Source organism: Homo sapiens, chromosome 21, assembly GCF_000001405.40.
Source record: "Homo sapiens chromosome 21, GRCh38.p14 Primary Assembly".
Classification (NCBI taxonomy): Eukaryota; Metazoa; Chordata; class Mammalia; order Primates; family Hominidae; genus Homo; species Homo sapiens.
The window spans coordinates 34,396,453-34,516,021 of record NC_000021.9 but is presented as its reverse complement, the minus strand read 5'-3'; the positions used below and the strand labels follow the sequence as shown (position 1 = coordinate 34,516,021).

Here is a 119,569-nt window from a genome sequence, read left to right as displayed (position 1 = left end):
GGCCTAAGTAACCCAGTGTTTATTTGCTGAAATCTAGGAAATGACATTAATCCTGATCAACATTAGCATTAGGCGTTTATCTATGAAAATTCACATGCTACTTTTTTTTCTCTGTCTTGAGAACCATGATCCTGTCATTTCCAAGAGTATTTGCACATTTTCAAGCCATATATGTTCAAGGTTTAATCGTGCTGGAAAATCCACACTTCCACCAAGTTGGTCAAATCTGATTATTGGACAGATTCAGGCATTGACCCCCACTAAGGACAGGCAGGAAATATTTCCAAATAGAGACTCTCAACAGGTCCCCTTAGATAAAGGAGGGAAAAAGTCAGTGGTCCCACTGCCAGTGAAGCCAATAGACCTTAGAATAGAAAATACAAGTCAAGGAAAAGGCTCACTCAGGACAGCCTATTTCTTCTGAGTTGTTCTGTGGAAGCCTCAGCTGAAATTGTAAAACCAATAATGCACAAAGTTTCTGGTTCCCAGGCTGATGGGCCTGAAAGTAATTGAATCATGAATGTGCCCAGGACCCACGCATTGCTTTGTAGGAGAGGGGTTCAGTCAAATGTGAAACAACCGACATTCAACAGGCAGCATCATGCAGGATGCACACTTTGCCATTGATTGAAAGTGTTTCTTCAATAGGCTTTGATAGAATATGTTACTAATCTGATGGGAAACAGCTTAGGGCCATGCAAAAAAAGAAAATCAGCCCCTGGAAATGAGTGGCTAAATCAAAGCGAAGGGCAGTAGAAGGAGAGGAGCGGAGCAATTCATGGAGCTATTCAGACACAAGCTATAAACATTGATTTGAAGTCAGCAGGCATTTGGGATTTTACATTTCCAGAATATTGTGTGTGAATTACTGCCCACAGAAGATTTGGGTTTTCAGAGAGCTTTAATTTTCTGTGAAATGTGCAGAACTCACTACAAAATAAATCGATTTTCTCATATGTTAAGTTGCAGGAGATTAAAAGCACTCTATGGACGTGTTATGATCAAAAGTGAACGCGCAGCCAAAGTCTGTCACACTTCACAGTGCCCGTAGAACCCGCAGAAAGTTTGCCTGGGTATCATAGGTACATATCCAGTAACATTCACCCAAAGGTCAGTGACTCAGGTGGAAGCTGCATACATAATTACCCTAAAAATTATTCAGGAAGAAGGTCCACTATGAATAACAAGTACTCTTCCCTCCTGCCTCTCTGGCCTCCTGATTCTAAAGTAGAACAGGGAGTAGAACGTGGAGGAAACTTTTCAAGTATATCACCACTCTTGGCAATCCTTAATTCACATCTGAAATTCTCACTCCGTGACTCACCGAAAGTTACATGGCAATCAGGTAGATGGATTTGCTTCTCACATACCTCATTTTCTTCCACAATCCTTCCCTGCTGTTCGTGAAAGGTCATTTCAATCATAGCTATGTTTATGAAAGACAGAAGGAAATTATTCACAAGTGATTGAGGTGTGCTGCCTGTGCCCACCGTTTCTCCTTCTTTCAGGATTCTGATGAGGGACTCGGTGACCCTTCTACACAGCGAACGAGTGCCAAGTAGATGCAGTGGCCACTGCTCAAATCCCTCTTTCAAGAGTGTCAGGGCCCTCCTGGCTGACATTTGTACTCTGGCAGCGCAGACTTTTCAGTGTTTTTAACTTACCATGTTGTCTTTTCTCTGCCTAGAAAATGATCTCATTGTCCCAGCCCAGCCCTGCTAACCCCACAATGAGGTCCACGAGGTCCTGCTCACCCCTGTTCAAATTCCAGCAGCTACCTCTGTGCCCAGCCACAGAACATGTTTCTAGGGGCTGCTTTTCTTTTCTTGAGTGGCCCTAAGCTGTTTCTTACCAGATTAGTAATATATTCTATCAAAACCTACTGAAGAAACACTTTCAATCAGTGGCAAAGCGTGCATTCTGCACAGTTCTGCCTGTTGAATGTCGGTCATTTCACATTTTACTGAACCCCTCTCTTACAAAACAACGTGTGGGTCCTGGGCACATTCATGATGCAGTGACTTTCAAACCCATCAGCCTGGGAACCCAGAAACTTCTTGCATTATTGGTCACAATAAGCGCTACTGAAATGATTGACTCTTTAATATTTCTCCTGCAGGTGTCTATTAGGAATGTCTCTTCCCCCTAAGAATCGTTGCCAGCTACTCCCGCTGGGTCTCCCATCATGCCCCCTTCTTTTCCATTGTATGGCATATTTTCTTTTTTATCGTAATTGTTAAATTGTTTGTCTTCCCTGTTGAAACATAATTTGGGTGGAAGTGGGATTCCTGGTAGCCAATGGCTCATAGTAGACGTTCAACACGCAAGTGGATTGGATAGATGGAAGGATAGATGGGTAGATGGAAAGTTGGATGGATGGATGGATGGATGGATGGATGGATGGATGGATGGATGGATAGGGATTTTGGAGGAAGAGGAGTGAGCAGTCACTGAAAAGAATAGAAAAATAATGAGGCTTGCTCCCTCTCCCTAGTCAGAAGAGCCAGTAAGCAGCTTAGAGCTTTAATCCCACAAATTGTCAGGCAGCTGGCGCAAGAACAGGGAAAAAGAGAGAGAGAGAGAGAGAGAGACCCTGTCTGTGGTAGGTTATGGTCATCAGTGAAAAAGAACAAAAACCTTTGTTTTAAAACTCTCCTCAAAACAGATGATTGGCTAGAGGGTGCGGCACAAAGGAACTTGTCAGGGTGATGGAGACATTCTGTATCTGGATTGAGCAATGCAAGAACCTGGGTAAAGACACAGTCATGGTAACAGCTGTATACATCTGTTGAAAACTCATCAAACTTATCATATTTAGAAAGGGTACATTTTGCTTCATGTAAAGTATGCCTCAATAAAGTGTACTTGATTTTAAAATCAGGATAAAGGAAAAAAACATTGATCTTGGATAATGGGCAGGGGTTGGGGAGAAGGTCTTAATTATCATCATATCCTTTTAAAAACGTTTTTCAAGTGTGTGATGCTCTGATGACATTCTTAAGACACAGCAAGGCAAAGCAGTATCCCAAATGAGAGAGTGAGCATTCCAATAAATATTTTCTGTAAGACACTGATATGTCTATGACTATTTGCTAAATTTAAAAATCAACTTGGACCATATTTACTCCCTTAAAGTCTAATAGACGACTAATTTCTTCTATGTTCAGAACAAATATGTTGCTACTTTAAGAACAGCATACATAGGTGTGGTCGGCCCTCTGTGTCTAAGGCTTCTGCATCTGTGGATTCAACCAACAATGGACTGAAAATATTCCAAAAATAAAATAAAATTAATGAAACAACAACAAAAATAAAACAAATAAAAAAATGCCAGGTAACAACTACTTACAAAGCATTTACATAGTATTAGGTGTTAGAAGTAATCAAGAGATGATTTAAATCACCATCTATGATTGGCTGATATGCATAGGTTATATGCAAATACTATGCCACTATATATAAAGGACTTGAACATTCGCAAATTTTGGTATCTGCAGGGGATTCTGGAACCAAACCCCATGGATACCAAGAGACAACTATATATAAAATACTGAAAGAGGCATGGAGAGTGATTTTCAGGCCTCTACCTAAAGCCCTGAATATTAGAAATTACTGAATTTCTTCTCAGGAAGGAAATTACGCCATAAACCAGTGTTGCCACACACCCAGAGAACAAGATGACCCGACGCCCCAGCCTGGTCATGCCACATGAGCTGAGCAGTGGGTAGGCCACTGAGCCAGTGATAGAAATCACAAATTACAAAACGTCAGAGTACTTTCTGGAAATAAGCCTTCCTCTCCAGGGAACAACGCATTTGACACTTGACTGGGATACACTACCGGATCCTCCGAGGGTGATGGTTCTCAAGAAGGCAGAAGCAATGGTGACCAATAGACCTCCTTAAAGGCTGAGCCGCTGGGCACCTTCCTACTCCTCTCGACCGTGCTAGGATGACTGCAGCAGAGTCCCCGAGTCCTTTGATGCAAGGGTCTAGGTGAGTTCGAAGGAGAGCCATACTAGGCCAGGCAGAAAGGCCCATGGTGATGGCTGTCCACCCTGGTCAGGGGAATTCTAGGTTCAGGCCATGCGGCAAGGTCACCTTGAGGGACATGCTTTGCTCTAAGCTCAGCTTAAGTGTGTCTGAACCCCCCTCACTTCTTCCAACTGCAGAAGCACATGGAGAAGGGGGAGAAAGGGTTGCCCACCTCCTAAAATGAGGGCAGCGTGGTGAAGAGCCCCATCATGCCCCACCAAGGTCCTGTGTGCAGGGCAGGGCAGTGCCTATCCAGAAGGCCAGACCTCTAACTGCTGCTCTGTAGGACGTCCGGGCCTCACATGCAGGCTCCTATAAGCTGGCTGTCTTGGCAAGAGGGCCCTGGTACAGCACTGTGTTCATCACAGAAAACCACACCGTACATAATTTGTAACAGACAGAAATGCATTTGGCTCATGGTTCTGGAGACTGGGAACCCAGGATGGAGGGGCCACATCTGGCAAGGGCCTTCTTGCCATGACATGGTGGAAGGTATCACAAGGTTGGGGAAGGAGGGGTGGGCGGGGCGGGAAGAGAGAGAGAGAGAACAAGAGAGAGAGAATCCATTCATAAGGGTGGAGCCCTCATGACTAAACACCTCCCATTAGGTCCCACCTCCCAACACTGTTGCTTTGGGGATTAAGTTTCCAGCTGGCTTTTTTCAAACCTTAGCAACCACCAAACAGACAAGCCCTTCGGCCTGTCCTGGAGGGCGTTGAATGGCATGGCCTGGAGCTCAACCAGGAGAACCGTGCTCAGGAGGAAGAGACCAGAAGGATAACTCAAAAAGTTCTGAGAAGTTCCTAAGACCACCTGAAGAGAAGGAGCCTGCTGCCAATGGTGTGGACACCGCAGTGTGCTTGAGGAGACTTCAGAAACGAGAACTGGTAGGAGAAGGGGGTTGCACAGACCCTTTCCTCAGTTAGGCACCCTCTGCTCCCACCCTCATGCCCACCCTGACATCAGGCTAAGGGAGAGGCGCTCATCCATTGACAGGTGCCAGGCTGTCCTGGGCCTGGCAAACCCTGGCCTTGTACACCCACTCTCCACACGTCTGCCCCCACCCTCCCAGGGGCAGGGCCGGGCTTCCCTGCAGAGACACAGGGCAAAGAGGGAGAGAGAAGGCCTCAGGCCAGGGCATGGCCTAGTGCCTCCCAGCGCCAGGTCCTGACAGCCTGAGAGAGCTGGAATCAAGGAAGGTGATCCTGGGCCCCAGACAGACGTCAGTGAGCTTCAGCCTCTGGTGGCTGCACACCAGCCAGGGCAGCAGCGCCCCCTCCTGCCTGTGTTCAGCTGTGTGGGCTGCAAGAGGACTAAGGAGAGTTTCAAGGAGGCAGGCAGTGGGGGAGGAAGTGTCCCAGGTAGAGGCTGAAGCTTTAAGGAGGATGGGAGGGGAGGCTTCACCCGGAAGGAGCTTTTGGAGCAAGGGCCTGAAGGAAATTGGGGAGAGAGCCTGAGTATCTTTGGTAACTGGGAAGAGAGCATTCCAAGCAAAGGGAAAAGAAGAGAGGCTGTCAGACAAGTGTGCACCCACCATGTCTGGGCACATCGAGAAGGACCCTGTGGCTGGAGGGGAGGAAGGAGGGGAGAATGGAAAGTGAGACCAGAGGTGACCTGACCAGGGCCTTCGGAGCCCCGGTGAGGGGCTCAGCGGGTGGGTGTCATGGGTGTGAAGAGGTAGGTCCCTCATCACCAGTCAGCAAAGCGTTCCCTGGGCTCAGCTGAAGTCCTGCTGGAGTGTGTGCCCCCTGGACTGGAGGGGATGGGATTGGTGGGAATAAAGTTGTGAGTTTGGAGTTGTGGTGAGCAGAGCACGAAGTGAGCCCCCAGCACTGCCACTTCCGCGTGAGGGGTGAACTGGCCCTGCACTCTCTCCCCTTGAGTGTGGGCAGGACAACCCTCTCTGCCTACAACGGCTCAGCACTCGTACTACTGTGGGACAGTGCTTCTGTGATTACGTTCCTTTATAGGAAAAATTGATTTTGCAGATGTAGGTAAGATCTGGACTCGTTTGACTTTGAGTTTATCAAGAAGGATGATTGACAGACACAGTGGCTACTTGAGAGTGGAGGGTGGGAGGAGAAAGAGGATCAGAAAAAAATAACTACTGGGTACTAGGTTTAGTACCTGGGTGACGAAATAATCTGTACAACAAACCCCCATGACACAAGTTTACCCCAATAATGAACCTGCACATGTACTCCTGAACCTAAAATAAAAGTTGAAAAAGGGGCCAGGCGTGGTGGCTCACGCCTGTAATCCCAGCACTTTGGGAGAGGCCGAGGCGGGCGGATCACGAGGTCAGGAGATCGAGACCATCCTGGCTAATGTGGTGAAACCCTGTCTCTACTAAAATTACAAAAAATTAGCCAGGCATGGTGGCAGGCACCTGTAGTCCCAGCTACTGGGGAGGCTGAGGCAGGAGAATGTCATGAACCTGGGAGGCGGAGCTTGCAGTGAGCTGAGACTGGGCCACTACACTCCAGCCTGGGTGACAGAGCGAGACTCTGTCTCAAAAACAAAAAAAAAGTTAAAAAAAAAAAAGAAGGAAGATTATCCTGATGGGCCTGACTCAATCAGGTGAACCCTGAGAGGACACTGGAGGGAGCAGTGGTGTCCCCTGCTGGCCTGGAGCTGCCACAAGGTGAGACTGGGGTGCCATGTGGCCAGGACTTGAGGGCAGCCTCTAGGAGCTGAGGATGGCCCCCGGCCAGCAGCCAGCAAGGAAGAGGACACCTCCGTCCTCCAACCACAAGGAAATGGATTCTACCAACACTACATGTGCTCTGGTGAGTTCTGCATTAGTTCAGATGAGACCACAGCTCTGGCTGTCACCTTGATTTCAACCTGGTGAGACCCTGAGCAGAGGCCCCAGCCAACCCGTACCTGCAGTTCTGACCCATGGAAACCGAGATGATGAATTTGGGTTGTTTTGACCCACAGAAACCAAGGTGATGAATTTGTGGTGTTTTTAAACCTCCACAAAGTAGTGTGAGAAAATACACAGTAGTTGTTTTATACCACTACATTTTTAGGTGGTTTGTTATCACACTGGATAATTAAAACACCAATTTAAATCTTTTCTCAGCTAATTTTGTACCATTAGTGAAGCATAAACACTCCAAACTATACTACTGTAGTAAAGAAAACCACCTGCTTCTATGTGTGAGAACACTTGGGTGAACATATCAATAAAAAGGGTGAAGAAGGGACTCTAGCTGTATTGCATTTTGCATCATTTATATTCACTTCTATGACTATTTTTTGTAATACTGTCCAATGACTGTGTCGTCTCTTTTTGCATGCTTTCTATTAAAAAATAATAGTGAAAATTAAAAAACCCCAGTCTGGGCGCGGTGGCTCATGCCTGTAATTCCAGCACTTTGGGAGGCCGAGGAGGGTGGATCACCTGAGGTCAGGAGTTCAAGACCAGCCTGGCCAATGTGGCAAAACCCCGTCTGTACTAAAAATACAAAAATTAGCCGAGTGTGATGGTGTGCGCCTGTAATCCCAGCTACTCCGGAAGCTGAGACAGGAGAATTGCTTGAATCCAGGAGGTGGAGTTTGCAGTGAGCTGAGATGGCGCCATTGCACTCCAGCCTGGGTGACAGAGCAAGACTCAGTCTAAATAAATAAATAAATAAAATAAAATATAAAACCCAGCCAGTGCAGTGGCTCACGCCTATAATCCCAGCACTTTGGAAAGCCGAGGCGGGCAGATTGCTTGAGCCCAGGAGTTGGAGACCAGCCTAGGCAACATGGTGAAACCTTGCCTCTACAGAAAAAAAAAAAAAAAAGCTAGGAGTGGTGGCATGCACCTATAGTCCCAGCTAATCTGGAGGCTGAGGTGGGAGAATTGCTTGAGCCCAGGAGGCAGAGTTTGTGTTGAGCTGAGATTGCACCACTGCACTCCAGCGTGGACCACAGAGCAAGACCCTGTCTCAAAAAAAAAAAGAACCCAACAGCAACAAACCATCTTGATTGTTCTGAAGTCTTTCAAGAGCAATCACCTCATAAATGTTCTTCCAGAAACACCAGCAAGCATGCATGAAACAAAGCAGCTAACCTAGAACTAAGGTAATGTGTTAAGCTCTTTGTGTGCCTCTGAAGAAAGACAGTGTATAATTCCAGGTAGTGGTGTCGTTATGCATGCTACTTGCTCTAGAAAGCATTCTAAAAGCCAGAGTAGAGGTCTTTGAAATGTTTGCAGAAGCATGCCACGGTTGCTAAGTCACTGGGACCCTCTCACCTCTCATATAAACTCCATTCTTATAATGCAGGGGACCGTTTAAAGCAAAGACATTGCAGTAAGCTGAATGTGACCTGCTCAAAAAACAGTCTCTCTTCTCTAGGTCCTTTCCTGTGCAAGGGACATTCTGGGGTACCCCGTCCCTCAGCCATCATTTAATCCCCCAGGAAAGATATTTGAGGCTGACTCGCAGGTTTGTGGTTATTTCTGTTGTCATTAGAGATGTGCTTTACTTCTTTCAGAAAGAAGTTCTGATGAGCTTACGGGACCTAGCCCCTTGTTTGTTTCACATTCATCCTTGTGTGTTATCCAGTTGTCTCTTAGGAACTTCAGAATTGCATATGAGCGTTTTCCCCTCCAAGCTTCCTGGTCTCAATGATGAGCACGCCTGTCCACACAGTGACTCAAGCTATGGCCATAAAAGGTGTCTCCTGTCTCCCTGTACCCGACTTCAGCCACTCTCAAGTCCTGGCCATTCTCTCTTCTATCTTTAGGAAATACTCTCATACTCCACCCCCAGAGCCATTCTCTTAATTCAGCCCCCATCATTTCTCACTTTATTATAAGCAAAGCTTCCCCCATTCCTTCTCTACGCTACTGTCAGAGCGAGCTTTTGAAAGCATCAAGTCTTCAAGCCTATGTCTGATCATCTTCGAAGACCAGTCTCAGCCTCCTAACATGCATCCATGTACCCTGGAAATTCTTTCTCACCTCCCGTGAAGACTGCAGGCATGACAGGGCGTCTGCAGTTCTCTGGGTGTGCCATGCGTCCCCTACCTCTGTGCCTTCACCTTCGATGCTTTCCTCTGACTTTCCAGCTTCAAATCATTCTTCAGGACCCTTCTTGAGCATCGTGTCCTTTGGGAAGCTTTGCCTGACATCTGCTCAATCCCACCAAGCAGAACTACATGTCTCTGCTCCGGGCTCCTGCAAAGCCACTGCATTCCCCAGCACAACTCTCACCAGACTGCAACAGTTGGCTTCCCTGCCCATCTCCCCAGCTAGTTTGCCAATGAGTTCAATGTATTTGTTTCTGATTTCTCAGCACCTAGCAGAATGCTTGGAATGAAATAGTCACTCAATAAATATTTATTAGATGTATTGCTTATAACTCAATTCAATTCCTTCTTCTTTAACTCTTTGTAGCTGCAGATCTCCCCTGGCAGTGCTAAGCCTGGCACTGTTGAGCAACACCAGGTCTGTCCCTTAGGTAATGGAACCTAAGGCAAAGTGGGTGACGCACATGAATATTTCACAGGGGCTCTTTTCTTGGTGGAGACAATGTAATGTGTTCACATATGGAAACTTGGGCCTGGCTTTCCCCACGTGCTGCCAGGATTGTCAGGATAGATTGGTTCTCATCCTCCATGCCCCCTGGCTGTGTTCAAATTGTGAGCTGCCTGATCTATGGGGCCAGTGGGGTTAAGCTGAAGCAAGAAACCACGGAGTGACAAGAAGACATTTCAAAGACGTGATTGGTCTAGAAACCCAGCAATTTTCCAAAAGCTTGTCCCCGTGGGATCTGTAGGGCCCAACTTGAAGAGCTGGGACAGAGGGGACATTCCTGAGTTCCCGGCCTGCAATATGGCTATAGCCACATAATTCTGAATGCACAATAGCACTTCATTCCCAAGGAATTCTCTGTAGGGACTCAAGAACAAAATAATCTCCTAATGTAGAGCATTTAACATACAAGCGCTTTTACAAGTCACCTGACAGTAGATGTCGAAGTAATTTCAAAATAATGTTCTATTTTAAAAATACTGTAGTTAAAAAACTTTTTCCCCCAGAGTCTATATTGCCTTGCTGTGTCATATAAGTTGCAATGACTTGGAGGCAGGACCTTTGCTTGTCCTGGGAGGTGGGATGACTCTAGAAGATGGCCCACGCCAGGTCTTCTTTAGGATCTAGTCTGGCCTCGTTTGAGCTACAGTAATGCATAAGGGTGTTTGTACTCACTTTATCTCCTTTTATTTCAAGCGAGGGGATCAAGTGTAGAAATCTGCGTGGGCCACTCAGGACACATCCACATGGCAACAGGAGGTGAGCAGCTTGTAGGGATTGCGGTGAGGATGAGAGGACATTTGTTTGCAGCCTGTGTCAGCTGGGCCTGCTCAGGTCTCTAAGACCTGGGCTTCAAGCCCCAATCCCACAGCTTTGGGGATGCCCTAAGCCTGGCATGATGCCCATTGATCCCTGCCTCACACTCTCCCTCCAGCCTCTGCCTCTCTTTTGGTCCACGCCTCCCAGGTAACAAAGTGTTGCTCCCTCATTGCTTTCCAAAAAAAAAAAGGTGATCAAGGTGGTCAGGCGTGGTGGCTCGCGCCTGTAATCTCAGTTCTTTGGGAGGCCGAGGCAAGTGGATCACCTGAGGTCAGGAGTTCCAGACCAGCCTGGCCAACATGGTGAAACCCCATCTCTACTAAAAATACAAAAGATTAGTCGGGTGTGGTGTCGGGTGCCTGTAATCCCAGCTACTTGGGAGGCTGAGGCAGAAGAATTGCTTGAACCCAGGAGGCGGAGGTTGCAGTGAGCCGAGATCACGCCATTGCACTCCAGCCTGGGTGACAGAGCAAGACTCTGTCTCAAAATAAATAAATAAATAGGAAAGACAGAAGATCTGTGTTCTTAGTTTTTGTTTAGTTCTTAATGCCTTAACTGAGATATAACTTGCATGTATACAATTCGCCCATTTAATGTGTATGATCAATGGTTTTTGGTCTATTCACAGATATGTGCAACCATCACTTCGGTCAGTTTTAGAACATTTTCATCACCTCCAAACAAAACTCCAAACCCTTTAGCTGTCACCTCCCATCTTCCTGCCCCTGCCCCCACCTCGCAAGCTGAGCCCTAAGTTCCCACTAATCTTCTTTCTGTTTCTATAGATTTCCCTATTCTGGACTTTCATATGAATGAATCACATAACAGGAGGTCTTTTGTGACTGGCTTCTTTCACTTAGCCTAACATACTTGAGGTTCATCCATGGTATATCAAGTATAAGTACTTCATCCCTTTTCATGACTAATATTCCATTGTCTGGATAGACCACATTGTGTCAGTTCATTCATCAGTTGATGAACATTTGGGTTTTGGCTACTATGAATAATGCTGCTATGCACATTTGTGTCCAAGTGTCCATGTGGACATGTACTTTCATTTCTCTCAGGGTATATATGTAGGAGTGGAATTGCTGAGTCCTGTGATAGCTCTGTGTTTAACATTTGGGGACCTGTTTTCCAAGGCAGCTGTACCGTTTTACATTGCCACCAGCAGCGTAGGAGTGTTCTGATCTCTCCACATCCTCCCAATACTTGTTCTCAGCCTTTTGTATTCTGGCCACCCTGGAGAGTATGAAGTGGTTTCTTATTGGGGTTTGGATTTGCATTTCCCTGATCACTAGAGATGTCAAGGATCTTTTCCTGTACTTATTGGCTATTAGGTTTGGTTTGAGAGGAAGGGTCTCATCCTGTGCAACATCCTACCTTCTCACTCTCCCAACTCCTCTTCCTCAACCTCTACCCTCTGGAATCCCTCAAACACACACCCGAGTCCAAAGTGTTCTCCCTCCACGACGGAGTGGTTGTCCTTTCCTCCGAAGGCCCTGTGCCCATTGATGTGGGGCCTAGGGACTGGGGATCTTTCCCATGTGAGCTCAGCTGACAGAGGCAGGACTTCACACACCAGCTGTTTAGGTGAACATTTCTCCATCTTCTCACATCTGTGTGACCGGACATGGGGGATGGTGCTTACTAGTGGGTAGCTGTGGGCATGTACATGTATTTGAATGTGTGTGCTTACTGGTTTGGGGTGCTACAAATTCACAAGGTGAGGTGCGCCTCCAAAAATTCAGAGGGAAGAAAAGGGTTTGGTGGCATATGTTGAAATTCTGGACCCCCAAACAGCCTACCTTTCATAAGAATCTACTTTGTTTAGAGTAAAACAGGTGGTTTCTAAAAAAGAAGGAAACTTTGAATGATGAGAAACTCACCCATGGCTGATGGCAGCTATAATATTGTGAAATACATATTTGGTCTTCATCCATGTTTCCTGATATACAGTTGAAGTCTCCAGAGTGATGAGTGTCTTTTGTATGCTAATGAGTAATGGGTGGATGAGTCCTCTAGGTAACTTCAGGATGGGAACTGGTCGTCCATAGACCAAGGCATGATTAGAGGGTTAGGACTTACAGCCCCACTTCCAAACTCCAGGGTGGGGAGAGAGGCTGAAAGTTAAGCTGATCACCAATGGCCCATGATGTAGTCAGTCATGCCTATATAATGAAGCTTCCATAAAAACCCAAAAGGGCTGAGTTTTGGGAGCTCTGGACAGCTGAACATGTGGAGCTTCCTGGAGGGTGGTCCCTAGGAGGGCATGGGAGCTTCTCAGCCCTTCCCACATACCTCATCCTGTGCCTCCCTTTCAGCTGGCTGTTTATTTTACCCTTTGTAATGTCCCTTATCATAAGGGATAAACATAAGCAAAGTGTTTCCCTGAATTCTGTGAGCTGCTCTAACAAATTAATTGAACCCAAGGAGGGGGTTGTAGGAACCTCAATTTGTAGCTGGTTGGTCAAAGGCACAGGTCACATCCTAGGGCTTGCAATTGGTGTGCAAGGTTGGGGAGAGTCTTATAGGACTAAGCCCTCACCCTGTGGGATTTGATGACATCTTTGGGTAGTTAGCATCAGAATTGAATTGAATTGCAGGACACCTCATTGGTGTGTGCTGCAGAATTGCTTTACTGATACGTGTGGGAAAAATCCCCATCTATCTGGTGCCAAAAGTGTGGTGCTGAGTGGTGAATGAGAACAAAGAGTAGGGAAAGCACTGTAGGCTTATGCTATCTCTAATAGAAGTCATGGTGAGCTCAGAGACTCTAAAGCCATGCTTAAGGGAAACTGCTGTGACTTAAAAAGAGTGTTGTGACCTCTGATCATGTGTCATTACCAGCCTTGGCTGAATTACAGGCTCAGGCCAGTTGCCTTAGCATGTCTTTGCACTTCACATGTGTCCACAGAGAACAACGGACAGTAAGTCTCCAATGCACTCATGTTGACTGATGGAGGAACAAATAGGTCAAGTCATCAGGTGGAGTCAGGTGAGTGAGTGCAGGTGCTGGAGATAGGCTCTCCTAATCATAGCCCAAGGTGAGCTCCATCCAGGTAGGCACAAGAGGGAATTATTAGGAATGACAAGGGCTCTAACGTAAGTCCACACCCATATAAAGGACAGGACATGTCTTGGGATGAAAAGCCAATCTAGGTTTTGGCTTTTATTCCTGATTGGTGTCAGAAGGTGAGAAACTAAAAAGCTGGGTGAATTTGGCAAATAGGCAAGTCATTTTCAGGCCAGTTCCTTCATCTGTTGGAATCATTCATTCATTTATTCACTCATTCTCTGAACAGTTACTGAGTACCAGCTAGGTGCCTGACACAGTGCTAAATACTAGTTATAGAGATGAATTGAAGTCCTTATAATCCAGTCAGGACTGGATTAGGAACCAAAAGGAAGGAGTAGACTACCCTTCTACCAAAGGGGGCCCAAGAAAAGCTCTATTAGCAAGGTGATGCTAATGTTGATTGTTGACAGATGGAAAGGTCTCTGATACATAGACCAAAAAAGGCAAGGTATTTTAGAGAGCTGGCACAACAGCAAAAGCATGCATGAATGCAGTCCATCTCCTCTGTCCCCAATACCCATGACATCAACATTCCTACACTAAGGTATGGGACTCCCAGGTCCCCACCCACTGGTTGGTGACAACACCAAGTTCAAAGCCCACCTTGGAGTCTAGTGATTCCCCAGGGCATACAGACAATGGTGCACATTGTTACTACAGTCCAGAGTGTAGCTGAGGTGCACCTTGACTGGAGATTAGCAGATGTCATTCTTTAACCTGCAGAAGTCCTGGACATTCAGCTGCAGAGTGAATGGGGGCCTGCTAGGGGTGAGATCATAGTATGGGGCTGGGTTCTTGTGTCTGGGCTTGTTTCTGGGCGCTGGCCTGGGGCCCATGTACTTAGAGCTTTGTTTTGTCTATCAACCCTTACACCCTCAGGTTCTGCTGGTTCTTCTCCCATACGCTAACCAACCACCACCTCTTGGACCCAAAAACTATAAACCTTCTCATCCACCTCTATCCTGCCCTTAGGGTCCTGCAAATCTATTTCTAGGTCCTAAAACCAATAGGGATGATATCATACTCTTTATCAGACAACTGAGCATCTACTTCTAAAATAATAGCAATGCTTGAGATGTGGGCATAAAAGTGTCTTCTCAGACTGATGGGTCACTGTCCCCACTTCCATGCTTGAAACCCCATCTCCATTCTCAATGGAGCCATGAATGTATACCTCAAGTTCTACTAGAAGAGTTGCCTGTCATCTTCTGCCTGAAGCAGACTGCTTCTGTGTTTAAGAAGGTGGAGACCCTTTTTCTATCAGTTTTCCTTTGAGCAGTAACTTACTATAGTGGATAACCTTGACTTACCCGGTCCTACTCTCTGCTGTAAAATGTACATAAGTAGAGTCCCTCAACCCTCTTCATGAGATTTCGGATGGTTCCAATGGTCAGCTCTTTTATGCTGATTGAGAAGTCCAACTTGCATAGCAGTGCAGCTTCATACCTGGCATTATACACACGCTTAATCCCACTTTTGCTGAAGAAAGAGACAGCATTGGCAGGCAGAACAAGTCCTGTAGCTTTGGGACAAAAGTGGCTGAGTCTTGAGTCTTGTCCCCAAAGGTCTTACCTTCCTTATCCACTCCAAAGCAGAAGTTGGCATGCAGTTGAGGCAACTAACCAAATATCGAGAGATAGGAGTTTTTCAGGTGTCCACCAATGGGAAACTGGTTGAAATGAATTTGAGTGAATTATGGTAGAGTCACATAGTGAAGTGCTATGCAGCCATAAGAAAGAAGAATAAAAAATGCCTGCCATTAACCACTATGGAATAATATCCAAGATATATTGTTAGTAGAAAAGGCCAAATACAGACAGTGCATATATGGTGTTATTTTTTGAAAAATAAGATTATATATGTGTGTACATATACATATTTGCTTATTGTAAAGAAACACTGGAAAGATAAGCCAAAAACCAATAAAAATGATTAACCATACAAGTGGGTAGGAATGGTGTAGAGGGATAGGGCTGGAAGAAAGAATTCTCTGTACTTTCAAAAATAGTTTTGACTTTTGAACCATGTAAGTGTTTTACATTATGCAAAACATAAATGAAATAAAAAAGATCAGAGAAAGCAGTCCAAAATTGTACACACAAAGAAATGAGGCCAACTATATATCAAACTGATAACATGGCAAAAAGAATCATTTTAAGAAACTGTCAAACGTGGCACTTGGGCTGCACAGCCTTAGTTGGATACTCTCTGGGAACAGAAAGTGTTACAAATAAGCTTTGCCCTTACTGGATTTATTGTTTGTAACAAAGCTATTATTATCATTTTGAGACTGCTATGTGAATGTTTTTGGATAGAACAAGAAAGTACTGTGTGTATATATATTAATCATATGTATGTGTATATATATGTATGTTATACAAACATGTTTTTAGGAAACATAATTTCCTTTGAAGGGGAAAATAGATACAATTATTAAATAAAATAAAGTTAAATAATAATTCAGTAATGTTAAATTTAAATTATAAATATCGGTGTCTTTGGGAAGCTTGAGCCCAGGAGTTCAAGACCAACCTGGGCAACATTGTGAGACCTTGTCTCTATAAAAAATAAAAATAAATTGCCAGGTTTTAAGAGGAAGATGACAGATAGGAGACAGGGCTACTGTTCAGCTCCCACTTGAATGGACAGACAGAGGAGTATGTGGAGACACAAAGCATGAACTTTTGTTCTAAGAACGACCACAGGAACGTACCAGGAAAACCAAAATAATTCACTGATCCTTTTAAAGAAGTGGCACACCGCTGCAAATTCCACAAGACAGGCAAAAAACTGTGCATTCCCAAAGTGTGAGAGGGAGAAAACCTGCCTCCAAGCACATATCCCCAATGGGGAACCTGAAAATCCAGATTACAGGAGAAGGATTTAACCGTATCTACAGCTGAAATGGATTTAGTACAAAATATTTTCTATAAAAGTAGAAGCAGCAGTGGGAAGAGCCTTGTAGACATTCCCATGCTCCAGCTTTAGCCCGGGGAAGCCATCTCTGACTCTATCTCACAGGGGTCCTTGAGAGAGGCAGCCAGTAGAATTAGCAGGGGCCACAGGGTGAAAGAAGCTTCCAAGTGAGCTTTGTAATAATTTCAACTGGGTGCAAATTCTCTTGAACAGAATCCGGAGGGCAAAAGGGAACTGCTACAGATAGGAGTGCAAAGCTGTGGCCAACAGGATGGGCAGACAGGGAAGGGCAAGGCCCGAAAGCTGTGCTTGCTTTCTCAGCAGGGAAGCTTATAGCCTGGGGCAAGGTCTGAGTCCAGAGCATAAGCTGCCCAGAGATAAACTTGGTGCTGTTAGTGGGATACAGAAGGAGCAAGATCGGCCCCACCAACTGTGTGGGAGCTGGGTGAGGCCTATTGCTTTCCCCTACTTCCCTGGTGACCTATATAATGCAACAGACGCAGCCATAATACCCCTTGGAACATAGCCCCATTGGCCTGAGAACCACATTCTCACCCCCGACAGTGGCTGTGGCAAGCCTTGCTCAAGGAGAGTCTGAGCCCAGACATGCCAAACTCTGCCCCCACATGATGGATATTTCTCTACCTGCCCTGGTAGTTGATCACAAAAGACATAAATTTTGGGGAGCTTTATGGCCCCACCCATCACCTGAGAAACCCAAATACTAATCCTGGCCAAATTCGGGCAAGCTTAGATCCCTCTACTACTACTGCAGCTGGTGTTCTCTTGAAAGCACCATCTCTTGGCTGGAGGCCAAGCAGCTCAGGACATTACAACAACTCATGACGGAATAACCCTGCTTCAAGGAAAGAGAAAACAACAGCTAATTCCACTGCCTGCAACATCCTGGCTAACCAGAGGTCTTGAATCTGTCCATGTGACAACTTCACTGTTAACATAACAAGCATTTGAGAAAGCCGTCACACTAAAGATATCTACAACCAAAGGCTCTCAGAGAGTCTACTTCATTCCCTGGCCACCTCCACGAGAGCAGGTGCTGGTAGCTATGGCTAGGAGACCTGAAAATGGATCACGTCACAGGACTCTTTGCAGACATTCCGCAGCACCAGCCCAGAGCCTGGTAACCCCACTGGGTGGCTAGACCCAGAAGAACAATTACAATTACTGCAGTCTGGCTCCCAGGAAGCCCCATCCCTAGGGGAAGGGGGAGAGCACCACATCAAGGGTCACCTGTGGGACAAAAGAATGTGAACAGCAGCCCTTGAGTTCCAGATCTTTCCATTGAAATATTCTCTTTGGTGAGCTCAAAGCTGACCAAATGAGAAGGAATCTGAAAATTAATTCTGGTAATATGACAAAACAAGGTTCTATAACACCCCTGAAAGATCACACTAGCTTCCCAGCAATGCATCCAAACCCAGAAGAAATCTAAATTGCCAGATAAAGAATTCAGAAGGTTGGTTATTAAGCTACTCAAGGAGATACCAGAAAAAGGTGAAAATGAACTTAAAGAAATTAAAAAGACAATACAGGATATGGATGAAAATTCTCCAGATAAATAGATATCATAAAGAAAAAACAGTCATAATTTCTGGAAATGGAAGACACACTTAGAGAAAGATAAAATGCACTGGAAAGTGTCAACAATAGATTAGAACAAGCAGACGAAAGAACTTCAGAGCTCGAAGGCAAGACTTTTGAATGAACCCAATCAGATAAAAACCAAAAAAAAGAAAAAAAAAGAATTTAAAAAATGAACAAAGCCCCCAAGAAATTTGGGATTATGTTAAACTGCCAAACCTAAGAATAATTGGTGTTCTTGAGTAAAAAGAGAAATCTAAAAGTGTGGAACTTATTTGAGGGAACAATTGAGGAAAACTTCCCTGGCCTTGCTAGAGACCTAGATATCAAACAAGCTCAAAGAATACCTGGGAAATTCATTGCAAATAGATCATCATCTAGGCATGTAGTCATCAGATTATCTAAAGTCAAGATGAAGGAAAGACTCTTAAGAGCTGTGAGGCAAAAGCATCAAGTAACCTATAAAGGAAAACCTATCAGATTAACAGCAGATTTCTCAGCAGAAACCCTATAAGCAAGAAGGAATTGGGGTCTTATCTTTAGCCTCCTCAAACAAAATAATTGTTAACCAAGAATTTTGTATCCAGGAAAATTAAGCTTCATAAATGAAAGAGAGATAAAGTCTTTTTCAGACAAATAAATGCTGAGATAATTTGCCACTCCCAAGCCAGCACCACAAGAAATGCTAAAAGGAGTTCTAAATCTTTAAACGAAACCTCAAAATACACCAAGATAGAACTTCCTTAAAGCATAAATCTCACAGGGCCTATAAAACAATACAAATAGAAAAAACAAACAACAACAACAACAGAAAAGTTATTCAGGCAACAACTAGCACAATGAATAGAACAGTACCTCACATCTCAGCACTAAAGTTGAATGTAAATGGCTTAAATGCTCCACTTAAAAGATACAGAATGGAAGAATAGATAAAAATCCATCAACCAAGTATCTGCCATCTTCAAGAGACTCACCAGACACATAAGGACTCACATAAACTTAAGGTAAAGGAATGGAAACAGATACTCCATGCAAATGGACACCAAAAGCAAGCAGGAGTAGCTATTCTTATATCAGACAAAACAGACTTTAACACAACAACAATTTAAAAAGACAAAGGGGGACATTATATAATGATAAAAGGATTGCTGCAACAGGAAAATATCACAATCCTAAATATATATGCACCCAACACTGGAGCTCTCAAATTTCTAAAACAATTATTACCAGACCTAAGAAATTAGATAGATGGCAACATGATAATAGTGGGGGATTTCAATACTCCACTGACAGCACTAGATGGATCATCAAGACAGGAAGTCAACAAAGAAACAATGAACTTAAACTATACCCTAGAACAAATGGACTTAACAGATATTTACAGAACATTCTACTCAACAACTGCAGAATAAACATTCTTTTCGTCAGCACATGGAATATTCTCCAAGATAGACCATATGATAGGCCACAAAAAACATCTCAATAAATTTAAGAAAACTGAAATTATACCAACTACCCTTTCAGACCGTGTGGAATAAAACTGGAAATGAACTCCAAAAGGAACCCTCAAAACTACACAAATACATGGAAATTAAGTAATCTGCTCCTGAATGACCTTTGGGTCAACCATGAAATCAAGACAGAAATTTAAACAGTATTTGAACTGGGTCAGGTGTGGTGGCTCACTCCTGTAATCCCAGCACTTTGGGAGGCCAAGGCGGGTGGATCACGAGGTCAGGAGATCAAGACCATCCTGGCTAACACGGTGAAACCCTGTCTCTACTAAAAATAGAAAAAATTAGACGGGAGTGGTGGCAGGCGCCTGTAGTCTCAGCTACTCAGGAAGCTGAGGCAGGAGAATGGTGTGAACCTGGGAGGCGGAGCTTGCACTGAGCCGAGATGAGCCACTGCACTCCAGCCTGGGCCACAGAGTGAGACTCCATCTAAAAAAGAAAAAAAAAAGTATTTGAGCTGAACCTCTGGGATACAGAAAAAGCAGTGCTAAGAAAAATTTCATAGCATTAAATGCCTACATGAAAATGTCTGAAAGAGCACAAATAGACAATCTAAGGTCACACCCTCAAGGAACTAGAGAAACAAGAACAAACTAAACTCAAACCCAGCAGAAGAAAAGAAATAACAAAGATCATAGCAGAACTAAATGAAATGTAAACAACAACATTAACAAAAAGATAAGTGAAACAAAAAAGATGATTCTTTGAAAAGATAAACAAAATTGATAGACCATTAGCGAGATTAACCAAGAAAAGGAGAGAGAAGATCCAAATAAGCTCAATTAGAAACAAAACAGAAGCTATTACAACTGACACCACAGAAATACAAAAGATCATGCAAGGCTACTATGAATACCTTTACACACACAAACTAGAAAATGTAGAAGAATGGATAAATTCCTGGAAATATACAACCCTCCTATATTAAATCAGGAATAAACAGAAACTTTGAACAGACCAATAACAAGTAGCAAGATAAAAACAATAATACAAAAATTCCCAACAAAAAAAAAAGTCCAGGACCAGATGGATTCACAGCTAAATTCTATCAGCTATTCAAAGAATTGGTACCAATCTTACTGAAACTATTCCAAAAGATAGAGAAAGAGGGACTCATCCTTAAATCATTCTGTGAAACCAGTATCATCCTAATGCCAAAACTAGGAAAGGACATAACAAAAAGAAAAACTACAGACCAATATCCCTGATGAACATAGGTGCAAAAATCCTCAACAAAATATTAGCTAACCGAATCCAACAGCATATCAAAAAAGATAATACACCATGATCAAGTAGTGTATTAAGATATAAAGATATATCATCATGTATAAAGATAAACACCATGATCAAGTGGGTTTCATACAAGGGATGCAAGGATGGTTTAACATACATGAGTCAATAAATGTGATACATCACATAAACAGAATTAAAAACTAAAATCATGTGATCATCTCAATAGATGCAGGAAAAGCATTTGACAAAATCCAGCATCTTTTTATGATTAAAACCCTCAGCAAAATTGGCATAGAAGGGACACACCTTAAGGTAATAAAAGCCGTCTATGACAAACCCACAGCCAACATTATACTGAATAGGGAAAAGTTGAAATCATTCCCCCTGAGAATTGGAACAAGACAAGGATGCCTACTTTCACCACTTCTATTCAACATAGTACTGGAAGTCCTAGACAGAGCAGTAAGACAAGAAAAAGAAATAAAGGGCATCTAAATCAATAAAGAGGAAGTCAAACTGCTGTTCACCAGTGATATGATTGTATACCTAGAAAACCCTAAAGACTCATCCAGAAAGCTTCTAGATCTGATAAATGAATTCAGTAAAGTTTCGGAATACAAAATCAATGTACACAAATCAGTAACACTGCTATATACCAACAATGACCAAGCTGAGAATCAAATCAAGAACTCAACCCCTTTTACAAAAGCTGCAATAATAATAATAATAAAGTACTTAGGAATATACCTAACCAAGGAGGTGAAAGATCTCTACAAGGAAAACTACAAAACACTGCTGAAAGAAATCTTAGACAACACAAACAAATGAAAACACATCTCATGTTGATGGATGGGTAGAATCAATATTGTGCAAATGACCAGACTGCCAAAAGCAATCTACAAATTCAATGCAATTCCCATCAAAATACCATCATCATTCTTCACAGAACTAGAAAAAAAAATCCTAAAATTCATATGGAACAAAAAAAGAGCCCACATAGCTGAAACAAGACTAAGCAAAAAGAACAAATCTGGAGGTATCATATTACCTGACTTCAAACTATACTATAAGGGTATAGTTACCAAAACAGCATGGTACTTGTATAAAAATAGTCATGTAGACCAGTAGAACAGAATAGAGAACCCAGAAATAAAGCCAAATATTTACAGCCTATGGATCTTCGACAAAGCAAACAAAAACATAAAGTGGGGAAAGGACACCCTGTTCAACAAATGGTGCTGGGATAATTGGCAAGCCACATGTAAAAGAATGAAACTGGATCCTCATCTGTCTCCTTATACAAAAATCAACTCAAGATGGATCAAAGACTTAAAACTAAGACCTGAAACCATAACAATTCTAGAAGATAACATTGGCAAAACTCTTCTAGACATTGGCTTAGGCAAAGTGTTCATGACCAAGAACCCAAAAGCAAATGTAACAAAGACAAAGATAAATATATGGGACCTAATTAAACTAAATAGCTTCTGCACAACAAAAGAAACAATCAGCAGAGTAAACAGACAACCCACAGAGGGGGAGAAAATCTTCATAAACTATTCATCCAACAAAGAACTAATATCCAGAATCTACAAGGAACTCAAATCAGCAACAAAACAAAACAAAACAAAAAATAATACCCTCAAAAAAGTGGGCAAAGGAAATGAATACACAATTCTCAAAAGAAGAAATACAAATGGCCAATAAACATATAAAAAAAGCTTGACATCGCTAATTATCAGGGAAATGCAAATCGAAACCACAATGAGAACCACGTTACTCCTGCAAGAATGGCCATAATTAAAAAATAAAAAAATAACAGATGTTGGCATAGATGTGGTGAAAAGGAACACTTACACTGCTGGTAGGAATGCAAACTACTGCAACCACTATGGAAAACAGTGCGGAAATTCCTTTAAAAACTAAAAGTAGAACTACCATTTGATCCAACAGTTCCACTACTGGGGACCTACTCAGAGGAAAAGAAGTCATTATACAAAAAAGACACTTACACATGCATGTTTATAGCAGCAAAATTCACAATTACAAAAATATGGAACCAGCCTAAATGCCCATCAACCAATGAGTGGACAAAGAAAATGTGGCATATATACACCATGGAATACCACTCAGCCTTAAGAAGGAACAAAATAATGGCATTCACAGCAACAGTAACCTGGATGGAGTTGGAGACCATTATTCAAAGTGAAGTAACTCAAGAATAGAAAACCAAACATTGTATGTTCTCACTTATAAGTGGGAGCTAAGCTATGAGGACGCAAAGGCATAAGAATGATATAATGGACTTTGGGGACTCAGGGGGAAGGGTGGGAGGGGGTTGAGGGAAAAAAAGGCTACACATTGGGTACAGTGTACACTGCTTGGGTGACAGGTTCACCAAAACATCAGAAATCACCACTAAAGAACTTATCCAAGTAACCAAACATGACCAGTTCCCCAAAAACTATTGAAATAAAAAAAAACAAGAAATGTCAGTGTGAATTCATAAGTACACGTATGTATGTGTGTGTCTGTAATTAATTTCAGTCAAAGAGCCTAGAAGTCATAACATTGTAATAGCAATGGGCACACCTCATGCCTTGAACTTGGTATCTAAGTACCATTCCCCAGGAAAGGGAACCAGGGATCCTCATTGAACCGGCTGATTACAAGTCAAAAGCAGGTAAATTACAAGTTGAGCCTAGGACACCTTATTGTACCAGAAAATAAGGAAATCACGGACTAATGGGATCATGTCAAACGAACAGCAGAGGCAGCTTGAAGAGGGTCCCACCGGCCAAATTGAGATTAAGTATCAGAAATAATAATGATGGCAGTTGACATTGAGTTATAAAGAAATCCATGAATTCACAGTGATACTCAAAAAAAAAGAAAAAGGAACAGAGAGAGAAAAGAGAACTCTTCTTTAGGGAAGACTTCCTCCAATAAATGTAGAAAAAAGATATACATTTATTGCAACCCTCAAAGAAGAAATAGATTCAGGGAAGCACCTTCAGTGGATGCCAAACCTTATTGGGTGAAAGGTTGTTGAGGAACAGGATGTCAAAGTATAATTCAACAAATTACAGTATTTACTAATTTTGAGAAGGAAAATGCACGTTTACTATGAAAGATACGGTGACTGTCACCTTCCCTAAATTATCAAAGTGAGCAATGCCAGCAGGGATGGGCTGTCATCATGTGTCCTGATGGGATCCATCTGTTGTATTAGTTAGGGTTCTCTAGAGGGGCAGAACTAATGGAATGAATATATATATATGAGTTTATTAAGTATTAACTCACATAATCACAAGGTCCCACAATAAGCTATCTGCAGGCTGAGGAGCAAGGAGAGCCAGTCTCTGAGAGCAGGGAGATCCAAACTGAAGAACTTGTAGTCCGATGTTTGAGGGCAGGAAGCATCCAGCACGAGACAAAGATGTAGGCTGGGAGGCTGGGACAGTCTCTTTTCACATTTTCTGCCTGCTTATATTCTAGCTGCACTAGCAGCTAATGGTGCCCACCCAGATTAAGAGTGGGTCTGCCTTTCCCACCCTTCTGACTCAGACGTTAATCTCCTTTGGCAACAACCTCACAAACAAACCCAGGATCAATACTTTGTATCCTTCAATCCAATCGGGTTGACACTCAGTATTAACCATCACACCTGTGAAGGATTCTTCTCATGAGCCCAGTTCAGCCTTTAGATCCACATCCAGTTACAGGAAATACAGAGGAGAGAAGGACAAGTCAAGGAGGCCCTGACGAAGCTGTCTGACAAAGCTAGAATGAGGGATGTTCTACAAGACAGTTGAGCCAAACTCCAAAAAGTCATCACAAATTCAAAAAAAAAACAAAACCTAAACTTAAAACCTCTGTAAGGTCATCTGATTGGAAGGACTCACATAAAATTGCAAAGGACGCTGTCTTCTCTTTGCTAGTTGAACCCGCTACTACATGTGCCTCTCCATACTGTTCTAGACCAGCGTTTATCATGTTTCACAGCCTCTCTTGGTCCCAATGATGGAGATCCCCGTTCCTCTCCACTATGTTCATCAACCAATTTGGTGTTCTCTTGAAGGGTAGGAAGGTCTCAACAGAGACTGTTGGCTCTTGTTAGGGGTGCCTTTTTTTTTTTTTTTTTTTTTTTTTTAAGATGGAGTCTCGGACTATTGCCCTGGCTGGAGTGCAGTGGCACAGTCTCGGCTCCCTGCAACCTCCACCTCACAGGTTCAAGCAATTCGCCTGCCTCAGCCTCCGTAGTAGCTGGGATTACAGGCACCCACCACCACTCCCAGCTAATTTTTATGTGTGTGTGTGTGTGTGTGTTTTTAGCAGAGACGGGGTTACACTATGTTGGCCAGGCTGGTCTCGAACTCCTGACCTTGTGATCCACCCACCTCAGCCTCCCAAAGTGCTGGGATTACAGGAGTGAGCCACCGCGCCCAGCCGTTTAGGGGTGCTTTTATATGGGAGAAACAGCCTGGTTGCACATAAATTTAAAACAACTAAGGCAAGCACCCATATGTAATGAGAATCTCCACTCCTTTCTGTCCAAAGGCTGAGTGCACCAGAATACTTCAATCTGAGAAAGAAAAAAAACCTTTATCTGAGGAATGTGAGCCCTTTAAATCATCAGGCCCAGAAAGGCATTTAAAATGTGACCACAATCAGGTCTCACTCTCCCTGGAACTGAATAATGACCTCTTGAAGCCACTTGCTATGTGGGCTGCAGATGAATGCCAAGTTGCAACAATGTATAGCCAATCACTAACCAATGTTATTTCTGTAAACTAATGAAAATTCCTGATGAGCAGCTTTCGTAATTGCTTCTCTCATGATTCTTCCTTTTTTCTTTAAAAACTTGAGGCTCTTCTTTGTCCTCCAGAGCACTCCCCAAGGCAACTTGGAAGTGCATCCATGGCTGCAGCTCTCAACCTTGGCCCAAATAAACTCTCTATATTAATTCTGCCTTTGCTTCTTCCTTTTAGGTTGACATTTCCATCTCTAGAGACTGGATACTCTCCCTCCTGACAGGTGCCTGATGACTCTCTTGTATTTAGAAGTGGCCCTTCCTATCTCTGGCATATTTCCTCCCCAAGGGTGGGGTGTTCCTGGGATGATGTTGAGGTATGCTAGGACTTGCTGCTGTTGCGGAAATTTAAAATAAAATCTGCCAATCTAGAAAACCTGTCCAAAAATATACGAAATGAAAAAAAGTGTTATTATTACATATGCATTAAACCAGATTGCAACACACATCAAAAGCAATCCACTAAAGAAATTGCAAAGACAGAAAAAATGTATCACCCTCTTACATAGCCAGGCAGATAGAATCTATTACATATGTGTTAATTGCACTCATCCAAAGGAAGAAGAAAACTCTCATATGCTACAACTTGTAGCCAGACTCCTAGGCAAAGCTCCCAGAGAGACAGGAGACAGGGCACCATCCATCTTAATGTTCACATTTCAAAGAGATGGCTCCGAGGCCCCCGAGAAGCACATTCCTGGGAAGCCAAAGTGGCAAAGGGCTTGTTTAGCTTTCAGAAAGGTTTATATACCTCCCAAAGAGACAGAGAAAGGATTATAAAGGAAATACTCTAAGAAAAGGGAGGGAGGGACTTCTCTTTGCCTTTTGGCACCAGGGAAAATTCAATTTCTTTTTACTTGTACTTACCCTTATACTGCCTAGGAAATTAAGGAGAAGTTGAGGGTCCACTGAGTGGCAGGGCTGCCAGAGAATGGTTTCCCAGCCCAGTGCTGGAAGAGCTCCTATCTCCCAGGCGAGCTGGACCTCCCTTTCCCTGCCACTGACTCTTCCTCCTCCTGAGCTACTGGCCAGCCCTGGAGCGGCTGTCTCATAAGCTCTTACAAATGAGATGGAGCAGGGACCCCTCTTAGGGGCCTGGTCTCCCCAGCACCAAACAGAGGAATTAAAAAATCTTGAGTTTCTTAAAGGGAAATTCCAGGCACCTAGCTAGCCTGAGAAGTAAATGAACAACTTGATAAGCAAGAGAGTAATAGTAGCTTAAAACAATAATCATGGAAGTGAGAATCATGGGATGTTTGGCTCCCTGTAAAAACTAAAGATAACATCTTTTTTTGTTTGTTTGATTTTGTTTTGTTTTGAGACAGGGTCTCACTCTGTTGCCCAGGCTGGAGTGCAGTGGTGCAATCATGACTCACTGCATCCTTGATCTGAGGGCTCAAGCAATCCTCCCATCTCAGCTCTGTCAGTAGCTGGGACCACAGGCACATGCCACCACAACTTGTTAATTTTTGTATTTTTTTTTTTTTTTGTAGAGGCAGGGTTTCGTCATGTTGCCCACACTGGTCAAACTACTAGGCTCGAGCAATCTGCCTACCACAGTCTCCCAAAGTATTGAGATTACAGTCGTAAGCCACCATGCCCAGCCAAAGATAGCATCTTAAAGATAGCAGCAGGAGACAGACAAATTCCCAGGCAGATTGGGGTGGGTCCCCCATGAAACCCAACCTCCAAGCCAAAGACAGCCTGAAGCCTGAAAACCAGGCTGTCAGTTCTGGATGGAGTCCATGACCAGAATGAGAACTTCTATTTTCATTTGCCTGCTCTTTCCCAATTGGTTCTTTCTGAATAATGCTTTTTAACCAATCAAGTGTTGCCTTTTCCAAGGCTATGGATAGCTGACACCTCCCACATTCTGAGCCCATAAAAACTGGAGAGACTCAGCCACACATTGAGACTACCTACCTTCAGCTCCCCTCTCTGCTGAGAGCTGTTTTGTTGCTCAATAAAGCTCTTCTCTGCCTTGCTCACTCTCCAGTTGTCAGCATAATCTCATTCTTCATGGACATGGGACAAGAACCCAGGACCCACCAAACAGTGGGTGCAAAAGTAGCTGCTGTAACACTGTAGCCCTCCCACCCTCCGCCAGTGCTGGGCATCCGTCCCACGTGATGGGAAATGGCAGCAGGGCCGGGCCTTCCCAGGAGCCACAAGCTAGAGCAGGGCAGCAGGACTGAATGAGCTGTTAACATACCCCCATTTTCTGCACTGTGAGTGGCGGGAAGGAGAAAAGAGCTGCAACCCTTCTGGACATCTAGACCTCAGAGCTTCTGGAGCCAGTGCTGTGACATGATGTAACACCCCCTTTGGGGCTTCACAGGTGCTGGCATCTCCAAGTTTTTGGGTGCCACTGTGTTCCCCTAGTCTGGATGCCAGCACCTGGAGCTGCTCATTCCATTGCAGCAGCTGATGCACCTGACTGTGCACAGTAACTGGACCCTGCAAACTTGCCACTCCACACCTGGCTCACCTGTGGTGGCTGGTAGGGTGAGCTGGGTGCAGCCTGCTGGGCCAACTGGATGGAGCAAGGCCAGAGGCCAGCTCAGAGCTGAGTGAGGCCCAGGCAGGGGTGCAGCCAGCTGCAGAGGTCTCTGGCTGGTGAAGTGGCACCCCAAAAAAGTCCTGTGCCATTAACATATGTCCCAGAGTTGTTTCAGAAACCTGGACCCCCACCAATGGATCCACCAAATGGATCCACTGACACATAGACTTCAGATAAAGAGGAATTGAGGACTGAATTCTGACTGCCATTCTTTGTTCTAAATTTCTCCCTGGGGAGCCTGGAGGAAGTCACACCCATGAGCCAGAGCTGACATTCTTTTCTACTGATCCCACAGTTTTAGACAAAGCTTTGCCTCACCTATGACCTGTGGGCCCACTTCAAGATGTTCCACCTTTCTAGGTTAAACCAATGTATAACCTCCATGATTTCTTATTTTGCCTGTAACCTCTGCCTCCTGCCTTTAAAACCCTTACCTGTGGCCGGGCACAGTGGCTTATGCCTATAATCACAGCACTTTGGGAGGCCGAGGCGGGTGGATTGCCTGAGGTCAGGAGTTTGAGACCATCCTGGCCAACATGGTTAAACCCCGTCTCTACTAAAAATACAAAAATTAGCCGGGTGTGGTGGCAGGCACCTGAAGTCCCAGCTATTCAGGAGGCTGAGGCAGAAGAATCACTTGAACCCAGGAGGTGGAGCTTAAAGTGAGCCAAGATTGTGCCACTGCCCTCCAGCCTTGGCGACAGAGCGAGACTCCGTCTCAAAAAAAACAGAACAAAACAAAAAGCAAAACAAAAAAAATGACGAGTTAATGGGTGCAGCACACCAACATGGCACATGTATACATATGTAACAAACCTGCCCATTGTGCACATGTACCCTAGAACTTAAATAAAAATACATATATATATTAAAAAAAAAAAAACCCTTACCTGCAAGCTATTGTGGAGGTCAGGAGTTAAGTGTTAGATGCCCGATCCTCCTTGCTTGGTATCCAGTTTGGTTTCATAATATAAGTGTGTTGCAGGGGAATCTTTTCCTCTACCCATCTTAGGTTTTCCAACTGAAACCTTATAAGTTAGACTGGCCAAAGACTGATTAACAAGAGAAAAACAAGTCTACTTACAAGTTCGTTGTCTGTGTACACACAGGAACACTAAGAGGTGAGTAACCCAAAGGGGTGGTTAGACTGGGGGTTAAATACCATCTTAGGCTAAAACAAAAAAGAAGGGGTTGGGGCTTCTGTGTAGGGGAGGCAACTTATGAGAAGTTAACCAGGAAAAGGATGGTAAACAAGAGGTGTTTAGTAAGATTTGTTGTGCAGAATTAAGTCTGCCCTTTCTCCTCTGATGAGTAGTTAAGAGTCTTCTTCCTGGGAGAAGGAGACACCTCTACAATCCTTTACAAAAGGAAAACTTAGACTCTGTTTTTAGACCTTTCGTGCATCTGCTGGTTCTCAATAGCCTTCAGCTCAAAATAATTATATGCCAAAGAGGCATATTTGGGGTGGCATATTCTAGTACACTTAGCAAGCAACATCCTAGACTCAGGTTTCCACATTTTCTTTCCCCATCTCCACTGCCATCTCTCCCTCTGAAACCTATCGTATGCACTATGGACCCCAGCCTTGGAAACACAATAGGCCTTCTTATTTTTGACCCTTAAATGCAAAAGACTGACTACCACAAGTGGAGAGTAGGAGAAAGAATTCAAGCCTCAAGGCAAGTTCCTACATCTCTCCTTAGATCTGATGAGATTAGAACACAGCTTACTCTCCGACAGGGGTTCAGGAATCTGCAAATAGTTCAAGGAGTCACCAGGTCCTGGGAAACAAAACTAAAACTCTAGACACCTGGGACCCAGCCCAGACTGACTAAACCAGAGCAGGGCAGTTTTTAAAGCTCCCCAGGATCCTCAAGTGCAGCCAAGGTTGAGAGCCACCAGCCAGAGGAAGAACAGAAGAGGAATTTTTTATGTGTTGTTAAGGAGTCCAGACTGGAAGCCTCTGAAGCTTTGTAGAGGAGAAGAATAGTAAGATTAGTCATTTTGAAAGATCCTCTGGCAGCTGGCCATGTGGAGGGTGCATAGGAAAGGAACAAAGAGAGGAGATGGGTTACGAGATGGTTAGGTTAATGCAGGTGAGAGCCATCTGGGCTTGAGCCAACATAGGGGTTGGAGGAGTAGGAAGATGGGAATAAATCTGAGAAAGGCGAAGGTGGGGATTCAACCTCACCATCAAGCAAGGTTATGCTTTCCACTTTTTTTTTTTTTTGAAAAGGAGTTTTGCTCTTGTTGCCCAAGCTGGAGTGCAGTGGCAAGATCTCGGCTCACTGACCTCAGCCTTCCAGGTTCAAGCAATTCTCCTGCCTCAGCCTCTCAAGTAGCTGGGATTAGAGGCACCTACCACCACATCTGGCTAATGTTTGTATTTTTAGTAGAGACGGGGTTTCACCATGTTGGTCAGGCTGGTCTCGAACTCCTGACCTCATGATCTGCCTGCCTCGGCCTACCAAAGTACTGGGATTACAGGTGTGAGCCACCGTGCCTGGCCACTTTCCACTTTTCTCTGCTCTCCAGTTTCTGCTGTCTTTAAGGCAGTTCCCAGAAGAACTGGAGTTTATGTTCACACCAAGCAGAGCAGCAGTGTCTCCTCATCTTTGAGGGCCAGAGACATCTGCTTGCATCACTCAGCAAAGGCAACTATTAGTGCTAAGTAATTCTAACAGGGCTATGTTAGGGTACAGAGTTTCTTGGCACTTTTTAAAAATAATTTTAATTTTTGTACATAATAGGTGTATATATTTATGGAGAACCTGAGATGTTTTGATGCAAGCATGCAATGTGAAATAAGCACATCATAAGAAAGGGGTATTCACCCCCTCAAGCATTTATCCTTTGTGTCGCAAACAATCCAAGTATACTCTTTTAGTTATTTTAAGTGTACAATTAACTTCTTATTGACTATAGGCACCCTGTTGTGTTCTCAAACAGTAGGTCTTCTTCATTCTTTCTAGTTATTTTTTGCATGCATTAACCATCCCCATCTCTCCCCACCCACCCACCAGCCCCCGAATAGCTTTCCCAGCCTCTGATAACTATCCTTCTACTCTCTATATCCATGTGTTCAATTATTTTGATTTTTAGATCTCACAAATAAGTGAGAACATGCAATGTTTGTCTTTCTGTGCCTGGCTTATTTCACTTAACATGATGTCTTCCATGTCCATCCATGTTGTTGTAAATGACAGGATCTCAGTCTTTTTAAGGGGTGAATAGTACTGCATTGTGTGGATGTATCACATTTTCTTTATCCATTCATCTGTTGATGGACACTTAGGTTGCTTCCAAATCTTAACTATCGTAAACAGTGCTGCAAAAAACATGGAAGTGCAGATATCTCCTCAAGATATTGATTTCCTTTCTTTTGGGTATATGTCCAACAGTGGGATGGCTAGATCATATGATGGGTACTTTTATCTATTCTCAACTTCACAAATGTTTGTCACATAGTTACCTTACTAAGGTAAAAGAAAAGCAAATTTATGATAATTTGATTATTAAACAATTTCTGCTCATGATTAACATTCTTGTAGCTAACTTAAAGTTTCTGGGAAGGAATACTGGAGATTAAACTCAGGGATTGATTTTTTTTTTTTTCCGTTTTTGTCCCTCTTTCCTAACAGTCTTCAAAGGAGAACGACCCATTTCCCAATTTACTTGATAGAAGTCCCTAAACTCGGAGCATCGAGTGTGAGGCTTTGGAGCTGCAAGTGCCTGAGCTTGGATTTCAGGTTAATTGTGGTCTCAGATGCTGCCATCTAACCAATCTAAGAATCCCATGTTGGGCTGGAAAATGCGTCTGGAGAGTAGGGGACGGTATTTGCTGCTCAGTTGTTAGGTATGATATGCTGTGCCCCCTAGAGGCATTAAAAGTTTCTCTTCCTAGCTGACCCTGTTAGTTCCTATTTCACCATTGCCTGAAGCCACAGGAAAATGTTTCCTGTGTCTGAGAATTCAGCAACAATGATGGCTACGTCTCTTTTTCACCTGGAAAAGCTTCACCTACTTTGACATCCTCATCTTATCAGACATTTTAGCAGCATTTGCTTCAGTGAACCACCCCTTTCTTGTTGGGACTTTATCTTCCTAAGTTCTGGGATGATGATATTGTCTTAGTTTCCCTCCTCTCTCTAGCTGCTCCTTTCAATCTCCTTTTCGGCTTTTTTCTCCCAAGAGACTAAATATACAAATGGACAATGGCCACATGATATATAAATAGAACTATGACTCACAGCTTGCAGCTACCTGCCAGGAACCCAACCCCTTTATCTACAATAAACAACCGGAAGCCAGCCTGCTATAAGTCAGACTCATAGAAAGCCGGACTGCTATCTCTAGTAACAATTCAGGAAGTTAAATAATAATATCCATAACAGTTGGCCCACAATGACCAGGACTTGATTAATAACTGACAGCTCCCCTAATTTTTGTCTTCACTTTAATTTTAGGACCAACCAGAGAAAACCAAATATGCATCCCTAGCCAATTCCATGGGACACCCTGCCCCTAATTAGCTCACCTAGGGCTTCGCCATGCCAACAGACTCCCATCAGGGTGCACCTGCAGCCTTCCCTTCCTTTCCACTGTGAAAGAAAACAAAATCGCAGGACCCTAAACTCACTATGCCAAAGGGAAAGTTAAGCTTGGGAACTGAGTCATGCAATACTGCCTTTCTTTTGTTCTCAAATAGCTGTAATTTCAAAACCCTGTGTCATAACGTCATACATAAGCCAGGTTCCCACAAAGATAGGAGGCCACATATCTCCCCAGATGGCCTTCTTCACAAATTGCTCACAAGGAAATTCTGTGTGAGCCCTAAATCTTATAGGATACATATCCCCCCTATAAGCTAGCCCCGAAACTGAGTTCTGTTCAATCTCACCCTAACAATGTCAATTACAAGTTTATCTTCACAGGTAAGAGGACAAGGACAAGACCAGAAATCATCCCTTCATCCACCCTGAGATAAATGCATCATTGACTTTTCCCCATACTTCCTCTTTTCACGTGTTTGCTTTATTTTATGTAAAATGCCAATTTACTGAGCGTTAATCAGAACCTCACAATAATGTTACCATTTGCCTCACTGCCCACCCTCCCTCGCTTTTTTCCCTCCTGTCTGTTCTTTGCCTTTTCGACACTGAATTCCCAAAACCCTCTTTGGAAAGCACAGGTCATAGATGTTCCTGTGACTCGAGTTTTTCCCAGGCACATTCTCAGCCTTGGCGAAATAAACCGCTATCAATTGAGACACCTGCCTCTGTCAGTTTTTGGTTAACATCACTGTCAAACTTTCCCACTCTTGCCTTGGAGTCTCTACCAAAATGTAAGTGATGGTGACGACTCCCTTGTTACAGTATACCCTGAATATATAGCTTTTGTTTTCCTTATGTGGTTGGCCTTTATTATTTATGTTCCTGCTCCTCTATGAAACTCTAACCATCCCAGGACTTGATCCTCAGACCTCTCTTCTCTAACTACCCTCCTCCAGGGTGGGGGGGCCCCATTGGGTCCCATGGCATGAAGCAACATCAATATGCTGGTGACATCCAAGTGTATATCTTTCCAGTCTGACTCCTCTTTGAGCTCCAGATTCCACATACCTGGTCACATCTAGACTTGGATTTTTTTTTTTTTTTTTGAAATGAGGTCTTGCTCTGTCACCATGGCTGGAGTGCAGTGGCATAATCATAGCTTGCTACAGCCTCAACCTCCCAGGCTCAAGCCATCCTCCCACCTCAACCTCCCAAGTAGCTGGGACTACAGGCATTTACCATTACAGCCAGCTAATTTTTAAATGTTTTTTTGTAGAGATGAGGTCCCACTATGATGCCCAGGCTGGTCTCAAATTCTTGGACTGATGCGATCCTCTCATCTCAGCCTCCCGAAGTGCTGGAATTACAGGCATGAGCCACCTCACCAGGCCTAGACTTGGATTGTGAAAGGCATCTCAACCATGACACATTCCAAAGGCAAACTTCTTGATTGAACCCGCAACTTTGCTTAGCCAGCCCCATTTCTCCACCATGCTTTCTACCCTAGTTAATGGTGCCAGCCTTCACACAGCTGCTCAAACCGGCCCTGGCTGTTCTTGATTCTTCTTCTGGCCTCTTGGACTCCGCCATGTTATTCAGAGCCATTTGGTGACTTCTGACAGCTCTGCCTCAAAATGCTTCTCAGATCTGTTTCTCTCCTTCTTTCCCCTCTACAGCCAGACTGGTTCAAGCCCCATCACATCTCATGTGGACCATGTGGGTGCTCAGTGCATGCTATGGAGTGAATCAGCAGTGGGGTTGTTTCCTCATTGACCTCCAATATCTGACTGTTCTCAGTGGTTCTAAAGAGTCCTGTCAGCAAATGTAATTTATCTTCAAGGAAACTTTGGGATTACATGTCTTTTTTTTTTTTTTTTTTTTTTTTGAGACGGAGTCTCTCTCTGTCACCCAGGCCGGACTGCGGACTGCAGTGGCGTAATCTCGGCTCACTGCAAGCTCCGCTTCCCGGGTTCACGCCATTCTCCTGCCTCAGCCTCCCAAGTAGCTGGGACTACAGGCACCCGCCACCGCGCCCAGCTAATTTTTTGTATTTTTAGTAGAGACGGGGTTTCACCTTGTTAGCCAGGATGGTCTCGATCTCCTGACCTCATGATCCACCCGCCTCGGCCTCCCAAAGTGTACATGTCTTGAAAGATATGAGATTAACAAGGTGGGGCTGGTGAAATGCAAAGGTCATTAGTCTTCGAGTTAGAACCACTTTTAAAAGAAGCCAACGGCTTCAAAGACTAATGATCTATGGGTTCATTCATCCTCAGCAACACAAAGGATAAGTATTGATGGCAAAATGCTTGTTAATTCTCCTAGGCTGTTATTGCACTATACAATATTAGTTACATGTTCTTATAGAGCACACACTCGTGTGTGTGTATACATATATATGTATTTCAAAACTAGAAGCAGTTATAGAGAAATGTCATGGTTACCCTTGTAGCTGAACCCAACTGTATCACAACTTAACATTTTGCAATATGTTTTTTGGATTTTTAAATATATATACATGCAACAGTATAGGTAGAAGTTGGTCAGGCATGGTGGCTCATGCCTATAATCCCAGCACTTTGGGAGACCAAAGCAGGTGGATCACCTGAGGTCAGGAGTTCGAGACCAGCTTGGCTAACAAGGCAAAACTCCATCTCTACAAAAAATACAGGTGTGGTGGTGTGCGCCTGTAGTCTCAGCTACTCGGGAGGCTGAGGCAGGAGAATCACTTGAATCTGGGAGGCAGAGCTTGCAGTGAGTCGCAATCATGCGACCGCACTCCAGCCTGGGCAATAGAGTGAGACTCTGTCTCAAAAAAAAAAAAAAAAGTGAGTCCCCCTCCTCAATTTCATTTTCTTTCCTCTCTTTGCAGAGATAACTGCTATCATGAATTTGGTATTTATAATCTCAAGTGTGTTTTGATACTTAGGCTAAATTTTGTAAGCCCATAAATAAGAACATAGTTTGTTTTACAGAAGGTACGTATAAAAAAAGTAGTCTATTTTAGTTATTATTTGACAAATTACTTTTTTAACATTCAACATTGCTTTGTTTATTTATTTGTTCATTTATTTATTTTGAGATGGAGTCTTGCTCTGTCACCCAGGCTGAAGTGCAATGGCACGATCTTGGCTCACTGCAATCTGTGCCTCCCGGGTTCAAGCGATTCTCCTGCCTCAGCCTCCTGAGTAGCTGGGATTACAGGCGCCCGCCACCATGCCTGGCTAATTTTTGTATTTTTTTTTTGAGACAGAGTCTTACTCTGTTGCCCAGAGCTGAAGTGCAATGGTGAGATCTTGGCTCACTGCAACCTCTGCCTCTTGGGTTCAAGCAATTCACCTGCCTCAGCCTCCTGAGTAGCTGGGATTACAGGCCCATGCCACCACGCCTGGCTAATTTTTGTATTTTTAGTAGGGACAGGGTTTCACCATGTTGGCCAGGCTGGTCTCAAACTCCTGACCTCGTGCTCTGCCCGCCTCGGCCTCCCAAAGTGCCAGGATTACAGGCATGATAATTTTTGTATTTTTTAATAGAGACGGGGTTTCACCATGTTGGTCAGGCTGGTCTCAAACTCCTGACCTCAGGTGATCCGCCCACCTCGGCCTCCCAAAGTGCTGGGATTACAGGCATGATAATTTTTGTAATTTTTAGTAGAGATGGGGTTTCACCGTGTTGGTCAGGCTGGTCTCAAACTCTTGACCTCAGGTGATCCGCCCACCTCGGCCTCCCAAAGTGATGGGATGACAGGCATGAGCCACTGCACCCGGACATATTTTTAAATTTTTTTAATCAACATTGCTTTTTAGATTGATCCATGTTGATATACACAGTTCTGATTCATTCTTGTTTTTATCATTAAGTTTATTGAATTGTACAGAAAAGTGCACAGATTATGAGTGTCATTTCAATTAATTTTCATAAATTAATACTTATTAATTTAAGGAAACAAAAATATAACCACCAATTGGATTTGAGATCGAATGTTAATAGTACCCCAGAAGCCCCTCATGTGACATCATCCAGTCAACGTCTGTTCCACTTCCCCCAGTGAAACAATTTCCTAAGCTCTCGCGCCATCGCTGCCAGTTTGCAAACTCTTTATGAATGGAGTTGGAGCTTGCAGGCTGTGTCTGGCTTCTTCTGCTCAATTTTATACTCAAGAGACTAATCTTTGCTTTTTTTGTGTAGTAGTGAGCAGTTTGCTTATTTAAATTTTTTAAAATAGATTTTATTTTCTACAGCAGTTTCAGATTTTTAGAAACGTTGAGAAGATGGCACAGAGAGTTTCTTTTTTATTATTATTATACTTTAAGTTCTAGGGTACATGTGCACAATGTGCAGGTTTGTTATATATGTATACATGTGCCATGTTGGTGTGCTGCATCCATTAACTCTTCATTTACATTAGGTGTATCCCCTAATGCTATCCCTCCCCCCATCCCCCCCGCCAACAACAGGCCCTGGTTATGTGATGTTCCCCTTCCTGTGTCCAAGTGTTTTCATTGTTCAATTCTTTCAATATACTTCACATCCAGTTTCCCCTATTATCGATATCTTACATTTGTTACAATGAAACAAATAATGACCTGTTATTAACAAAAGTTCATAATTTTGTTCTTTCAGTCTTTACTTAATGTCTTTTCCTTCTGTTCCAGAATCCCACATTAGATTTAGTTGTCATGTCTCTTTAGGCACCTGCTGTCTGTGGCAGTTTCTCCGACTTTCCTTCTTTAGATGCATTGAGGGTTCTGAGGACTGCTTAGGTATTTTGTAGAATGTCCCACTTTTGGAATTTGCCTGATATTTTTCTCATTAGAAAACTGGGGTTGTAAGTTATTGGAAAGAAAATCACAGAGGTGAAGTGCTATTTTCATCCCGTGATATCAAGCGTACCTACTGTCAGCATGATTTATGAGTGCGGAAGGTAGCCTTGGTCGCCTGCCTGAGTGGCGCTTGTCAGGGTCCTCCACTGTAAATTTACTCTTTTTCTCCCCTTTTCTATATTGTACACTTTGGGAGGAAGTCATTATGTACAGCTCACACTGAAGGAATGGGGAGTTTGATTCCTTCTTCTTGAAGACAGAGTACCTGTGTAAAATATATGGAATTCTTTTGTAAGAGAGATTTGTCTCTGCTTCCTCATTTATTAATATATTTAACCATGTATTTATACCATGCATATTTACTTTATACTGTAGGTTATAATCCAATACTACTTTATTACCGCAAAGTGTTCCAGCTTTGGCCATTGGGAACTCTTTTAGCTGGCATCTGTGCTCCTTTGACAGACCCTGATCAATGTTTTGTTTGGTCCTGTTTTGTTCTTGAGCACCTCCTTACTTTCTGGCACTACCAGATGCTTTAGGCTCATCTTGGATATTTCCTGTCCCAGTCTTAGAAACAGCCACTTCTCCAAAGAATCCTGGTTCGTTTAAATGGAGAATAGTATTAGAAACCAAGATACGGTGCTGTGCACGTTTGCTGTTACTGGGATGTCATTTCTTTCAGGCTGTTTCAGGGACAGAGCAAGAAACACACATGTTTATACTATATCATGTATATATGCATATCTATAAATACTTCTATAGATAACCATCAGCCTCTCTATTGAGCTAAATATGAGTCCACACTGCTCTCTCCAACTCAAATCCATCACTGCATGAATGATTCTTTCTCCTCCTGCTTTTTGATAAACAGCCACTCCAGTGGTGAGAAACCTGGCTTCTACCATCTGCCATCCATTCATGTAATTGTTCCATTCCAGTATAAATACATAGCAATAACAGAATTGTTAACCAGTACCTCTATGGGAAACAATTTTTTCAACTAGAGTACAGTGCTCACATGCAGTTCCCTTTGCCTTTAATCTTATAAGCCTCACTTATTTCCAAAATACTTCAGTATTCTTCTCTTCCCCTCCCCGACCCATCCCTTCAGTGAGAGTGTTTCCTATATTTGTAATACAGTTAGATTCTCTTCTCATGGTCTGCATTCTCTCTTGGGATCCCCCAACCTCTTAAATAATTTTTCAAAATTTGCATTCATTAAGGTTCACCTTTGGTTGCATAGGCAATGCAACGCAATATCTTATATCCACCATTTAAATAATTCTACTGCCCTAAAATTTTACATTACAATAATCTTACTGCCCTAAAAATTACCTGCAGTTCACCTATTCACCCTCTACCCTCCACCTTAACCCTGGAACTCACTGATCACTTTCGAGTCTCTACAGTTTTGCATTTTCCAGACTATTATGTAATTGGAATCATATAATATGTAGCCTTTGCATACTGGCTTCTTTATATATATATATGTATTTTATTACACTTTAAGTTCTAGGGTACATGTGCACAACGTGCAGGTTTGTTACATATGTATACATGTGCCATGTTGGTGTGCTGCACCCATTAACTCGTCATTTACATTAGGTATATCTCCTAATGCTATCCCTCCCCCCCTCCACCCCACAACAGGCCCCGGTGTGTGATGTTCCCCTTCCTGTGTCCAAGTGTTCTCATTGTTCAATTCCCACCTATGAGTGAGAACATGCAGTGTTTGTTTTTCTGTCCTTGCGATAGTTTGCCGAGAATGATGGTTTCCAGCTTCATCCATGACCCTACAAAGGACATGAACTCATCATTTTTATGGTTGCATAGTTTACTGGGTATATACCCAAAGGAATATAAATCATGCTGCTATAAACATACTGGCTTCTTTCACTTAGCAGTATGCATTTAAGATTCCTCCACAACTTTTCATAGCTCAATACTCATTTCTTTTTATTGCAGAATTATATTCCGTATTCCACTATATAGATGTACCACAACTTGTTTATTCATTCAGCTGTTGAACAGAATCTTAGTTGCTTCCAGTTTTTGGCAATTATGAATAAATCTGCTTTAAACATTTACATGCAGATTTTTTTATGCGAACATAAGTTTTCAAATCAATTGGATAAGTATCTAGGAGCACAGCAGATGGATTCTGTACTAAGACTATATTTAGTTCTGTAAGAGGCAGCCAAACTGTCTTTCAAAGTGGCTGCACCATTCTGCATTCCCACCAGCGATGAGCAAGAGTTCCTGTTGCTCTGCCTCTCTGTCATCATTTGGTATTGTCAGGCTTTTGGATTTTAACCATTCTCATAGGTGTGTAGTGGCATCTTGCTATTGTTTTAACTTGGAACTCTCTAATGACAAATTAATTATTTATTCATTTGTTTATTTATTTTAAAGATGAGCTCTCACTATGTTGCCCAGTCTGGAGTGCAGTGGCCGTTCACAGGCACATCATAGCCTACAATAGCTTCAAACTCCTGGTTTCAAGGGGCCCTCCTGCCTCAGCCTTCTGAGGAGCTGGTGCTGCTGTGCCCAGCCGTAAATTATGATGGGCATCTTTCTATCTGCCATTCTATGAATCTTCCTTGGTGATCTGTCTCTTCAGATCTTTAGCCCACTTTAAAATTGCATTACTTGCTTTCTTGTTTTTTTAAGAGTTTCTTGTGTATTTTGGATACAAGTTCCCGTATCACATAGGTGGTTTGCAAATATTTTCTCCCAATCTGTGCCTTGTCTTTTGATTCCCTTAACAGTATTTTTCACAGAACATAGTATTTTAATTTTAATCAAGTATAATTTATAAATTTTTTTCATGAATCATGCTTTTTGGCTTGTATTTTAAAACTCATCACTAAATTCAAGGTTACATTGATTTTCTGCTTTTTTTTTTCTGGAAATCTGAAAATATTGTATTTTACATTGAGATCCATGATCTATTTCAGTTAGTTTTTGTGAAAGGTGTAAGATCTGAGTCTAGATTTGTTTTCTTATACGTGGCTGTCCAATTGTTATGCACCATTTGTTGAAAACACTGCCCTTACTCCATTGAATTGTCTTTGGTTCTTTATCAAAGAGAATTGACTATAGTATATTTGTGAGAGTCCTCTTCTGGCCTGTCTATTCTGTTCCACTGACCTAAGTGTCTATTCTTTCACCAGTACTGTGGTGTCTTCCTTGCTGGAGCTTTATATTAAGTCTTGAAGTCAGTAGTGTCAGCCTTCAACTCTGTTCTTCAATACTGTATTGGCTATTTTATGTCTTTTGCTTTTTTATATAAACTTCAGAATCAGTTTGTTGATATGCACAAAGTAGCTTGCTGGAATTTGGGGAGATTATGTTGAATCTATAGATCAAGTTACAGTGAATTGTCTTTTAAATAACATTGAGTCTTCCAATCCAAGGACATGAAATATCTCTCCATTTGTTTTCATTTGATTTGATTTCTTTCATCAGAGTTTTATAGTTTTCTGCATATAGATCCTGTATATGTTTTTGTAGATTTCTACCTGAGAATTAATGTCTTTCCTTCTTTCTTTGGTACTATTGTAAATGATATTGTGCTTTTAAATTTGTATTTTTAATTGTTCATTGATAGTATATAAGAAAGCCATTGGCTTTCCTGTATCAACCTTGTATTCTGCAACCTTGCTATAATATAATCACTATTATGGACTGAATTTGTCCCTCCACAAATTTCATATGTTGAAACCCTAATCCCCAGTACCCTAGAATGTGACTGCATTTGGAGATGTGGACTTTAAAAAGTGATTAAGTTAAAATAAGGCCTCTAGGGTGGACCCTAATTCAATCTGACTGGTGTCCCTCTAAGAAGATGAGACAAACAGAAAGAGACACCAGGGATTTTCATACACAGAGAAAAGGCCATGTGAGGACACAGCAAAAATGTGGCCATCTGCAAGAGGAGGAGAGAGGCCTCAGGAGAAATCAAACCTGCTGACACCCTGACCTTGAACTTCTAGCCTCCAAAACTATGAGAAAATAAATTTAAGTCATTTAACTCACCCAGTCTGTTGTATTTTGTTATTGGCAGTCTTAGTAAACTAATAAAATCACTTATTAGTTCCAAGAAATTTTAGTTAATTCTTGGGATTTTCTAAATAGACAATCATGTCATTTGTGAAAAAGACAGTTTTATTTTTTCCTTCCCAACTTGTATGTCTTTTATTTCCTTTTCTTGTTTTTTAACACAAGCTAGAACTTCCAGTATAATGTTGAATAGGAGTTGTGAGAGGGACATCTTGGTCTAATTCCTGATCTTAAGGAGAAAACATTCAGTTTCTCACCATCAAGGATGATGTTAGCTGTAGGTTTTTGTAGATGTGCTTTATGAAGTTGAATTCCTAGTTTGCTGAGAGTTTTCATCATGAATGGGTTTGGATTTTGTCATGCTTTTTCTTCATCAATTGATATAATCATATGATTTTTTTCTTCAGCCTGTTGGTGTGGTGGGTTCCATTAACTGACTCTCAAATGTTAAACCAGCCTTCCATACCTGAAATAAATCTCACTCATTTGTGATGTATAATTCTTTTTGTACATTATTGTATTTGATTTGTTAATATTTTGTTGTGAATTTTTGCATCCACATTCATGAGAGATATTAGTCTGTAGTTTCCCTTTATTGTAATGTCTGCTCTTGGTATTAGGATAATGTTAGCCTCATATAATGAATTAGGAAGTGTTTCCTCTGCTTCTATTTTCTGAAAGAGACTACAGAGAATTAATATCACTTATTTTAAAAGTGTTAGATAGAATTTACCAGGGAAACCAGGTTAGCTTGGTGCTTTCTTTTTGGAAGTCTATTAATTATTGATTCAATTTATCTAATAAATATGGGCCTATTCAGATCTATTTTTCCTTGTGTGAGTTTTGGTAGTTTGGGTCTTTCAAAGAATTGGTCCATTTCATCAAAGTTCTTCAAAATTGTGAGCATAATGTTGTTTTCAGTATTTTTAAATGATCATTTTGTTGTTCATGTGATCAGTAGTGATGACTCTCTTTCATATCTAATGTTGGTAATTTGTGTCTCCCGTTTTTTGTTCTTAGCCTGACTAGAAGTTTGTCAATTTTATTGATGTTTTCAAAGAACCAGCTTTTGTCTTTGTCGATTTTCTTCACTTATTTCCTATTTTTAATTAATTTTTCTTATTTCTTTTTTTTTCTATTTGCTTTAGGCTTAAGTTGTTCTTCTTCAGTTTTCCATGCTGAAAGCTGATTGTTAATTTTAGATCTTTCCTCATTTCTAACATATGCATTTAATGCTACAACTTTTCCTCTAAACACTGCTTTTGCTGCATCTCACAAATTTTGACAACACGTATTTTTATTTTCATTTAGTTCAAAATATTTTAAAGTTTACCTTGAGATTTCTTCTTTGACTCATGTGTTATTAGGTATATTGTTCAACCTCCAAGTAGTTGGGGATTTTTCCTGTTATCTTTCTGTCATTGATTTCTAGTTTTCATTCCATTGTGGTCTGAGGGCAGACATAGGATGATTTTGATTCTTCTAAATTTGCCAAGTGTATTTTATGACGCAGAATGTGGTCTATCTTGGTGAGTGTTCCATATGAGCTTGAGAAGAATGTGTATTCTGCTGTTGTTGGATGACGTTTTAGATGAATCAGATCCAGTTGATTGATGGTGCTGCTGAATTCAACTATGTTCGCACTGATTTTTAGCATGCTGTATCTGTCTGTTTCTGTTAAAGTAGTGTTGAATAGTGGATTCATCTATTTCTCCTCAAGTTTTACCAACTCTGTAATGTTTCTGTTTGTTACACTTGTCTATGGACTTATTATTTCTTATGCTTTTTAGATTAATGAAGTATTTTTCTTTGTTTCATATTTCCCCATTATTATTTATACATTCTTTCATTATTTTAGTTAAAACATTAGAGATTACAGAACGCTCCTTGAATTATTAGAGCCTTTATTTTGCCTTCATTTTTAAAGGACATTTTCATTAGGTATAGAATTCTAGGTGGGTAGTTATTTTCTTTCAGCACTTTAAAGATGCCATTTAATTTTCTATAGTATTCAATCTTCCTTTTGAGAAATGAGATACAGTATCTATCTTATTGGTGATTCCTGTATATCTTTTTCCCCTCTGTCTGATTGTAAGATTTTCTCTTTATTTTTTGTTTTCAGCATTTTAATATGATGCACTAAGAAATTCTGATTTTCCTTAAAGTAATTTTTCTTGAAGTTTTAAATACTTCTTTCACCCATGGCTTCATTTTTAAAATCAGTTTTTGGAAAATTCTCAGTCCCTATCTCTTCAAATATCACTTCTGCTCTGTTCACTTTCTTCTGTACTTCTCAGCCTCTAACTGCACTTCTCTTAATCCTTTTCCTTACATCTCTTATACTCTTTTTTTGTATTTTTCATTATTTTTCTCTTGTGTTTCACCCTGAATATTTTTAACTGACTTACATTCTAATTCATAAATAATTTCTTCAGCTGTGTCTAATATGTTAGTAAATCCATCTATTGAACTGATACTTTTTATAGATTCCAGTTTTATGATGAAGCTCTATTCATAAATTGACTTTGGAAGTTCATGTTTTTTTTCTAGAAAAATATATATCTTATTTAAATCTTCAAATTGTGTTCCTTGAGTAGCTTTTCATCTAGTAGCTCTTCTCTCCTTTTTCATTTTCATTTTTGCTAATTTTTGTTTTTAAAATTTTGTTTAATCTACTTTCTTTAGTTTATTTCATATGTCTCCTTTTTTTAGTTAAACTTATTTTCTATCATTTTTCTTTTCAAAAATTCATTTAATGCTGTCAATTTACCTCTAAGAACCACATTAGCTGCATCCCAGAAACTTTCATATATAGTATTTTCTATGGCATTTAGTATTTTATTGTTTCTAAAATGTTTTCTTCTCTAACCAATGGGTTAAGTAGACATGTACTTGGTTTTTGGTTTTCAGATATGTGAAGATTTATTGACCATAAATTTACTGCTGATTTATAACCTAACTGCATTTTGATCATAGAGCCAAGCACGTATGTAAAACTAATATTTAAAATGTTCTTGAGACTTCTTTCATGATCTAGTACATGGCCAAATGGTAAAAAAAGTTCCGTGAACACTTGTTAAAAAAATGCATATTGTTTATTGGTTGGGTGTAGTGCTCTCTCTATATATATATTTAATGAACTTTGTTAATTTCATCACTCAAATATTCTATATGCTTACTATGTTGGGGAGGGCAGATCTACCAGTTGCTGAGAGAAGTGTGTTAAATGGCTCCCTACAACTCAGTTCCCCTTAAGGGAATTGATAAGATAGATAGATATATCAATGTCTTATAAATCTGCCAGGATTGCTTTATATTTGCTGAGTCTGTATAGTTAACTACATACCCATAATTGTAATATTTTCCTAGCAGACTGTTTCCTTTTATTAAATTGGGTGATCTTTGTATACTATTAATCACCTGAATTTTTACTTTGTCTTGTGTTAATATTGCTACCTTAGATTTCTGTGTGTTAGCCTTTGCTTAGTATTTTTTTATTACTTAATTTTCAACTTTTCAATTTGGTTTTACTTCAAATGTATATCTTGTAAGCAGCATATAATTAGATTTTATTTTGTTATTCAATGTAATCATTGTAGTCTTTTGTGTGCTTATTCTATTTAAAGATATTATGATTATTGATGTACCTGCATATATTTTTACCATGTTACATTTTGATTTTTATTTCACAACTTTTTCTCTTAAAGTATTTTTCCCTCCTATTTCTCATTGGTGTGAGAAACCATTCTATTTTCCCTTTTATTTACACAAAAGAATATATTTTGTTGCTTTGCAACTTATAGATTACTTATATCCTTTTTGTAATTATCTATAAAATTTTAGCATACTTAGTAAACTATGAATTTCCTACAAAATTTCTGTTGTTAAATATTTCTGTTTTCTTCCCGATCACATCAAGGACCCAGAAAACTTTCTTTCTGTGGACTTTCACCCATTTAACTCATCTTATTCTTTAAAAAATTCCAAATCTAATTATTATTATTTTGTTAATTTAATGGCTATTAAAATTATTAATATTGTTTATCAGTTTCAGTAATTATTATTTTACCTTTCAAAATTTTTATTTTATTTTTAATTGACTACCATTTAATACTGACTTTCACACATTCCCTTCTGTCCTCTTTTCTTATGGCTGAAGTACAACCGTTAGTATTAATAGGATACATTTTAGCAAATGTGAATTGTTTTCATCTATGAAATTCTGAAAATCTCTTTAGTTTGTACTGAAACAATTGTGCATTTCTATGTAAAAACATAATCCTAATCTTTCCTTTATCTTTTATAAAAAATTCAACTTGAATTGGATCATAAATTACAGGTACATTTGGTTACAAAATGCACAGATCAACCCATCACGTAGGTATTAAGCCCAGCATCCATTAGCTATTCTTCCTGATGCTCTCTCTCCCCCTTCCCTGACAGGCCCCAGTGTGTGTTATTCCCCTCACGTGGCCATGTGTTCTTGTCATTCAGCTCCCACTTATAAATGAGATCATGCAGTGTTTGGTTTTCTGTTCCTGCATTAGTTTGCTGAGGATAACGGCTTCCAGCTCCATCGGTGTCCCTGCAAAGGACATAATCTCTTTCCTTTTTATGGCTGCATAGTATTCCATGGTGTATATGTACCACATTTTCTTTATCCAGTCTAGCATTTAGGTTGATTCCATGTCTTTACTATTATGAATCATGCTGCAATGAACATATGCATGTCTTTAGAATACAATGATTTGTATTCCTATTACACATATAATAGGAATAGCATGTTTTGTATTCCTATTTTATGTATATATAATAGAATGATATATATACCCAGTAAAGGGATTGCTGGGCCAAATGGTATTTCTGCCTCTAGATCTTTGAGAAATCGCCACACTGTCCTCCATAATGGTTGAACTAATTTATATTCCCACCAATAGGGTAAAAGCATTCATTTTTATCTGCAATCTCACCAGCATCTGTTGTTTCTTGACTTTTTAATAATAGCCATTCTGATGGGAGTGAGATGGTAGCTGATGGTGGTTTTCATTTGCATTTCTCTAATGATCGGTGATGTTGAGCTTTTTTTCATTTGTTTGTTGGCTGCATGAATGTCTTCTTTTGAGAAGTGTCTGTTCATGTCGTTTCCCCACTTTTTAATGTTACAAAATGCTCCTTTAGCTCAGTGACGTTCATTATTAGCCACCTTCTGAAGCCTACTTCTGTCATTTCAGCCATCTCAGCCTCAGCCTAGTTCCATGCCCTTGCTGGAAAGGTGTTGCAGTCATTTGGAGGAGAAGAGGCACTCTGGCTTTTTGAGTTTTCAGCGTTTTTGTATTGATTCTGATCTGTGTGGGCTTATCAACCTTTGATTTTCGAGGTTGCTCACCTTTGAATGGGGTTTTCCTGGTTGATGTTGTCGGTGGTGCTTTCTGTTTGTTTGTTTGTTTTTCTTTTATCAGTCAGGTCACTCTTCCGCAGGGCTGCTGTGGTTTGCTCAGGGTCTGCTCCAGACCCTAGTTGCCTTGGTTTTTCCCATACCCGGAGGTATCACCAGTGAAGTCTGCAAAACAGCAAGATGGCAGCCTGCTCATTTTTCTCCATCCCAGGAATGTACTGACATGTTGCCTGCCTGATCGCTCCTGTGGGAGGTCTCTGGAGACCCCTGTTGGGAGGTCTCACCCAGTCAGGAGGAACGGGATCAGGGGCCCACTTAAAGAAGCAGTCTGGCTGCTTTTTGTTAGAGCAGGTGTAGCGGGTGTGCTGCATTGAGGGGACCCTTCCTCCAGACCGCCTGAACTCTCCAGAGCCAGCAGGCTGGAAAGACTGAGTCCACTGAACTGCAGCGACGTCGGCCACCCCTTCTCATGGGGGTCTCCGTCCCAGGAGAGAGCAGAGTATTTTCCATATAACCCTGGCTGGAGCTGCTGAAATTCCCACAGGGAGGCCCCACCCAGTGAGGAGGATTGGATCGGGGTCCCACTTAAAGAAGCAGTCTGGCCACGATCTGGCACAGCACCTGTGCTACACGTTGTGGGAGACTCCTCCTTGTCCAGACTGTCTGGACTCCCCGGAGCTGGCAGGCTAGAATGGCTGAGTCAACTGAACCGCAGAGATGGTGGCTGCCTCTACCCACGAGAGCTCAGTCCATCTCAGGCTGACTCCAGGCTGTCACCACTGGCTGGCAAAAATTACAGTGGGCCTTAACCTGTGAGGTGCTGTGTAAACGGGGCCTGCAAAGCAATGCTGGTTGGCTCCCTGGGTTCAGCCCCCTTCCTGGGGGAATAGATGAATGGATCTCCTGCCTTGCTGGGATTCCTTGGGCTGGAGTATGTAAAATTCCTGGGTCTTTGTGTGTGCCTGAGTGGCCGCTCTGCCACGACTCTGCACAGCTCTGTGTGTCGGACCCAAGGCCCCGGTGGCATGGGCTCATGAAGGGATCTCCCGATCTGCGGGTTGCGAAGATCCATGGGAGAAGCATGGTTTTCCGGGTGGTGTCGCACACTCACTCACCTCTTCCCTTTGCTGGGGTGGGGCTTCCTTTGGCTCCGTGCCGCTCTCGGGTGGACCATTTTCCCAGCCTGCTTTTCTTCATTCTCCATAGGTCTAGTTGTCTGACTAGTCCGAGTGGGGCCGAGAATCTGGATATTTTAGTTGAAGGTGCTGAATTCACTGGCTGTTTTCATTCCTCTCCATGAGAGCCGCGGACTGCAGCAGCAGCTAATCGGCCATCTTGGCCCCTCAACCTTATTTTTCTAAAACCTTGGTCCCTAGGCAGCAGTGAGGCACTGTCTTTCTTTCGGGGCCCCACCCTAGTTCCTGACTTTAAGCAAGTACTTGGTTCCTGTCTGCCATCTTGGGTGGGGCGTCTTGGATTTGCCCAGCAGAGGCCAAACTCCCTGCTGATTTTAGACAAAGAGCCCAGTAGGTCAGAGGCTTCTGGCAGTGTCTCTTCTGCTTCTGTTGAGCCAGACATCTCTTTTTAGCTTTCTATTTTTATACCTACCTGTCATGGCTTTGTGTTCAGAGCTGAGAGATCGATCAAAGCATGAACTCATTGAGCTGTCTTGCCCAGAATGTTCTTCCCTATCTTTCTTATTTTCAATTCACTGCCTTGTTGCAGAGGGATTTAAAGAAGCTGTTTTACTTCATCACGCTGACACTGAGTCAAACAGAGCGGGCATTCTTCTCATCTGAGTGACAAATGAGAAAAACAAGAAATAAAGAGCTAAAAGTACCTCAGCTCAGGTTTAGTGGTTGGAAGGCTAGCTGCAGAGCCTGAGTCCCATGCAGGGGTGCAGACCCCCATCTCAGTTTAGTCTTTGGGCCACTCTTGCTGCCAAGAGAAATGGGACACTGAGCAATCATGGCATTTGTCAGAGATAATTCCCTTGCCTAGTTACCCATTGCTTATGATTCTTTGGGCATCTTGTGACTTCTAGAAGGACAAATCAGAGGAGAAAAGGTCTGATCTTCTTTCGTGGCAACAGATTTTAATTTAGATACTGTCATTCACACTTATTCCTCCTGCTTACCTTCCTAGTCCAAATTTCCAGGCCCCCAACATTCCACTGAATTCAATTAGACTGATGAAATGTTCACTTAGCTCTGTTGTGCTCAGGCACCCCCAGGTGGTAGAAGGTGGTTTACAATTAGTCCAGGAAGTGGGGGATCCCCAAAATCATGGATAGATGAGTCACCAGTTATCCACGTGAGAAATACCTGTGAACCCCTTTTTATGTACTGGGCAACTTTCTGGTCACAGTAGAGAGCTGAAAGGCCAATCATTTGATAGAATTTGTTCCTTGGGAGCTTACAGCATAGAAGAGCTGATGTGGTCATCAACGGCCAATATGTGAGGTGGAAAATGACGTAGAAAATTGAACACCCAAAGAAAGATGGAAGAGGATCTGACTGGGTCAGGAAATCAGCCTGGAAACTTGTCAGATTCCTAGAAAAAGTTGATTCAGGCTGAGCTTTGCTGGGGGCTTCAAGGATGAAAAAAGAGGAATAGTTCTAAGAGCAATGTGGGTCCCAAGGTGGTGGTCAGAGGGGCCACCCTGCTGCTGTTGGAGCCTATACATCTGTCCCAGCAGGCAGAGATCACCTCTGCCAGGAAGTCTTTGGAGATGTGGGTGGGGGATGTGTTGGTGAGAGGAGGGGTGTTAGGCATTTTAGCTCTGCCCTGCATGGTGGGCAATTTTGGACATACATTTGATTAATGCCTTATACCCTGTCTGTATAGAGACTCAGTAAATACTGAATTGAACTGACTAGACACCAAAGGCTTATTGAGAAAAAAATTAAGGAAAGAGGTCTAAGTTCAGATTAGACCATTACTTAGAATAAGAATTCAATTTGAAAATCATGGTTGTCATCAAAATATTTTATACTTAAGCATTTTTTTTTGAAATTTGCTTTTCTAAAGATTTTATTTGAATATGTTTCCTCTCATCCTTCTTTGAGTCATGCTGGATACTCCCTCTGCTATATCCATTTATTCATTTAATGCCCATAGAGGACCATGCCAACCCACATCCATCCAGACTTCCAGGCCTAAGGTTCTGGTTGAAATGACACAGAAACCATGGCAATGGCTATGGACAGTCCTGTTTCTAGAAGGTGACCTTCACACACATTCCCACAAAGGCTGCCTGTGCTTGTTTTAAATTCAGGGTTACCAATATCCTTCCATTTCAGGGACTTCAACCACAAGAGTTCTTCTATGTTATCAGGAATTGGAGGTACACCAAAATAATATCAAATATGCAAGGAACTAAAGAGATGCTAATCTCATTCCTGCATCTCCTGGTTCTCTGGCTGGGTAAAACACCCAGCATATTGTTACCTTTGCGATTAAAAAATCCACAGCATTTAAAAGGATTATACCTATGTCTTCGTAAACTAGGCTGACTGAGGTTTAAAAAAAAAACATAAAGGCAATGTTTATCTTTAAATATCAAACATTGTGCGAGTAGATTTAGTGTTCTTTCCTACCCATGAATAACATTCCAGACTGTAATTAATTTATCCATGTTCCTATCAGCACAACATTATTCTGGGACAAAAAGGGGGTGGAGAGTGACAGAGGGGGTAGGAACACTGTTATTTCTTTTGGAAAAGCTTTCTTAATTGGATTTGTGCTCTTTTCATAACAATTTGAAGGTTGTGGTTATTTGTCAACTTCAAGGGCAGCTGTAATGCCCAAACTGTGGGTCTACAGCCAACTGTGTCTCATCTTCCCTGGGTGACTTGAGGGTGTTGTGAATTAGTGCCAATGACCTCAAGACCTGGGCAGAGGCAACCTAAATGACCACATTAATGGACAGTCTTGCTATCCACCAGTCAGGCAGCATTCAGTGGCATTTTTTGGGCACAGTACACAGTAGACCCATGAAATTGATGCTACACAGTTGAGTTTGTCTAATGGAGAAAACAGTCCTTCCCCTAAATCAGGGGTTCCTAATGTGGCAGCCACGAATTGCCTAGCATATCAGGGGTCTAGAGAGCTCTTGAATTGTAGAACAAATGTTGCACATGTGTGCATTGGGGTAGGTGGGGGCAGGATGGTGGAGGAGAGCCATAAGTTTTTCTCTAATTCCCAAGAAGAATCTGAAAAAAATTAATAACCATTGCTCTAAAATGATAAACAGAACATACATGTCTGACACAGCCAAAAAGCACTTGCAACACAACTAATTAGCAAGGTCAAAGCAATTCAGTGAGGAAAGGAGTTCTCACGTATGCCAAGGGAAGAAACAGCCAGGTAAGGGGCTTTGCGGAAAATAGGTCCTGGAACAGAGTAACAAACCCTACACCTACAGAACCAGGCAAGCCGTTCAGCACAGGAGCCTGCTGAGTGTCCTTGTGGAGGAGAATGTGGAGTAGCGGGGCCTGTGGTAAACTCTGGTTTGCATTTTGTGTAGGAAACAGACAGCATCAGCATCAGTTTCTGCCAGTTGGCTACTCTGCCACAAGTGGGCATGATGTTTCTAGATCCCCTGAATTTTGTTGAAGATGAGAGCTCTCAATTTTTAAATCTTAAAAGTGAATTCAAAATTAAACAAATAGACCCTATGCTTAGAGGCTCAGAGCTGGTCAGGGTGCCCATTGTCATACCTTTGCTGGGGATCTGAGATTTGAAAAAGTCCTGGATCCCGTTCAGTGGCAGGCATCAGCCTGTGCTGTGTAAAGCTGGAAACAGAGGCTAGACCCGTGAAGAAGTGTCTAGAAGGGGGAAAGGTGAGTCATGTACAGTGAATGGAGGCACCTTGGCTGCTGGTCTAGAAGCTCTGTTAGAGGGGCAAGTAGTGGGGAATGAAGTCGGTGAGCTGGAACATCCTGCAGGGCTCCAAACAGGTTGTGGCTGGTTTCTTTTTGGAACCAGAGCAATCCTCTAGGAAGTCTTAGGAGAATGCCAGGAGGCCACACACAGCGCTTGGGAGGGATGCTTCTCATGTATAGCACTTATTCCCAGGCAAAGAGAGTCCTGGGAGGAAACTGACACAGGCTACCTGTGACCAAGCAAATCAGACAGGGAAATGTTGGTCAAAGAAGGAGGACAGAAGAGACTGGGGAGCAACAAATGGCTCTCAGAAGACATGAATGTGTTAAGCCACCCATGTGGGATGGGGATCAACCTGTGGACAGCACCGGCAGGGGCGGGTGTTGACACACCAGATGGTTGGGTGGGGTCTCTTTCAGCATTCTGTTCCCCATCACCTGTCACTGGCGGGGGCAGGATAGGGACTTCAGGACCCCTGGACCCCTTAGACTTTCTCATGGGGGGGAAATAGTATGCTTTTAGCATACAGCAACACTCCGTTTGTGCTCTGCTGCTGCTAAAGAAAGATTGTTTGCCTTTAGGGGTGTGTCTTGCTGAAGATCCAGAAGCCCCAGGGCAATGAGAGTTGTCCCTGAGGATAGTAGAAACCACAGGGTAAAGGAGTGAAAAAGCAACAAAGGGCAGGGCACAATGGCTCACGCCTGTAATCCCAAAACTTTGGGAGGCCAAGGCAGGAGGATCACTGGAGGCCAGAAGTTCAAGACCAGCCTGAGACTCCCATCCCTACAAAAAGACTTTTTAAATTAGCCAAGGCATGGTGGTGTACAACTGTAGTTCCAGCTACTCACGAGGCTGAGCGGGGAGAATGTCTTGAGCCAGGAGTTCGAGGTTGCAATGAGCAATGGTCGCACCACTGCACTCCAGCCTGGGCAGCGGAGTTAGACCTTGTCTAAGAAAAAAAAAGGCAACAAAAGAGGGGCCAAAGGGCAAGGAATGCCCCCAGGCTAACACAGGGGCATCTGGACACCAACTGAAGGGCAGCCAGAGGGAAGAGTGAAGAACTGTCCACATGACCCTTCATCCTAGATGGGTTACACTGCAGATCTGTTCTTTCTGGTAACAGGCTGAGCCTTTCTTCTTCCACTATCCTGTGAGCAGAGTTAGGAACAAAAGCAGGACATTCAACTTTCAAGTTAAGACTTGAGATTTTCCTAAGAAAGGATGAGAAGTGGCTGGAGCTTTGGCTTTGATGTCACATGCAGTGAGGTGGGAGCTCATGGAAAATGAAGATAAACCCACTGAGAGGGGCAGGGAGCCATGCTCGCAACCCATCTAGCAAAAGGACCAAGAAAAAAAGAGGAGGGAAGAAAGAGAAATAGAGACAGAAGTGACCCAAGGACTATATGGGCTATCATTCTGTTATCATCATTATTTCAAGATCAATCATACCTATAAAATGGAGAGAGGCAAGAATGAAAGAGTGAAGAGAGAAGGAAGAAGAAGAAAACAGGAAAAAAAAAAGAGGAAACCATTTCAAGTGCATCAAGGATAACAAAATACACTCTTTCTCATCTGTAATCATGTCTTTTCATTTCAAATAGAAAATAACAACTACAGCATCATCATAATAAAATAATTCATCATATGTGGGATAGAGAGGAAGAGGAGACATAAGAACAGCATCACTTACATAAGCCTTTAGTTTCTGACAGTGCTTCCATTTATACTGTCTTCACCATAACCAGCTGACAGATGGGTAGGCATTGTTCCACACTCTGATGAGAATAATGCTCCCTCCAGCTGATCTGGGCTGCTCCACACATGTTTACCTGGTCTATGAATTGTTACTAAAAGGGTTACACATCAATGTTTGGTGGGACAAACATTTTGCTTCAATCCATTATCCATTTGGAGATGTAGGCAGGAGGATCCTGCATATGTACAGCATGACCTTGAGGAGAAGAATCCAGGGAATTTTCAGATAAAGTTTATGTAATTTTCCTTAAATATTAAAGTACATAGAGTTTGATATGGTTTGGCTGTGTCCCCACCCAAATCTCATCTTGAATTGTAATCCAAATTGTAATCCCCACATGTTGCAGGAGGGACTTTGTGGGAAGTGATTGGATCATGGAGGCGGTTCTTCCATGCTGTTTTCATGATAATGAGTGAGTTCTCACGAGATCTGATGGTTTTATACGGGGCTTTTCCTTCCACTTTGCTCTGCACTTCTCTCTCCTGCTGCCATGTAAAGAAGGACATGTTTGCTTCCCCTTCGGCCATGATTGTAAGTTCCTGAGGCCTCAGCCATGCTGAACTGTGAATCAATTAAGACTTTTTCCTTTATAAATTACCCAGTTTCAGGCAGTTCTTTATAACAGTGTGAGAACAGACTAATACAGAGTTGTTGCAAAACAAAAAAGGAAGGAAAACATGAAGTAGCATAAATAAGATAATAAATCTCCAATAGGCCTACCACTAATAGACAATGTTAACATGGTGGTTGGTGTGCTTCCTTATAGATTTTGGGAATAATGCCTGGCATCTCATATTTACAATTTAAGGCCTTGAGTTTTGTGGGGTTTTTGTTTTGTTTTCTGTTTTTGTATTTTTCACGTAACATGATAATATAAAGATCTCCCCTGTTGGGTTTTTGTTTGTTTGTTTGTTTTGAGTCAGAGCTTCACTCTTGTCGCCCAGGCTGGAGTGCAGTGGCGTGACCTTGGCTCACTGCAACCTCCGCCTCCTGGGTTCAAGTGAATCTCTTGCCTCAGACTCCCAAGTAGCTGGGATTACAGGTGCCCACCACCACGCCCAGCTAAATTTTTGTGTTTTTAGTAGAGACAGGTTTCACCATGTTGGCCAGGCTGGTCTTGAACTCCTAACCTCAGGTGACCCACCCACCTTGGCCTCCCAAAGTGCTGGAATTACAGGTGTAAGCCACTGTGCCCGGCCCCATGTTGTTATAAATTATTTGTAAACATTTTAAGGACTCCACATAATATTCTACTATGTAGAATAATATCATATGTACTACAATTTAATTACCTATATTTTCTATTTTTGGATGTTTAGATTCTAGTTATTGCAAGTAAAAACACAAAGAACTTTTACATGCATAAGGATTTTTCTACAGCTCTGATCCTTTCCATAGAATAAATAGATTTCAGTCTGGGCACGCTGACTCACACCTGTAATCCCAGCACTTTGGGAGGCCGAGGCGGGTGGATCACCTGAAGTCAGGAGTTCGAGACCAGCCTGGCCAACATGGCGAAACTCCGTCTCTACTAAAAATAACAAAAAATCAGCAGGGTATGGTGGCCGGTGCCTGTAATCCCAGCAACTCGGGAGGCTGAGGCAGGAGAATCGCTTGAACCAGGGAGGTGGAGGTTGCAGTGAGCCGAGATCGTGCCATTGCACTCCAGCCGGGGCGACAGGGTGAGACTCCGTCTCAGAAAAAAAAGAAAAAAAAAAAAAGAATAAATAGATTTCACACAGTGCAATTTCATGTCATAGGCTATGAACATTTCAGGACTTTCCAACGTGGCCATGTGGGTTCATTTTGCACCCACACTGTAGGGCAATGCTGGTTCTGCCTGGTGCACAGGACACATCGGTGCACCCCTTGGAGGGCCTCCAATCACCCTCGTCCCCATGAGAACACCGAGGTCGAAGCCCAGGAAGAAGTGACCTGCCAAGGAAGACCATGGAGGCAGTGACCCTAGAGAATGTCTTCTAGTCCTAGGTCAGGAACCTGCCTCTGCGACCCGCCTGCAGAGCAGGAGCCTGGAGCCTGGACGTCATTCCCTAGAAGGTTCATGGGATTGTCTTTTGGGGACTGCCCCTTCTCCTCTTGCCTGCCAAGCTGGTGAGCAACGCTATGAAATTTGCTGGGAAGTCACCTGCATCATTGCATGGTTTGCTCTCTGGACAAGGACGGCTCGGGCTGAAAGGCCCCAAGGACGTTAGGGTGTGCTCGCCAAGGCTCGGGTGCCTCCAGCGACTGTCTGCCGCTCCGGGCCCCCTCCTGTCTGGTCCACAGCTGCACCCCCAGCTCAGGGCTGCACACCCAGTAAGTGGGTGCTTCATAAATGTTTGCCTAATAGGTGTGTGGCCACAGCTGGGGTGCGGGACGAGGCTAGAAAGAGTCGTCGGGAGCGGAGGTTGAGCGGTCTTTGGAGGATTATGTTCAGAGATATTTGAAGGCCCGCACGTCCGAGGGTGGGGTGGTTCCCAGACGGCCTTTCTCCTGGCTGCAGTGGCTTCCCCCCTGGCAACCTCAAACTCCCGCAGGAAGGTAGGTAGATCTGTCCGTTGGTCGGCTTTCTCGATCCTAATGCAAACCTTCTGCCGGCCTTGAGCCTCTCCGACAGGATCTAAAACGCTTCCCTACGCGCGTTGGTGTTGGTCTGGGGTGCAGAGTGTGGAGGACCCGGGGGGGCCGGGGCTGGTCTGGGGTGGTCCCGGGGAACCCTGGGCTGGGCCGTGCGTGTGGGCGGAGTGGGGCGGGACGCCTGGCGGCTCTGGGAGGCCCCGCCCGCCCCCATCCCTGTGCAGCGCTCAGGCCCTTAGAAGGTGCCGCCCCGGGGCGGGGCTGTCTGTGGCCTCAGCGCTCGGCAGGCGCGCACTCAGCTCCACACCCGGCTCTCTCGGCATCTCAGACCCGGGTAAGTTAGGGTCTCCCACCTCCGCGGCCCTCTTCCGGGGCGCAAGTGGCCTAGTCGGGCAACCCCGGGGGGCTCCTGGAACCTGCGTCTCCGGACGCGCAGCGGGCGCGCTTCAGGCTGGAAGCGCCGAGACCCCCAGAGTGGGAGACGGGATAGGATGATCAGCCTCTCCCCTCCTTTCCTTCTGCCATTCTCACTTACTTATACAACAAACGCATAGGAAAGCATCTCACCAACACAGAACAACGAAAACATTCCTCCATTATTAAGTTATAGACATTCTTGTATAGTATTTGGAAAACACTTACATGCAACTTTCAAAAGAAAAGAAAATCAAAACCACTCACGGGACCTGAGTCCCCACTTTTTTTCAAAGACCTTCAGCTTTTTGGGGGGACCAGCTCTTGGGCCTTGGCATCTCCCTGAGGAAAGGGCATGGGACGCGGAGAATATTACTGATATCTGATCTTGATTGTGGTAATGGGAAAAGTGGGAAACTTTAGAAGAAAGTTGACTAAGTAGCAGAGACGTGCGCATGTGCCCAATCTATTGCATAATGCTTTGCCCCCCGGATTTGTCACATTGCTCTATGTGAATTGACAGTTCATTTGAGTCCACATTTAGATTAAGAAGGAGGTTCCAGCTCCATTAAGGAAGGACCTTGTCAATAACCATAGCTGTCATGTATGGTCCAGGTGGTGGGGACTTTGCTGAGTTCACACAGTTGCTTAAATTCAGCCGTGACTCTGATTTCCAATCACCAGGAAAAATCCCTCTGCTTTCTCTGGCCAGTTTCACACAATCATCAGGTGAGCCGAGGATCCATTGGAGGAAGGCATTATCTGTATCCAGAGGAAATAGCCAAGGATATTCAGGTAGGACCTGCTTTTGATAGGTTATTGGAAAATGATTTGTTTTGAAAATAAAGCTCACTTAGAAGACATCAGAGGGACTCATTGCTGTCGTCTTAAATCTCTGAGGGTGAGACAGCTCCTGTGTGGTTTCGCTCTTTCTGGTAGTTGAAAGGAACACTTATTATTCATGCGTTCACGCATGCCTGCCTGCATTCGCTGAATGTTTATTGCACTCCTGCCATATGCCACACACTGTTCTAGTGGCCTGGGATGCAATGAAGAACAACCCATGCAAAGATCCCTGCCCGCAATAGCTTACATTTTGGTGGGAAAGACAAACGTTGAACAATCAACATCACAGTTAAGAAAACTTTATTATATTAGAAGGTGATAAGGACTCTGGGAAAGCGGGAGGAAAAAAAGGTTAAGAGTTTGTGCTCTACTATTAATAGTCACTGACTGCCAAAATTTTTTTTTAGAAATAAGGTGGGTTACACACACACACACGCGCACACACACACACATATATATATAGAGTAAATCTTAATAAACAAAATGAATAACAAAAATATGTTAATAATATAAATATAAATAAATAATATAAAATTTAATATATAAAAACATACTACATTGCAAGAGGTTTTCCTCTGATTACTCAATAATCTATTTCCAGAGCATAGTATACTTTATCAATTATTCACTCACTTTCCCATTGTAGTGGTATTGAATCTAATACTTTGCTTCCCACTTAATTCAGGAAAACCTTATTGAAACATTCTGGGTGCTGGAGTGGGGACAAAGGTGAGCAAGATGGTCTCTGTCCTTTGGGACCTCCTGGGAGAAAATGCCCAGATAAGTCTACAAATGATTAGAAGTTAGAATATGACCAGCACTGTAGGAAAGATATATACAAGGGGTCAAAGAAGGGGAGAGGATTCTGGATCAGGGTCAGACACAGTGTGGATATGAGCTGGCATTTGAAGGGCCAGTAGGATTTTAACAAGGGAATATGGTGGGAATGCCTCACCTACAGCGAGAACAGCAAACATAAAACAAGAGGCCAGGCACGGTGGCTCACGCCTGTAATCCTAGCACTTTGGGAGGCCAAGGCAGGTGGATCGCTTCAGCCCAGGCATGTTGAGCCTGGGCAACATGGTGAAACCCCGTCTCTACTAAAAATACAAAAATTAACCAGGCATAGTGGCATGCACCTGTAAACCCAACTACTTAGGAGGCTGAGGCAGGAGAATCACTTGAACCCAGGAGGCGGAGGAGGTTGTAGTAAGTCAAGATCGCGCCACTGCACTCCAGCCTGAGTGACAGAGCGAGGCTTGGTCTCTAAAATAAAATAAAATAAAGCAAGAGCTAGGAAGGCTGGGGGCTGATTCCATGCTGCACAAAGACCTGGGATATATACTCAGGGTAGATTCCATCATTCTCACTGTTCAGGTGAGGAAACTGAGGCTCCCCAGATTTATGTCATTTGCTGAAGATGAGAGTCCTTCCTTCCCTCCTGATGTGTGACTTCAGCTGTCATTCATTATCCATCCCCAAACGCCCACCCATGTTTTCATATTGAGTTTGATGGAGTCTCCTCACCAGCTCGCTGGCCTGACTCTCTGAGTATTCAGTGTTTATATTTCCATCCTTCACACCCCAGACTCTCTCTCCATCACCCATAGAGAGGTCTGGGAAGCTCCTGGTAAAAGCACCAGACTCAAGCCACACCCCACATCCCCCTGGGAGGTGGCAGGAAACACTTTCCTAATCAGAGAGGACAGTCTGATTCTGGGCCTCTGGACGGTTGCATTCTGATTCCTTGAGCGACCCTGGCCACCTTAGTACCCACTGACTCTGGGGATAGGGGAAGGATAGAAGACCAGACAAAGCCAGCCAAGTGTCGGGAAGCATCTGGTGGCCCTGGGTGGCTTCTTTTCTGCTAGGAGGGAAACATGTTTCCAAAATTTGGACATAGTGTTGTGATAAAGATGAAAACAATAGACAGTTGGTTCCAAGGACAATTGACTCAGAATTCTTGTCTCAATAAGATCATATTCACCAAAATGAGGCTTATCCATCATTGCTTTTACCCTAATTCTGCTTCTTAAACCAAATGAGGCCAAATGATGATGTTAAGACTGGATGCTCTTTCGAAGAAATGCATAAGGAGTCCTGTCGAGCGTGATAAAAAAACCCAGAGTCAACCTAGGGAAGTAAGTTAAGGAGCCCTCTAGTTTATCTAGGATTGACCTGGGGCTGGAACCCAGATTCCTGAGCTCTGACTCCGACATTCCTGTCTCCTCTACTCACCCCTAGAATCTATTCCTTTTAGAAGAAAGCTTGGAGTCAGCCACAAGAACCTTACCCAGTCACTAAAGGCTTAAGAAAGAATGATCAGGAACTGGGGGAATTTGCTAATAATAACAAAAGAATGAGAGGGGTGCACTCAGGGCAGGGGGCTTGAAGAACGGCTCCTCTGTTTACGACACACTCAACAGGGGTGTGAGGTCACAGTGATGAGAGGCCCAAACTTGTGGCCTCCCCGTGAACAAATGCCCTACACATCTCCCCTGCAGGATCAATGGGACAGGGCTCAATATTGGGAGGAAGGCTGTAGTATTTACTTGGCAAGCCTGCTGTCTACAGCCTGCCCAGTTTATGCACGGGTAGGCCACAGTTGGTCTTAGAAATAAAGGCTTTGGAAAATTAAAAAAAAGAAAGAATGAGAGTTTCCCATGCTGGGAAAGCTTCTGTTCTGAAAGCTTCCAGGCTGTTATCAGTGCTGATAGGCGACACAGCCGGAGCACGTGGGAGAAGTCAGAAGAGGTGGTGTGTGCCCAGAGCAGCGAGGCGCCACCCACTGCCCTCTTCTCCCCTGGGTTCAGCTGGGGGCCTTACGGAACTCCAGGGTGCTGGAGGCCCCGTTGGTCTCCATTTGCAGGTGTCTCGCTCAGCGCAGCTGCCCAGAGCCCTGTGTCCTGAGTGATTTCCAGTAGATTAGCAGCTCTGGGTCTAAGCTTTTAAGAAAAAAAAAAAATTGCACTACCCTTCAGTAGGGGCAGCATTCACATCTCACACCCAGGCAGAAGCAGAAACGGCCAGGAATCCACCCCACTTTCTGGGCCTGACAAGGCCACAGTTTGAGAACGTTCAGCACAGGCCAAGCATCAGATGGATTTTGAACATCTCTGGCTCCTACCATTTCTGCCTCCACCATCCCTTTACTCACTGTGCAAGCTACAAAAGCTGAGGGGACAGGAACAAGGATGATTTCTGATGGCATATTTAGGTAAGAAGCCAACCCCCATGTGCATGGATCCAATGCTATCTGATAAAAGTGGCCTATTCCTCAGCTGTTTTGAGCCTGCTTCCTCTGTACAAGGTCCTGGGAATTGCTCTTTTCTATACTAATAATATGTGAGTCAATTGCTAACAGATGACATTTTAGATATATTTTTGGTTGGTTGTTTTTGTTTCTTTTTTTTTTTTTTTAAGTTCCAGGGAACATGTGCAGGATGTGCAGGTTTGTTACAGACATAAATATGTGCCATGATGGTTTGCGGCACCTGTCAACCCATCATCTAGGTGTTAAGCCCAGCGTGCATTAGCTCTTTTCCCTAATGCTCTTCCCCACCCACCTTTCCCCGACAAGCCCCAGTGTGTGTTGTTCCCCTCCCTGTGTCCATGTGTTCTCACTGTTCAGCTCCCACTTATAAGTGAGAATATGCGGTGTTTGGTTTTCTGCTCCTGCGTTAGTTTGCTGAGGATATGTACTTCTGATAGGAGAGATTACTTTTGGCAAGCCATCTCATCTCTAAGGAGCCCCGTTTTCTGAAAATTCAGATTGTTGGATCAGTTGCTCTCCCACTCTGTTTGAGTCCAACTGTCTGAAAGTGCAGCCACGGGGCATGTGGGTGCTTTGGCATCACGTATCATAGAAATGAACCTAGAGAATCTGATATAAAATCCCAAATGACATGCAGATCCAGACTGTCATTTACACCATGCTGACTATTACGGAGACATTGCCAAACTCATTTTGAGACTCGTTACACAAAAATACCATGGCGACCCAGCCTAGCAGGCATTGGGGGTGTGGAGGACATTTAGCAAAAGCAATGCAATAAATTACATGTGAAGTTTTAAAAAAATTCTTTAAAAATATAGGGTTGTCATTTGAAAGGCAGTTAATTAGCTGGACTTAAGCTCTGACAGGAGAATTGTAATTGAAGGCACCAGCGTGTGTGAGACTGGGGACAGCTGAGGTTACACTGAAGACTGGAGAGTTTCTTTCTGCAATTTCTTTTCAGACTGTATCAGAGGCAAACAAGGCCAAAAAAGAAAATGTAAAAAACAAACAAGATTTGAAAAACAGTCAGTGAGATCATATTTCTATATTTTTGCAAAATTCTTCCAGGTACCCTGCAGCACAAAAGGCCATTGGTCATTTTCCTAGGGTCCCACACCACAGCCCAGTGGTTCTCAATCTTGGCTACAAATTAGGATCATTTGGGAGGTTTCTAAAAAGTCTCTGAGTCAGGCAGGAACCCAGACCAAAGACATTAAAATCTCTAGGGGTGAGATCCAGGAACCATTATTTTCTAAAAGCTCCCCCGGTGATTCCAATAGATCACCAAGCAGGGCCTCCAGACCAGCAGTATTAGCACCACGTGGGAATGTGTTAGGAATGCAGATTCCCAGGCCCGCTCCAGTTCTACCAAATCAGAAACTCTGAAAATAGAGCCCAGCAATCTGCATTTTTTTTTGAGACAGAGTCTCGCTGTGTCACCCAGGCAGGAGTGCAATGGCACAATCTTGGCTCACTGCAACCTCCACCTCCTGGGTTCAAGTGATTCTCCTGCCTCAGCCTCCCAAATAGCTGGGAATACAGGTGCCCGCCACCACGCCTGTCTTATTTTTGTATTTTTAGTAGAGACGGGGTTTCAGTATGTTGGCCAGGCTGGTGTCAAACTCCTGACATCAAGTGATCCACCTGCTTTGGCCTCCCAAAGTGCTGGGATTACAGGAGCAATCTGCATTTTAACAAGGTCATTCTAAAGCATTCTAAAGAACAAGGCTGAGGATGGTTTGGGCTTGGGAGGTTTTCAAAGCAGATGTTTTTGGTTGCTTCTTTGGACATAAGAAAGTCCATCTGGATCTAAGTAACAAGCCTTCTCAGTGAACTCACTATTATGAATTAATTGCAGATGTAACTCTTAATTTGCTGTATGGATTTATCAGTTTTAAACCAATTAACTTGTGGATCTTCAAATGTCGCCTGCCATAATTCTACCTTCACATGGTCATGAAGTTGGAAAGACTCTCTAACAGTGATTGGTGGCAGAATTATTTGCCAATTGTGATCATTCTGGGTTTTTGGAAATTACATCATAGTATCAGGTCCAGGTCTGTCTGTTTTCTGGGGCAGGGTTTTATGCATTCATAAGTGGTTTCGGGTCATTTAAAAAGAAATGGTTGAGCGTTGAGTTTGGATCTGTTACCAAACAATTCCTGCCTACCCCGATGGTTAGAATGGGGCTAAATGCTAGTTTTGTACAAGAACAAGGACCTGAATCTCTTGAGCCCAGGCAGCTTAACCCCTGACAGATCTCTGCACAGACTCAAAAGCCTAGAAACCAGGAAAGGCCACAAACAATCTTTGATTCTCATTCATGTCTGATCTCTCCACAACGTAGAGAAGACAGCTGCCATGGTCAGCCACAGGAAAGCCAAGCCTAAACCCCCAAAGCCCCAAATCCTTGGGCAGCAATTTCTTAATGAGGTAGAAAAACCAATAAACTCCTACCCAGGACCACTGAGTGTGCACCTGCCATGTGCCACATGCTGTCAGCCACTCTACACACCTGCTCAGTGATTCAACAGCCCGCAAATGTCAGTGGTGTTTCTCGCTACTTTGGAAAGAAAAAAAAAAAAAACTTGACTGAACAATTCTAAGGAAACTGTCCAGGATCATGTGGCCAGGAAGTAGCAAAGCTAGAATCCAAACCTGTGGCGGCAGTGGAATCCCAAAATCTGAGCTCTTTCTGCTCCTCACTCCTGCCTTCTGAGACTGTGGTTCAGGGTGGGAGATGACTGCCCTTCTGGAAAAGGGAGTCAGTTAGAGCTTCGGAGACAGCTCATTGGCATCTGTTCATTGGAGTAAGCAGGTTATAAAGAGTCAAGCCCCACTGGTCAAAAGGTATTAAGTTCTGGTGGCATCTATTCGATAAACATTCATGGGCAGCTCCTGTGTGGTTGCGTGCCCAGCACCAGGCTGGATGGCAGGGCAGGGATGGGATAAGGGGCCTGGAGATCCTGACCATGATGAGGTTAGCAGGGGTCATGGTGTGCACAGTGCTGATCCAGCCCCATGTATCAGAGCAGGCTTCGGGAAGGAGGTGAGAGCTGGGCTGAATTTTAAGCATGAGTAGGCATTGCTGAGAAGTTTCATGGGCCAAGAAGAAGGCGCAGTCTGAGCTGGAGACGCACAATGTGTAGAGGCTCCGGGGCCAGCAGGGACCATGGAGCATAGGGTCTGGGCACAGTGGCAACAGTGGAATTGGAGAGGGATGCATAGACTCTCAAATTTAGGGCCTGTATCCATGCAGAAGACCAGGAGTTTCACCCTGAAGGCAGGGAGGAGCCAAGGAAGGCCTTCAAGATGGGAACTGCCATGATGAGATTGCAGTCATCAGTGAGAGTGATGCAGATTTTGGAGTGAGTGGTGTTGCCACTCAGCTCAATGAGGCAGGGGCCAGTCTCTGACAGGACAGGGTGGAGTGTTAACTTTAAGGAGCCTGGGGATGGCCAAAGGGAACCATCTCCTTAGCAGGTCACTGGACGCATGGCTCTGGAGCTTAAAGAGAGCCCTGGGTCATGGCCATGCAGGTGAGCCTGGAGCAGGTGCAGTCACCCTGGGAGAGAGGAGAGTAGGAAGAGAAGAGAGCAGGTAACAGAACTCTGAGACACAGCCAGAGTTCAGAGATGGGTAGAGGAAGAGGGGCCTCGGAAAGGTGCCAGATGTCTTCAGCTGGTGCTGGGTTCAGGGTATGTTTTACAATTAAACCAATTCAATGAAGAAATAGCTCTGGGTCTAAGCTGGAGAGGAGCTAGGTTTCTGAGGTTATTTGTCCTACACAAGATGATGTGCAATGTCACAGTCCCCATCCTGGCTGGGAAAGACAGCGCCGTCCCGGCAAGTGTTGGAATTTGTCTTTCCATAGCGATTCTGGCCATAAACTGTCTTCCCAAATACATCCTTCACCTGTAGTTACAACAGTCCCCCCGAGGCCATGTTCTACTCCAGGCCATGTTCTACTCAGCTACTTTAAGCTCCTAAGAAGTGAGCAGGGGACAAGCAGGGTGGCTCATGCCTGTAATCCCAGCAATTTGGGGGGCCGAGGTGGGCGGATCCTGTAAGCCCAGGAGTTCAAGACCAGCCTCGGCAACATAGGGCAACCTCACCTCTGCAAAAAATACGAAAATTAGCCAGTCATGGTGGTGCATACCTATAGTCCCATCTACTCTGGAGGGTAGGGTAGGAGGATCACCTGAGTCCAGGAGGTTGAGGCTGCAGTGAGCCAAGATTGTGCCACTGTACTCCAGCCTGAGTGACAAGAGTGAGACCCTGTCTCAATAAAACAGAAAAAGAAAGAACTGAGTGGGAGCACTTACGTGTGATAAGCTCCCAGTGGCCCCCTCTGGCTTGAGTTTGGAATGTGACATCAACAACTTGGCCTCGGAGCTTTTGTTTCCCAGCAGGAACTGGGGGTAGAGGCTGGCATTTGCTCAAACCTAAATAAATAAATAAATAAATAAATAAAAACAAGACCTGTTTTTTTTCAGCTTACCAATGATCTCAAGGTCACCTAGATGGGGTTTCCACAGCAAACCAAACCCCTGACAGAATCTTACAGCTACTTGGAGACAATTTTTCCAATTCCCAGGCCCACTCTGAGTATACAGGGACAGTGATATCAAGATTAAACGATAGGGAAAATGTCACTTTCTGCATAGCCAGAGAGTAGTGAATGGAAATAAAAGGCAATCCATGTACCATTGCTCAATCAAGAGAGGGCATTGTGTAGACCCAAGACGGCACATACCATGGACTAGGGAGCATGTGAGCTCACCCCTCTCACCTGAGGTTTTAAGATTGTGTACGTGTGTGTGCCTGTGTGTGGGCAGGGAGGGAAAAACATAGCACAAGCTACAACACTGGCCTCTTCGAGGGGAGCTCTCTGTGAAATCTCCCTAGACATTCTGAAGTCCACCACGTGACAGCATAGATTTTTCATTCAGATGAATGTAACTGTTCATAGAGAGATGCTCTGTGGTGAAACAGACCACCAATTGCACGTTGCTTCCAAGGGCAACCAGTCTGACTAGTCTTGCATAAGCTGCCAGGAACTAGTTGTATGAGATGCGTGATTTTTTTTAGGTCCATAGGAGGTCAAGGATGGGGATATTTGTCTCCCCCTTGTTTATGGAGTCAGCAGCCACAGCAGTGTCCATCTCTGGGGGAGAAGGCAGAGAAAAGAAGTGGGTGTTCACCATGGGTTGTATACAAACATTGGAAGCAAGGGAATGCACACACCCAGCACCGCAAGTGAGCCACAAAAGCACAGTCATGAGGAAAAAGAAGGAGACTGAATGAGTTGGATGACCTGATACCATTTAGGTAAACCAAAATGCACACATGCAACCCCATACGCCACAATATGCAGCAATGCATATTAAAGAAGCTCATTCTGATGGTCACCTATAGGGGTGGAGATTGGAGTGGTGGATGGAAATAGAAGGGAATCAATGTATCCATTCATCTATCAAGAGAAGGCATTGCACAGACCCAAGATGGCACATGCCATGGCCTGTGGAGTGTCAGCTCACCCCTCTCACCTGAGATTTTAAAATTGTATACGTGTGTGTGCGTACGTGTGGGTTTTGGCCAATACGTACTTTTTGATTTGGGGTTGCATTTTTCCTTTAAGAGGTGTGCCTGGGAAGTTTGAGCTGCAGCAGTGGAACCTTAATGCCCAGGATGATCCTGTCTAACACCACAGCGGTGACGCCCTTTCTGACCAAGCTGTGGCAGGAGACAGTTCAGCAGGGTGGCAACATGTCGGGCCTGGCCCGCAGGTCCCCCCGCAGCAGTGACGGCAAGCTGGAGGCCCTCTACGTCCTCATGGTACTGGGATTCTTCGGCTTCTTCACCCTGGGCATCATGCTGAGCTACATCCGCTCCAAGAAGCTGGAGCACTCGAACGACCCATTCAACGTCTACATCGAGTCCGATGCCTGGCAAGAGAAGGACAAGGCCTATGTCCAGGCCCGGGTCCTGGAGAGCTACAGGTCGTGCTATGTCGTTGAAAACCATCTGGCCATAGAACAACCCAACACACACCTTCCTGAGACGAAGCCTTCCCCATGAACCCCACCACTGGCTAAAACTGGACACATCCTGCCTGGCAACCTGATTTTCTAATCACATTCCTCTCATACTCTTTATTGTGATGGATACCACTGGATTTCTTTTTGGCTGTTGTAAGGGGTGAGGGGTGGATTAATGACACTGTTTCACTGTTTCTCTAAAATCACGTTCTTTTGTGATAGACTGTCAGTGGTTCCCCCATATCTGTCCCTGCCTTGCTAAATTTAGCAGAATCCCTGAGGACATGGCCTCTGAGAATAGCAGCTGCATTTCCCAGACTCCCTTGCAGCTAGCAAGGTTGTGTGACTAAGCCCTGGCCAGTAGGCATGGAAGTGAAGACTGTAATGTCCAAGTAATCCTTGGAAAGAAAAGAACGTGCCCTTAACTAACTTTGTCCTGCTTCCCAGTGGCTGGATGTGGAGGAGGTGGAGAGCAGTTATGAGACTGGGAAAGAACGGGGCACTCAAAGAGCCACACACATCTGGGCCTGGGCGACGTGGATCCTCCTTACCACCCACCAGGCCAGATTTACAGGAGAGAGAAATCCACTCCACTCTTCCTTAAGCCACTGTTATTCTGATCTCTGTTAAGGTCGCAGAATCAATGCCCTTACTGATACACCTACCTTATAGGACTGAACCTAAAGGCATGACATTTCCATACTTGTCACAAGCACACACTGATTCTGCCCTTGTCACTTCTGTGCTCACTCTTGTGGCTCTATCCTCCTCCTGCCCTTCCGCCTTCCACTCCTCCCTTGCACCCATCCTGCACACATCTCCCTGAAAACACACAGGCACATACACTCATATACATAGACACACATACACACCTCAATCTAGAAAGAACTTGCTTTGTACAGGGCTGAGATGGAGGAGAAAAAAATGCCCCCTTCAGAATGCATACCAAGGGGAAGGTGCTCGGTCACTGTGGGAGCAGGGAAAGGTGCCCCCACTCCCCGAGAGCCAGGGGAAGGAGTGGCTCTGGGCAGAGAGGGACACATAGCACTGGGGTGGCAGGTCCTTTTGAGGTGATGGGCCGGTTTTGTGAGATGAATTGTATCCCCCAAAAAGACAGGTACCTTCAATGTGACCTAATTGGGAAATAGAGTCTTTGCAGATGATCTAGTTGAGATGAGGTCATTGGGGTGGGCCCTCACCCAATATGACTGGAGTCCTTATCGGAAGAGGGAAATTCAGACACAGATGCATAGGGAGGACACCATGCCGTGACAGAGGCAGAGGGTGCAGTGACACAGCCACAAACCAAGGAAGGCCGAGGATGGATGCGCATCCCCATCCCAAGAAGTCGGGAAGAAGCCAGGAAGGCTCCTCTCCCACAGGTTTCAGAGGAAGCACAGCCCTGCTTGAATTCAAACTTTTGGCCTCCAGAACTGTGAGTCAGTACCTGTTGTTGAAGCCACCCAGCTTAGGATACTCTGGCAGCCTACTGCCATACAGTATTGGGATACTATAGTGAGCCCATGCAGCACCTCTCACCCACCCAGAGATGGAGCTGCTCTGCCTTCCAGCGGGGCACCCGGAGGGCTGCCCCAGCAGATAGAGAGGGCCTCCGTTCTGCCACCTGCCTTGAAAGGGTCTCCAGCTGCCATATGTAGCATTGGAGTCCTCTGCAATGCGACATCCTGAAAGCTCAGCTGCCTGGGCATTCCTGAAGAGTATGGAATATTTAAATGAAACATATTTTTTTAAAACCTGCGCATAAGATAAAAGCAGCCCGTGTGCATCTTGGGCCATCCTCAAATGGACAGACTTGGTCTTGTGAGGTTCCAGTCCTTGTTTCACATAATAAACACTGGCATGGCTCAGCCCCTGAGTTACCACAGTCCTTGAGATGAGTGGTTCTTTGGGTTACAAAGTCCTCTGAAAGTCTAGTGAGAGCTGTGATCTTTGCCCCACCCGAATAATGCATATGGACACCACACCTTGCCTGCCGTGTCCAGGATTCATGACCAGTAGCAGCCCAGCTATGCCTGCCACGTCTCACGGCCCCTGTGTAAGCCAGACCCTTCTTAGGCAGTTGCATATTCCCAGACTGAGGCAGGGCAGGTTTGCAGAGAGAGACCCAGAGTGCACGTGACCCGCAGTGTGATCCCTGGCACGCACTGACTTTGATATTCCAGGCACACGGACTGGCTATTTATCACCACTTCTTTTTCCCCACTAAGATTCCTGTGCCTTTTAAGGCAGAGGGAGATCCCTATGGCGTTAGTCTTCCCAGGCCTTAAAGGGCCCTTGTCTTCACTCACAAACCTCTTATCTCTTCTTCTCCTTCCTCTACATTTTAAAGGGGGAGAGGGAAAAGTAACCGGGAGACAAATTGAGCCACATATTTTCAGACACTTGTTACCATATTTTAAAATCTGGCTTCACATACACAGAGTCTTTGCTATGCACCATGTACTGTTCTAAGCTTCTTAAAAATAGAATCTCAATTATTATTTTGCAGGCAATACTCTATGCATTCATTAGCTAGGACAACAATGCATTTGCAGTAGTGAGATTTCGCTAAAAAATTAAAGCCATTTACTATGATCTGTGATGTGTGTTCTTAATATCACTATGATACTTCTAGAAGATGGTTATCAGTTCTTACAATGCTTTGATGAGGCAGCCCCACGGACTTGGGAATAAGGAAAGTAAGATTGCATGTGGATAATTAAACTCTGCCATCAACACACAGCGTGTCAGAACAGAGAGATGTGGGTCCCTCTGATGTCTGCAGATAGAAAGCAAGTGAAGCCCTAGGTGGAGACAATGGCGAACAGTGGCACCTCCTGCCTTGTAAAGGGGAGGCTGCTGTCAACTCCTCGCATTTGCAGCCAGCAGCGAATATGGGCACAGTCTAGACGGAGCAGGGAATGTGGACACCATCTAGACAGAGCAGGGAGTATGGGCACCGTCTGGATGGAGCAGGGAATGTGGGCACTGTCTAGACAGAGCAGGGAATGTGAGCACCGTCCAGACAGAGCAGGGAATGTGGGCACCGTCCGGACGGAGCAGGGAATGTGGGCACTGTCTAGACAGAGGAGGGAATGTGGGCACCGTCCAGATGGAGCAGGGAATGTGGGCACCATCTGGACAGAGCAGGGAATGTGGGCACCGTCCGGACGGAGCAGGGAATGTGGGCACCGTCCGGACGGAGCAGGGAATGTGGGCACCGTCCGGATGGAGCAGGGAATGTGGGCACCGTCCGGACGGAGCAGGGAATGTGGGCACCATCTAGACAGAGCAGGGAATGTGGGCACTGTCTGGACGGAGCAGGGAATGTGGGCACCATCTAGACACAGCAGGGAATGTGGGCACTGTCTGGACGGAGCAGGAAATGTGGGCACCGTCCAGACACAGCAGGGAATGTGGGCACCTTCCGGACGGAGGAGGGAATGTGGGCACTGTCCGGACAGATCAGGGAATGTGGGCACCGTCCAGACAGAGCAGGGAATGTGGGCACCGTCTGGACAGAGCAGGGAATGTGGGCACCATCCAGATGGAGCAGGGAATGTAGGCACTGTCTGGACAGATCAGGGTATGTCGGCACCATCTAGACAGAGCAGGGAATGTGGGCACCATCTAGACAGAGCAGGGAATGCGGGCACCATCGGATGAACTTCTAGGTATTGTTGGAGAAGCTGTGAACTCTTCTAATGTTTGCACATTGGCAACTAATTTACTTTTTAAAACTTGAGTGGGTCAAACGAAATATAACCCTGAGCTGGATTCTTCCCAGAGACCACTGATTAACTGCCTGTGCTTTACAGAAAAAGAATAGCTCCCAGGCAGGCCCATGCCACACCTGACAGAAGCATAAACAGACTCAGGGCTAGGGTGTGGTGGCTCACGCCTGTAATCCCAACACTTTGGGAGGCCTAGGCGGGTGGATCACCTGAGGTCAGGAGTTTGAGACCAGCCTGGCCAACATGGCGAAACCCCATTTCTACTAAAAGTACAAAAATTAGCTGGGTGTGGTGGTGGGTGCCTGTAATCCCAGCCACTTGGGAGCCTGAAGTGGGAGAATCGCTTGAACCCGGGAGGTGGAGGTTGCAGTGAGCCAAGAGTGTGCCACTGCACTCCAGCCTGGGCAACAGAGCAAGACTCCATTTCAAAAAAAAATAGAAAGAAGGAAAAAGAAAAAGAAAGAAAAGAAAGAAAGAAGAAAGAAGAAAGGAAGGAAGGAAGGAAGGAAAAGAGGAAAAGAAAGAAAAAAGAAAAGAAGAGAAGAGAAGAGAAAAGAAAAGAAAAGGAAAGAAAAGAGGAACTCTGCCCAGCCATGTTGGCAGGAACAGGCATGTCCTCGAGTGTGGTCCTGGGGCCAAGGGACCCAGAGGTCCCAGCCTCATGATGAAAGGCTGCATCAGGCTGTCCTCACCTGACACTGTGAGAACATCCCATTAATCTGATCCTCTCATTTAGATTCTGGATTCCATAATCTTTGCATCTCCAGGCCAGGCTGTGTGAGCACAGAATAATACATGTGGCTGTCTTGAGAGCGTGCCCTATCTAAAATCCACATCAGTGTATGACTTCTCTATGGGCGCAAATGAGATGTAAACACTAGATCAGGTGAGGAGAGATAAGTAAAGGATACCAGTGCTTGAAGACAAAAGAAATGGACATAAAGCTATGAATGGGTAGATAGGGGCTGGTACTTTTTTTTTTTTTTTTTGAGATAGGGTCTGGCTCTCTCACCCAGGCTGGAGTACAGTGGTGCAATCATAGCTCACTGCAGCCTCGCCCTCCCAGACTCAAGCCAGACTCCCACCCTCCCAGACTCAAGCTATCCTCCCACCTTGGCCTCCTGAGTAGCTGGGACTATAGACTCAAACCACCATGCCCAGGTAATTTTTTCTGGGGTCGGGATGGAGGGCTGAGTTTCACTCTGTTGCCCAGGCTGGAGTGCAGTGGTGTAATCTCGGCTCGCTGCAACCTCTGCCTCCCAGATTCAACCAATTCTGCTGTCTCAGCCTCCCGAGTAGCTGGGATTACAGGTGCCCACCGCCACACCCAGCTAATTTTTGTATTTTTAGTAGAAACGGGGTTTCACCATGCTGACCAGGCTGGTCTCGAACTCCTGTCCTCAGGTGATCCACCTGCCTTGGCCTCCCAAAGTTCTGGGATGACAGGCCTGAGCCACCATGAGTGGCGCCCAGCTAATTTTTAAATTTTTTGTAGAGATGGGGTCTCACTATGTTGCCCAGGCTGGTCTCCAATGTCTGGGCTCCAACGATCCTCTCACCTTGGCATCCCAAAGTGCTGGGGTTACAGGCATGAGCCACTGCACCCAGCTTCTGGTAAAGTCTTTGAGTAAACAGAATAATTGCATAAATAAAACAAATCTTAATACAAAAAATGAGTCAGGAGATTTAAAGCAATTGGCTCCTCAAGCACATTGGTCTGTCTATTTACCTGAGGTCAGTAAAGCAGTAGCCAAGTTATCACAGATATTCCCCCAAAATACTGGAATTTGTTGATCTGCAGGTGCAGTGGAAGGCAGTCTGGGTGCTGCTGCCCCCTGGTGGTCACTTTGAGGATATTGCTCAATGCACAGGGAACCCTGAGGACCGGGCAGCCAGGCAGGTGCCTGCTGGGGCTGGGTAAGGGGCTCTGAGTGCCTTTAGATGCCCCTGGGAGGCTACACTTCTATTCAGCCATCAAGTTCAGGGAGACGGGGCCCATCGTGGGCACGACTATGAAATGGGAGGATGGATGCTGAGAAAGAGAAGCATTCTTCTAGAAGTTCCTTGCAAGGTAGCTCCTCTGAACAAAGGCCCTGGAGTCACAGCTCTAAATCCCTGAGAAGTTGCTAGGACCCCCTTCTCACTTCCTTTGGGCAGGAACCTGTTTAGCTCCCTCCCCTATCCCAGGAATATTCAGCACCTGGAAAATAATCTCTCCCCCAGACCTAAGTCCCTTTTGGTTTCAGGCCTGTGATCACTCATGCTATGCATGGAGAAGAGATTCCACCTCCTAGGTATCCCTAGACTCAGATCTTTTTATCACCTTCTATTCACCCCATTCGTGAGGGAAGGAGTCCCACTCTAGGGCTGGACACACAACACCCAACACTGGATAGGTGAGACCCACGGCAATTTTCTAGTCACATATACTCGTAGCCCAGGGGAAGGGCCACTGCAGGCTATGCAGGGCCACATGAGGTGGTGCTCAAGAGCAGAGTGAACAGCAGGGTTGTTGGACAGCAGGTTTGGTAGTAACAAGAGTGATATGGTTTGGCCGTGACCCCTTCCACATCTCATCTTGAATTGTAATTCCCATAATCCCCACATGTCGTGGGAGGGACCCAGTGGGAGGTGATTGAATCATGTGGGGGTTACCTCCATGCTGTTCTCATGACAGTGAGTGAATTCTCATGAGATCTGATGGATTTATAAGGGACTTTTCCCCCTTTTGCTCAGCACTTCTCCTTCCTGCTGCCACGTGAAGGAGGACATGTTTGCCTCCCCTTCTACCATGATTGTAGGTTTTCTGAGGCCTCCCAAGCCATGTGGAACTGTGAGTCAATTAAACTTCTTTTCTTTATAAATTACCCAGTCTTGGGTATCTTTATTAGCTGCCTGAGAACAGGCTAATACAGAGGGTGGAGTGGCCCCTGGTTTCTTCATGAGGTTGTTAAATAATTCCGCAGACTGGCAGGGAACTGAAGCCTGCTACTTGGCAACAAACAGGGGTGGTACCTGGTCCCTGGGATGAGAAGGGTTGCCCAGCTGGGAGACCCTATTTATGGGAGCAGAGGTGGGACAGGAGCTTGCATTTAGGCCACTTGAGGCCCTTCACATTTTACCACATGTCAAGGCAGCACGTAACATTGGCCTTGATTTTATGCTTTATGCCGCTGCTAGAGATGGCTGGGCAGGTGCTGCACTGAGTCCAGCACTGGGCCTTAGGGGATGAGCAGGGGGTGAAACCCAGCCCCACTTCCCTAGCTGAGCCAGGGGCCCTGGAGTGGGGCAGTGGCTGCCTGGTAGGAGGAGTGCCTCTCCAGTTTGCTGGAAGGACACCATCTGGGCTCTTGGGCCTCTGCAGCCGGCTTGAACTCCCACATCCTTTCCTCCTCCAGCACCTGCCTCTGAAGGTGGATGAGGTCACCATTGCAGCCTCCCCAGGAGTAGGGAGAAAGGGACAATGAGAGGAATCAGTGGAGAAATTCCACACCTTCCGATGGCCTCGCACATCACGAAAGGGGGTGAGAACAAGGCAGCAGGAGCAGGAGGGCCTCCATCTTGGATGGGATTAAAAATCTAAGCTGCTTTTCTTCCGAGGCTCAGCGAATTAGGGTAGTAAGGTGAGTGTCCCAGTTCCTGTCTTGTCATAGAGAGGAGGAATGAGAGAAGTTGCTGCTTGTCTCAGGCTTCCACAGAATGGAAGGCCAGGTCCCTGTCACGGCCCCGTCATGCCCCGGCCTGCTCATCCACTCCTCTGTCCCCACGTGGTGTCTCTCCCCTCACGCCAGACAATCCTCAGACACAAGCCCCCTCATGCAGTTTCACAGCAAGGAGATGGGCAGGTCCACTTCCAGTGGGTCAGGAAGGCTCCCCCAGCACCCGCGAAGGCAGGACTCGGGGTCACTTGGCAATGAAAGGCCTGAGTTAATGTGAGGAATGGAGAATCCACAAGCTTTGAGGGAAAACTGGGAGATGCAGAGAGAGGAACCCAGGCTTCAAGAGGACTTTCAAAACACAGCTTTTCTAGGAAAATTAAGTGGGTGATTATCTTATTTCCTGTGGCTGCCATAACCAATGACCACAAAAATCAGTGGCTTCAAACAACAGAAATGTAATCTCTCATGGTTCTGGAGGCTGGAAGTCCAAAATTAAGGTACCAGCAGGGCCAGGCTTCCTCGTAGGCTCCATGCCTTCTGAGGATCCTTCCTGCCTCTCTCAACTGCAGGTGGCCGCTTGCATCCCTTGGCTTGTGGCTGCATCACTGTCTCCTCCACCTCCATCTTCACGTGGCCTTCTCTCCTGTGTGTCTGTATGCCCTTTCATGTCTCTTATAAAACATTTATCCAATTTTACCATAAGCTAATTAATATAAACAAGAGTTAAGTTCCTATGGCCTGTTTCTGGTCACAAAACATCACCAAACTTACAAAGACCTCAAACACTTCTAATACTAAACATTGAAATAAATGTGAGCCATACATACATTTAGGAAAGATTAATACAAACAAGTGAAAGCTGAGCACGGTGGCTCACGCCTGTAATCCCAGCACTTTGGGAGGCTGAGGCAGGCAGATCACCTGAGGTCAAGAGTTCAAGACCAGCCTGGCCAACGTGGCAAAATCCTGATTCTACTAAAAATACAAAAATTAGCTGGGCATGGTGGCGCATGCCTGTAGTCCCAGCTACTCAGTAGGCTGAGACACAGGAATCACTTGAACCCTGGAGGTGGAGGTTGCAGTGAGCCGAGTTAGTGCCACTGCACTTTAGCCTGGGCAACAGAGTGAGACTCTGTCACAAAAACAAACAAACAACAACAACAACAAAAAACAAGCGAGAATATTATTGACTGGCTTATTCCACTTCAGAGCTGTGGATGGCAGAGCCCATCCCAGAGGCACAGGGTCAAGGCAGACACCAACCCTGGACAGGGTCCTCTTCCATCATAGGGCACACTCACCCACTTCCACACTCGCTCACACTGGGACCATGTAGACATGCCAGTTCACCTACCGTGCATAGCTTTGGGATGTGGGAGGAAACTGGAGGACCCAGAGGAAACCCACACAGACATGGGGAGAACGCACACCCTCCACAGAGACAGTGGCCTGGCTAGGAATTGACTTTTTTTTCTCATCAACTTTATAGCAAAATGATGTTGAATGAGATAGTGTCATCCAAGGACCTGCTGTATAATGACATGTATCCACCATCGTAGTAATATACAGAGCATTTTCGCTGCCCTTAAAGTCCTCTATGCTCTACCTGGTTATCTTCCCCCCACCCGTCTCAACTGCTGGCAACCACTGATGTTTTCACCATAGTTTTGCCTTTTTCAGAATGTCACATAGTTAGAGTCATACAGTATGTAGCTTTTCATAAGGGCTTCTTTCACTCAGTCATATGCATTTCAGTTTCCTCCATGTCTTTTCATGTCTTGATAGCTCATTTCTTTTTAGCACTGAATAATATTCTACTGTGTGGATACACCACAGTTTATTTATCCATTCACCTACTGATGGACATCTTGTTTGCTTCCAAGTTTGGGCAATAATAAATAAAGCTTGCTATGAGCATCTGTGTGCAAGTTTTTGTGTGGTTACAAGTTTTCAACTCCTTTGGGTAGATACCTAGGAATACAGTTTCTGGATCGTATGGTAAGAGTACACGCCGTTTTGTAAAGAGCTGCCAAACTGTGTTCCAAACTGGCTGCACTATTTTGCATTACCATCAGCAATGAATGCGGATAAAAAACGCCACATCCTTACCAGCATTTGGTGTTGTCAGTGTTCTGGGTTTTGGCCATTCCAATAGGTGTGTAGCCCACTGTATTCATCAGGGTTCTCTAGAGGGACAGAACTAATGGAATGAATATATGTATATGTATATATATAGTATATGTATATATATGTGTATATATGTATTTATGTATATGTGTATATATGTATATATGTATACGTGTATATATGTATATATGTATATGTGTATATATATGTGTATATATGTATATGTGTATATATATGTATGTGTATATATGTATATATGTATATACATATATTCCAGTATATGTGTGTATACACACACACACACACACACATATATATACACACACACACACATAATATAAACAGGAGTTTATTAAGTATTAACTCACACAATCATAAGGTCCCACAATAGGCTGTCTGCAAGCTGAGAAGCCAGAAGAACCTCCTGAGTAGCTGGGATTACTGGCATGCACCACCATGCCCCACCATGCCCAGCTAATTTTTGTATTTTTGGTAGAGACGGGGTTTTGCCATGTTGGCCAGACTGATCTTGAACTCCTGACCTCAAGTGATCCCCCAGCCTCGAGCCACCATGCCCAGCCAGCTGGTCTGTTTCTTAATGTTAAAGTCTTTGACTATTAAAAAATTGGACAGCTTATTGTATGTGTTACAAATGTTTCCCCCATTATCATTGATCTCTTGACTTTTTGATAGCATTTTTTGCCATAAAGAAATGTCTAACTTTGTGTAGTTGGATTTATCAGTCTTTTTTTAATGATTTCTGACTTTTGTGCCACACTTGGAAAGATTGCCACCGTCTGGGATTATAAAAATAAATCTCTCATGTTTGCTCTAGTTCTTTCATGGCTTTATTTAAACATATATAGATATATAAAATCTTAGCCCCATCTGGAATGTATTTTGGTGTGTGTAGAGCTCCAGTTTTACTCTTTCCCAGTCTACTCAATCGTCCCATTCATTTCTGAGATAACTAATCTTTTCTCCATTGATTTGAAATGTCCCCTTTATTTTATACTGTTTTCCTGAATGTTTTCAGTCTATTTCTGGATTTTATTCTGTTCCACTGATCTATCTGCCTGTTTATTTATTTATTTGTTTGTTTGTTTATTTTAATTTTGAGATAGAGTCTTGCTCTGTCGCCCAGGATGGAGTGCAGTGGTGCAATCTCGGCTTACTGCAACCTCTGCTTCCCAGGGTCCAGCAATTCTCCTGCCTCGGCCTGCCAAGTAGCTGGGACTACAGGTGCGTGCCACCATGCCTGGCTAATTTTTGTATTTTTAGTACAGACGAGGTTTCACCATGTTGGCCAGGCTGGTCTCGAACTCCTGACCTCGGGTGATCCACCAGCCTCGGCCTCACAAAGTGCTGGGATTACAGGCATGAGTCACCATGCCCAGCCCCTTGTCTGCTTGTTTATATGCTAGGATCAAACACTTTTAATTTCTGTGGCTTTCCAAAATGTTTTAACATCTTTTGGTGATATTTTCTTTCATTACTTTTTCCCTGGAATTTCCTTGGCTATTTTTGCATATTCGATTTTCCATAAAAATATTAGCATCAACTTGTCTCTGTTAATTTCGATGAGGCAAAACCCTCAAGCTCTTTGTTTAAATAAGAAATCTAACATATTTGTTTATCCCCTGCCTCCTGTGAGAGAAGAGAGAAACCAAAGAAAGTTCGCAAAGGCTTATACCTTTGAGGAAACAGAGGTATCAATTTAAATATCTCTGCCAGAGCCAATCAGTCTGAATTTTAGCCTTTGGGGAAGTTAGGGTTGCTTTTCTTGGGCAGAGCATCAGCCTCTGAAATCCAGGGGATTTACTTCCTCCTTTGTTAAAATGACATAGGCAAGGATAGGTGTTTGTTTGTTTGTTTGTTTTGAGATAGAGTCTCACTCTTTTCACCCAGGCTGGAGTGCAGTGGCACTATCTCAGCTCACTGCAACCTCCACGTCCCAGGTTCAAGCAATTCTCCTGCCTCAGCCTCCCAAGTAGGTGGGATTACAGGTGTGCGCCACCACCCAACTAATTTTTGTATTTTTAGTAGAGACGGGGTTTCACCTTGTTGGCCAGGCTGGCCTCGAACTCCTGACCTCAGGTGACCTGCCTGCCTTGGCCTCCCAAGTTGCTGAGATTACAGACGTGAGCCACTGCGCCTAGCCAAGAATAGGCGTTTATCACGCAGGATGCTATCTGCCACTCTCTGCAGCTGCAGGAAAAAAAAAGAACATTTTTTTCCTTTTAATTTTGCTGCAACTTTGCTGTGATTTTTCAAGCCTTAAAGCTGGAACTTTATTCATTGGTGCCGAGAGAAAGAAAGGCAGGTCTGAAAAGCACAAAATATGTCATTAGAAAGGAAAAGGGAAGAAGAAAATCACTAAATGGAATATTTGGCATTCAGTGTAGTCTGGAAAACAAAACAAAAACAGCACAACAACAACAAAACAAGGGAAATTTCCATTGGAATTATACTAAATTTATAGATTAATTCAGGAAGGATTGTCATCTTTATGCAGATGAGTCTTTCTACCCAAGACTAGGAAATATACTTGCATGTAGTCAAATCTTCCGTTTTGTCCCTCTGTTGTTTAGATTTTCTTTGTGTAAATTTTGTGCAACTCTTGGGTGTTCTATCTTTGGGGTTTCCTATTGTAAATGGAATCTTCTATTCAATTATATCTCAAAGATATTGTTGTTAATATAGATTCTTGGATATTGTTTTGTAAAAACATTTATTTTGTGCCCCCTGAGCTTCCTGAATTATCCTGCTCTTTCTAATGGTTTTGCAATTGATTCTCTTATTTTTTCCAATCATACAGTCAATGATTGTTTTTGCCACCTTCTTTCTAGTTTTTGTACCTCTTCCCCACTCTTGTCTAACTGAATTGGTAATTCCCCAGTGCAATACTAAATGGTGGTGGTGATAATGGGTAATTGGGTCTTATTTCTGACTAAACTGGGGTGCTTCTGTTATTTCAGCATTGAATATACATCTAATTGCTAACTTGAGATAATCACAGAGTGGATTTCCTAATATTGAACAACTCCTTCCACAAATCTTTTAATGCAGTGTTAGATCTATCAGCTAATATTGTATTTAGAATATTTACATCTATATCCATAAGTGGAGTTGGTCTGTGTTTTTCTTTTATTGTGGTTATTTGATTCTATAGTTATTGTTATGGAATCATTGACATGCAAGCTTCACAGGAATAATTTGGAAGGTTTTCTCCTTTCTCCATGCTCTCTAGAACAGTTTAAAAACATTAGTGTTTGCCAATGGCCATACTGCCCAAGGTAATTTATAGATTCAGTGGCATCCCCATCAAGCTACCAATGACTTTCTTCACAGAATTGGAAAAAACTACTTTAACGTCCATATGGAACCAAAAAAGAGCCCGCATTGCCAAGACAATTCTAAGCCAAAAGAACAAAGCTGGAGGCATCATGCTACCTGACTTCAAACTATACTACAAGGCTACAGTAACCAAAACAGCATGGTACTGGTACGAAAACAGAGACAGAACAGAACCAATGGAACAGAACAGAGCCCTTGGAAGTAATACCACACATCTACAACCACCTGATCTTTGACAAACCTGACAAAAACAAGAAATGGGGAAAGGATTCCCTATTTAATAAATGGTGTTGGGAAAACTGGCTAGCCATATGTAAAAAGCTGAAATTGGATCCCTTCTTTACACCTTATACAAAAATTAATTCAAGACGGATTAAAGACTTAAATGTCCGACCTAAAACCTAGAAGAAAACCTAGGCAATACCATTCAGGACATAGGCATGGGCAAGGACTTCACGTCTAAAACACCAAAAGCAATGGCAGCAAAAGCCAAAATTGACAAATGGGATCTAATTAAACTAAAGAGCTTCTGCACAGCAAAAGAAACTACCATCAGAGTGAACAGGCAACCTACAGAATGGGTGAAAATTTTTGCAATCTACCCACCTGACAAAGGGCTAATATCCAGAATCTACAAAGAACTTAAACAAATTTACAAGAAAAAAATCAAACAACCCCATCAAAAAGTGGGCAAAGGATATGAACAGACACTTTTCAAAAGAAGACATTTTTGCAGCCAACAGACACATGAAAAAACGCTCATCATCAATGGCCATCAGAGAAATGCAAATCAAAACCACAATGAGATACCATTTCACACCAGTTAGAAGGGCGATCATTAAAAGTCAGGAAACAACAGATGTTGGAGAGGATGTGGAGAAATAGGAACACTTTTACACTGTTGGTGGGACTGTAAAGTAGTTCAACCATTGTGGAAGACAGTGTGGCAATTCCTCAAGGATCTAGAACTAGAAATACCATTTGACCCAGCCGTCCCATTACAGGGTATATACCCAAAGGATTATAAATCATGCTGTTACAAAGACACATGCACATGTATGTTTATTGCGGCACTATTAACAATAGCAAAGACTTGGAACCAACCCAAATGTCCAGCAATGATAGACTGGATTAAGAAAATGTGGCACATATACACCGTGGAATACTAAGCAGCCATAAAAAAGGATGAGTTCATGTCCTTTGTAGGGATATGGATGCAGCTGGAAACCATCATTCTGAGCAAACTATTGAAAGGACAGAAGACCAAACACCGCATGTTCTCACTCATAGGTGGGAATTGAACAATGAGAACACTTGAACACAGAGTGGGGAACATCACACACTGGGGCCTGTCGTGGGGAGAGGGGAGGGGGAAGGGATAGCATTAGGAGATATACCTAATGTAAATGACGAGTTAATGGGTGCAGTACACCAACATGGCACACGTATACATATGTAACAAAACTGCACGTTGTACACATGTACCCTAGAACTTAAAGTATAATTAAAAATAAAAATTAAAAAAAATTAGCGTTTGCCAATCAATAAAGTTTTAATAGGATGCACTTGCAAAGCTGTTGGAACCAGATGCTTCTCTGGGTAAATGACTTTTTATCAAGGTTTTTACCATCTCTGTGATAAACGATATTTTCTGATTTTTAAAATCTCTTTGGTGGTCAGTTTTGGTAATTTATATTTTCCTAGAAAATCATCCATTTGGTCAAGATTTTGAATCTATTTGCAGAGGGATTGAGGAGTCACTCATTTGATATCCTCTGTGTCTACAATTATTTCATTCACAATTCTTATTTTGTATATTTGTTCTTTCTCCTTTGTTTCTTTATTAGGATAGTTAATGATTTTTTCATTTCTTTCTTTCTTTTTCTTCAAGGAACCAACCGCTAGATGTATTATAGATGTTTTTTTTTTCATTATTTTTGCTCTCATCTTTTCCAATTGCTTTTTTTCCCCCCTGCTTTCTTTGGGTTTATTTTGTTATTCATTTCTTAATATCATTAGGTGCTTAATTTCAAATTTTAAAGCAGCGTTACTTGGATGAAATGTACATACCATTGTAAGGGTATAGTCTGATAATTTTTTGTTAATTTATACAGTTGTGAACCATTACCACAATCCAGCATAAGAACATTTCCATCAGCCCAGAAAGCAACCTCCTGCCTGCTTGTATCAACCCTTGCCTCCGTCTCTAGCCCCTGGCAGTCACTGATCTGCTGTCTCTACAGTTTTGCTTTCTCTAGAAATGTCAAATAAATACAGTCCTACACCTTGTGGTCTTCTGTGTCTGGTTTCTTTCACTCAGAATAATGTTTCTAAGGTTCATGAAGGTTTATTGTTGAATTATTTGTAAGAATGTTGGTTTTCCATTCATAGTTAATGGACATTTGGATTCCTTCCAATTTGGTGTTATTACAAATAGGGCTGATATGAACATTATGCACAAGTCCCCTTGTGTGGACATGTATTTTTATTTTTCTTGGGTAGATACCTAGGAGTGGAATTGTTGGGTCATATAATAAGTTTAAATTTTTAAGAAAATGCCAAACTGTTTTCCAGAATAGCTGTATCATTTAACATTGCCACTGGCAAGGTATGAGAGTTTCTGTTTTTCCACATCCTTACCAGCACTCAGTATTGTCCATTTTTTTAAAATTATAGCCATTCTGGCAGGTGTGTAGTGATATATTATGGTGGTTTTAGTTCGTATTTCCTTAATGACTAAATGATGTTGAGCATCTTTTCATGTGCTGATTAGCCATTTGTATTTTTTCCTTGGTGAAACATCTGTTCAAATATTTTTCCTACATTTTACTGGGTTGTTTGTCCTCTTTTATTAAATTGTAAGACTATTTCATATATTCTGAATGAAAGTCCTTTATCAAATATATAACTTGCAATTATCATCTCCCCATCTGTGTGGCCTGTATTTTCTTTCTTTTTTTTTTTTTTTTTTTTTGAGACAGAGTCTTGCTCTGTCACCCAGGCTGGAGTTCAGTGGCGCAATCTCGGCTCACTGCAAGCTCTTCCTCCCGGGTTCACGCCATTCTCCTGCCTCAGCCTCCCGAGTAGCTGGGACTACAGGTGCCCACCACCATGCCTGGTTAATTTTTTTGTATTTTTTTAGTAGAAACGAGGTTTCACCGTGTTAGCCAGGATGGTCTCGATCTCCTGACCTCATGATCCACCCGCCTCGGCCTCCCAAAGTGCTGGGATTACGGACGTGAGTCACTGCGCCCAGCCTGCCTCCCAGGTTCAAGCGATTCTCCTGCCTCAGCCTCCTGAGTAGCTGGGATTACAGTGCACGCCACCACACTCAGCTAATTTTTTGTATTTTTAGTAGAGACAGGTTTCACCATGTTGGTCAGGCTGATCGCGAACTCCTGACCTCGAGATCTGCCTGCCTCGGCCTCCCGAAGTGCTGGGACCACAGGCCTGAGCCACCACGTCTGGCCTATTTGTTCTTTTATGCACCGAACAGTAAATTCAAATTACCTACCTCTAAACTGTTTCTTCATTTTTTTCTTACTCTCTATAAATTTTTCTTTATGAGTTTTGATGCTGGTTTATCTTCTGCATAGATAGTCATGATGTTAGCTGACCAGTGTGGATTATGAAGTATCTCCCTTTATCTTATTTAAATGCTCCCTGCATTGAATTCAACATAAATGATATTAATAGGGAGATTTCTTTTTTATGTTCGTATTTGCTTTATGCATTATGCCCATTCTTTTTGTGTCAATATAATTAAGTGATTTGTTAGTAATTGGAAAGTGACTTAGAACATGCCCAGCTCATGGTGAGTACTAATTAAGTATTTGCTAAGAATAAAAAATAAAGGCTTTTTGTATGTCCTGTATACAGAACATCATGCCAAGAGGAAACCCCCAGGAAAATTAAGTAATTACTCTTTCTTTAGTCCGGGGCAACCACAATCTGCTTTTGGTCTCAATGGATATTTTTTACCTTTTCTGGACATTTTATATCAATGAAATCATATAATTCATGTCCTTTCGCATCTGGCTTATTTCACTTAGCATAATGTTTTCAAGGGTCTTTGATGTTCTGGCAATGTACCAGCACTTCACTCCTTTTTATGGCTCAACAATATTCTACTGTATGGATAGACCATGTGTTGTTTATTGATTCATCCATTGGTAGACATGTGGGTTATTTCCACCTTTTGGTTTCCGTTAATAATCTGAACACTCATGTGCAAGTATTTCTTTGAATAGCTGTTTTCAGTTCTTTGGGGTATATACCAAGGAGTGGAAGTGGTGGATATGGCAGTTCTATGATTAATGTGCTTTTCCTCTATTTATTTTTTATTTGATTTTTATAGAGACAGGGTCTTGCTATGTTACCAAGGCTGCTCTCAAACTCCTGGGCTCAAACAGTCCTCTCACCTTGGCCTCTCGAAGTGCTGGAATTATAGGCGGGAGCCACCATGCCCAGGCTTTCTAGGATTAACGTTTTGAAGAGCCACTATATTCTCTTCCATAGCAGATGCATCATATTATATTCCCACCAGCAGTGTACTATGGCTGCTGTGGGGAAATATGACATTTCCCCACATCCTCACCAGCAAGTGTTAATTCCTTTTTATGTGTGAAGTGGTATCTCATTGTGGTTTAATTTGTGTTTCTTTCATTACTAATGATTCTGAGCATCTTTTCATGTGCTTGTTAGCCATTCATTCTGGTGATTGTTTTTAATCATACCTTCTTATAATATACTCAGTCCTTCATTTCTCAGGAAATATCTATTGATCATCTAATATAGGTGAAGATAAAAGAGGAATATTACTATTTTTTCTGCCTATCCCAACCACCTTCTCTGGCAATTCTTTCTAAAGAAGGATCTTCTCCCCAACCTCCTTATTGCTGATTTCTGCATCTTATTTCTTTTTTTATGGCTCAAATCCCAGTATTTTTTTTTTTACTGTTTATTGCTTGCTTACTTTTTTTTTGCTTCTCTTCCCACTAGATATAAGTTCCATGCGGGCAACTAATCTGTCTATCTTGTTCTGTTTGTAACCCCAGCACTTACCTAGTGCAGTATCGGACTGGCAGACAGTAAGCTTTAATAAATATTTTTAAATAAATATCTGAATGAATGAACCACAATAAGTTCAGTTTCATTCGCGATGACTCCCCTATAGGATATGCATAATAATGATAGACTTAAGGACTTATATTTATATCTACATGTGTTAGTTTTCAGAAACTGCTATCATCAATTGAGGTAGGAAGTTGAACTTGACTCCAAAGGCAGGGCGCGGATACTGGACCATATTAAGGACTAGCTAAAACAGGTACAGGGCGGAAGCACCTTTCCATGGGACACGCCCACCAGTGTGTGCCACATACTATGGAGTTCACCGGAAGTTGCGGCCCCTTTCCATGGCAACAACCCGACAACCTGGAAATTAGCACTCTTTTTCTAAAATTTTCTGCATAATCTGCCCCTTAATTTGCATATAATTAAAAGTGGGTGTAAATAGGACTACAGAACTGCCTTCGAGCTGCTACTCTGGGCACACTGCCTATGGGGTAGCCCTGCTCTGCAAAGAGCAGGACCTCTGCTGCTGCTGTCCACTGCTGCTTCAACAGAAGTTGCTGTCTAATACCACCAGCTTGCCCTTGAATTCCTTCCTGAATGAACCCAAGAACCCTCTCAGGCTACAACCCAATTTGGGGGCTTGCCTGCCCTGCATCAAAATAACCACAAACTTGGTGGATTAGAAAAACAGATATCTATTCTCTCTTAGTTCTGGAGACCAGCTCAAAATCAAAGCGTTGGCAGGACGCTACTCCCTGTGAAGGCTCTAGGGGAGGACCTTTTCTTGCCTCTCCCAACCTCTGGTGGCTCCAGGCATTCTGCGGCTTGAGGCTGCATCACTCCAATCCCTGCCTCCATCTTCACATCTTCTTCCCTGTGTCTCTTTCTTTTCCTTTTCTGTCTCTTATAAGGACATTTGCCATTGGATACAAGGTCCACTGTAATCCAGGACGATCTCACCTCAAGATTCTCACCTTACTTACTTCTGCAAGAGCCCTTATTCCAAATAAGGTCACATGCTGAGGTTCCAGGTGAACATATCTTTTAGGGAGACACCATTCAACCCACTGCACCAACTAATTAAGTTCTGCACATTCTACCTTCTAAAAATCTCTTGGATCCATCGACTTCTCTCCAGACTTGCTCCCACTCCTTCTTTCAAATACTGTCATCTCCTGCCTGGATTATGCCTGCAGCTGCCTAACTTGTTTCTCTGCCTCCAGTTCTGTGCCTGTTCAATCCACACTCTGTGATGCAGCCGGAGTGATCTAAAACAGGCGGGTTTTGTCTTTTGCTGAGCATGTGCTGCAGACCGGCTCCATCACTGGCCCCCATCTTAATGCTACAGTGATTGCCCACAGCAGGTTCCTGACTTAGGCTAGTCAGAGCCATCCCCTGGGATTTTCGTGGCTGAACAGGCAGGAAAGTACCTCTCTGCCATCTACTGGTGGAAGTGTTGCAGTGTGAGTCTGAGCACCAGGTGCCACAGCTTGTGTGCTTCTCTGCAGTCGGAGGAAATTAGGCCAACCTGCTGAGAGAGGCAGAGATGGAAGACAGGAGGGGGACAGAGAACCCTGGGGACCCTCCTTCCTGCATCCAGCCCCTTGGCTAGCCCTCCCCTTCCTCTCTCTTCCTCACATGAACCAGTAAACTCTCCCTTGTTACTAACTCTGGTTGAGATGTGGCTTTGCACTCTGGAGCATCCCGACTGTAACCATCATCCTTACAGACAAGACTCATGGGATCTGATAACCACACAGCTTTATTTCTGCCCCCACTGTTTCTTTAAATCTCTTCTGCGGGCCCCACATACACTGGAGTTTGATCTTGCCCTGCACCTATAGTCATGATAGGTTGGAAAATATAGTCTTAATTCAGTAATTAAGATGTGCAGTCTTATGTCATAAACAAAATTCTGAATTTGATTTAAGGCTGGGGCTCCTCCCTGTCCCAGCTAGGGCCTGCTGTGGGCAGGAGAACTGCAGCTGGGAGAGTGGGCAGCTCAGCTGGTATCTTCCTTTCATTGGGACTCTTCTGTTTCTGTTCCCATGCCCCAAATCCCCCAGATTTGTAAACTGTGGCTTCTGGCCGGGTGCGGTGGCTTACGCCTATAATCTCAGAACTTTGGGAGGCTGAGGTGGGTGATCACCAGAGGTCAGGAATTCAAGACCAGCCTGGCCAACATGGTGAAATCCTGACTCTACTAAAAATGCAGAAATTAGATTGGCATGGTGGCAGGCACCTGTAGTCCCAGCTACTCGGGAGGCTGAGGCAGGAGAATTGCTTGAACCTGGGAGACGGAGGTTGCAGTGAACCAAGATCACACCACTGAACTCCAGATTGGGCAACAGAGCAAGACTCCCTCAAGAAAAAAACAAAAACAAAAAACAAAAAACAAACTGTAGCTTCTGAGCTCCCCAGGACTGAAGCTAGGAAAAGGAGAGAGCTGAGGGAGCAAAACAGTCTTGTCTGTCTGTTCTGTGATGTAAACTAGCAGAGGCAAGTGTTTAGAGCTAATACCTTCCCTGTGAGCACATTCTTGAAGTCTCAGAAGACCCTGAAGCATCATATGGCCAACTGCACCAGGCCGGTGTTTCAACAGCGTCCCCATGTGGCAGCTAGAAGCAATAGCACAGAGGAGTGTTCAGATGCTAGTCCTCTCTGATTGGCTGAGGAGGCCAGGCCAACCACCCTACTCATTCTGGACAAAGCCGCTTGGAGTCCTGGCCAACCCAGGAGGCTTTAAGAGGGAGGCGAATATAGGTTGTCCTGCCAGCCAGGCAGCCGAGGACGCAAGTAATTAACTGAGAGAAGAAATGAGCTGTGACAATATTTGCCCTCTTTGGCTTGGGGAGCCATTCCACAAATGTCATCATATGTTTTTTTTTGTTTTTTTTTTTTTTTTTACAGCAGAGGGATGAAGTGACTTGGCTGTAATCCCACAATTAGTAAATGATCAAGTCCCAACTGGAACATGGTTCTTCCAGTTCTAAAGGCCATGAGCTTTCCTTTGAACCTCCCTAAAGATGAGTCCCTAAATGCTGGATAAGAGAAAAATGAAGTTAAAAGGAAGGACAAAGGTGACATATAAATTAAAGATTTTAAACATATGTGATGCCTCTTTAACCTCCAGGAGAGGAAAAAGCCTCTGGAGTCTGTGCTCTTAGCCAGGAGGGGATGGATGCAGGGCATCCTTTATCTGGAGACGCAGGGCAAGGAAGAGACTCAGTTGTTCTCTGCAGGGGTCCTTTACCGTCATTTTTAATGTCTTTTTGCACTGCAGGGCATCAGAGCTGACCGATGAGGTCTGTCTCCTCTAGAAAATTCTCCTTGGAAAGAATGTCAAGTGTGGATATGAACATTTATTTGTTGACATTTTAAAAATGCCAATACTGACCCCCTGAAATGCAAAGGCACTTCTTTTCTTTTTAAAATTTCTTTTGGAGTCAAGTCCACATCATTGCCACCTTTGCTCCCAATTTAGACACCTTTCTTCGAAGCTGACTGGCTTCTCAGTGGACAAAAAAGCCATTGCCCTCTGGGAGAGTTGGGTCTTTGATGTCAAGGGGACTGCAGGATATTGGAATTTGTTCTTCCAGAACTGTAGCTCATACAAATATTTACCAGGTGAGTGGCTTTGCTTGGTTGCGTTCAGGGCAATATTTGTCCAGACTGATCAGAGGCCTAAGGAAGGAGGTATCCACAAGTCAGAAGAAAATTCTTGGCCCTCGTGCTGATACAGGTTGTTCCATTTCACTGTTATGTAAGCACAGGGGAATGACCGGAGGCGGGCGTCATCCACACAGCATAGGGAAGCAGGCAGCTGCAGGGCCCCACACTGACCATGATCCCGACCACTCCCCCTCAAGGGACGGGGACACTCTTCGTGAGATGGCACCATGTGGCCAGATATAGAATCCTTAAAAATAGTATTTGTATTTTTCTATGAATACCTTAAACTTTGTTTTCCCACCATCTATCAGGGCTTTCTACATTAAAGAAACAACAGGGAAGCCAGGTGTGGTAGCACACCTCTGTAATCCCAGCTACTCAGGAGGCCGAGCAGAAGAATCGCTTGAACCTGGGAGGCAGGGGCTGCAGTGAGCTGAGATCACACCACTGAGCTCCAGCCTGGGTGACAGAGCAGGACAAGAAAACAAGAGAAAACAAAAACAAAAACAAAAACAAGACAACAGGAAGAGGTTTATATTGAAGCAGACGATGCATGCAAAAAAGTGCCTGTGCACAAGGCTACAGCTCTATGAAGTGTCTCAAATTGAACAAACCTGTAAAACAGAATATGACCGGCACCCAGAGTTCCCCTCATGCCCTTGTCATTTACCCTTCCCTGAAAAGTATCCACTATCCTGCCTTTTAACATCAGAGATTGTTTTTGCCCAACAGGGAGAGTTTAAGGTCGTGGATATGCCTTGGCAGTAAGAGTTTATGATTTAACCTTTAGGGAAGTGATCGAGACAGTTCACCACACAGGATCCTGGGTCCAGCGTGAAGGTGACATTCAGGGTATGGAAGGAGAATGACTTTGGTGTGGATGACCCACCTCTGGCACCTATGAGCTATGGGACATTGGGCCAGTCACTTCCCTGAGCCTGAGTGTCCTCTCTTTAAATGGGGATAATACTCCTGCCTCACAGGATTCTGGGAGGTGGGAAGCATTTGACACAGATCTATTCCCTAACATCAGTGCCCCTTCAACAGGCAGACTAGACAGGACTCTCCGTGGAGGAGAATGGCTGCTCAACAAAAGGCCATCTTTCCTTCTGTCTCACGATTGTTTTGGAGCTTATGATTCCCCACATCTCATGCCAACGTCCTCCTGATCTGAATGTTAAATCTGTTGACTTCACAAATGAAACACTCTCCAAAGCCTCCACCTCTGGCACATTGGCTGCCCGGTGTGCTCTCCCTCATCTATTCAGATACCTCCCCAGAGAGCGGCTCTTCCCACACAGAGCCCCAGGCTTCTCTCCTGCCTTCTCAGGACCAAGGACATAAGATCCTGCTCATCCTTCACCTCCTTCACCACCTTCACCTCACAGATGAGGAAACTGAGGCTCACAAAGATGAGGGGGCTGGCCCAGGGTCATGCAGCAAGGATGTGGCTGGGGCCAGAGCCCTGACTCCCAGCCCTTATCACTGCCACGAGCCCCTTATTATCACGGGTCAGGTGCTCTCCCCTCCCACGTCCCACTGGCAGTGTCCAAATCCCTTGTCTGTGTGGCAGAGGGGGGATGCCATGGTCCATCCCATAGCAAGAGACAGCAGGAGCCAAATGAATCTTCAACAAAGATATCTAACAAATGGGTGCATTTATTATTGAATAGGTAATACACATACGGTTAAAAATATTTAAAGCATAAAAATATTTAGTGAGAGCTCTCCCTCCCACACCTGCCATATATCTACCTGGTTCTCTCCTCCAATAGGTAACCCCTCTTCTTAATTTCTTGGATATTCCACTGGTGTTTTAAATGCTTACAGTGGCAAAATCAGATATATATATATATGCTTCCTCTCAATTTTTGGATACATGTTAACATGCTCTCTTCTTTACCTTTTTCATAACAGCACACCTTAGAGAGCTTTATACATCAGTACATAAATAGCTTCCTCGTTCTTTTTCACAGCTGTGTAATACTCCATTGTATATGTATATTATAATTTTTTTTTTGAGATGGAGTTTCACTCTTATTGCCCAGGCTGGAGTGCAATGGCACAACCTCTGCTCACTGCAACCTCCGCCTCCTGGGTTCAAGCAATTCTCCTGCCTCAGCCTCCCAAGTAACTGGGATTACAGGCATGCTCCACTATGCCCGGCTAATTTTTTGTACTTTTAGTAGAGACAGGGTTTCTCCATGTTGGTCAGGCTGGTCTCGAACTCCCAACCTCAGGGGATCCACCCACCTCGGCCTCCCAAAGTGCTGGGATTACAGGTGTGAGCCACTGCACCCAGCTTGTATATTATAATTTTTAACAGTTTTATTGAAATATAATTCATATACCATAAAATTCATCCATTTAAAGTATGCATTCAATTTTTTTGTATATTCACAGATTGTGTACAGTGAGCACCACAATTTTAGAAGTTTTATTACCCCTCCAAAAATGCTATATACCCTTAGTTATCACCCCCAATCCCTCCCGCTAGTGAACCACTAATCTATTTTCTATCTTTGTAGATTTGCCTATTCTTGGCATTTCATATAAATGAAATCCTACAATATGTAGTCCTTTGTGACTGACTTCTTTTATTTAGCACAATGTTTGCAAGTTTCATCCGTGTTATGGCATATATCAGTACTTCATTCCTGTTTATTGCTGAATAACATTCCATTGTATGGATAAACCACATTTTATTTATTCATTAGTCAGTTGTTGGATATTTGGGTTGTTTCCATTTTTTGCTATTACAGATAATGCTGCTTTGAACATGTGTGTTCAAGTTTTTGTGTAAACTTACATTTTTATTTCTCCTGGGAAGATACCCAGGAGTAGAATTGCTGGATCATATGGCTTATTTTATAACTTACTTACCCAGTACCCCATTGATGGAAATTTCATCAAATTGTATCTTAAAAACCAGCAACCATCACAAACGTGGCAAGTTAGAGTCCTAGAGTGAGGATTAGGAAGAAATGGAACTGGAAACAATGGCTGGATGATTTAACTTGCCAGTCTTCCAACTTTTCCCTCCCTGCTCCTGGGGAAACTTTACCCGCAGACACTTACTCTAACACTTTCCAATTAAGCCTACCTCAACTCCAATGGGGTCTGTGACTCTGGGAAAGAGAAGAGCCATTTCTCACCACCTGGCACAGGAGTCCACTGCCCACTGACCCCTCAGGGAAAGCCCAAGTCCCCTCAGGTGTGTCACCCTTGGGGTGTCACTCCCTTCCTGTCTGGGTTTCCTCATCTGGGAGACTGTCCAGAGGAAGCTGGTGACTCTTGACCATGGAGTTTCCTGGCCCTATGATGACAGATCTCTGCCACACCTGGCCATCTGCCACACCTGCAACAGGTGCAGAACACAGGGGAATTCAATAGCCATCCAAGCTCTAAGCGGAGAGCCAGCCTCAGGGGGAGCTTCTGGCCACCTCAGTTCATGATGGGACCTGAGAGATGGAGATTCCTTAATACCAGCACGTTTTAAAAATTTGTTTTGATTGAGAACTTCTTAACAAGTCAAAGCTGGGAAGTGCTTTCTGTTCTGATGCAACAGAAGACACAGCAAATCGGATCCTCTGATTAATTGCATGAAAGCAAAGTCATCCACTTACTAAGTTTCTGTTTGGTGCTGCCCTAAGATTGTTGGAAGATCATATTACTCCCCACTCTGGAAACTCAGTGCAGCTCAACTGCAGTAGGACTGATTCTTCCCTAGGAGACGGAGTTCTCCTTTCATCATCTTCCCCTTCTGTGCATGGTAGCCGCTTGAACTTGCCCCTCCAAGAGTCAAGGACAAGACCACCCCATGGAATGTGAGTACTCAGCTACAATGCAAGGATGGGCAGGTTGAGATTTTACATATTTCACGTCATTAAATTACAAGTACAAAATAGCACAGAGGAAAAAGTTTCTCTCTTCTACAGGATATGTTTGTCCATTAAGATACAACCTAACTTACTTTTACCTTTGTAAGAAAGGTAAAATGTAATGTATTGCAGTAATTAATATAGTGAGTTTCTTTCGTGTAGAAAATGGACTGGTTTTTAAATAATTTAATGTTCTGTGTGTAGCTCTTAGTTGGGGATATTTTATTTGTATTTGAATGTGTTGCATCATTCTATGACAATTTCTAGAAAGTTCTATGAGTTTATACATGTGTTCTGAGTTTCAATAAGTTCTCTTGCCCTAATATAAGGATATTGTGTTCTTGTTGGGTTGATTTGCTGTCTGTTTGTTTGTTGCAATAATTACGGGAATTTTTCACCTTCCTTACTTTAATGTCTCAAACCATTCTACCAAACAATGGTGTAAATTTATGCTTGTGGTGTTGTTTCTTGCGAGTGACTAATTTTATGTAATTAAATCTGTTCATTTGTCCTGGGCTTTGTCACATGTAGTTTGAAAAGTAATTTTTAAATAGTTTCTTCCTTCATCTAAAAGTAATAAGCTCATTCACACATTCTGGCAACTAACTATAATAAAAAATACTGGCCTCTCTGAGTCTTGCGTTCGCAAAATGAATTAGCAACAAACAACGATCAAATGGGAAGCATTTTGGAGCACCTTTGTTCTGCACAGCAGGCTGCAAGATTGATCCTATGATGTGTTTTTAAATACATCTGTGTTCACATTAGAGCAAGAAATGGGGGTTTGAGCCAGTAAGGCCCCACTGGGAAATGTCTCACAGGATTGCACTCTACAGCTCTGGTTTTCATTGTTTCATTTTCTCCACCAGCTCTCCAAGCAGAGAAAACAGTTTTGAATTGAACAGCAATTGAGATCTTAATCTTCTGGTCTTACAAGGGCATACAACGGCTTTACCCAGGGGCACCTCACCAGGGAGACCAGAAAAGTACCAACTGGTACACTCTTGCTTTTCAAAAATAAGTATACACGGTACTAAGTGTACAAAAGGGCAAACAGTAAAAAATATATCTTCTTCCCCCAGGTTTCTTCCCCAGAGGCAATTGCAGATACTAATTTCTTATTCATTCTTCCAGAGATGTTCTATACATAAAAAAAGTACAAGCAAATAACATATAACTTCCCCCTTCTTTACAAGTGGCATTGCAGAGCATGTCACCATTAGCTTATTTTTTCACTTATTAACATTCAGTACCATAAAAAACTCATTGCTTTTTATGACTGTGTAGTACTCCACTGCATGGAGGTTCCAAAATGTATTTCACCATCCCTCAGTTGGTGCTATTCAGGCTGTTCCCAGGCATTCGTCATCACAAGGAGGACTGCAATGACTAACCTTCAGCATATGTTGTCTCTAGATGTTCTGGAGCATCTTTAGGATAGATTCCTAGAGATAGAATTGCTGGGTCAAAGGTAAGTGCACTTGTAATGCTCATAGATCTTGTCCGTGTGCCCTCCATGTTGGCTGCATGAATTTACCAGCAATTATACAATTAAAATTCTCCTTGGAAAAAATGTCAAGTGTGGATATGAACATTTATTTGTTGACATTTTAAAAATGCCAATCCTAAACCCCTGAAATGCAGAGGCACTTGTTTCTTTTCTTTAAAAAAATTTTTTTTTGGTGTCAAGTCCACGTCATTGCCACCTTTGCTCCCAATTTAGACACCTTTCTTCTAAGCTGGACAAAAGAACAAAAAAAAGCCATTTTTTTGTTAGTTTATTCTGAAACATCATGAATTTGCAAGTCCAATAGGTAACAAAATGGTATCTAGTTATTATCTTAATTTGCATTTTTCTTATATGAGTGATATTGAGAAGCTCTTCTTATGTTGAATGTTCATTTTTTCCCTGTGAACTATTTGTCCATATCTTTTGCACATTTTTCTACTGCAGTTTTAAACTTTTTCTTACAGAACCGAAGGCTATTTAGAAAATCAGTGATATAAATTGCACTTTGTCATCTGCCTGTTGGTTTTATGGTATGAAATAGCTTAATTTTTTTTATGTAGTTGAATTTGATTTCTATTTCTTGTTTCTTCTGAATTTTTGTTATGCTTAAAAGAATATTCCACTCTGAGATGATAAAGAAAAAATCTGCCATGCTGTACTCTAGTACTATAAATTATTTCACTTTTTATGTTAAAATATTTGATTTATCTGGGCTGTTTTTTTTTTAATCTGGACCGATTTATCTGGTCATATGGTGGAGAGATGTGGATCTAATGCTATTTCCCCCAATGCTACATATTGAATAATTCATCTTTTCCCACCGATCAGAAATGCTCCTTTATTAGCTAGCTATCAAATTCTAATTGCTAACTATTGATGCTGTTTTTACTCTGTTTCATTGGTCTGCTTGCCTGTGTTTTCAGCACCACACTATTTTAGCTGTTGTAGTTTTATTTTTTATTTTTTTTATTTTTTAAGACAGAGTCTTGCTCTGTCACCCAGGCTGGAGTGCAGTGGCCCGATCTTGGCTCACTGCAACCTCCACCTCCTGGACTCAAGCGATTCTCCTGCCTCGGCCTCCCTAGTAGCTGGAACTACAGGCATCACACTATTTTAGCTGTTGTAGTTTTATTTTTTATTTTTTTACTTTTTAAGATAGAGTCTTGCTCTGTCTTGCTGGAACTACAGGCATCACTTGGCTCACTGCAACCTCCACCTCCTGGACTCAAGCGATTCTCCTGCCTCAGCCTCCCTAGTAGCTGGAACTACAGGTGTGTGCCACCACGCCTGGTTAATTTTTGTATTTTTAGTAAAGACGGGGTTTCTCCATTTTGGCAGGGCTGGTCTCGAACTCCTGACCTCAGGTGATCCACCTGCCTCAGCCTCCCAAAGTGCTGGGATTACAGGTGTGAGCCACCATGCCCAGCACTGTTGTAGTTTTATAGGGAGAGTTGTACCTGGTTCTGAAGAACCCCCAGCCCACACACTCTGCAAAGCCCAGCAAGTCCCAGCTGGGCTTTGTGCATATAAAGCTTTCATTCATTGAAAAAAATGTAAATTAGTTTTTATAGCTGGCTGATTTAAAATTTGTGGCTAGGCTAATTCATTAGTCATTCTTTTTATTCAGATTTTTTTTTCTAATTAGTCTTGACAGTTGATTTTTCTTTTTCTTTTTCTTTCTTTCTTTTTTTGTTTTTTTTAAATAGGGTCCCATGCTGGAATGCAGTGGTGTGAACACAGCTCACTGCAGCCTCAACCTCCTGGGCTCAAGTGATCCTCCGGCCTCAGCCTCCTGAGTAGTTAGGACCATAGGCTTGCACACCACACCTGGCTAGTTTTTTTATTTCTTGTAGAGACAGGGTCTTGTCATGTTGGCCAGGCTGGTCTCAACCTCCTGGGCTCAAGCAATCTTCCCACCTTAGCCTCCCAAAGTGCTGGGATTACAGGCATGAGACACCATGCCCGGCCAACAGTTGATTTTTCTAAATGAATAGTTTATTGATTTCACAAAGAAATCCTATTGCTGTTTTTATTGCAATTATGTTTGTTGTATAAATTATTTGAGGGATAACTGACATCTTTATGATGTTGTGTCTCCTATTCAAGAACTTAGTGTTTTTCTGGGCACAGTGGCTCCTGCCTGTAATCCCAGGGCTTGGGAGGCTAAGGTGAGAGGAGCTCTTGAGACCAGGAATTCAAAACCAGCCTGGTCAACATGGCAAGACCCTATCTCTACAAAAAAAAAAAGAGAGAGAAAAAAGAAAAAAATTAGCCCGGCATGGTGCTGCATGTCTATTTGTGAGGCTGAGGCAGGAGGATCAATTGAGCCCAGGAGGTTGAGGCTGTAGTAAGTTATGATCATGCCACTGCACTCCAGCCTGGGTGACAGAGACTCTGTCTCTCTAAAACAAACAAAACAAAAAACAAAACAAAACAACAACAAAATAGTGTTTTGGACTCTTTTGATTTTTAAAAATATATTGACATACCTGTTGTTACACTCCTGCTCATGCCTCAGAGAAGGCCTCTTTGAGCAGCGACACGTTTTCACGGATATGAGGGCTCCATTCTCCTTGGTGTGGCCAGGCAGCCCTCAGCCCAGGACGCTGGATCTCATCCGGACCTCTCTGTTTCTCAGGGGCCAAGTGGACTCCCCATGAAGCCTCCAACCAGACCCAGGCCAGCACCCTCCTGGGGCTCCTGCTGGGTGACCACACAGAGGGGAGGAATGACACCAACTCCACCAGGGCTCTGAAGGTGCCAGACGGAACCAGCGCTGCCTGGTATATACTCACCATCATCGGCATCTACGCGGTGATTTTCGTCTTCCGGCTGGCCAGCAACATCCTCAGAAAGAATGACAAGTCCTTAGAAGATGTTTATTACTCAAATCTGACCTCTGAACTCAAAATGACAGGGCTGCAGGGCAAGGTCGCCAAGTGCTCCACCCTGTCTATCAGCAACAGAGCTGTGCTGCAGCCCTGCCAGGCCCACCTGGGGGCAAAGGGCGGAAGCAGCGGGCCCCAAACCGCAACCCCAGAGACCCCCTGAGAGTCAAGGCCAGGAGGCCTTCCCTAGGGTGGCCCCAGACTTCTTGGAGGGGAGCAGCTTTGGGTTTACTTGGAGCCCTTGAGGGGGACTGGGGGTGCATCACTGACAAGGGGTGCTTCTGGCTGCTAGTTTGTGACCAGAGCCAGCCACCCAGTTCCTTCTCAGACTTCCAGGTGCTTCGAGAAGAGAGAGCAGGGCAGCGGTTTCTAGCCAAATTCAATCTTCACTGGCAAAACCTGTGCTCTGGGGAGGAGCACTATTCCACTGTTCTCGGAGGAATCCGGGAGACTCCTGGGGGCATACAAGGAGGTGACTCCTTGTCGTGGAAAGAAGAATGAACTTGGAGTCAGTTCTGGGTTAAAATTCAACTTCTGGGGAGTCACATAAACTGAGCAGCTTAGTTGCTCACCTGAGACATTTAGGGTTTGGAGACAGATGGTTTTAAAAGTCTATTTTATTTGAAAGACTCTAGCTTGAATATAGGACCAAAGTTGTTAATATCAGAAGTTGGAAATTCTTCATTTTCATTGAAAGAATTAGGTACGACAAAAAAAGCATTGGAGCTGGGTGTGGTGGCTCATGCCTGAATCCCAGCATTTAGAGACCCTGAGGCAGTAGGATCACTTGAGCCCAGAAGATTGAGTCCAGCCTGGGCAACCTAGGGAGACCCCGTTTCTACAAAAAAAAAAAAAAAAAAGTTTTGTTTTGTTTTGTTTTGTTTTGTTTTGTTTTGTTTTGTTTTGTTTTGAGACGGAGTTTGCTCTTGTCGCCCAGGCTGGAGTGCAATGTCACAATCTCAGCTCACTGCAACCTCTGCCTCCTGGGTTCAAGCAATTCTCCTACCTCAGCCTCCTGAGTAGCTGGGACTACAGGCATGTGCCACCACGCCTGGCTAATTTTTTTGTATTTTTAGTAGAGATGAGGTTTCACCATTTTGGCCAGTCTGGTCTCGATATCCTGACCTTGTGGTCCGCCTGCCTTGGCCTACCAAAGTGCTGGGATTACAAGCATGAGCCACCGTGCCCAGCCAAAAAATGTTTAAAACACATTAGCCAGGCATGTGCCTATGGTCCCAGGTACTTGAGAGGCTGAGGTGGGAGGATTGCTTGAGCTTGGGAAGTCGAGGCTGCAGTAAGCTGTGATCATGCCACTGCACTCAAGCTTGGGTGACAGAGTGAGACCCTGTCTCAAAAAAAATTTTTTTCTTTTAAGAAAAATGTATTAATTTTGGAGTCAGAAGAACCAAACTCTAGTCTGGATTTGATTATCAATCACTCTGGTGTCCTTTCACACATCACTTCGCTTCTCTAGAACTTAGTTTCCATACAGATAAAATGAGGCTAATGATGTCAGATCTGCCAACCTTACCAAGTAGATAAGATCTAATGAAACCATGCATGTGAATGTATTTCGAAAAGTAAAATAAGTATGTAAATATAAGCCTTGTTGTGGTAAGTGGTGATGGTGGTGACTGGTGGTTCTAGGTGATGCTAATGGTTTTGGTGGTGGTGATGGTTTATGTTGATGGCAGTGTTGCTGTTGGTGATGTTATTGGTGGTGGTTATGATGCTAACGGTGGTGGCGTAGGTGGTGGTGGTTGATGTTGGCATTAATGGTGGTGGTGATGATGCTATTCTGAAACAGGAAATGACTAATTCCTTGACAATTAGTCTCTAAGCAATGGCTGTATTGTCTTGTTCCACAAGAGAATTCCGTCTGCATGTCAGTTGATGACCTGTGCTATCAATTGAATCCATGAGATTTTGCCTGTGGACACTTTTAGATTTCCTTACATTAGATATCATATGCTTCACTCAAGTGGTTTACCAATACCTGTTACTTATATACTTTTCTTTGTCTAAAAAAGAAATAAGATCTGTCTAGATGACTGATTAACTTAGGGAGATTCTGATTAACAGAATTTCTAGAAATGGCTTTCAGCAGGCAAAGAGAAAATTATATTTTGTACCAATTTATATAAAGTTCATCTAGCTCAGCTTTTGGAGATGTCCCTGGGGCTAGAGATGAAATATCGTTTTCCTGTCCACAGACAGCGGTCTGCAGTTCACCCCATGAACTCATACAGGTCAGAATTAAACCCCGAGCTTTGTTTATGGAGGGTGAGATATATTTCCAAGTATTTCTTTCTCTTTTCACATTTTCCACATCATTACCATCATCATTGTCGTCATCATCATTGTCATCATCCTACAGGTTGAAAACAGAAGTGTTAGTTTATTTATAAAGTTTATATAGGCTTTATGCATATGTTTGAGATGCTTATAGGGCAGGACAAAACAGAAGACACAAAGGTAGACAAAAATGTAATCCACAGTCATAGGAATACAGAATGCATTCAAATGGGGCTGAATGGTCAGAACTTAGGTGAATCTGAGGATAGGAAGAGTGAATTGGCACAATCTCCCCTTGTTGGTTGCCCCTGCAGCATGCATTTCCCCCTTCTCTAATCCAGCTGCCCCGAATTTTCATTTGAGGACCCATACAGCTCTAGGAAAGTTGAAACTACCCCCAGTTCAAGAATTGGAATAAGTTTCAAATGAAAAAGCTGAATGAAAAATAATTTTTAAAAAATAATAATAATAAGTGTTTTAAAAAGTGGGAATAAGAGGCCTAGATTGATCCAGTCGTTGCATCCCATCTCCTGGCCTCATTGCTTGGGACCAGGATGGACACCTGACCCTAAGCGAAACAACCCAATAAGAGTGACCAGGAGAACTTTAATGGGGAATTCTGGAACAAAAAAGCTTTCTCTTGCTCTGGATGGTGTTAAAAGCCGATCTGAGCCTGAAATTGTTACGGGAATGGGATCCTGATCCAGACCCCAAGGGAGGGTTCTTGAATCTTGCACAAGAAAGAATTGAGGGCAAGTCCATAAAGTAAAATGAAAGCAAGTTTATTAAGAAAGTAAAGAACAAAAGAATGGCTACTCCATAGGCAGAGCAGCAGCAGGGACTGCTTGACTGAGTACACTATGGTTATTTCTTGATTGTATGCTAAACAAGGAGTGGATTATTCATAAATTTTCCAGGAAAGGGTCAGGGATTTCTCAGAACCCTCAGTTCTTTTAGACTATATAGGTTCTCCTTTTAGACCATATAGGGTAACTTCTGGACATTGCCATGGCATTTGTAAGCTGTCATGGAGTTAGTAGAAGTGTCTTTTACCACACTAATGCATTACAATTACCATATAATGAGCAGTGAGGAAGACCAGAGGTCACATTAATCACCATCTTGGTTTTGGTGGGTTTTGGCTGGCTTCTTTATTGCATCTTGTTTTATCAGCAGGGTCTTTGTGACCTGTGTCTTGTGATATCAATCCTGCTGGCCTCCTGTCTCACCCTGTGACTAAGAATGCCTACCCTCCTGGAATGCAGTCCAGCAAGTCTCATCCTCATTTTACACAGCCTTTAATCAAGATGGAGTCACTCTGCTTCGAAAACCTCTGACAGAATTGCTGGATCCATTTTGCCACCATGAAGAAAGCCAACTTGAAGGCAAAAACCCAGCATCTAGAAGGGAGAAGAACTAGGAAATTACAGAGACCAGAGCCTGTACCAACTGTACCCAGAGCCTTCATTTACCACTGGAGTTTTTCAGTTTGTGAACCAATGAGATCCTTTTATTAAGTCTTTTGGAGCTAGGCTTTTGTTCCTCACAACCAAAAATATCCTAAATGATACCACTGGATAAATGATTTCCCGAAGGAAGTGGGCCTTGGAGTCAAATTTGAAAAGAGAAGATGTGTGATGTGCTGTGTGGGAGGCTGGGATCATTTTTTTTCACCAAGATTTTTATATTTATAGGCTTTTATATTTATAGGGGAAAAACAGATTCGGTACACTTCTTACTTCAGCTCAATAATCATTTGCAGGACTTCTCATTGCTTGACCTCTCAAAGAGCACTCAGTGAGACTCTGTACCATTTAATCCTCACCCCTGACTGTCAGTAGACTGCCATGGAAACCCCAAGGATGCCTGTCCTGTTGGACATGTGGTCAGAGACTGGCTCCAAAGATATCTCCCAAAGAGCAAAAGCCACCATCTTCCTGTTGGTGCCCAGACACAGGTGCATGAGCTCCAAGGACTCCTTCCTAGGCCACCTCTCTGCTGCCTGATCTAAACTCACCTCATTTCTGGGAGCTGGTCTGAGAGTCTGCCTTGGAGATGTGTTGGATGGGAACTAGGGGTTTGTAGGCTCCATTGTGAGCAATACTGATGGGAAATGACCCCAACTGGTATGGATATTTTGCATAAAGCCCCTGAAATCTGACATGCTCAGGGTCAGAGCCATGAACCACTGTCTTGACAAACCCCATGTACATGGACTAATAAGGAAGGTGTGGGCACCATGGCGTTAGTGTTCAACTGGAGAGTGGGAAAGAGATTTGCATGTGCCACCAGCCCTGATAGAGACAGTGACAGAACACACTGATTCTCAACATTGCAGACACCTGCTGTCTTTGTCCCTATGTAGGTTTCCCCCAATATTTAGGGGATCAGGTCAGATAAAGGCCTTCCTCTGAAATGGAAATTATTTAAAATCGATGAGGAAGTCATCCAGGAATGACTTCCTCTGGGGATCTGTGGATGATGGTGCTAGGGTTTGTACCAGACCAAATCAAGGTAACTAGAGCCTCCCCAGGTGATTGTAACCCATCTCCTAAATAAAACTTGCATCGACTCGGTTGCATTACAATTTGATTTTCCTGGGTGATGTACTCATCACATTTTTTAAAAAAGGACTTAAAGAAAGACTTTAGAGACTAAATTCTTGGTATTTATGCACCTCTTTCTGGAGTCACAGGTGGGCTCTGATTCTCATAACTGATTGCCTTGACTTCTACCGGAGCAGAAGAATGCCAGCTCATTCTTCAAATACAGTTAGTCTTCTGTTGGCAATTATGGAAAACAGCTCTACCTAGCGCATGCAAATGTGTGTGTGTGTGTGTGTGTGTGTGTGTGTGTGTGTGCGCGTGTGTGTGATTTTGAGGAAGGTAACTGAGGTAGCTCACAGAATCAAAAGGACAGCAGCTCCTCCCAGCCTTAGGAAGGAGAGGGGTTAGTCTGCCATGAGGCCCTTACTTGGCGGCCCCAGTTGGAGAACCTTCTCACTAGGATTCTCCCAAAAGACAGCTCAGCTCCCATGTCTGCCTTTTAGTGCCTCTGCTCAAGTTTCAGATCTCAGGGTGAGGGCACTGCAGTGGATCAGGGAAGAGCAGGTGTGCAGGTGACCCAGGGAATGGAGCGCTCTGATTGGCTGAGGCTGAGTCATAGGCCCCCTCCTATAGGACATCAAAGTCTTTGAAGAAAATGCCAATTAAAAGCACTGTTGGCTGGGCACTGTGGCTCATGCCTATAATCCTAGCACTTTGGGAGGCCGAGGTGGGCAGATCACTTGAGGTCAGGAGTTCGAGACCAGCCTGGCCAACATGGTGAAACCCCGTCTCTACTAAAAATACAAAAATTAGCTGGGTATGGTGGCGGGCACCTGTAATCCCAACTACTCAGGAGGCTGAAGCAGGAGAATCACTTAAACCTGGGAGGCGGAGGTTGCAGTGAGCCGAGATTGTGCCACCACACTCCAGCCTGGGCAACAGATCGAGACTCCATCTCAAAACAAAACAAACAAACCAAAAAAGCACTGTTGCTCAGATATCACCCCCTGTGTGAAACCTTGATCCCTAAGGCAGAATTGCTTGTTCCTCCATGGCTTCTGTAGCACTTTGTAAAACATTTGGATGGATCAAAGAGAGAAAATTTTATTCAACAGAATTTTTCCAAGGACGGCACATTTGTTTGCCAAGTGTTTGGTAAGCAAGAGAGACCTGTACAGTTTTGGTACAGGAAGGGCCCATGAATGTGGGCGGAACTATTCCACAGGAGACAAGGAGAAGCTGTTCTCTGGAGGGAGGGAATGGAGAGGGAGAGGTGGTTTAGGGATCTGCAGGATGGCAGAATGCATCCAGAAATGACTTTCCTATCATTTCCCCACCACTGCCTCAAGCCCTTTTCTTCTACGATTTTATGAAACTCATGGGATAAATGCTTGAAGTGAGTAGGCTAGAAGCCAGCAAAGGGATGCAGGGATGTGCCCAGACACATACAGGTGGAACGGAAGCAGCAGGCAGATGGGGGGTGTCAGGAACAGAAATGCTTTCCTAGGGCAACCTAGTTAGGTTTCGTTTAAGCTAATCAGGAAGTAACCAGAGTCATGGGGAGGCTGTAAAACTGAGGCAGGGACCAGATTTCACCAAATCATTGTAGAATGAGGGCAAGGATGAAGGAGGGGTGGAGGTAGGTGCTTGCAGGAGTCACCTTGATATGGTTTGCCTGTGTCCCCACTCAAATCTCATCTTGAACTATAGTTCCCATAATCCCCATGCGTCATGGGAGGGAGCCGGTGGGTAATTACCTCCATGCTGTTCTCTTGATAGTGATTGCGTTCTCACAAGATCTGATGGTTTTATAAGGGGCTTTCCCCACTTTGCTCTGTATTTCTCCTTCCTGCCATCATGCGAAGAAGGATATGCTTGCTTCCTTTTCTGCCATGATTGTAAGTTTCCTGAGGCCTCCTCAGCCATGAGGAATTGTGAGTCAATTAAGCATCTTTCCTTTATAAATTACCCAGTCTCAGGTATGTCTTTATTGACAGCATGAGAACAGACTAATACATACCTGAAAAGGAGAACACTTATCACATAATGCTGTAAATACAGGTCGGCAGTCTCTTCCCCACTGAACCAGAAGAATATGATTTTTAAGAATAAAAGATATCTTATTGATCAATTGATCAACAATATCTTATTGATCTTGACCCACTTATTTCAAAACACACAATAAATATTTGTAACTATTCTTTTAAAAATAGCAATACCCATTTAAAAATAATGAAATCCAGACTAAAAGGACTTGGTATGTACCAGGCACTAAGTGCGCTGCATGCATCTCCCCGCTTGCCAGTTGCCCATCCCCTGCGCCTAGTGCTCCATGCTTGCCTCTCTTATGGCACCCACAAATGAAGCTGGAGGCAGAAACCATACAGTCACTTGAACACAGGAAGTTTCCTGTAAGGAAATGATTAAGTGGTGAGGAAGAAACTACAAAGATACAAAGAGAACTCTCAAGGGTTCCCTAGGGCTCAGTACCCAGGGAAGGACCAACTCGGCTCCCCAAGGCTGGGCTTCAGACGTCTTTAGAGAAGATGTGATTGCAGCCACTGGCCGGAGGGGAAGTTCGTGGGTGGCCGGGGCCACAGTTGGCCCACAGTCCCCAGGCAGCTGGTCCTCTAGTGCACAGGAGCACCAAGACTGGTAGATGGGTGACCAGAGAGAGCCAGGGTGCCAGGAGCTCACTCGCTGGTGGGGTGGCCGGGAGGATGCTGTGCGCCTTGCCCATGGCACACAGGGCCCATGGCACACGCCTCCAGGACACAGCCCCAGAGAGGCTGTGGTGTGGCACTTGCAAGAGTCGAGGCACTGAGCATGTGCCATGGACTGAATGCTTTTGTCCTTTGTCCCCTGAAATCCACATGTTAAAGCCTTAATCCCCAATGTGATAGTATGGAGGTGAGATTTAGATGAGGTTTCGGGAGGTTTAGATGAGGTCGCGATTGTAAGGCCCCCATGATGGGATCAGTGCCCTTACAGGAAGAGACACCAGACCCCCCTCTCTCTCTGCACCTTGTGAGGACACAGCAAGAAGTGTTCTACCCGCGAACCAGGAAGCAGGTCCTCACCGGGTACCGAATCTGCCAACACCTTGATCTCAGACTTCCAGCTTCCAGAACTGTGAGACAGAAACGTGTGTTGCCTAAGCCATTTGTTTTAACAGCCCAAACTGACTAAGACACTCATCAGAGAAAAAGCAGCGCTGGACATGTGTTACAGGCGGCAAGACTGATTCCTTCAGACTCCTGCAGCAGCGGAAAGAGATTCCAGTACCGACCAAGCTCAACCCCAACTCAGAAAACGGTGACTGAGGTCTTCAAAGAGAGAACAGAAAGGGAACAAAAAGGGACTGAAGGAGAAATGAAAACAGAACGTGGGGGCCACGTGGAAATGGAAAGTTCCAGAACGGTGAGGGGAGAACTACTGAAAATGGTTTAGCGGGGTGGGCTGGACGAGGTGCATTTTGTGATTTGGCTGCATTGCAAAGTCTTGAGCCAAGACTCAGCCAGGGCTGGGGTCGCCTCTGGGGATGCAGCTTAGTGCAGGTGGAAGCCAGGCTACAGTTTGGTGAAGCCTCTCAGCACAGTGCTGGGGCGAGTCCTCTACACTCTGTGGAATTCCCAGTTCACTGGAGGCTCGCTAGCAGGGCAAGTGTGGCCCGAAGGTGCACTGTCCATGTCAGGCAGGCATGCAGGGAAGCCGGGGAGCTGACACCCTGCTGGGGGCAGGGGAGTGGGTGGCCTGGGGTGCCTTGGGTCCCATCAGCAGGGTCATGGGAAACAGCCTCCAGGCTGCACAGTGGTGGACAGCAGTGCTGGCTCCCCCTGTACCTGCCCACCAGCCTTGGCCCTCCTAGGCCCCGAAGGGTCGTTTCCTGCTGTCCAGTGACTGTAGACCAGCCCTGGCCCAGGAAACCCTATAAACTTCTCCTCCAACTATTTCTCCTGGAGAAGACAAGAGTGCCAATGGATTACTACAGTGCAGGGCAATTGAGCAAAGATGGGGATGAACTGGGGTCCCATGGGAGCAGGGAGGAGGGGCCAGGGAACCCTGGCCAGAAATAGGAAAGCAGTAATGGAAGGGACGACTCAGGAGAGGGAGTGCCCATCTCAGAGCCTTTCAGGAACCTGGCATTTAATAAATGCCTCCTCCAGAGGGAAGGATTCAGGCAGATCACTTCTAGAAGGGGTCACCGCCTCTCCAGGTTCTGCATGGTCCACAGCATATGTACAGTCCCCAGAAGCTAGACTCCTTCCAGGCCTGGTGTGGAGGGAACCTAAGTGTGTGATGGAGGAGAGTCTTCCACGGGCTATGAACTCTTTGTAAAAAACAAAACAAAACAAAACAAAAAAACAGCATGCATGCGATGCTGGGGGCTTAGGACAATATCTTAAAACAGAACTGAAACATTGGTGGATAAACCTCAGGACAGGCAGGAAAAGAGCCGTAGCTCATCCACCATCAGCATTAGCAATGTAATCAGACACAACGGAAAATCAATGAAGTAAAACCAACCAGCAGGATTATGTTGTTGAGCCTCCAATAAATGTCTTAAGTGTCCAATAGAGCCATATCGTTTTGATGACATGAATTTCTGTGTTGCTTTTCTGATTGCTCAAAATCCTGAAATTCTTTGGAGAGTATTATCAATGTCATTATCTTTGCCAGGAAGATGCTGAGCTGTCTTCCCTGAAGCAGTGTTCTCCCTGGGTTGTTTGAACCCCTGACTGTCACGTGCCTTCTGTCCTAAGCTGCCACCAAGGCCCAGACAAGCCCTGCCATGCATGTGTCTCTTTATTAATACATAGTACAGCAGGGAGCTGCCCCCTCTCCCAGCCAGGCAGGGCCGCTTATCCCACACCCCCTGCCTTGCAAGCACACTTAGTGTGGAGTATATTAGGAAGTTTAATTAGCAGAAAATAAATAAAGTAGGGATCCCAGCTTGAGCCCAGGCTGTCCCCTGCTGGGGTGGGACATGTCTGAACAGTGTTGATGAGAGTTTTATGAAAGACGCATCTCCTAGAGGAAAGGACATGGAGAGAAGTAAGTTTGATTCCCTCTCGGAGGAGCCTGAGTGCCCAGAAGTCCAAGCAAGAATCTTGAGCTGTATCTGGGAGTGGGGGTGCTTAGATCACGAGCATACTCCTGAACCCTGGCAATGGGGCAGAGCATGGAATGTGCTGACTGGCTTAAGCTTGGAGCAGGACTTGATGTGGCTTCCTCCAAAGGAACCTGAGTTCTGTGGGAGATGGATGAACATCTGAACAACTCAGGGCACTGCTGGGGATATGGAAGCTGGCAGGCAGCCCTTACCATTTGAGGTGCGATAGGGAGAGAGGATAACCAACGTTTAACAAACTCTATCAAATACTGGGTGCGTTGACACGTGCCAGCCCCAGGATGCTCTTAGAAACTCTATGAGGGGAGTGTAATTAGAGCACTGAGGCTCAGAGAGGTTAAGAAACTTGTATATTGTCACACAGCTAGCAAGAGTTTCAGGAAGCTAGATCTAACAGATTCCAAGGCCCATGTAATGTTTCCATCAGGTATTTGTCCAAAAAACACTTTTCCTTCAAGGTAAGGAGTGGGAAGGCTACTCGTATGGGGGCATGGTGTCCCAGCAGCCCACAGCTCAGTGCCAGACTGTGAGTGAGAAGACGAATGTGTGTCCCATCTCTGCCACTTCTGTCTGTGTGGCCTCAAGACCCTCACCTAGAAGGATGGCTGAAGTATCACTCCAGGCCTGGTGTCCTGACTTCTTGAACAACTGTCTAGGGTGTGCAAGCCAGCACATCCCCTTTTCTGCTCCCTAGTTAGATGGATTTAGCTAGGCTATTGCTTTGTGAGAATAGAGGGACCCAAGAGCCTCATTCTCCATCTATATAACTCAAAGACTTTGTATAAGTCAGGGTGAGCTGGTTTTGTCATGAGAAACAACCACCCCAAACTCTCAGTGGCTGCAGACAGCTGGCTTTCTTTCTTTCCCCCGCCACATGCGTGCAGCAGGTCTGCTGGTGGCTGTGCTCTGAGACTCAGGTTGCTCCTGCAGACCCTCTGGAAACATGGCCATTCTCAGCTCTGGAGGGACGAGTCCCTGAGTATCTCACCTGGACAATTAAATGCTCCAGCCTGGAAGAGACACGAGTCACGTCCATCCACCATTCATTGGCTAGAATAAGCCCATGGCTCCTCTCAACCGTGGGGGCAGGGAAGTCTCATCCCACCGGGGCCTGGAAGGCTGAGAACCAAAAGTTGGGCGAACAGTACTCATGGCTATCATAGAGTGGAACCAGTTCCAAGACTCTCAAACCATTTTTTGAGAGCAAGGGGAAGCCTAATCTCATTCTCTATTTTCTATCATCTTTTTTACTTATATAAACCCAAACCTCTCTTTATTAAAACATCTCTCTATATATATGTCTATTTTAAAAAGTCTCTCTCTATATGTCTTTGTGAGAAAAAAAAATGTGTTACGTTCCTTTCAAAACCAACCCTGAGGCTCTGGAAGCACTAATGTTCTCCACCCACAGTTCCCCACCGGCCCCTGATCAGACCTGGTTCTAGGACAGGGGTTCTCACCTTGGCTTCCCTGTAGAATCACCTGGAAGCTTGTAAAAATCCCATGGATGCCAGGTCTCACCCCAGGCCAATTCTGTCAGAACCTCTGAGCTGGTGCCAGGCAGAAGCAATTGGGTGAAACTCCCAGGAGATGCCTGGATGGGTCCAGGTTGAGTCTGCTGTTCCGGGTGAGCCCTGAAGCAGCTTCCAGCTCCGGGGCTGCCTCTTTCTTTCCCAGGTGAGGTTCCAGGAGAAGCCAGAGATGGGGGTTTGCCTTAACAAACCAGGAGCTGAGGAAGGTCGAAGAGAATTCGGTGATTATCCCGACTCATGATTCCAGCTCCTTCCCAGTGGTGGGAGCTGGGAATGCCGTGGGAAGCAGGCGTGGGAGGGGTGCCCAGGGAGACAGGTGCCCGGGTGTGCTGTCACTCAGTTCCAGGCCTGAGCTCAGCTGCTGAGAAAACAGGAAGTGCATCAGGAACTGAGTGTGCTCAAGTCCTGGGTATTCACAATTCACAAGGACACGTGCACACATTCACACACACATTTGCACATCCCCATAAGCATACACACACACACACATACTCAGCTGGGCGTGATGGCTCACACCTCTCATCCCAGAACTTTGGGAGGCCGAGGCAGGTGGATCACCTGAGGTCAGGAGTTTGAGACCAGCCTGGCCAACATAGTGAAACCCCATCTCTATAAAAAAAAAAAAATACAAAAATTAGCCAGCTGTAGTAGCGGGTACCTATAATCCCAGCTACTCAGGAGGCTGAGGCAGGAGAAGTGCTTGAACCTGGGAGGCAGAGGTTGCAGTGAGCCAAGATAGAGCGACTGTGCTCCAGCTTGGGTGACAGAGTGAGACTCTATCTCAAAAAGAAAGGAAGGAAGGAAGGCAATCATTGAGACAATCAGTATTGCCAGGGAAGAAGGCTTTAATTGGGTGCTGCTGCCCAGGAGATGGAGCTCAGTCTCAAATCCATCTTCTGGACCCACTAAAATTAGGGGTTTATATAGCAGGGAAGAAATGTAACAGGAACTCGGGAGGGGTAAGGAAGCAGTCATGATGAATGGAGGGCCTGACGTCTCATTGTCTAGACAAGATGATCTGGTGAGTTTCAGTTCTCTGATACTTTTGGAGAGGACTTGGGCTCCTTTCCTGAGGAAGCAACTCAGATAAAACAAATTTAATTTTCAAGCTTTAAGACCAGAAGGGTCAATTTCTGTATTCATCAAAAACAAACAAACAAACAAAACAACAACAACAACAACTAACTGTCTATGGGACTATTGGTTCGGTTTCATTCTTTTTTTTCAGATTTTCTTCTCCATGAAAAAAATGTTTTTAAAAGAATCTCTTCCACAGAAAAAAAAAGCAACTGGGGATCTTCTCTTGTTTGGCGAGGAGATAAGGGGCTGTGGCCCTCTCCTCCTGAGCAGCTTGTCTGGCAAATGGGCAGATGATGTTGGCCTCAATTCCAAGGATGGCAACAAGAATGAACTAAGACATGACATGTAAAGGGGTCAGGGCTACTCCCCACACTAAGTGCTCCAAAATATTATTACTTACCCCAGGTGCTGAACAGAGTAGGGGCTTTGTGACCTCATGTGGCCGACTCATTTCACTGGAAGCATTATTCTGAAAACAAGTTTGGAGACGATGGGAAAGTCTGACACACACATGCTCATACACAGACGGTGGCAGCATCGTCTGCCGAGATGCACAGCAGACATAATTTGGCTGGTTCCCTGTGGGCTTGCTCTCTGTGGGTTTGTTGTTGTAGATTTGTTGTTGTGGGTTTGTTGATGTGGGTTTGTTGTCTGTGGGTTTGTTCTCTGCGGGTTTGTTTTCTGTGGGTTTGTTTTCTGTGGGTTTGTTGTCTGTGGGTTTGTTCTCTGTGTTTCCTTTCCGCCCTGCTTTTCACAGGAGAATGCCAGGCCCTCTGTGGTTTGTTGCCTGGGAGGAGATTCAAGATGCCAGGCCAAAAACCTGAGGGCTGACCCTTTCCCTGTGTATGGTGGGGAGGTTGTGGTACCTGTCCCAGAGAGGGATGGGACAGGGGACCGTGACACTGAAGGGAGAGAAGAAGGGGCAGAGTTGTCTACAAGCCTAGGGTTGAACAGAGGCTCTTGAGGCAGGGAACTGAGGCTCATGGCTCTTGTTCTCAAGAAGATGACTGGGCCACCTGGGAGAGTGACTTTGGGTTTACCTAAATGGGCTGGATCCTGGCTTTGAAATTCTCAGCCTCAGCAAAGATGCCAGTGCCCACATGATGGGACCACAGGGGCTTGGGTCTGAGCACCTAGACCCAAGCATCGGCTAAGGGTGACCTCAAGGCCCTGCCTGTGCACTGGCCTTGGGAAGTGGGGTGGGGTAAGAACCTCCAACCATGCCCAAGTCCCATATGACTTGATTTAAATAAATAAATGTGATGTTTCCCACAAAACTGAATTTGTGGATAAGATTCATACCAGCCACATGTATACACACATCTATTTATAGGAGCAACTGCTTTGGGTTTTTATTTGTTTTTTGTTTGTTTGTTTTTGGTGATTTGGTGTTTTTTGTTGTTTTGGTTTTTTGTTGTTGTTGTTGTTGTTTGTTTGTTTTTTTGTACTACCAGTTTCTAAATATTCCTTCTTCTTTGATGAAGAAAGTGATCTATGGCGGGTGGAAGATGGCCCAACAGCCCGGCAGCAACACTCACGTATTGAGTTTAGGGACCCACCCGTGTCCTGAGAGTTCAAGTTAAGACTTTGTCTTGCAACTGAACAATCTTTATCTCCCAATTATATGAAATCAATTTAAATGAATTAAACAAATTACAATGTCCCACTTGAGAATATCAGTTACCTGGGCAGTGGAGAAGAATTAGAAGTAAAGAAGTGCCTTCTAGGAAAGCAGATAGTAGTGACTCGGGGTGGAGGGAGAAGCTCCCATGGGAAAAGTGTGGAGGGCTCCCGACCTGGGAGGTCCCTGCAAAGGTGTCTGCCTGAGCAGTCCTACAGAGACCTGTCCACACTGCCTCCTAGTGGTCGCTCCATCACCTTCCAAACACTCCAAAGTTGGGGAGGTGGCCCCAGGAAGCCCACTTCTCTCTCCCAGGCAGTTGGCAGCCTCTGCTGGAGTGGGCAGCGGGGAGGGGAAGTCCCGGGAGGCTGGAGACTCCTGAGGAAGGGAGGACAAGGAGCCTCAGGTGGAGGGAGGGGAGTCCTAGGAGCTGGCTGCTTGGCTTGGCAGAGGCTGCAGAGGACGTGAGAGAGTATGTTAACAAGCACAGGAAGGTTCTCTGAGTTTCTCTGGCCATCCATGGTGCAATGGTTTGCGTGAGTCCAGGCCCCCATTTATCGGGGCAAACTACTTCTGGCTCCTTGTGCAAAAGCAGTTCCTGGCCAGACGCTGGCTTGGCCTGTCCCGGGGTGGTGGGTGGGGGGCACAGATGAGTCTCTGCGGAGACCTCTCTGTTGGTGCCTCTTAGGCTCTGGGACCACACCCCCAGTCCATGTGTCCCACATTGTGCCCCTAAGCTGAGGCCTGGCAGGTGCTGCTGTCAGAACCAGCCTGAGTATGGGCTCCAAGTGAACCCCAGTCAAAAGCTCCAGGATCCCATGAGTCCTCCTTTGGCTGGTTTTCTCCACACCCAGCCCCCATCACCAGTGCCACCCCCCACTTCATGCTGCCTCTAAAATGATCTTCAAGGACGTCTGAATTGTGCATTTTATATCAAGTTCTTCTTGTCATTGTTTTCATAATATATTGCCAGATTTACTCATAATTAAAGAAGTTAAAACAATGAAATGATCTTTTTGTCTATCAGATTGATAAAGGTTAAAAATCACTGGCTGGGCGCAGTGGCTCGCGCCTGTAATCCCAGCACTTTGGAAGGCTGAGGCAGGCAGATCACCTGAAGTCAGGAGCTCGAGACCAGCCTGGCCAACATGGCGAAACCCTGTCTCTTCTAAAAATACAAAAATTAGCCAGGTGTGGTGGCACGTGCCTGTAGTCCCAGCTACTTGGGAGTCTAAAGCAGAAGAATCGCTTGAACCCAGGAGGTGGAGGTTGCAGTGAGCTGAGAACACACCACTGCACTCCAGCCTGAGTGATAGTGAAATTCCACCTCAAAAAAAAAAAAAATTAATATCAAATGGCAGCTGAGAAATGGACATGAGTTTCAAAATAATAATACCAGCATCATTATTAACAATAAAACTACCGAGTACCATTTAAGATTTCATGTGTTTTTCTTTGTCCTTAGCTTATACTCTACTGGAGAATATATGATCAAAATACTGTGTTGTAGGGTCATTTGAAAGAAATTCAACTCTGTGTGATTTTGGAACTGACATGATAAGCAGCTAGGTTCATCAGTTACTGTTTGTATTGTTTAGAGATCATTTTGTTTTATTTTTATTTTTGATTTGCCTTTGTTTTTGTTTGTATATAAATTTAAGGGGTACAAGTGCAGGTGTGCAGTTTTGTCAAATGGATTGATTGCTCAGTGGTGATGTCTGGGCTTTGAGTGTAGTAGTGTACATCGTACTCATTAAATAATTTCTCATCCCTCACCCTAATCCTATCCTCTTTTTTTTTCTTTTTTTAGACGGAGTCTTGCTCTGTTGTCCAGGCTGGAGTGCAGTGGTGCAATCTCGGCTCATGATTCTCGTGCCTCAGCCTCCCAAGTAGCTGGGATTACAGGCACGCACCACTATGCCCAGTTAATTTTTTTGTATTTTCAGTTGAGATGGGGTTTCACTATGTTGGCCAGGCTGGTCTTGAACTCCTGACCTCAAGTGATCCACCCACTTTGGCCTCCCAAAGTGCTGAGATTACAGGTGTCAGCCACCATGTCTGGCTAATTTGTTTGCATTTTAGTAGAGAAGCAGTTTCACCATGTTGGCCAGGCTTGTCTCAAACTCCTGGCCTCAAATGGTCCTCCCATCTCAGCCTCCCTTTCGAAGTCCATTATTTTACATTCTGTACCCATGTGTACACATTATTTAGCTCCCACTTAAAGGTGAGAACATGTGGCATCTGACTTTCTGTTTCTGAATTATTTCACTTAGAATAATGGCCTCCAGTTCTGTCCATGTTGCTGCAAGAGACGTGATTTCATTCTTTTTTATGGCTGAGTAATATTTTTTAATGTAAAAATGTTGACATTTTCCAAAATGAAAACTGTAAAACAAGATACATTTGGAGAAGTCTAGAGTGTTTGCTTTATTCATGTTGTTTATGCGTTAAAATATAAGCATATTGCATACATAAGCATATTTACACCCACATCTAAAAGATAACATATTATATATACTTTTCCATACTTCTGAACAAGCGTCTCATATCCATAACTAAAAATTAGATGAGAAAGGCAAAGAACTCTTGTCTTCGAATTGACTTCATTGCACTATATAGCATTTCACACTGCGGTTCCAGGCCACAGGGTCCCTTGGGTAGGGGGAGACAAAGGGTGTGGCTGACAGGGAGACTCTAGGACTACCATTGCCACTTCCACCAGAGCAGCCACACTTCTGTTCCACATAGTTGGCATCCAAATTTGATTTGAAAAACAGTTTCCACTACTAAAAGAAAAATCCTATGAGAAAATGACCACAAGCCAATTATCCACTCAAACCTGCTGATCCTGGCCTCTGGGAGAGGCTGTTTGGAGACCACATATTTCATATTAACTTTACCATGATGAGATTATCTTACTGTCTGGGGTCATCCAAACTTGAGCTCCAAGAAAACCCCTGTGTGAGGGAAAAAAAAAAAAAATCCTCCTCCATTCAACAGTAGAGCAAAGGACCTGACCAATCATTTTGTCCACGTCTTCATTTGAAGGAATCCTTCATGCCCATTTTATGAAATGTCTTTAGCTCTGATTAAAGAGGCAAGAAAATACAAAGGAAGAGATGGTTAGAGTTTGAAGCAAACTGTCATTTTGCCTGAGTATATAAAATTAAAAGTGCTTTCAAGATGAGGTATTGAATTAGTTCAATAACTGCAAGCTCCGGGTGGGCGCAGTGGCTCACATCTGTAATCCCAGCACTTTGGGAGGCCGAGGCGGGCGGATCACAAGGTCAGGAGATCGAGACCATCCTGACTAACACGGTGAAACCCCATCTCTACTAAAAATACAAATAATTAGCCGGCCATGGTGGAAGGTGCCTGTAGTCCCAGCTACTCGGGAGGCTGAGGCAGGAGAATCACTTGAACCCGGGAGGCGGAAGTTGCAGTGAGCCGAGATCGTGCCACTGCACTCCAGCCTGGGCAACAGAGAGAGACTCCCTCTCAGAAAAAAAAAAAAAAAAAAAAAAAAAAAAAGACCTGCAAGCGCCAGTGGAAGCTAGGTGTGCAGACTGACTTTCTTTTGCAATTTGCCATACCTTCCTTCTGCCACCTGGAAAAAATCACTCTTAGTTGTGCAAATGGGAAGGCAACTGGCACAAATTCTATGCATACACAGACACACAACACGTAAGTCCAGGACTCCCTGGGTGTGTCATGACTATACCCCTGGTGCCTGGCACAATGCCTGGTGTACAGCAGGTGATCAGTACATATTTTTGAAATGGATGAATGAATGTAAACATTTCTCCCCATCTTAAGCCAAATGGGTAGGCTCATTACTATTAAAAGATTGCCAACCTCTGTCTCAGACCTATTGCAGAAGTGATGTCAAAGTAGCATTTTTATGGGTAGCATCTGCAATTCCCATATTTTATGGGTCAGCAGGGAGTTGTTCTGAGTATTTATTCCATGATGCTTGAAATCTGAAGTGTATGTGTGGGACTGGCACCACTGTAAGAAAGCCCTTTATGAGGTCATCATCCCCCACTTGCCATCTCTCCCCAGATGCAGATGTGCAAGCTTTTAAAAACACTTGAGAAGCCACCATGCCTCGCTTTGCAAGCCCTCTTTTAAGAAATGTCATTATCAGAAGTCAATTTGATGGCATCAAGAGGAAGCAATGCCTCCAATATCTGAAAACCCTGAGAACACTGCAATATGATGGATTTAAGACCGTATATTTTGGGGAAACCAATATCCCAGAAAGTCTCGTAACTGGGGAAGATATTAGTGATGGATATTTCATACAAACCCCAACTTGGTGTATTGTGCATGCTGCGGGTAGTCAAGGATGGGTGCCTTGGAAATATCGGGTGTTCCTAAGAGACGAGCTGTGTATCAAACAAGAAGACAGCCTCTTCTCTGAGTTCTGTGATGTGGTGAGGAAGGCCTATGGAAAGTGTGTCATCGTGGTCAAAGAGAGAAGGCAGCAGGAAGAGCAGAGGCCAAAGGAAGACAGAGAGGCTGAGGGCCAGTTCTATATCCCTACAGTCATTAGCTTAGCAAGCATTATGTGTTGCCCAGAGGTGGCCAAGTCCTGTGGCCATGAACTACTCTCTCTGCCTTCCCCTTGTAATTATCTGAACCCTTTAGACTCAGCCTGGTCTTCTCTGAAATGGTTTATCATCAATAACAGAAACGAGTTTTGTTTGCAGTCCATTGACAGTGGCTATTCTTACCAATGTATACTTTTCAGCAATTTAATTAGCAAAGGAATTGAAAGGATAAACGCAAGCAAGTGGAGAACATTAACTAGCAAAGTACGGAGATGGGAAAACTACTATCTTGGGAAATTTTCTTAAGGGTGGTTCCTCCAACAAGCAGTGAGGCTGCTACATGTCTGGTCTTTACCGTCAACTCTGTTGAGATGAATTCCACACCACTGCAGCCAAAGATACTTCAACAGCGACCTCACATGGGGTGCTGCGAGAACTGGGTTGCTCCTAAGGATGTTGGCAAAGCGCTTTGAGTTTACTAGAAGTTTCATTAAAATTTGTTGGTAAGTTAGGGGTCTCGACTCTTATCTTGTGAAGGCTACTTTGAGGGCTTTGTCAAGGGGAGGATTAGGTCTAACCCAGCCCAAAGGTGGATGGCAATAAGCAGGGGTGAGCAGGCTGAAAGTTGAGTGGTCGAAATTTAGGTCTGAGAAAAAAAGAGAACCAGTGTGCAGTCATCCCCCAAAAAGCCCAAATTAAATAGTGTGCCAAGTTTCCACCCACCAAAGTAATCCACAGGGATCCAGCTTGCCATGGGCGAGATATTGTCCAGATGGTCGCCAAGCAAGACTCCCTCCTCCCGATTGTCCTTCCTTCCTTGTCGGCAAAGTGGTGGAGGATGAGTGAGAGGCAGCCGCAGAGGGGAAACTCCATCCGGACCCTCCAAGGGGAGTAGGTGGTCCCAGTTAGGACCTGGAAAGTTATGACAGTGGTGGGTTCAAGTGGGCTATGGTGGGCAAAGGGGTGGCACGCATGGGGGTCTGCAGAGACCACTTATCCAGCCAATCTCCCCGCCAACTCCAGGAATTCCAGCAGGTCATTAGACTGTGCCGTGGAGTTTCATCTCGAGACCCTGTAGCTGAGCCACTTGCAGCTGGGACAACACCTCCCTATTTAGGTTTGGGGCTGCTGCCGATGTCTGTTGTAAGAATCTGTGGTTGTCTTTTTCATTTTTATAGAAAAAGACTACCCCTATTAAACATATCATAAAATTCACTGTTGGTTATGTACATTCAGACAGTCATTTCAGAGGTAATCATTCCGAGGAGTGCAAAAAGAATAATTTATGGCTGGGCACAATGGCTCACACCTGTAATCCCAGCACTTTGGGAGGCCGAGGCAGGAGGACTGCTTGAGGTCACGAGTTCAAGACCAGCCTGGGAAACACAGCAAGACCTCATCTCTACAAAAATATTTAAAAATAGCTGGGCTGAGTGGCATACATCTATAGTCCTAGCTACTTGGGAGGCTGAGGGAGGAGGATCACTTGAGCCAGAAGTTTGAGACTACAGTGAGCTATGGTTGTCCACTACACTCCAGCCTGGGTGACAAAGTGAAACCCTGCCTGTAAAAGAAAAAAAAAATTTTGTACACTTACATGGGATGTTGGTAGCGGTGGTGGGTGGTGGGGCACCCACTCAATTCACTCAATTCTGCATGAATCTAAAAAATGGCTCTAAAAAATAAGGTCTATGAAAAAAAACAATTTATGAACATTTCTGGACTGGGCACAGTGGCTTATGCCTGTACGAGCAATTTGGAAGGCCAAGGTGAAAGGATTGCTTGAGCTCAGAAGTTCGAGGCCAGCAACATGGTGAAACCTCGTCTCTACAAAAAATACCAAAATTCGCTGGGCATGGTGGCGCACACCTATGTTCCCAGCTGCTAGGGAGGCTGAGGTGGGAGAATCACTTGAGCCCTGGGAGGCGGAGGTTGTATTGAGCAGAGATTGTATCACTGCGCTCCAACCTGGGTAACAGAGTCAGACTCTGTCTCAAAAAGAAAAGAAAAGGAGAAAGAAAGAATTTCTACCCAGAATTTCCTGACAGCCACGTGCAGAAAGCATCCCATCGTTTGCTTGCCTTCTTTCCCTCCCGAACCTCCCTGTATTATTCAGAAAGACTTTGTCAGATGAAAGCGAACGTTCAGTGCTTTTCAGCAACTAAGTGTCCACCACTTCTCAGCATTTTGTCATGGTTACAAAGGGAATCCTGGTAACATTTTTCCTGGAGATTAATCACACCTCAAACAGCTGACCACTCAGAACTATAAAGTTTCCACTGTTGCAGGCCTCACTTGACAGTCAACAGTGCTATATTAATTTGTTGTGGCTGTTGAAACAAATTACCACAGGCTTGGTGGCTTAAAACAACAGAAATTAAGCCAGATGTAGTGGCTGTGGTTGCAGCTACTCGGGAGGCTGAGGCAGGAGGACCGCTTGAGCCTAGGAGCTTGAGGCTACAGTGAGCTCTGATCGCACCACTGCATGCCAGCCTGGGTGATAGAGTGAGACCCTGTCTCAAAAAGAAAGAGAGAGAAGGGAGAAAGGAGGGGGGCTAAGGAGGAGAGGGAGGGGAGAGAGAGAGAGAAAGAAAGAAGAAAGAAAGAGAGAAGGAAGGAAGGGAGGGAGGGAAGGGAGGGAGGAAGGAAAGAGGGGAGGGAGGAGAGGGGAGAGGGAGGGGGAGGGGGCAGGGGAGAGGGAGGGGGCGGGGGGAAGGGGGCAGGGGAGGGAAAGGGAAGGGAAAGAGGAAGGGGGACGGGAAGGGAAAGAGGCCAGGCACGGTGGCTCAGTGGCTCATGCCTGTAATCCCAGCACTTTGGGAGCCTGAGGTCGGAGGAGCACTTGAGGTCAGGAGTTGGAGACCAGCCTGGCCAACATGGTGAAACTCCATCTCTACTAAAAATACAAAAATTTGCTGGGCATGGTGGTGGGCGCCTGTAATTCCACCTCTTGGGTGGCTGAGGAAGGAGAATCACTTGAACCTGGGAGGCAGAGGTTGTAGTGAACCGAGATCACACCATCACATTCCTGCCCGGGCAACAGAGCAAGACTCCATCTCCAAAAAAACAAAAAAAAAGAGAGAGAAAGAAAAGAAAAAGGATAGGACAGGACAGGACAGAGAAGACAGCCAAAGGCAAGCTGTTGGCAGGGCAGCACTCTCTCCAGAGGCTCCAGGGAGGACCTGTTTCTTGCCTCTTCCAGCTTCTGGTGGCCACCGGCATTCCTGGGCTTGTGGCCACACCACTTTCTCATCCTGTGTCAAATCTCCCTCTGCCTCCCTCTTACAAGGACACCTGAGATTGCATTCAGGGCCCACCTGAGTAATCTAAAACCATCTTCACATCTCAAAATCCTTAACTTGGTCACATAGGCAGAACTTTTTCCATCTAAAGCGACATTCATAGGTTCCAGGGAATAGGACCTTGATATCTTTGGTGGCCACTATTCAGCCAGCCACAGGTGCTAAAGGAAGTCTTGCTCTGCCAATAGAAACATTGCATTTCTCATTGGCAATTAACCTGGTGAAATAACTCCTATTGTGTAGTATATTTGTGAGGTCTTTTTCCCTCAGGATTTCATGTACGTTTTAGGATTTAAGTTCCTTGAGAGCAAACCATGGTACTCAAACTTCCTTGGTCACTTCAGTGTGCTGTCATTGTGCAGGCCCACGTGTGGGTGGCCTGAGTTTTGGGAGATGAGTGGGTTTTGCCCTACATCCCGTTTATTCCATGCCTCTGCGGTTCTGGAATAATAGGCACCAACAGCTACACGTGCTGGGCACCGTGGCTCACTCCTGTAATCCCAGAACTTTGGGGGGCCGAGGTGGGCGGATCATTTGAGGTAAGGGGTTCGAGACCAGCCCAACCAACATGGTGAAACCCCATCTCTACTAAAATACGAAAATTAGACAGGTGTGATGGCGGGCACTTGTAATCTCAGCTACTCAGGGGGCTGAGGCAGCAGAATCACTGGAATCCTGGAGGTGGAGGTTGCAGTGAGCCGAGATTGTGCCACTGCACTCCAGCCTGGGTGACAGAGCAAGACTCCCTCTCAAAATAAATAAATAAATAAATAAATAAATAAATAAATGTGGAAAACTGAGGCCCAGAGAGATTCAACCCAGAATTCATGCTTAGAGCCATTCTTCATGATGCCACTAACGCATAGCT

General features: G+C 44.2%; 3 protein-coding genes, 1 long non-coding RNA gene and 1 other non-coding gene across 17 annotated transcripts, besides 7 other annotated features; 4 read left to right on the top strand and 1 right to left on the bottom strand.

Moving 5' to 3' along the window:
* Positions 3,812-69,334, top strand: KCNE1 (potassium voltage-gated channel subfamily E regulatory subunit 1). Of its 9 annotated transcripts, none has more exons than XM_047440764.1 (4): positions 3,812-3,995; positions 4,707-4,921; positions 57,286-57,368; positions 66,338-69,334. In XM_047440764.1, the coding sequence occupies exon 4, from the start codon at positions 66,379-66,381 to the stop codon at positions 66,775-66,777; it is 399 nt and encodes a 132-aa protein (XP_047296720.1). In that variant the 5' UTR covers positions 3,812-3,995; positions 4,707-4,921; positions 57,286-57,368; positions 66,338-66,378; the 3' UTR covers positions 66,778-69,334. The 9 variants fall into 9 exon arrangements, with proteins under 9 accessions (XP_047296720.1, NP_000210.2, NP_001257331.1 ...); NM_000219.6 differs by having other exon boundaries at positions 57,258-57,368; positions 66,338-69,332; NM_001270402.3 differs by lacking the exon at positions 3,812-3,995 and having other exon boundaries at positions 4,698-4,921; positions 57,258-57,368; positions 66,338-69,332.
* Positions 55,355-56,215: an enhancer, noted in NCBI's record as "H3K4me1 hESC enhancer chr21:35832105-35832965 (GRCh37/hg19 assembly coordinates)". NCBI's record gives its function as "activates a minimal SCP1, AML or CMV promoter by ChIP-STARR-seq in naive H9 embryonic stem cells {active_cell/tissue: H9 hESC(naive)}" and the evidence as "EXISTENCE:reporter gene assay evidence [ECO:0000049][PMID:30033119]".
* Positions 56,216-57,077: an enhancer, noted in NCBI's record as "H3K4me1 hESC enhancer chr21:35831243-35832104 (GRCh37/hg19 assembly coordinates)". NCBI's record gives its function as "activates a minimal SCP1, AML or CMV promoter by ChIP-STARR-seq in naive H9 embryonic stem cells {active_cell/tissue: H9 hESC(naive)}" and the evidence as "EXISTENCE:reporter gene assay evidence [ECO:0000049][PMID:30033119]".
* Positions 59,717-60,217: an enhancer, noted in NCBI's record as "H3K4me1 hESC enhancer chr21:35828103-35828603 (GRCh37/hg19 assembly coordinates)". NCBI's record gives its function as "activates a minimal SCP1, AML or CMV promoter by ChIP-STARR-seq in naive H9 embryonic stem cells {active_cell/tissue: H9 hESC(naive)}" and the evidence as "EXISTENCE:reporter gene assay evidence [ECO:0000049][PMID:30033119]".
* On the top strand, positions 59,785-59,912 carry LOC124900475 (small nucleolar RNA SNORA11). Its single transcript, XR_007067948.1, has one exon. It is a non-coding gene; the product is annotated as a small nucleolar RNA SNORA11 (small nucleolar RNA).
* Positions 60,218-60,718: an enhancer, noted in NCBI's record as "H3K4me1 hESC enhancer chr21:35827602-35828102 (GRCh37/hg19 assembly coordinates)". NCBI's record gives its function as "activates a minimal SCP1, AML or CMV promoter by ChIP-STARR-seq in naive H9 embryonic stem cells {active_cell/tissue: H9 hESC(naive)}" and the evidence as "EXISTENCE:reporter gene assay evidence [ECO:0000049][PMID:30033119]".
* Positions 62,178-62,679: an enhancer, noted in NCBI's record as "NANOG hESC enhancer chr21:35825641-35826142 (GRCh37/hg19 assembly coordinates)". NCBI's record gives its function as "activates a minimal SCP1, AML or CMV promoter by ChIP-STARR-seq in naive H9 embryonic stem cells {active_cell/tissue: H9 hESC(naive)}" and the evidence as "EXISTENCE:reporter gene assay evidence [ECO:0000049][PMID:30033119]".
* Positions 85,816-86,317: an enhancer, noted in NCBI's record as "NANOG hESC enhancer chr21:35802003-35802504 (GRCh37/hg19 assembly coordinates)". NCBI's record gives its function as "activates a minimal SCP1, AML or CMV promoter by ChIP-STARR-seq in primed H9 embryonic stem cells {active_cell/tissue: H9 hESC(primed)}" and the evidence as "EXISTENCE:reporter gene assay evidence [ECO:0000049][PMID:30033119]".
* Positions 90,004-112,669, bottom strand: LOC105372793 (salivary glue protein Sgs-3). 4 transcript variants are annotated; one of them, XR_001755015.2, is made up of 6 exons: positions 109,626-109,891; positions 108,074-108,342; positions 107,602-107,732; positions 96,549-96,600; positions 96,243-96,456; positions 90,004-93,982 (listed from the first exon to the last, which is right to left on the bottom strand). It is a non-coding gene; the product is annotated as a salivary glue protein Sgs-3 (long non-coding RNA). The 4 variants fall into 4 exon arrangements; XR_007067850.1 differs by lacking the exons at positions 90,004-93,982; positions 96,243-96,456; positions 96,549-96,600 and adding an exon at positions 99,703-100,336; XR_007067849.1 differs by lacking the exons at positions 90,004-93,982; positions 96,243-96,456; positions 96,549-96,600 and adding an exon at positions 110,910-112,669 and having other exon boundaries at positions 102,567-107,732; positions 109,626-109,694.
* SMIM34 (small integral membrane protein 34) lies at positions 92,071-101,523 on the top strand. Of its 2 annotated transcripts, XR_007067788.1 has the most exons (3): positions 92,071-92,189; positions 96,392-97,149; positions 100,113-101,523. XR_007067788.1 is itself a non-coding variant. In NM_001367348.2 (2 exons), the coding sequence occupies exons 1-2, from the start codon at positions 92,183-92,185 to the stop codon at positions 96,802-96,804; spliced, it is 420 nt and encodes a 139-aa protein (NP_001354277.1). In that variant the 5' UTR covers positions 92,071-92,182; the 3' UTR covers positions 96,805-97,307. The 2 variants fall into 2 exon arrangements, 1 of the variants encoding a protein (NP_001354277.1); NM_001367348.2 differs by lacking the exon at positions 100,113-101,523 and having other exon boundaries at positions 96,392-97,307.
* Positions 98,131-99,330: an enhancer, noted in NCBI's record as "BRD4-independent group 4 enhancer chr21:35788990-35790189 (GRCh37/hg19 assembly coordinates)". NCBI's record gives its function as "activates an origin of replication core promoter dependent on BRD2, P300/CBP, MED14 and CDK7 cofactors, and independent of BRD4, by STARR-seq in HCT116 cells {active_cell/tissue: HCT116}" and the evidence as "EXISTENCE:reporter gene assay evidence [ECO:0000049][PMID:35650434]".
* A 2,280-nt stretch (positions 112,670-114,949) lies between the features above and the next one.
* C21orf140 (chromosome 21 open reading frame 140) lies at positions 114,950-115,910 on the top strand. Its single transcript, NM_001282537.2, has one exon. The coding sequence runs from the start codon at positions 114,950-114,952 to the stop codon at positions 115,703-115,705; it is 756 nt and encodes a 251-aa protein (NP_001269466.1). The 3' UTR covers positions 115,706-115,910.
* The last annotated feature ends 3,659 nt before the right edge of the window (positions 115,911-119,569 follow it).

Coding starts and splice junctions, on each gene's coding strand:
- KCNE1 (XM_047440764.1), top strand. CDS start 66,379: ATGCCCAGGATGATCCTGTCTAACACCACAGCGGTGACGCCCTTTCTG.
- C21orf140 (NM_001282537.2), top strand. CDS start 114,950: ATGCCTCGCTTTGCAAGCCCTCTTTTAAGAAATGTCATTATCAGAAGT.